At 39.7% G+C, this 104026-nt stretch overlaps 3 protein-coding genes and 1 pseudogene across 10 annotated transcripts; 2 read left to right on the forward strand and 2 right to left on the reverse strand.

Annotated features, from left to right (window-relative positions):
* The first annotated feature begins 973 nt into the window (after positions 1 to 973).
* LOC136559279 (dynein axonemal heavy chain 11-like) lies at positions 974 to 59344 on the forward strand. 6 transcript variants are annotated; one of them, XM_066554357.1, is made up of 20 exons: positions 974 to 1156; positions 1233 to 1303; positions 1928 to 2029; positions 5443 to 5533; positions 11480 to 11576; positions 13477 to 13638; positions 18001 to 18120; positions 19500 to 19758; positions 24962 to 25160; positions 31471 to 31600; positions 34261 to 34384; positions 34999 to 35070; positions 35265 to 35324; positions 36722 to 36910; positions 40114 to 40227; positions 42086 to 42263; positions 43367 to 43596; positions 47862 to 47993; positions 52223 to 52719; positions 59211 to 59344. In XM_066554357.1, exons 10-14 carry the CDS (start codon positions 31578 to 31580, stop codon positions 36857 to 36859), a joined length of 417 nt encoding a protein of 138 aa, XP_066410454.1. In that variant the 5' UTR covers positions 974 to 1156; positions 1233 to 1303; positions 1928 to 2029; positions 5443 to 5533; positions 11480 to 11576; positions 13477 to 13638; positions 18001 to 18120; positions 19500 to 19758; positions 24962 to 25160; positions 31471 to 31577; the 3' UTR covers positions 36860 to 36910; positions 40114 to 40227; positions 42086 to 42263; positions 43367 to 43596; positions 47862 to 47993; positions 52223 to 52719; positions 59211 to 59344. The 6 variants fall into 6 exon arrangements, with proteins under 6 accessions (XP_066410454.1, XP_066410490.1, XP_066410498.1 ...); XM_066554393.1 differs by having other exon boundaries at positions 34999 to 35324; positions 42116 to 42263; XM_066554401.1 differs by lacking the exon at positions 35265 to 35324.
* Positions 26495 to 28664, forward strand: LOC136554063 (dynein axonemal heavy chain 11-like; annotated as a pseudogene).
* On the reverse strand, positions 50146 to 58468 carry CDCA7L (cell division cycle associated 7 like). 3 transcript variants are annotated; one of them, XM_066554334.1, is made up of 7 exons: positions 57867 to 58468; positions 56089 to 56163; positions 54751 to 54933; positions 53184 to 53315; positions 52242 to 52391; positions 51449 to 51585; positions 50146 to 51098 (listed from the first exon to the last, which is right to left on the reverse strand). In XM_066554334.1, the coding sequence occupies exons 1-7, from the start codon at positions 58248 to 58250 to the stop codon at positions 51068 to 51070; spliced, it is 1092 nt and encodes a 363-aa protein (XP_066410431.1). In that variant the 5' UTR covers positions 58251 to 58468; the 3' UTR covers positions 50146 to 51067. The 3 variants fall into 3 exon arrangements, with proteins under 3 accessions (XP_066410431.1, XP_066410423.1, XP_066410440.1); XM_066554326.1 differs by having other exon boundaries at positions 53184 to 53318; XM_066554343.1 differs by lacking the exon at positions 50146 to 51098 and having other exon boundaries at positions 51227 to 51585; positions 53184 to 53318.
* LOC136554793 (cell division cycle-associated 7-like protein) lies at positions 58655 to 68925 on the reverse strand. The gene is made up of 3 exons (XM_066547494.1): positions 68868 to 68925; positions 62025 to 62171; positions 58655 to 58825 (listed from the first exon to the last, which is right to left on the reverse strand). The coding sequence occupies exons 1-3, from the start codon at positions 68922 to 68924 to the stop codon at positions 58655 to 58657; spliced, it is 375 nt and encodes a 124-aa protein (XP_066403591.1). The 5' UTR covers position 68925.
* Between the last annotated feature and the right edge of the window lie 35101 nt (positions 68926 to 104026).

Raw genomic sequence — 104026 nt, forward strand, 5'->3', positions numbered from 1 at the left:
ACTGCAATGGCATGGGCCACTGAGTTCCCCCCTGTGTTCAGTAACTCCTCAGGAGTAACACACCGCCCTAACATCCCCCAGCTTTTTTGTACAGATACCTGCTCTCCTGCCCTGCATCACTAGGTAACACCCCATCCCTCAGGCATGGCAGTCACACCACTCTGGTATCATCTGCAAATTTGCTGAGGGTGAGCTTGATCCCACTGTCTGTGTCACTGATTAAGATTTGAAACTCTTCTGTGTCTCCTCCCAGCCTCCCATGCACATCCAGCCTCACCAGCGTGGCAGTACAAAAAGCAGAAGAGGCCTTGGCTCTGTGTAAGCCCTGCTTAGCAATAACAAAAACATGTCTGCATTATCAACCCTGTGTTCAGCACAAATCCAAAACACATCTCCAAACCAGCCACTCTGAAGAAAATTAACTCTACCCCAGCCAAAACAAACGTCCTGTCACATTAAGGGAAAGGGCCTAAGCAGAGAAGGTGGAAAGCCACAAAACTCTTTATGGGAAAGGTAAATATCAAATGGACATCAGATAATATCTGAGATGAAAGAAGAAACTAACAGTTAAAAAAGAGAGTTAGAGAAAAAGAAAATAAATCACATCTTCATTTTCTTGCAGCTTGAATTTAGGGGGAGAAGATTTGACCCTGCATCACTCTTTTCTGTGTACCTTTGGTGACAAACTCAGCCAGCCTGAGCACCACTGGGATTTACTGAATGCCAAACCAGGAGAAAATGAAAGGGAGAACATTTCGTTATATTTATCCAATTTTCCCCTAGTTTCCCAAGCAAGACATAAATCACAGATTGTATTTGTGACAGTGAATACTTGTGTATTTTGGGGAAAATATTTTTGCCTTGTATCTAAATCAATTAGCTAGTGCAGGGTTCCAGTTTTACCTTTGAGGTGAAAGTAGGATTTAGCTTCTGCTTCTCAAAAAAATTGCACATTATATACACTGGAACTTCTCATAGGTTGATGATTCTTTGCAAGATTTAATCAACTATGATAAGGAGCATGTTTCTCAGCGTTGTCTGAAGGTCGCCAAGGAACATTACTTGAAGGATCCAGACTTCAACCCAAATTATGTTCATACAGAATCCTTTGCAGCAGCTGGTCTCTGTTCCTGGGCCATCAATACAGTAAAAATCAGTATGTATATATCAGCTCTTGAACTAGCCCTGATGGGGGAATTTTGGTTAATGATTTTTTTTTATTATTTTATTAGGTTCAGCTTAGTGTTCTGGGGAGCATGTAAGAACCACCAGAGACCAAGTGGGAAGTGTTCTATACTTGGCAGTATGTATGCATGTATTTCCTTTTATTAGGAAGTGGTAAAAAAGGTGTAGCTGTCCAGGACTTTTCAGCTGTCATTACAATGCAACAGTTGGGAAATATTCTCCAGATGTGCATGTTTCATTTCAAACATCCATCCCGGCTCTGGCTGTCTGGAGTATGAGACAGGGCTTATCACTTGTGATTCCCTGGAGCACCTGGCAGCAGGATTTCTCCATTCATCCTAGCATTAGAGCATGCTCATTTAATTACTGAACAGTAAAAAACTTATCAATTGTAGATGAAATCTACTCAAGTGTAATGCCTGTCTCATTTCCACCTGTATTCTAAAATCATGAAAGTGATGCTTATAAATTAATTCTAGTTGGAGAGTAGACCCACTAAGCTTGCATTTAGTTTGCTAAAAATGTCCTTCTATAAGATTATCATAAAATCTGCTGTAGTCAGTAAGAAAGAAATCTTTGCCTGACTCACTGTTGTGTAGAAAAATGGGTCTAAAGCAAAGATATGTAATAAAAGACTACTGAGATTATCTTAAAGTCTTTCATCAGCAGTAGTTCGTAATTTTTGTGATAAAGTGAGACCAATTTCTTCTCTAATGTACTAATGTGATTTGTCTTTTTCTAGGTGTATTGTGAGAAAGAACCAAAATATTGTGCACTGGCTCAGGCTAACACTGAATTAGCAGCAGCTACAGAAAAACTAGAAGTCATCAGGGAAAAGCTTCTTGTAAGTATGGCTTGATTAATAAATTTCATTCTCAAACACCTCGAGCCCCCTTAATTTCCTTAACTTTTATTTATTTATTTATTTTAATGTGTTTTATTTTTATTGATTTTATTACTACCTAGTTCAAATATTAAAGGCATGCTCTCATTAGGGATTATCACTATTTTCCCCACAAGTGTACTGAAGAACATTCTGCAGTTTGGGTGGCAGCCCATGAAGCATTTACCCAAAATGACAGAATTTCCTCAAAGCCATCTAGGCACGTTATAACAATAGGCTAATATTTGGAATGGTGGTTGATAGAAGTAACTGGCTGTGAGTTTTCCAAGGAATATATGCCAAGTTTTTATACCAGTAATGACCTACTGCAGTATAGCAATAACATCCAGAAAGGGCTTTAGATGCTGACACTCATTTGTGTTAACATTCGTCATTAAACATCCGATAAAAGCACCATCAAATCTCCTCTGATTTTCTGAAAGACCCACAAACACGGGTACACGTGTGTGCTCACATGCACATAGAAGAGGAAACTTTGTTTAATCTTTTACTGACAAGTGTCTTGTGGGTTAATGATGTAATTGAGGACCACACTTGTCATCAAGTATCTATTGAACTTTTGAGAGGGATTATTTGTTGTGTAAGTACGCATTTAATGGAGTAACTGCACAAAGCACTCTTGATACAAAGACATCTCATGGTATCTTGGGAGATGGTGGGTGGAAGGAGTTTCTGCTGCAAGCTAATCAACCTTACTAAGCAAAGAAATCTTCAAATGCTTTGAAAGCTCTGACATTAATTAGGTTTAAAAGACCTTGACTTTGCCTCAGATCTTTTTGTTGGTAATATTTAGATCTGTAACCTCACAATTTAAGATATCAAGCAATAAAGGCTGAACAAATCTGTAATGTGGCATTTATTCTCATTGCTTTCTCTTGAACTGGCATTTTAAAAGAATGGCAAACATTCACTTTTATGGAGACTCTTGCAAGCCTGTGAATTATGGTATTTTAGAATTTAATTCTTTATTTCAGGAATTTCCTGGTTTTCTTCCTGCTATTTTAATATCCTTTTTTTTTTTCTTGTTGTGAAAGAGATACAGTTTTAATGGCTAAACAAAGATAGATTATACTGTCTGACTTTATCTTCTGATCCCTCTGACCCCCACCCCAAAAATCCCATCAGCTGTTACAGCAGGTATTTTTCTTCCATGTGAAAAAGCCTTAGCCTTATGACCTTGGAGTTGCCCATTTAGATCAAAATCTACCCTAATGAAGCCTCTATCTGCACTAAAAGACAGCTTTATGGAAGCATCATGTTTTTTATTTCACACACCTATACTGATGTATGTCCATAAAGCACAAACACTTTTGGACAAAAATAGCCTTCTAGTGTTGTTTTGGGGAGATGTTATATTTTTTGGTTTTTTTTAAATACACAGCAGTCCCCCCTGAAACTCATAGAATCTTTTATTGTTTTAATGTGTTCCTCTGAAAAAACCACTAATGCATCTCTTTTCCTTGCCTGACAATATCTCAAATAACCTTTTCCTGGTTTAGGTGACCTTGCATTCAATCAGCCTCCAAATCAAAATCATCCCTTTTTTTGCATTTTTTTACTTCCCAATTTTTTTTACATTTGTTTACTTTACCTTTTTTTAGTTTATTTACTTCCCCTTTCCTCACCTCATGCATTTTTCTGGGGGTTGTTAGCAGCAGTATTTCTCTCAGCTGTGCTTAGTTCCTAATAGGGAGAATTCTGCACTACAGAGGAAGTTGCAATTCCTTTGCATTTGTCTGTTTCCTGTGTTAGGTCAACACTTGTCATACTGTAATTTACTATGAATATTTTTACTAACCACTTCTTAAAATCCATACTGCATATTCAACCAGGATTCCCTTTACATGGTGGGAGTATCCCATTAAAGCTCTTATTTTTATAACTGATTCATACCCTTGCTGATCCACCTGGTGAACTTTTCTAAGGAATTGTAGCTTTAATTTTTAATTTTCTAGCAGGTATTAATCATAATGATAATAAGCTCCAGAGCTCATGGGGTTGTTGAATGGATAACTCTACAGTGGGACAAATTCATTGTTAACAAATGCAAAATAACATATTTGAACTTTTTATGAGTACTTCTTGATTGCTGTTCATTGATTCATAATTTAGGAAAGAAGACATGGGGGCTGATAATGAAGAATTCAAAGACAACTTTGAAGTTATTCCCGTATTGAGTTCAGAGTAGGAGTAGGTTACCCCCAAAGATCCTTCTAAACTTTATCATTTTATGATTCCAAAATAAAATTGAAATTTAGTTCATCCAGTAATATTTTATAAGATTAAATTCAGCAGAAGAATGAATATGAAATACCTGTCTAGCCAATGTGTCTCCTATATATGCTAAGATCTATTTCTAACATTTAAGTAAATATTATGTAGTAAAAATTCCTGCACACATCACTCAGGAAAACTTGGTTTTGACTTGTTTCTCATAACTGACTTGTGATTACTCCAGAAATTTGAAGATGCCAAGAAGAAATTCAGTTTTATGAAAAACCTTAAAAAATGTACCCTTACATAATTCATGTCTTAATCTACCACTTCTGTACTGCGGATTATTAGCAATTTTTTTCTTTTTTTTAAGACAAATTATTCTTCTTGGGCATTTCTGTATTTGCTTCTTGTGGTCCACATGTTGCATTTATCTCAGGAAGAATGTCCAGTCACTGTTTTCAGGTGCTCTGCTATACATCCTCCAATCCCTTCACTTCAAAAGCTCCATTACAGTGCAATCCTTTGCACAGGCCAGTGCAAAATATTGTGCATTCAAATGTCTTGCAAATTCCAGATAGGAGTAGGAGTCTCATCTAATGTATCATCCTTTTTTCAATTTGTGAGGTGATTGAAGATACTGAATTCTACAAACTGCTTAACTGTATATATGCTATATCCAAACAGCTTCCATACAATTGCACTAGCAATGATTTCTCTATCTATTGTACTCAAACCACATAATTTCTCATTAATGGAGAGAAAATGTTAAAATGTTATTTAAAGAAAACATTTGAAAGTGATTGAAGTAACCTAGTTTTAATTACATGTCTAATTTTATCTAATAGTTGTGTGGCAGACTGGAAGTTATCACAATGTCTGTAAGCAGTGTATAACATTAAGACACATATAAATGATATTGATAGCTTCCTGAGGAAACTAGAAGGAAAACTAGAAGGAAAAAAAAATGTAAGTTAACATGCACCAGAACTTCAAACAATCAATGAAGCTTAGAAGGAAATTTTTTCCAGAATTATGACAAGTGGGGATTGTGACACCCACTTTTTAGAATGTTAATTCAAAAAGTTTCACCTATAGAAAATTATATGGTTGAGAGATGTATTTCTTCTGATGGTTAGTGCCTGGTTTCCTGCCTGTGAAGTGTTAGAGGATGATGAGAGACTGAGTTCATTAGAAAAGTTCAGCAGATGGAATGAAGTCTGCAGACTGGTGAGTACAGGATCCCTTCTTGTCTTTGCACCTTGCTCTCTGGGCTCATTCTTTTTCTCCACGTAAACATGTACAATGTGGTCAACAGTGAATAAATTTCTGTAGAGTTTCATCTTTATTCAATGATCCTGAACTGCACTGTTCAATGTTACATTTAAAATCAGCTTGGCTTCCTCAGCTGGAAACTTGCATTAATCCATATGCTAAAGGACATGGTGTGCAAGGTGCTGTTCATGGGGATGACTGTAACGTACAGCAGTAGCATTAACCAGAATTACCTGATGAAAAGATGCAAATTCAGCATGAAACATTGACATTTTACTGTCATCCATCTTTTGAGTTAGAATAAAATGCTGTAGATATATCAGGCAGTTTTCTTTGTCTTTTCTAGAGAGTTTTACATATAGCAAAGTTTCAACAGTTCCATTTTTTCAGCCATGGTACTTGATTTGCTTGATTTCATTCTTCATTCAGTATTATGCAATGTGGACCCCTGGCCTATGCAACCTGTTCCAGCTGGTTCATGTCAGGCTTTTTAAAGGTAAGATTCACTGTGGAAGGAAGTCTGTGAAATTAGTATAAAGGGAAGGCAAATTTGTATTTTTTTTCTGGGAGAAGAAAAAATGAACCATGCAGGCACTTCTTAGCAACAGGTACTTAGATTTTATTTACCTTAGCAGCTGATAAACCTGTGTAGCCCATCAGCCTGTAAAAAGCTCTTAGTGCTTGACTGAGTTGAGTAAACAACTCAGAGTTGTGCCCATAAAAACAAGAATTTTTCTGATCTTAAAGGAAGATCACTCTCTATATATGGACATTTTTCTGTGCCTATCTCTCTGAGCTATCAGTCAACTGTATCCAGTCAGCAGGATTGCCCCCTATTCTTCAGTTCATTTCTTGCCCTTTTCCCTTTCAGTCATTTATTTGCCTGTCTCTTTTCCATCTTTCTCTATCAATTTTCCGAAGAATAAACTTGAAGGCAGAGCATCAGATGCTAGTGATCTCTGCTTCTGCACTCATGGATATTCTGTGCTCCCTGACTCATAATTCAGCTTCTTTCTGTTGGCAGAGAGAGAGGCACAGGGAGAGTTGTATGTATTTTTCATATGGAAGTTTTTGTGGCCAGCAATTCTCAGCAATGATAACCAGTGCAGCTGTTAGTAATCAATAACACACCTTCAGTCTAGGCAGCACAGTTACTGACCTCCTTTCACTTTCCATGGGCTCCAGCATACATCTTTAAATGAGAAATGGTGAAGGGATGGGCTGCCCCCACAGTCAGTTCGCAGACAACACCAAGTTGGGCAGGAGTGTTGATCTGCTGGAGGGTAGGGAGGCTTTGCAGAGTCAACTTGACAGGCTCTCCTCCCAGGCACCAAGGACAAGAGAAAATAGCCCCAGGTTGTGTCAGAGAATTATTATATTGCATATTAGGAAAAATTTCTTCACCAGAATGGTTGGCTGGTAGAGTCACCATCCTTGAAGGTACTTCAAAGATTTGTAGGTGTGGCATTTGGGGACATGGTTTAGTGGTGGGCTCGGAAGGCAGAGCTGGGTTCACAGTTGGAGTCAATGATCTTAAAGGTAATTGCTGATCAAAATTATTTTATGATCTATGGGCAACATTGTTAGAAATATTGTTACAGTAATCTTTTTTGATGGTGAATATACACAGGCTGGTACTAATAATAGAAATACACTGTGTAATTCAAGCATTTTAAATGTTCTGAAGATGATTAAAAAATATTCTGTGGAGGATGATGCCTATGAATCCTTTCTTGTATGTTAAATTTTTAATATCCCATCAAGTCCAACAATTTCTATATAGTAAATTGATAACAGTAAATTGAATGAAAAGGTAGTTAGGAAATATCAAAAAGGATCATTTCTTCACAAGCAAAATTATTTTATAAGTATTTTGAGTGGAAATAAATCAGATTTCAATCATTCATGAGACTAGTTATCTGCTAAAAATATTTGTGAAAATTAGAATTTTTACATTCATATATATTTCACAATAAGTATGCCTATACTATGCAAGAAAAGAAAAAAAAGAGAAGTAAAGTTTAGTAATGCTAAGGCTAAAAAGTTGGGCCAAGCTGATCCTTTTTGCAGAAGTGGTACAATTTGTATTATTTATCGTTACAATCACTGTTAATAATATATGAGAGCACTTAAAATATACTCTGTGCCTGACAAGGATTATCCAAGGGCACAGTCCAGCAGGCTTGCTGTGGAGAGTAATTGTTCTCTGTTGTGATTTGTGGAGCAGAGTTTCCTGTCACAAGCTTCCTTGAAAACAAGTGTATTTAAAATACATGGTTTATCCCATAGGGTGTTGAATTTAGGGTGCGGGGGTATAAAATGCAATATGTATTTCTGCTGATGCTAGGCTTTATTTATGTTGCATGCTATGAAAAGATGACAAAAGGGAATGGTGTGTTTTGTAGTGACAACTTTCCTATTCAGAAATCATAGGATAAGAACTGCTGTGATAAAGGAGACTATTATGTATCAAAAAAAATCAAATCCCACAGATATTGAGGCATTGCTTACTGTTTGTCTCACTCTCTCATCTTTACTACCTGAGCCTTTGATGGATGAATGTACTTGAGCTATAGCCAGCTCTGTGTTATCATGCAGGCAAACTTGAGATGTCTAGAAATAAGTCTCACCTAAAAAAGAGTAGAGAATTGTTACTGTGCTCCTTCTTCTTGTGCCTTGAATGCTAGATTGATGAAGTTTTACTTATTTCTGTTAGATGCCCTTACTGAGGGCGAGTCCTCATACTTACTGAGTGTAGTAGTCTCAGTAGTCTCTCAATTTAAGATTCATCACCATAAAAAGTGTATTGGCTGCCTCATTATCCCTAAAGAAATAAAGTCAATGTTCTTTATTAATCTATAAGATGCATCTTTCCCCCTTTGCCAATAAACTTCTTATTTTAAATTTATAAATAATTTCTAAATTTCCTGGTTGCACACCACCAATTCAAGCATCAAACCTGACAGAAGAGAGCCAAATCTCTGATCCTGCAATAATGGTAAAAACAGCTTTTGTGGAGGTATGCACAATGTGTTCCTGCTGCTGTTTTTTCATTAAACCCCACAGAGGAAAATTTTGCCCTCAAGCGGAACTCACAGTTGTTAGCTCTGCATGTTACTCTAGAGAAACAAATTGGTTTGAGGTAGCTTGTTTTGAGGCACGTGCAGTATGAAACCCCTGAAAGCAAAGTCGAGGATGTTGCTGCCTTCTGAGCAGAGTGCAGAGAAGTGTGGTTAAAGGTGCAGATCAGCATGCAAAGCTGCCCATGAGCAAATTACTGAATGTTTTTGTGTCTCCAGCCTCATATGCAAAATTAAAATTGTGTCTCGCATTTTTTGATTTAAACTGTTGTTCGTTAATGTACTTTTGGTGGTCCAGGAGCTGCAGGGAAAAAAACCCACAGAATTTAGCAAAACATTTCCTCTGAAGTTTTGTGTCCCTCAAAGTTAAAGATACTGCCTAAAATTATTGCCATTAAAATATATTATTTGAAATAAAAGTAATAATACTTTTAAAAAAACAAAGCCCCCAAACAGCAAATCTCAGCTACAGTATTTACCCATGCCTTTTCTGTACAAGCTCACGTCTTCACTTGAGAAAGCAGCTGAAGAAACAGTCCTATGTCAAGATGATTAACAGAATAAACAATATTACTGGGCTAGCCAACTGGTTGGTTAAGTGACCTGAGGGAAGAAGATTTTGCCTGAATATTCATCTTAGTGTGAGTTTTTAAATAGTTGAAATTTTTTGTTGATCAGGAGGCTAAGCCTACATTTTTGAAGATTGTGTGGGGAAAATAGGTGGAGGAAGTGCAGGGGAAGACTAAGGTGACAAGATAACAGTTATTAAAAATCCTTTAAACTAAAAAAAGGACCCAACCAAACAACCTCAAACCACAAATAAACTCAATAAAATTGCATGAAGTAAAATGTGCTCCACCACAATTTTATTTCCTAAAAATCAAATATTGCTGAGAAACTGATATTGGCATGATTGCTAGAGAGAAATCTCAATAACGAAGTCACCACATTTATACACAACTGTGAACACATTGTGACAGCCTGGGCAGCCTCTGGTTAATGAGCAGAAAGACTGAATAATCCTCTAGGTCAGGATGGAGCCGCCCTGCATCTGCCCTTGTTGCACTTTAGATTGCAAATAAATAGAAGGCACCCATCAGATATTTGCTATTTGCTTTTGGGTTTTTACAGAAACTAATAATTTTTAAATAAGAATGAAATGTATTTATGTTAAAATTATATGTATTTCAGTGTGATTATTAGCTTTATTTGCAGACAAACATCATTAAAGCTACTGCATGCCTATTTAACAGAACCACTGGAGTCAGCCACAGCATTGCTGAGCAATCTCTCCTTGGTCTTTACTGAAATTGTTCTGTCTCCATTCATCATCTAGAATTTTAACAATTCCTTTTTTTGACAAATACATGTATATGACAGGAAATAGAAGGTACAAGGAATATTTATACTATGACAGGAGTTCCCAAGGCAATCTGAATAAATATTTTCAGTTGGATTTCTTAAAATCCCTGTGACCTCACTTTCTAAGATCACAGTGTGGATACTTTTGTTTCTGCAAATATAACAGAGGCTAGCAATCACTATTAAATCAGTTTGGAAAAAAATTATTGTAAGAGCATAAAACTAATCAAAATACCCCAGCACAATTAAAATAGAATATATGAGGTTTTTTCTGATTCTGTAGTTACTGTGCTAGAAATGTAAAATATGCAAATAATCTTTTCTTTGGTAGAAACACTGTGAAGTTGATGTTACTATCTGCATATGAAAATTTTGTTTGTCCCAAGACACCTGAGATAGTCCCTATTGGCCTGGCCTTGCAGCCCTCCAAAGCCTTTGGAAGCTCTGTGCAAGTCAATAGCCTTAGCCCATGGTTAGGCTCCAGGTCTTGAAGATTTACACATAATTAAAAGAAGTTTATCTCCAAAATTTGAGGGATCTTATTGTGTAAGTTAACGTGGAAAATATTGGAAAGGATTAATTGAGAATGTCAAGCCTTTTCCTCTGAGAATAAATTCTTTTTGACTAGAACAGGAGACAGTTAACTTCTGAAAAGCATCAAGACTGATGATTTTGTCTATATAGCATTGACCTGGAAGCTCAGCCATTCAGACTAATAAATCAGGCAATTTATATTTAATCATTAACTAACTCCCGAGCTGAACAGCTGTTCAAAATTAGAAATGGGTCACCCCGGCCAGGATGACATTACAGGCAATCTATAATGCATTAGAATAAAATTATAGTGATTTTTAACTGTCTGGAAATTTATTACACTGCATGTGTAACAACTCTTAAACCCTTGTTAGCCAATGTCACTAGTGATTTATGGTGCTTGGCTGGTATGGTAAAATTACTGAAGATTTAAATAGACAATCATTCTATGTTTAGCAAATCTTCAAATTTCAAAGCTATTTTGGAGAATGAGGTGGGTATTCTTTATTGTTTATGACTTACCCATCAGTGACAACAAGAATAAAGAATGGATAAATCAAAAAGCCCTCTTGTAAATTAATGGATTTATTGTCTTGTTGCCCTCAGTTAATGATTTAAAGAAAAATCCAATGACTTCTGTAGGCAAAAATGGATGTCTAAAATACCTCAAAGCAAAACTGCTACATTGCAAAGATTGCTGTTAGAACCTTTATCAGGAATGGTCTTTACTTGCCACCCATTGGGCATCTCTTATAGATGGAACTGGGGTTTAGGAGGCCTTGACACACCAAGTTCCTGTGTTTACACTGTGAAGCACATACATGTTAGCTCTTTAAAGCAGCATACTTTGATTAAAGATACTTCTATTTTCTTAGTACTAAAGATTAGATTAAAGACACTTCTATTTTCTTCTATCTTCTTATAGGACCTTCTATATTCCTCTTTTATAACAAAAGACTTTGAGTCCTCTGTTATCATTGAATTCTGTCTGTCTTCCCAACACCGAATGTTTAACCATTTCAGTAAGTATTTCTGATTTTTCTGAAAAACATAAGTGGAAAATACTTCATGAATATAAAATTTAACAATTATTTTATTGCTTTCATTTTGTACACGTAGAAAATTGTGTTTTAGATGAGAATGAGTTGTTATTTGAGATTGATTTTATAATCTGTACAGCTTTCAGAAATGAGCATGTGTAAAAGTTTTCTTTTAAGCTCTGAAGCAGATGACACCAGCAAAAAACGAGCATTTAGTATCAAATTACATGAAGTATAGAGGATATTTTCCATTCCAAGATTTTCATTGATTTAGATTACATCATGTAAAGGACTGGAAAAATATTACTTGATTACTATTATTGCTCTGGAAAAGCAAATGTCTGTATGGGCAGAGCATAAATGGCTGTCCTAAAAGTAGTTCCTGGGTGCTTTCTTTCTTTCATCCTGGCCCTTTCTCTGCTTCAGTCGCTGGAGAATGATTTCCTGAGGCTTCCCTAAAGCAAGTGAACAAACTATGAGACAATTTTATCTGCAGCATTTCAAACAGTACAAACAAAGAAGAAAGGTTATGACAGTTTATTCCTATTTTACACCAAGAATTTTATCCATTTGAAGATTACTCTAATGGGCAGTCAACTTTTACCTTCCTCTCCATGTCAAAGTTATTTGAGCATGCATTCATGCATACGTTCATTCCTTTGCTGGGAATTGTACACACAGAACAATCAAAGCATAATGTGCCAAAACTGCTAGTTTGGGATTTATGCCTTGTCACAAATCCTGATTGAAAAAGAGAGGATCCATATCTTAAATGTCAATTTGCTTTAAAGAAGACGTTTCCATTTTCCGAAATTCTTTAGTAACCATCTTAAATTTCAAATAGATGGTGGGCTGTTTTTATCACACAACTGGAATAAAATAACAGATTTCCACATAGCTGCTTATAATAAACATCAAGATCTGAGACCATTCCTGACTGCTCATTCTAAATATCCCAGGGTTAACATGGTTTAAATGAACTCTGCAAAAGAACAAGGGAAACCAGGGCTCTCTGTAGGAAAAAAAAAAAAAAAAAAAAAAGTTAAGAAAATTATTCTAGAGTTAAACTTTGACAGAATCATTGCAGCTGGAAGGAACCTTCTGAGATATTCCAATCCATCCTCATTGATCAAACAGGATTGATTAGACCAGATTGTCCAGGACCATGGAAATTCCACAACCTCTCTGGGCAGCCTGTGTGTTTGGCCACCCTCACATTTTCTCCTGTCAAAATTCCAAATTATTGCAGCCTTAGCTGAGTAAGATGTTTGTAGTTAGTGGGTAAAAGAAGAAAGATAAATAAATCCCTGCAGGTCTTCACAGAATCATAGAACATTTGGGGTTTGAAAGGACCTTAAAGACCATCTAAGTTCTAAATCCCCCAGTGCCATGGGCAGGGATACCTACTCTGCTGCCTTTCTCCTCCCCTTGGAAAAAAAGTGAAAAAAAAAAAAAGTAGAAGTGACATCTTTATTCAGGTTGAAACAGCTTTTTCTTCCTCCTTTTTGTCTTCTAATATTCTGGTTTCCTAACCTTTTCTGCATGTTGCTGGAACTGCCTGCACTGGCAGCAGGTGCTGCCAATATTGAAATGTGTCTACCATGTTTTATCTGATCTAGACAAAAGCACCAATTACTGAAAAAATCAGTAGAGAGAACGTTTGACAAAGAGTTCTATACCGTTGTTTTCATCCTCAAAGGTTTCAAGTCACCACCAGAAATTCTGGATTGTTTCCAGCCTTTGCAGTCTTTGGAAGTGTATCTTGCTGATAGAGTACTTCTCCTGTTGTACTTTTGTGTGCTTCTGGTTAATAATATGGAGATTAAACATTCTGTCCCTTCCATGGTGCTCAGAGTTAACACCTTCTAATTTTGCTTTGCAGTCCAAAAAATGCATTGGAGCCAGTCCATTGAAAACCTCAAAGTACAGAAGAAAACTTTCATGGGGTGACATCTTATTGACAGCAGGATCTGTGTCTCACTTTGGAACCTTCATAAAACATCACCAGGACCCAAAGGGACATTTCTGGATTCTTCCTCTAAAGGTACAAAAAGTAAAATTTGAAGTACAGATCTGTATATGCAAGGGCCTAATTGAAGGTATTTGTTTTCAAGGATATGTCCATATGTACACTTACACGTATATCTATATACATATATACATATATATATACATATATATAAATATATTTTATATATTTATATATATATGTATATATATGTATATGTAGTGTGTGTGCACAGAGGCATACTTTCCTCAGATTACAGGTATCTTTTAAGGAAAATGAAAGAGAGAGATTCTCTGGCAGAAGAATATCCCTTCCCTTTTCAATTCTCAAAGGCAAAGTCTGCTCTTTGTGACACCTTTGTAACAGCAAATGCTGTAAAAATGATACAGAAAGACCTATTCTGTTCAGCTTCTCAGCTCCAGGAAGAGCATGTAGTTATGATAATCCCCATTTTTCTGCACATGGAGGAAATCATGATAGTACTCAGTAAATACATAGAAGTTCCAATCCTTGCAGTTGTCTCTGCAAAGCTTTCTCTCTCCTTACTTTTGAAGCTTTGGACCATTATTTTCTTCCTTAGTGCAAATTCTCCTCCCCCTTTTCATACTTGTTTCCTATTTCTTATGTTCATTATATCATGATGAATGTCGTTTATTCTCAGAAATGTGTGAAATGGGCAGCACTTACCTCATTTTCAATCACAGATCTATGACACAGCAGGTGAGCTGAGTTATGAGGACCCTCTGAAAATAGAGTTAAAGCCAAATTCAAGTTTCCAAGGTCAGCACTCGGAACAGACATCTCTTTGTAGACATTTGCTTTGTGCTAGAGTTTAACAGTTGCTAATTTGTCTAGAGCTTTGCTTTACCTGGAACCTCTCCCTGTTCTTCTCCAGCAAAAATTTGCTTGCAGATAAAAACCTTTCTCAGAAACCTCTTTCTGTCTTGCAGCCTAGGTAGAAAAAACTGCCCTGTATATTTTCAATAGTAGGACTCTGGAAATAAATGTCATTCTTAACTCTTTTAAGACTCTTCTGAAAAGGATTGAACATTTTTATGAATAAAAATAAACCATACTGTGACGTTTTACTTCTAAAGATGCTTTCACTGAACAGCAGTGAGATAAAATACCACATTTCAGTTTTGATTGCCTGCAAGTGAGGAAGAGTGGAAAATAAGAGACAAATACCCTTGAAAAAATAAGAGACAAATACCCTTGAAAAAACAAATACCCTAGTTATGTTAAAATAGATGTTTATTAATAGTTCTCTACAGAAGGAACAGCAAGTAGTTTTATGTCATTAAGTATCAGCTTTGTGCAGAGATGGTGACAATAGATGTACCTATATATTCAGATATTTTTCGTTCATTGTGTGAAAATTAATATTAGGAACTCTGATAATACCCCAGTGCTATTGTTTTTCACAAGGAAGTATTTCAGCTTGTGGAAGTTATTGTATTGGTTGTCTTACAGTCCAGAGATAAAACAAATCATGTATTCAGTCTTTTGATGTATTTAGATGAACGTGTTACACATGGGAGATAAATATATTGCATGCTTGCAGAAGGGAGTGTATGCCTGCTGGGACCTCTCTGCTTGTATTTTCAGCACATTCATCAAAAGTTAGGTTTATTTTGGGGTCAGAGATTAGAACCAAGAGTTAGACAATTTAAGGTGGTAGGTGTTCTGTAATACTATGGTAACTATGACACTGTGCCACAGAAGCTGCACTAGAGGTACGGTGCTACTCTTATTACTAATAATTGTGCAAATTTAGCTCACCTTAAATATATGTAATCTTTTTCATTATGAATAACTGTCAGATATACATGGGGGTTGTTTTTTTGTTTCAGTGTGTAGTTTTAAAAGAAGATTCAGTCTAAAAGCCAGCAATGAGGACTAGACATGTCCAGAGAGAAAGGAAATTTTGATGGAAGACTTTTTAAGATACTTCTGAATGGGGGCAGGAGGTAGTTTGGGTTTAATACTGATGATGCAGTGCTTTCCTTTATTTATGACTTTTGAATTCAATCCAAAAATCACTAATAAGGAAGCCTGCAATAACACCATGAAGGACTTGGTGGGGGTTTGCCCTTTACTTCAGTAAGGAAAAAAAATAATTCCAAGCATCTGGTATAGCTCCTCTATCACACTTCCACCAGCTCCTCTTGTTTGTTCCAAACAACTTGTTTATTCACTCTCATTCTGTTGTGCTGCATTAAGCATTTCTCTTCCCACCCAAACCTGTTTGGTAAGCAGTGATTTCAGGCTTTCCATTTCCATTTTATTCCATCTCCTTGCAAGTGCCTGTGAGGGGCTGGTACCCAGGAGGTGTGGCTGTGAGATGGCTGCTCTGTGACAGACCCCGCTCAGCAAAGGGGCACTCACATGAGAGCTTTGCTGCAGCTGCTGCCCCACAGGGAGCTCTGTGGCTGCCTCTGCCCCTGGAGATGGCCCCATTCTCTGCCTTTTGAGGGTAGCTGAACTATATTAATAAGATGCCATGGGAATCCTGCTTTAATAATTTTATTTTTTTTTTTGTGGATGAATACTGATTTATGTTCCAGAAATAGGTGCTCAGAGCATACAGAAGCATTGAATTTGCAATATCAGAATACAATGACTTTTATAATATATGATGCGTTTTTAACTTTATTGAACTATAAATATTTTTATGAAGTAAATGTCTTGAGAGAAAACACTTTTGTATAGTCTGTTATAAATATGATAAACTGCTTCTTGTCACTTTTCTTTCATCTGAAACTCCACAGGGATCCTCCTTACTTTTCTGCCTTACTTTAATTTATATCCCCCCCAGTTGTCTTGTGCCTTGCACTGAGTCATGTCTTGCTGCTTGGTAATCTTGCTGGATGATAATATTCCACTCTGATTCTAAGGCTCCTTTTCCTGTGACAGAAGGCCTGGACCCAACTGCCACGTAGAGGGTTGATGCTACAGCTGTGGCATGGAGTAAGGGGGGTGATAGGATGTCAACAGAAAACACCACTGTTCTAACAAACTGTGAGTGCTGACCTCTGATGATAGATCCCCAGCAGCAGGGAATTAAATGGGTAAAGAATAAATATGGAGCTGACCTTAAAGTCGTATGTCTAGGACAGAAAGGATGTGCATGCTGAAGAATTGGCTTTTGCATTTACTGCCTTCAAGTTCCCCTAATTTTCATCAGAGATTTTTGTTGAAATGCACTTACTTAAAGAATTGAAATATTACAACAATTCTGCTCATTTATTCATAGCATCATTTCCCTTTTAAAATTGTGCTTGAAAAGGTGCCCTTCTTATGCTGTTTTCAAGTCATGAGAAAGAAATTAAGTGAAGGTTGATGTGCACTTCTTGTGTGGGTCAAACTACTTTTTCAACAGGTAAGGTGCAAAGCCTGATGGTAAAACCTTACTTATACTCTACAGTTTGGTCAGCAGATCACAGCATGTGCACCTCACATGCATGTGCAGCATTCAAGGCAAAAGCCAATACTGGGTCATTTCCTGGTAAACAAACATATTTTTAATTCTTATACTTATGACTGAATTATATGTTAACTGATAGCACTGGCAAGTAACTGATCTCCTCATGTGTTTTCTTATCTTCACTTAGATTTAGGGTGATAATGCTCCATTTCAAAGGGTGTTCAGAGTATTTTCTACTAAATTCCAGATATAACACACAATTGCACAACACACAAAATGGTCATAGTAATGCCTGAGTTTTAAAATAAGTCTTAATCATCTAGCCTGTCTGCTCATTTGATTCAGCTCTTTTCCATTATCTGTCCTGTTTTTTTTTTCATTCTTTTTTCCAACTCTTACAAATAATCATGATTTTTCATTCACATTCAGGGGTACCCTGCTCTGTCAAGTTATATTGTCTGATTACTTATCTTTCCACTATTATTTACTCCTTTTTCCATGCCCGTTGAAATAGATTTCTCCCAAGTCATTCAGATTCTAATTGTTCTTGAAGTCCTTCAAGGAATTGTTTATAATTTAAATCAGTTTATACCAAAAACTGTAACACAATAATATGTATAAATATATAGATATAGATTGATACAGATATAAATATAGATGTAGATATATGCTCCCCCAACATTTCTATGTCAATTCCATATTTCCATATTTGCTTATAAGAAAAACCACGCTATATATATATATATATATATATATATACATATATATAATTTTTAATATGAGGAATAGCAAGAGCATAGGTAGAAAGATGTTGAACTCAAAACTGTCAAACTCTTAAACACTGGGCAATTCTTTGTAAACAGTTTAACCACATGCTTTTAGAAAAACTTCACCATTTATATTATATAAAGGAAATCTTTCTACAACCAGTATTTATCTAATATTGGAGGGGGGGAAATTATATTTTTCAGGTAAAGTTTTCTGAAGACCATTGAAAGAGCTTTGGCTTTTGATAAGACTGTAAAAATTGAAAACTCTATTGATCCCATACTTGATCCTCTGCTTGGAAGACATACAATTAAAAAGGGAAGGTATGTATGCTTGAGTAATCAGAATTTTTCCATGACAACTGGATCTATATTGCCTTAATTGCCACATTTTACTTAGTGCTTCAACTCCTCATGTAACAAATTGTTTATTTTTAAATAGCAATGGCTAAAATCTGAAGATGAGTGGATATTAAAATGTTAGTATCTGCATCTGATTAGATAGCAAAATTATGTTCTCAGTTTCTAAATTGGACTCAAAATACTATATAGATGTGTGTCTCTCAAACTTGAGTGGAATTCTTTGCTTTATTACTTAAAAAAAAATTAGTAAAACAAGGTGTAGCATATATTATAATTCAGCTTAAAAGAAAGGAAAGTATTTCCTTTCCATGTTAGGCATCTACAGCGAGGGAGAAGGCATTGGAAATTAAGGGGTAGATTTGGATTTAACAGTAAAGGGTTTTCCAGATGTAATATCAGCCTGAGAAAACTGTGCCATAATTGGTTTTTTGACCATCTCATGAAGCAGTTAAAAAAAAAAAAAAGAAAGAAAAACAAAAAACAAAAAAACCCAACAAAACAAACAAACAAACAAACAAAACCAACCAAAAAACAAACAAAAACCCAAACAAACAAACAAACAAGAACCCTGGAAAGTAAGACAAATGAGGAAAAACTGATATGGTAGGACACAGGGCAGAAATAAGTAAGCCAGAGGTGGGGACTGTTTCCGTTGTTATTGCTGCCAACCTCCCACGCATCAAACCAGTGCAGCTGATCCTGGTTACAAATTCATGTGTCACAGAGGTGTTAATGCCTGCTCAGTTTTCCTCCTAAACTTAAAAAATACCATTAAAGTACTTCTTAAGATCTTATTTAGGTACCTTTTAGATACTCATTTTCAGGGTGATAATAAGGAAAATAAAGGAGATTGTACTAGGTACAAGAGAATTTCAGTCTGTAATGTCTTCCATAATGTCTCACAAAAACTTTGGATTAAATTGTTGAGTCCTTAATGCAGATGACAGCCTAAAGAATAATGTTGATTTGTGGTTGCTGGAGAGTAAACTTATTAAACCTCATTGAATATTTCATCTGATGAACTGAAATGCCATGTTTCTGCTCAAGTATGAATTTAAGTCTGAAAGTGTTCCTCTCTTATATTTTTGTTTGCAAGAAACACATCAAGAAGGTAGATTTTTCATGTTGTAGAATGTGATGTTTATTCTGATACAAAGCCAGACATACTCCTGGGGCATTTCTGGATGGATCTCACATGTTAGTCAAAGAGTGGTTAGAGTGCTTACACAGCTTCACATTGTTGAAAGTGAAAATATAAAAAAAATTATAAATAAAGAAGTTATCTTATTTTGCACAGATTACTCTAGATTTTTCTCCTTCCTTTTCACCCTATATTTCAGGCATTGGTACCTGCACAGTAAATCCAAGCAGTAAAAACCAGCTCAAATCTCCTTGTATACATGGAGCTCCTGGAAGATGCACTCTTGCCCTACGCTGTGAGACCTTGAAATGATCCCCCTTTGTTGCATTTCTCTGCAGCTGTATTTGAAGTGCTTCGGAGTTAGAGCATACAGTTTGCTTTCCAAAATCCATAGTGAAGGATCTTTACTGAAAATTAGTGTTATACTGGTCGAAAAGAGAGATTAGAATCTGCACAAGGTAACAGACTTTTAAGGAATGGGAGGATGTGAAGGGATGTGAAACAACAGAAAGAAGTTGGATTGAAAAGGACAAGGGTCACAGCAACATAGCTTTGCATTTATTTAGCAAAGCCTTCCACATAGCACAATGAAGCTGTGTGTGTGGACACAAAAGCAAACATATGAAACTATTAAAAAATAGATTATTCTGCTGAATATTTACGTGGTATTCTGTGCCTGATTGAAGATGCACGAGTCACCTGTGAGGGGTACATGTGCCTGTGTGTGTATAAATATAGATACATATATGTATATATATATGTATATATATAGATATATATATATATATACCAGAATATATATGTACCCCCACAATATATACCCCATTTATTTCCAAATAAGCAGATTTTGCCTCATTCTTGATTAATTTCTGTTATTTTTTTCATTTTAGTATTCTGTCAGGTACTTTGAATTTTTTCTTCCCAATAAAGAAAGACTAGAAAGGTATTTGTGATAGATATGGTGCAGTCCAGCAGTTGAAGTTCATTAATAATTGGAATGTTGCAGAGTATGAAGTAATGAATACTAATTACTCCTTTCATGTCTGACAGCACCCCATGGACCAATACATCAGCCCAGACTTTAATTTGGTTCTAGTAATGGTTTCATCAATAGTACATTAATTCTGTGTTTGAAAAGATGTACAGTTGAACCTGACCCACAGAGTAGATACCACTGTCATAAAATGGCCACATACTGACAACAACTGGATAATTACAAATAATTAAATCCACTGAGCTTCAGACAATCCTAATTTTAAGTAAAATATATCTTATCATATCAATCGACAGAAAGCATAGCTAGGGAGATTTATCAACTTGTATTCCTTGCAAAGCAAATTTACTAGCCTGTTTATTAGAGAACTTGCTGATCTGTGAACCACATCAGAAGAGTACCTCTCCTCTTCCTTCTTTGCAAGATGGTTCTTATGTTGCATTCCTGGATATTCTGCAACACCAGCTCTTGGTTTCTGAATGAAGCCTGCAAAAGAAATTCTCAGCCTTGGAGAACTTCAAATGAATAAATTTATATTTTTCTCAAAACCAGATCACAATAGGGTGAACTAAAGGTACTTGCTATCTCTGAAAAGCAGACTTCATGCTTAAGTGCCTTAGCACATATTTAGAAGCCTAACAAATTTTGGGTGTTCATATTTGGATACATTTTTATTTTCAATTTTGGAACTGCAAAACTGCTCAGTTGTTTCTAATGCGCTTTAGACTGTGCCTGTATGTTCAAAATTGCTTCAAAAAGCTCGGATTTTTGTTAAAATATTTCAAGATATTTGCTTTGAGAAGGAGGAGAAAAGGAAAAAAATAATAAAACAATTTAAGAAAATACCAGTTGTAGTACATAGCTTTATGTAAGCATGACAGCCACAAGACAAAAAATAAGTAAAATTTGGGTGCAACAAATTAGCAATGTGTGCAAAAATTATTCAAGATGCAAATACTTAGATTTTTTTGGAGCAGATAAACCAAGGCATAAAAGTAAACAGGTACCAACTCTATGTGGTGTTGGGTTTTGGCCTTCACCTGCTATAAAAGAAACTGTGCATTGAATAGGTTTGGTATGGATGGCCATTAATATTTGCATTTTTACCTGTATGTGTCCTATCCTGCTTCCCCAGCATGTCTCTTTTGGAAATCACTGTCTAGGAGCATTACCTATAGCAGATCAATGTTATTTTGGCTCATAGGAGAGAAGACAGAGGAATAAATTCATTGTTCATAAGGCTCCTCTTTGCATTTGCACGAGGTGTTACCCTTGCTGAACTCCTTTGCACAGTCACAAAGAGGTAGTCATGTCTCTTCAGCTGCAAGATTAGGTTATTAAGAGTATTTTTAAGCTTTCTTGAAGTTTGATTTATGTGCAAATATAGCTTGTATGAACAAGTTTCCATTCTTATGAGGCATGACTATTATTCATGAAACAGCAAGAAAATTCGCTCCGTTTCTCCACAGGGAGAAGCTTTCCTTGCCTTCAACAATCTTGTCAGCTGTGCAGCTTCAAGGCAGTGCTTTTCCCACTGAACTAGTTTGGCCAACTTGCACAGTTTGCCTACTGAGATTGCCTGGTAACAGCTCTGTTCTGCACTTGTTTTCACCTGATTTATTCAGCTTCGTTCTCTGCATTACTTGTTGGGGTTTGCAAGTCAGTTCCAGAAGCCTTTAATTTTAAGCAGCAGGAGCTGAATGAAAGCTTCTCTGGAAAATGTGTTTATCCCTTTTTCTTCCCACTGAAAAATATTGTTTCCCTGTACTTTCCTGTCCAAAAATTTATCACTTATTTCATTTTTGCTGAGCTGATCCAAAACATCTCGCTACAGGAAGCTATCCCACCATTCTGCCATGTAGAGTTATGGTCTGTTTTGGAGAACATCTGCCCTGAAAGGGCAAAAAAATGCTTTAATTTTGTGTTGCATTAAAGTGTCCCGTAAGAAAAGATGTTGCATAAACTCTCAAGCCATTTCATTATATGAAGTCATGTTCCTGTATTCAAAATTTCTCACCTTCATGAGTTCCTCTCTTTGAAAGACCTAGGCATTGTTACCTAAGGCAGAACATACACAAGGGAATAGCAGATCTTTGTGTCAATCATTCAAATTTGACAGATCAGACAAGATGTTACACACATCCCAGTCTTCTCATAGCTGAGTGCTTACATTACCTCCTGGAATTTATTTGGTTTTGTATTTGCTTTGGCTAAATATAGTTTACAGTCAAGGCATATACAGGTTTTTAAAGCTTTTTAAATCCTTTTTGAATCCCTTAATCTCCTTTATTTCAGAATCTATGAGGATTTCAACAGGAAAAAAACCCAAAAAAACTAGTGGGGAACAATCTCATTTTAATTTACTTTGTTCTTAAATATCAGGGAACTGGGACTTGCATGAAAGATGCTGTGTCTGTTTCTGGGTAGAGTGGTGCTTTAGTTCCATCTGTTCTATCTGCTGCAGGTGAGGGAATAGGACATTATGAAGAAAACATTGCCAAAAATAGAACTTGTCTTTCGAAATTTCTTTGGTGACTATTTTTTTTATATTCCTTCTATCATGGACTTCCATTATTCATGCCTATTTTGCTGCATTCTTCATAATCCAGAATTAAACTCTAAACATTTTACTGAAAAAAAATTAAGTCATTCTACTGGGTTCCCCACCTCTCTGTTTATCATTGTTGCTTATACTCTTGAACAGTGCGAGAGCAATAACAAAACATTTCTTTTTCCCAAATCTGTAATTAACAGAAAACCTACAACAGCTGCAGTAATAAAACCCACCAAGTCATTATGTAGGTTTTGCCTTTCATAGGTGATAATCACTGAAATTGGTTATTTATTGCTTCTGTGAATTGAGAACTCCTAAAGGAAATGTTTTAATCCAGAACTCTAAAACTTGTTATATTTCCTCATAGATGCTCTGAAACATAGCCTGACTCCCTTAGCAAAGGTTTTTATTCTGATAAAGCAAACTGAAGAATGTGTCTTTTGTCAGATCTCTTGTTTCTCCAGTGTGTGTGTGTGTCTTGAAAGCAAAGCAAAATTGTGTTCTCCATGTCAATCTCTACAGTTTTGTTCCCTCCAGCTGCAGTCAGTTTTGAAGGCTGTGGAGAGACTGTGTTGCAGAACTGGACAGTGAATACACGTCCACCTGAGAGAGGCTGTATAATCTGAAGGTCATATGGCTTAATTATTGTAGTATTATATGAGCATAAGCCTGGAAAACCCATCTCTAGCAGTTTGCATGGCAGTATTGTACAATATATGTGTCTGATGTTGAGTTTTGTAGAATCATGGGTTTCCCAGCACTAGACGTAGTAGTTTCCTTAAGGAATTTGCTTAAAATATATCATAAGCAGCTCTCTTTTCTTCCTTCTCCCTGGTGAAATGCAGAAGGGTCTCAGCACACCATTATGTTTAGCCTATGTTTTGTAGCTAAGGGCATGTCAGAAGCAGGCAAGGAAGGGTCTTAAGAGCTGAAATCTGTGTTCCTGGCTCTGGAAATGCCCTGTGATAGCCTAGAAACAAAGCAATGTTAAAATTTCTACAGAAAGTACTTGCTTTATTCATGTCCTGATGTTACTTTCATAAATCGCATTTTAAGTGTTTAGTGTCTATGTTAATGCAATCACGTTGAAAATTGAGTTAGCAAATGCCAATTTGAATTTTATGAAGAGTTCATGTTATAAATGTTCCATGTTATAAATGTTCCATTGGTCCTTTTTTAAACAGAGTTTTATTACTAATATTTGAATCTCCTTTCTTGGCAGAGAACATTCAAAACCATTGCTGTACAGAAAATACTGGTTTTAGGCTTGTGTGGCAAGCGAATCTTGAAAACTGACACACTGTTCACTGGGCAAGTCAATGACAAAGAGTTGTGTCACTGGGTCACACCAGACTAGACACATGGCACACACTGTAGTCTACAAGTTATTTTCAATTTTTTTTTGTGCTATGCCACAGAAATAGGAAGGTGAACTTCATGTTGCCTCCCTGCTGGGCCTCAAAGTGGCACAGAGTATAGGACAGTGATCCCTTATCACTGAAGATAAGGGATCAGGAAATGGCAGCTCTTCAGTAATGAATTTCAGCAAATAAAAGGTGAACCTAGGATAACTCATTCTTTCATCCAACAAATAATTAATTTGGAATGAAACATTTAATAAATTACCTTAAAAATCTTTATTTTTGTTGTTTCAGTTGCCAGCCATTTCCTCTACTCTAGTCTATCCATTTGTAATAAATACACGTCCCTGCTTAGTGTTTTAGGCTATATATTTAAGGAAATTATAGTAAAACTAACAACTATTTCATTGGCATTTGTTTGAAAATTTTCCTAAGTTTCTGGTAAGCTATGATGATAGACATTTATGCCTAAGCCACAGACTCTTCAGTACAGCAGTGAATAATCTCCCAGTGTCTGCTGTATATACAAATGAAACTACAAAAATTAAGAAATACTCTGTGTATTTGTCTTATACTTTTGGTGTGTTCAATCATCCTCATTTTGTTTCTTAAGTTGCAGGTACATAAAGTTTGGCTTGTGTGCGTTTGCTATGCTGCTACGATCATACAGTACACATTGTTTGCAATCTGAGATACCTATGAAGTTTTAATTTAGTGAGATCCCCGTTCTTGTGCCTTTTATTCTTTCCCAGACGCACCAAGATTGAAGACAAAAAATGTGAATTCAAAAAGAATTTTCATCTCATCCTTCACACTAAACTGGCTAACCCTCACTTACAAGCCACAACTGCGGGCTCAGACCAAGTTCATTAATTTCACTGCCAGCAGGGACAGGCTGGAAGACCAGCTGTTGGCCGAGGTTGTTAATGCAAGACTCACAAAAAACATAAGGTAAGGACTATATTTTGATTTGTCTCTTGCCTGCTCTGAAATTTTAAGTCGAGAATTAATATGTCTGTTTTAATCCACTGTACTGTAAATGTTAGAAGCCCATATTAGAAAGATTTTAGGAGTCTGGAAAGTGTAGAAGGTTCTTTCACTGATTCGTTCAAATCTGCACTCCCAAAGGGCTTGTCTTGACCTAAAGCTCTGCTAGAAATTAAATTCATTGTGATATTATTCCCACACTTCTCTCTACTGCTTGGTTTGCTCTGTGCATTGCATTTAATTTACAGAGGAGTTTTAAAGCCCTCTGCAGTGCTTTGTGCTTCAGTGATCTTGAGCCAATAAGTGTAAATAAAATTCCATGCCAGTCTGTACAAGGATATAATGGCACTGTTAGGAGCTAGGGCATTTGGTTAATAAATCACAATTTATTCCTGCAGGGATGCAGTTCAGTGGCTGCTGCAGTCATACGAATATATAGCATGAGGAGAAATGCTTTTATGTGGCTAGAGGAAGGACTTTGGACAGGATGTAATCTATGAGATAAAACATGAAAAGAAAATACTTAGGGGTGTGAAATTAATAGCAAGAATACCTCCTACTTCTCTAGTGTGTCTTTCCAGTTATCTCATGTAGTTAACTAACTTTGTCCACAAAGATTTGCTCCACCTGTTTGAGGTACCCCCCTTCCTGCTTCATACAAGGGCAAACTGGGTCAGGGAGTTTAATCACCCTTTGAAGAATGAAAGCCATATACTTGGGAATGAGATCTGAAAACAGCTGTCCATTTACCTCTGCATCTGCACATTGTTCCACCTGGGACTGCATGCTTACAAGGCCTGTGTCACCCAGGGTTTTGGTGTGAGTCAGAGTCTGGCTGAGAGCTCCCCACAAGACTAGTCAGGCTCTTGCACAGTCAGAAGGTCAGTCCAGCAGAGCAGACTATGACAATATTTTCCCACTCTGCTGCCAAAGTGAGGTTCTTCAGCCTTGTGCTATTCTCTGGTTTTCTTAGCTGCCACATAGATTACAAGTTGCCCTCCCTGACAAGATCACAGTCCTTTTGTGTAGCGTCAGGAGGAAGGGCACTAGGAGAGGGATAAAGTTCTGGTGCATGACGACCTAAACATTCTCACTTTGGGTGTGCAGAACTTCAGATCTAGTACACTGGGACAGAAAGCAAACTGGCCTTTCAGAAATTAAATCAAATCAACTGATGTAATTAAACAGAAAATATAACTCACAGCTCTATAGAACATTATTTCTTGCTGTGGTTGTTTAAATACAATGTTTTTGTTTGCTCTGCTCGTCAGTGCTCACCAAGAAGCCAGAAGGGTTTCATGACTGAGCTTAGGGAGCTGGAGGATGACATGCTGCTCAGCCTGTCAGCTGCCCAGGGCAGTCTCCTAGACCACAGTGAACTTATAAAGAAAATCAAATCAGCAAAGTCAACTGCAGCAGAAATACAACACAAGGCAGTAACAATTGAACTGTTTCTAAAAACTTAAAGTCACCTGTAAAATGTCTATTCTTATTATTCTATTAATATTATTTTAAGTGTAGCATTTCTATGAGCTAGAATAGGAATAGTCAAATTGCTGCTTTTCCAGAAAGGGCTGTCCTCCCCATATTCATATTTTCATATCTATAATATGTAGTTGTCACATGTTTGACTTTTATTTTTTAGGTGTTTGAATTAGTACTCACAAAATTAATAAATACCAACATGAAATTTCAACAAATGTATTAATATATGACTGCCATGTTTTCCCAGGCAAACAGGCATATTTCTGCAGAGGACAGTTATTCCCTAATGCTTCTCTAAGATAAGAACTTTACTTACTTCAAATATTTGCTACTGCCTGAAATAAAGTCAGTTTTCTAGAGTATATCCATATTCTTTTCCATATGGATAGGAATATTTTGGTAATTGTGCAGGATAATTATGAGACATTAAAAATAAACAGGACAGCTGTCACCATTCAGGTAGCTGAAGCCAAAGAAAATAAAGCTCAGGGTGACAGGAAAAGAGAGCATTACAGACTGACAGCTGGAAGAGCATCCGCTCCTTACTCCGGGAGTGTCAGCCTGGGCAGCATCAACCCCATCTACCAGCTTCCACTGAAGGTAAAAATGTCTCTCAGCTTTTTTTTTTCCAAGTGCAAGAAACTGAATTCTGCCTCCAGCAGTGATGCCTGATACATTAGTTATTGCTCGTACCAGATGTTTACATTGGCAGGGTTGCGTGTCGGAGTGAAGAGAACACGATGTGATCTCCTGCTGGTCGGTACCACAGTGAGTCCCCATGGGTCTCTTTGTCGGCTGCCTCCATTCTGACAGTGCTTTCTGACTGTGCTTGCAAAAGTTTACCTTCCTTCTGTTAAGCCATCCCACAGGGCCAGGAAGGAAGACTTTGGAGGAATTCTGTGTAAACAACTCCCCGTTGTAAACCTACCAAGTGATCAAATGCAGTGAGTAAGGGAGATCACCCACTCTAAAATTACCAGCTTGTTCAAGTGAGAGAGTCTCCATGCTGAGATAAATAAGGAAGCAGGAGAGTATTGCTGTTTGCAGCCCTCACCCCTGGTTTGCTGAAAATTTCCTTTAAAAGCCTCTTTTCAGCCTCTTGCATTTTACACTGCTTGGGTCAGCTCTTTATAGGAGCCTACAGTAGGAAACCAATTATCTTATGGGTAGTAAAGCAAAAAAAGCAAAATTCAAATAGATAAAAATAATCATACTAACTCTCAGGCCTTCAATGCGTCTTCCACAAAGCAATAAAACAAGCTGAAAAATCAGGAGATATTCAGTGTTGTATCTCTAACCTAAAAAAAGCTGTCACATATTGGACCTTTCTTTTCACAAGCCAAGGATTTTTGAAAATTATAAGCTCATTTTCCTGGCCCAAATGGCTTTTCAGGTGAGGAGAAATTTTCATATTGGTGATGATGACATTAACTGGATTTACTGTTTCTCCTCTGGAAGCTCATGACTGTGCCCAAACCCTGTGGTTGTGTAGTTTCTTATACAGAGTGACTGCTACTTCAGTATCAACAAAAATTGCAGAAGTTCCAGAGATGCTATAATGTAATTATTTTCATTTAAATGCTGCAATATCTTCATAAAGCTAGGTTCAGGATAAACAGCATGATTTAGCTGCTTGCATTTTGATAATTAGGATTGAAATTGATCTGCTATATAAGTAAGAAGTAAATAATACATATCCAAATAACATTCGAGCCATTGCTTTTCCTTTTTATTTTAGTAACTGTATGCCCTAGAAAAAGTCAGGGCTCAGGTGTACTGGGAGTCAGAGGTGTCTCTGAAGCAACTCTGATGACCTTTTTCAATTTTGTGTGCTGTCATGGTTCTTCTAAGTAGTAAAGAGATAGGACTCCTTGAACTGGATTTCCTTTTTCAGTTCAGAGTTGAACACAAAAGAATCCTGTTGACATTTTAACTACACAGCCATGGTGTATCATTAGAGTAGTTTGGGAAAATTGCTTTTGAGTTCTATATCTTTTCTGTTATTATTTCTGGACACGTGCCTCACCTAAACACTTTCAGATAAAGTCATACATTCTCTCATAATTTTTTTAGTAGCAATAGTGGTGTTTTCAAAGTGGAGTTTTCTTCACTGTTTGAGTGCCTTTTCCCTTAAACATCATATACTGTATCTTGTGAGGAAATTCTGTTCTACCATGATTTGTCCACTCCCCTAAAACTAGAATTTTAACTCCCTGCCACTCCTTACTTTAGTAAATGTCCCATAGAGGGCTTCCAGTTTGTCGTATCTAGATGTTTAACAGTAAGCAGACAATGGCAATACCAACCAAAGTAAACTCTTACCAATACTATTTTTATGTATGCGTGGTTGTGCATATATATTTAGTGTTTTATTTATGTAATTGTGTATTATTTATGTAATTTAGTATTTTAAGGCAAGTCCTGAGTTCCTTGGTTGCACTAGGGGTTTTTACATACTCAAAAATTATCAGTGTGATCCTGTCTCAGTCATCATGCAAAAGGTACAACATCTGTATTTGGCATGCTTCCAGGCTATGGCAGTGATGGATGTGTTCAGAGGGGTAGATAAAGATATTTAAAGATCCACCAAGAAATGGAAGAAGTGAGTGGACTCGACATATCCAGAAAAGGAGAAAAAAAGCTCTTTTCAGAAACTAGTTATACTGTCCAGGGCAGAATGTTGTATTGCTCTGAGGTAGGAAATCTGAGGGTTCATTTTTCAGGGCAAGTGCGTGTGAGAGTAATGCCTTGCATGACAAATTCAGATCTTGAGAAGCAAGTAAATAGCTTCTAGAACTGGGTGGTCAACCAGAATTTGAGATCCATTACTGTGTTCCTTCACAGCCTGTTCTCCTGATGAAAAGTTTATGAAAAGGTAGTGTGGTAAAACACGAGTCACAGCATATTTGGAGAGCTGTGATTCTGATTTCTTTTAGATTGAATATAGATGCCTGAGGAGAACAGTCATTGATAAACAGACATACAGTAAGCTATCCTCTTAACAACTATAATTGTATTTTTCAGTGTTAGTTCTCATTATGGTATTACAGCTGGTAGATAACCCCACAGGATGACAATTTTTCAGGGTCTCCCTTTTGAAAGTTCTATGATACCAAGAAGGACTCTGTATGTCTTCAGCTGTGAATACTGACACATTTGTTTTCCAGTTGTGCTGGTTTTGTCTTTCAGTCCCAAGTGATGGTCCTATGGGCCTGTTGCTCCACATCCCACAGTCACCATTTTTACATGACTTCTGAGAAGGCAAGCTTAGTCTTAGGTACTTATTTTGCCCAACTGCCCCAGTTTATGTGACAGTATTGCTTGCATGTAATGAGGTCCTTTTTATTCAGAAGTTTCTCTCTTTTGTCATATGGTCACTATCCTGCAGGGAAATAGGAAAAATCATCTTCTCTCTTGCTTCCCCACCTGCTTCCCTTCTTGCCTTCAGTTCTCTCTCCTGATGATTTCTCTGATGAAATGACCATCAGTCTCAGATACACTCAAGTCTGAGAATGGTGCAGACCTGAAGTACTTATCAAGGCACACCTTTTGTGTTAGCAGATGTTTTGTCATGTATAGGAATTGTGTGGAGAAAAATCTTGTTTCAAGGTACACGAAAAGCACAATGACAGAATTAGCAAAATGCTAAGAAGAGAGCAGTCCAGCCACTCCTGTGTTTTTCATCCTGTCATCAGGACTAAGCCCACTTGAAGATCATGAGACCCTACATAAGCCTCTTATTTGCTTCTGGTTCAAGGACCACTTAATTGTCTCCCATTAAAGAAAGAACAATTGAGCTCGAAAGTGAAATGGGGGCATGCAGGGCTATAAATGTGTATAAACTGGTGTATGGTTATATGCTTGTGTGTATGTGCTTATAGAATGTATGTGTAGTTATATTTTCTTTACTGAACAGAACAAAGCCTTGTGGATTCATCTGTCACTGGGATGGGATATGCATTACTGTAGGGAAATTGGGCACAGTTTGTTTTCAGCAGAAGATTCAAGTTCCGAAGTTTTTTCCACCCCCACCATATTCATGGGAATGGGGAGGATGAAAAGTGTAAGGCCATAAGCACTACAGTATGAAGAAATTTTTAAAGCATTCCTCTGCTTGGCATAATGCAGGTTTCCTTTGTACTGTTTTCTAGCTTTTGACTAGATGAGGGCCAGAGGGCAATTTTCTCCATGCTCATGTAATCTTGTGCCCCCTGTGACTAAATAATGGTCATTATACAAACTATATTCAATTGTATAGGGCTCTGTGGCTTTATACGTAGGATTACTATTCCCCACAGACAATAGTGAGAATACCAGGTTAATACAGCTGTGACCTCACTGTGCTCAATTTAAGCTCAGGCCCCACAAGGTGAGAGGCTTGTGCATTTACCCACTGAACCAATCAGTTAAAAAACTGATGTGATATCTACCACATGTTGCTCCCTTTTTCATGAGGGAATTGCTCTGTACCCCCCATAAGAGTTTCTAAAGCTCAGTAACAATGCTGAGCATCTATCAAAATGTCAAAAGGTTCATTATCTTAAAACCAAGGGAACAGATTTCTGCAGGCTTTTTCTAATACCAGCAATAAGGCCACTGTTGAGAGCTCGCAATTTTGTTTGTTGAAATTGTAAGGGTTTAGTGAAGTGCTTCAGAGGAAGTAATATGCATTGCACAAGTGATAGTGAAATTAATGGGGGCATTATCATTCTTTTTCCTTTCTGCTCTGCTAATTTTCCCATCTCCTCCCCCTCTATCACTCACCCTTCCCCAATTATTTCTATTGCAGGCAAGAAGCTTGGGTTCACTATAGAAGATTTGGAAGATTTCATAACATGTCTCTAGGACAAAAGCAGGAGATGATTGCAAAGGAGGCATTCAAGAAAGCTGCCCCACATGGCCATTGGGCTCTTTTCCAAGTGAGTGTCAAACTGCCTTTCTCCTGGGGAATACCTCCTCAACTGGGGAGATGTTCCCAGAACACAAAATACACAGTGGATTACATCAAAAGTTCTAAACATTAATAGTTCTAAGCAAATAATCTTGTTCTGTTTGCTTTTGCTTTTGGTTGTAACAGGATAAACATCGTATTAATAGGGTTTATGTCACTCTTTGCTGAACAGTGCACTCTCCCAGGAGGAGCAGGAGAGATAACACAGAAGGCCCGGGTGGGTGGGTAGGGCTGCCCTCAGGCACACCCTTCCCCCACCTAATTAAGAGCTCCTATTCCATTTAGCCAGCCATAATGGAGACTTTAATGAAATGGGTCTGGCTGTCCCTGGGGAAGCTGTATAATTAGTCCTGGAGTGCTGCTTTTCTGAGATAGCAGCCACAGCTTTGGCCAGCTTTGTATGGACCAAGAACCCGCTCTGCAGTGGACAAAGAGATCCGTGGGATGCCCTGGCAAGCCGTGGTTTCCCAGCACAGTAACAGAGTGAACAGGAGCACAGCAACCATAAATGCCACTGAAAAAAGATGCTCCCTCCCCAGTGTTTTGTGCTCAATAGCCAATGTTTGTATGTGACAAACTGTCAGCCCTGAAGCCAAATGAAAGTGCATGTTCCAGGCCTTGACATTAAGGTGGTTATGGGAATGGGATGGCTCTCTCCTCTCCTGGTTTAACCTCAGCAGCCTGCTTTGTCTGCCAACCAGGCTGCCTGCAACAAATGAAGAGATGGGTTAAAGTCAGTGTTTTCTGCCAGATGAAACAAAACCACCATGGGATTAATGAGGGGCCCTGGTGTGCTAGGCACTGTGGGAGCATGCACAAACTGCCCCCTTCGTCAGCAATGAAACTGGAAGTGTGCTTAACCATATTTCATGTAAGTGAGCTAATCGTGCCAGCCTGAAAACAACCCTGCATAGAAATGTTGTGAAGGGAAGAGTCAAGTTGGTTTTCAGGGAATGTCAGAGTTCACAGCTGCTCTGGGGGCAGTGTTGTGCCTGAAGCTTCAGGGATGGATGGGGAACTTCTGAGGAACTTCTGGTGTTACAGACCTGCTCCATTTTCCAGCCTGTTATGCCTGGCTCTTGAGGGAGGAGAGAGGCAACAATTTTGTTGTAAAGGTTTTTGATAGTGAAGGATTTTGGGAAGTCTGAAAGGAAACTTCATGAAGATGTTGGGCCAAATCCCAGATGGCTCTAAGCTAGCTAGAACTATTGGGACTTGGACGCACTCAGTGTTTCTCAAGATTTAGTCTTCTGCATTTGGGCCCAAAAACCCTGTAAGCTTATATTTCAAAAAAGTTTTGGAGCAAAAAGATGAAGTATTTTACTATGGATTTTATTGGAGGCTAGAGAGTACATAATTAAATATTAAAAAGAAAGAAACAAACCAACGTACACCTGTGATTCTGACTGACCTGGGAAATACTTTAAAAATTACTTTGGCTTCAGATCTTACAAAGGCAGTTGGCACAGTGGTTGGCAAACTGGCAGAAGAAAGACTGACTTCAGGTTTTTGTGTCAGATTGCACTCTTCTGTCGCTCATAGTTAATATCTCAAATTCAGATATCTGATACATTGAATGTTTATTTTGTTATTATATTAAGGCTTTAATCACTTCCACTTTACATTCAATGGATGCAGCCTATATGACAATTCAGGCGCTGCCAGAATGCAATCATGTCATGTGATATGAAAGTCTCCCTCTCTTTCCATTCCTCTATTCCTTTTTCCATGAGGTGAGGGACAGTTTGGGAATATTCCCCCAGCAGACCTCATAATAAAGTGATGCAGCAGTTAGGGTGTGAGTGACATGTTGTATTCTTTGGGTGTAATTCCTCCTGCACTGCATGGAGATTGCCAGCACAATCAGGAGGTTCTGGCACATCACTGAAGGGCCAAAGAAAAGCTTGTGGATGAGCTGCAATTTGAGTTGAAATATTAGTACTGTAACAAAGAAATGTGCAGGGTGGGCTGACAGTGTGTTTAAAACATCTTTAGCCCAGCCACATTTTAAACTTTTCTCGATATTCCTGTTTTTCACCAGGAGGTGCTTTGGAGGCAGATACTTTTCCATTATAACGCTCTTCTCTGACCTATCAGTGTCTTTCCACTGTCTTCATATATTTAGAACTTTAAAGACAGCTACACTCTGAAGTAGTCTAAGACATATTTCCTAAGCAGCAGGATAGCTGGAACCATTTTTCTGTCTAGCACTACTGTCTTGCTCCTGGTATGTCTTGAAAATGTTTTGTCCTAGGCCCCAGTTCTACAGAGAATTAATGAGAGTCCAGATGTCTTCTGAGCTATGCTTTTCTTTGTATGTGATAACACCCACAACCACAGATCACTTAACCCTGAGTTTATAATATTTTCATTAGCTTCAGAATCAAATTTTAGAAGCTAATGGTGAAACCTCGATACATACCAAGAAATAACAATGACTTAACTGTTACCCCATTAAGAAGTCACAATGACAATGCCTTAAGGAAAACAAAATTATTTGGTTTTGTAAAATAACCATATTGGCTGTTTTTCAATGGAATATTCATCTAAGTAGCTGAGTGGTTCAAAACCTTGGACAAACTCCTTGAGCAATACATTATGTCATCCTGATTTCTGTGTCTTTATCAGTGCTAAGCCAGCTTCGACCACAGAAGAGCACATAATTCCCCAAGGAATACTAGAAATTCAATTAAAATTACCCCCTACAGGGATGCTGGCTAATTTCCATGCTGCTCTCTATGGTTTTGACCAGGTAAAAGTAAACTAAATTTTTCCCTTTTGTTTGCTTTAGTTACTCCTTCCCCTGTGGGGTCAAGTGGTAGCATTGATGACCATTCTGTGGGAGGCCAGGACTTGAGACTGCTGTGATTCCAAACTAACCCAACAGCTGCAGGGTGCCATCCCTCAGTGCCCTGCACCACCTCTGTGTTTCCCATAAGTGTTGGGCAGGAGGAAAGGTGTGGCACTAACACAAACATTTGTACTGTTCAATATAGACATGCACAGGTATGCATGCAAAGACAGAAAAAGCATTTATTGCACCAGCTTTAGCCAGTGGTGCACTTATGGAAAAAAAAAAAAAAAAAAACAAAAAAACAACCAAAAAAAAAAAACCCAAAAAAACCATGCATGCTCTAAAGCCAGAGCTATTTCATTCAATGGTACTCACATATTTTGCTCTGCTCTAAATTTGCCTAAATGCATGGTCATGACCATTCTCCCACAGAGTGGATTTACAAACCTGGGTGTTCGGGAAATGGCTCAGTGCCCTCTGTATGGGTTCCTGCAGTCAGGCATAAAGAAAGGAATTAAAGAGTAAGGGTTATGTGCTGTTTGTTTTGTCTTCTGCTCTTTCCCTGTGTAAAGTTCTGCTTGGTGGGTGGAAAGAAGAAGGAGGAGAAAGAGGACATGAGAATGAGGAGAACAGGCACGTCACAGGTAGTGTGCAGTCTCCTTCCCTCCAGATCCCTGGTTATCCCTGCGTGCTACCCCAGGAACTTGCAGAAAGATCTTCAAGCCCAGTGTGAGTCAGCTTCCCTGCAGCAGTGGCAGTGCTGGAGCAGTCAGCTTGTACTCATCAGCAAAGCAGACCATGATGAAGGCAGCCCTAACTGCACACTTTTGCCTTCCAGCAGGGTATTCTCATGGAGCTGCTGGAGCACAGCACACATGAGAGCTGGGATGTGAAAAGGGTAAGAGCTCCTTTAGAAAGGAATACTAACCAATGCCAGGGAAAAATAAAAGAAAAAAAAGGGGAAAAAAAAAAAGTTGGGTCAGAGCTACAAATGGATTGATTTTGATGGTGTGGGATGATATTTGTGAGAAAGGAAGGATAACTGCTATTTTGTGGCTGAGCAGCTGACTATTAATAGAGCATTTTGTTCTTTTTTCGATTTTTTTATAACTTACTGTTATAATACTTTTAATGGAATGCTGAAAAATTTAGACTAAGTTTTAAATAAAAGTAGTTCATATACATTGTTATCCTGTTTCAGTCTGTTTAGTGAAAGAATATATATGTATATATTTGAATTAATCAATTTCTAAGCTTTATACTTAAGAGAACTCTCTTTTCTCACCCACTGTTCTGAGCAATAGGTGTTTGTGGCTTACCACAAATTCCTGTGCAGACACTGTCTTTACTATATTTCTGGTTAAGGTGTTTTTTGTTTTTAATTATAATAAAAAAATCAAAGTATGCCTAATCCAGATGGAATATATTTCATGGGTTTGTGGTTTTATTCGGGGTAGAAACTTGTGTTGTATTTTTTCATGGTTGAACTCAACATTCTGATTTAAGGAGATTTTTTTGTCAGACATAAAATCCTTCACCTTTGCCCAGATTCTGCTACATGTTGCTCAGCTCAGCATGATCTATTTCCTTTTGAAAGACAAGAGTTGATCCCTCTGATGTACCCTCCACACATCATTATTTTCAAGGGTAACAAAATTAATTTTATGTTTATTACTTCTTAAACTAAAGGATAAAATATAGAAAAATGTCAGAGACATAAGGATTAATTTCTGCCAGTTTTAACAGCAAATGCCAAATAACTTAAAAACCAGATGAATCCCTGTGCTGAATATCATCTTGCTGAAATTCTCTATTAACACTATAAATATGGAGGCAAAATGAAAAATATTAAACTTCAACTTCAAACATGACTCTTTGATAAATGGTGTAAAATTTCAAGGAGTTGTAAGGCTTTTTGATAAATGTTAAACTAGTAAATTTTCTGCTTTGGATAAAGTCTGTGGATGACTTAGCTAAGAAGCTATAGTGGTTATCTGAGTAACATTTATAGACTTCTAGGTAAAGACTCTGTTTTTGTTGGTTTCAGTAGCAAACCAAACAGTTCTCCTTTCCTAAGGGTCATTTGGGAACTAAAATGTCACTATTAACAATTTTGCATCTGGGAATTACTGAAAAAAATACTGCCTAATAGCCTCTGATTCTTTAGAAACCTGTTTCTCACTCTGCTTCCAGCTCCAGCCTTGTGAGTGCTCCCTTTGGGCAGCCGAGGCTGGCACAGCTCTCAGCAACACTCCTTGCTGCTAGTGCAGAAGCTACTCCCTTTGTCTCTGACAGGGGACCCTTGAACTGCATGCCAGAGAAGGGGAGTTTAAAAGCATCTGTTTTCCTCTGTGCGATTTTCACACTTCTGTTCCTGGGAGACTGAGGTTTGGCCCTCAGGGCTGGAATGGAAGGCTCCAGATCAGCACCTGAGAGCTCCGTCTGCATTGCGTCCTCAGCAACTGCTCAGAGACCCACAAGAAGGTAGGAAGTGGTCAGGTAACCACATACCAAGGTAATTTCCACTCAATCACATATTTATACTGAATAGGGGGCACGCAGTTCTTTCCCTGAAGCTGTTATTTAAGTAGCTGGCATTATGTGATGCTGTTGGTGAGTATGAAATAAACCATATCAAAGGGGGGTTGTGGGTTTTTTTCTGGCAGTGGATGCTTGAACTTTGCAATATAGGTAAAACCAGTTCCACATCAGTAGCTAAGGGGAAAAAAATGCCCTTCATTATGTTAACAAAAACAGGGGTTTACATGTGCATATATGCCAAATTCATTAGGCAGGTAATGAAGCATTTGCACAAATGTAATTACAAACAGCAATTCTGACAGTTCATAACACTGCATTAATAATCACTACAATTAGTTCTGATGATGGAAGCAATTTACAGCACGTCACATGTATAAATAATGGTGCATTTCCTGAATGTGTCATTATTATGTATTAAGGATGCCACCTTGTTCTGACTTTCTCTGTAATGTTCCCCTTGAGTCAAAGTTAAGGATACGAGAGTGATTTTTTTTTCTGAGCTACAGCATATTTCAGACTTGTATAGTTTAAATACCAAGTTGAGGTCATTTGTGTAAGTTCTGCATGTGAAAATGTGAAATGTCTAAATAAAAGGCAGTAATTATTTGTTACTGAATGATATAGAATATTATTGAATAGATCCTCCCATTTGAGTAATTTAAATACATTTCAGAGATATTTATAAAGAAATAAAAGAGACAGAAAGGTCTCCCCTTGATGATATGGTTTTCTCCATATCTCCCAGCTTGTATTTACTCTGAGAAATTAATTTTGTTTTTGTCTTCATACCCCTACTAGCCTTTATTTAGTTAGTAGGACATCAAGCTGTTTTTCCTCTTTGTGGTACTTGGTGTCATAGTGAAATAATTTCTTAATTTTATTATGATGATTTAATAATGCTTCCCATTTAGAAAACAAGTCCATGAAATCAGCTTATTCCAACCCTTAGTTTTCTTTGCTAATAAATCTTGCTGCTTTAAGCTGTTCTTTTCAAACCACAATTCATAAGCTGGATAATTCATTTTGCTAATTAATGAGAGGGAGTATTCTGATGGCAGGGAATACCAGAAAGGTCTGTAAGAGCAAGAATTATTTCTCTCCTCTTGGTAATATTGCTTATTGGCCTTTCTCATTGTACTGCTTAGTGATTCATTACCCTGTGGTTTCATAAGGATTTTTTTTTTATACAGATATTGGAGAGAGAAATAAGACAACAGTTTTTTTTAAATGTCAGTTGCTATGTATATATGCATGTCTATGACCTTGTGCATATATATATATATATATATATATAAATCATATATATATATAATTTATTGTCCTTTGGGAAGAACTTCCTGAAGGCAATTAAGCACTGACCAGAAAGCATAAACTGGGCAACTTGAGCTACCTCATCAGCCAGTGGAAATTGCCATGACTCTGTTATAACTTCCACCAGTTTATAGTTTTATAGTGTTTTCCTGAGAATATTTAATCTTGTTTCTCAGTTTTTCCTTTTTCTAAGACAAACTCCAGCACAACAATCTGCAATAGATAAGGTCTCTTCATGTGAAGTACAGAATGCCTGGTCCTGCCTCATTGTCCCACTCATGCCCTCCACCTTCTGATCCCCACACGTGTTCAAGGACTTGTCACTGGATGTTGTTGTGGGGGGAAGTGGATTCTGTCCTCCCCATTATTCACCCATCCAGCAATGGCTCTGGGGTTTTTTTGGGTACAACAGACCAGTTTTGTATAGAGTACAATGGCAATTATGTGAACCTGACAGCCCAAAATATTTCTAATGCAAACTCCGCAGCTTTCTCACACTCACAAAAATGTCCCTTTTATATCACCAGCTTTGATTATCCCAGTATAATCAATGTCCCAGAAGTGTGCAGCTGAATGAGCTTGTACTGCATTAGAATATTGATATACTCTTGCAAAAGACAAAGGAAAAAGCAATTTCTTGAGATAAATATATATGAAATTAGAAAAACGTTAAATGAGTTTTTGTTGCCGACAAAGAGAAAAGCAGGTTTATTCTGGCTGCAAGAACGTTCCGTTCTAAACCCAAGTTGCTGGCATTTTTCACAGGGATTCTCTGTTCAGCCTTCTCATCACAAGCATGCAGCACCGCATATTATATTCTAGCGGCTTTTTTTAAATTTTTTTTTTCATTTGTTCTTTGAACCAGTTTAAAATAAAGATGGATTAGCATTTCACATACTCAAATTGCTGCATACAAGTTTATGTAGCAAGCAGGCTGGAATAGCTGCAGCTATCTTACTTGTTCTGTTCTGTCACATCATGTAATATTTAAAGCCTATAATTAAGTTTTTACTCGAACTGTTGGGAGGCAAATACTGCCCCCAAGGGCATAAAGGTTCCTGTCTGCAAAGGTTTCATCACAAACTGGCATATTTTGCAAACCAAAGGGGAGCAAAAAGAAGCTTCAAATGCTGTGAAGCCAAATAAAAGAGAAAGACAGTGGTTCCTTGAATTAAATGTTTTACTACCCTTAACCACATGCTTTCTCTGTGGCATTATGACTAGAATTCTACAATAAACTTAATGCTTATATGATGGTGCAGTAATGGGATTATTATTAATTCAATTTTTACCAAAGTTCTTGAATACTTCCCAATTTCAAATAATGTAGAATTTCAATAACTAAACGTTCCCTAGCGAGGAGATATAAAAGACTGCAATCAGATACAAGTTTTTTATTTCTCCTCCAAGAAAGGCACAGTAGGTTACCTTCCTGTCACTCATGAGGATTATGTTTTTAAAGATCTGTATGGGAAAATACATGCATTTGTTCGTGAAGTTATGTTCTCTCATATAATGTGGTGTTTTGAAAATGTGGTTTTCTCTAAAGTTTTTTTATAAGGGCTAAGGTGGGAAACAAAGCTTGGATAATGCATTTTACACCATTACTGAGTTTTAGTCACAAATTTTCTATTTTGCTCAGATACCTCTCATTGGATTGAAATAAAAGAAATCTAGTTTTAATATTATTTGCTGAAAAACTTAAACCCAGCAATGCAAATGTATAACCATGAAGCTTTCTGAAGTTGGGGTTCTTTTATGTCTCCTAAGAACAGCTTTGGTTTGTCCTTTAAGCAGCTGACTTGTTTTATTCAGTGATGCATTCTGCTCCTCAGGTGGGTTCCACAGGAAAACTCCTTGATGAGATCATGTAAGGTGGCCACATCACAGGTGCCTGGGACTGCAGGCTCTGCTGAATGTGTCTGCAAGAATTCCTCAGCCCAGTCCTGGTGAGAACCTTCATATGTAACCTAAAGCTCTGAAAACACAGTATGTGGTTTAACCTAAGGGAAAGAGAAGACCACGCACTTTCTCATCCATCCTGCAGCAAGGTCTTGTCTGGCTGTGAGGGAATCAAATTTGTTGATGATTTATCCTGAGCAGATTTTGGCTGAAAGGGTCTGTGAGATGTCCTACTGCTTGTCTACTTTTCTAAGTACAATTAATTAGGAACTTGAATTCAGTACTTTTTAACACTGCTTGTACAGTGAGCTTAATGACATTGGATACACTTAGGTCTCCATTTTCCTAGGAAAACTATTTTAAGGTGCTTCCATTTAGAAAGTTTTGGGTAGGCATGGGAAAGTATCTCTTATGGAACTGCACTTTAACCAATGTAACTGATAAACTCACCAGTTTCAGCAGTCCAGAATGGCACTATCCTCAGAACTTACTCTTTGCACATTTTCTTCCTCAAGAAAACAATGGAAATATTGTACATTTCCTTGCATCTCACTCTTTCTAAAATAGGAAAAAAGAGCTTGTAAGACTGTTTCTAATTTTCCACTACCCTCTCACACATCTGTGTCTGTAGCTTTGTCAGGTTATCACCAGCTGAATTATTCAAATTTCATTATTGAGTTTTCATCCTGGACAGCAGTGTATGTGGAACATCCATGACTCCAAATGGCCACATTGCCAAAGTTGCTTCTAATCAGCAGCAAATGTTAAAATTTTTGAGGCTACAAAAAGAAAATGTTACTTTAAGTTTAGTTCTAAGAAGTTTTGCATGGAAACTGCCTTAATCTGTTTTCATATACACAAATAACAAATGTGGATGTTTATACAGGGGTGTGTGTATATATGTACACACATATATATAATATAGGTATATACTATATGTATTATATAGTATGTACTTTTTAATATGTATATAAATATTTAAAACCCTGCTTCTCCTCAGCTGCTGAGGAAGCCACTTTGGAGAACTGATTGTACAGAATTTGCTGAAAACAACCAAGAGATTTTTCAAGCACCCTTTCCAGACTTGTTATTTTTCATTGTCCAAAGGTAAAAAAGCTCATTTATGAGGGAAAAAAAATAAAAATTATCATGTTAGGTGTGAACAGGCCATTTGTGGAGCCAGGCTGAGCTGGGAAAAGTGCCCCTTTCACCCCTGGCAGTGGGTTGAAGCCTGCCTTTTGGCTGTGAGCAAGAGGAGCAGGCTGGTGTCTCCTTGGTCCCGAAGAAGCAGAATTTCATATGTCAAAGAGCTACACTCAGATGAAGGCAATTGGAAGTAACTGCTCAGAAGAAGATGCCCAAGAGTAAGTTGCCATGGAGATGGAAAGGCTAAACACTACTGTACTCCTGACCTCCAAAGAGGCTGATTTCTCCACATGACAGCTGAGGTCGTGGGGGCATGGTGGGAAGCTCATCCTGCCAGCTCCAGCTCTCCCTCTAGCCTATGGATAAGTAAAGAATTACTGCTTTACTACTTTAGGTAGTCCATTAACCTTCAAAAGCCTGAACTTTCATTCAAATAATTGCAAAATAAGTATAGGTGGTGAAACCTGAACAGAATCACTGCTATTTGTATGCCCTTTGGAAAGTTTAGGGGCCCAACCCTTAGTGTGGATCCACTGGTATTTTAAACAGTGAGGATTCTTTCTTAGTTTCTTGCTGTAATTGGAAAAAGTTAAAGCCCAGAATTACCAGCAAAACCAGAAAATCATTCAGTGACTAGCAGCCAAATGAATGGATGGTCCTTCACCAGCAGTGGGGCTTTGTATTCACTGAGGAGATTACCGTCTCTTTTTAACTTCTTGCTTTATGATGAGTTCTTTTAGCTACAAATTCATTCCACAGGGTCCATTAGAATAACCCACTGTGTGTCAGCTTTGATAGACCTCACCTGGGAGCAGTCATAAAGACAGAAGGGCAGCAAGCTCCTGCTTCATACCCCAGTAACCCACAGCCTCCCTCTGTGCACATGACTCCCACAGATGAAGTAAAACCTGATTTAAGTGCCAGCAGAGAGAGACTGGTAAGTGCAGATTGTCTGACAGAATTGATCTTCCACTCGAGGTAAATAACAGGGCTTTTTTCAAAACCTCAGCACTACTTCAAAGTGGCATCTTAAGATACAGCTTATTGTGGGTGAGGTTAGTGGTGCAAGTTCAGGCACAGGTAAATGGCTGGTTGCAGAACCAAAATGACTTCAGAAATAAGCGCTTACTGGTGTTATTTTGAGCAGTAGCTTGTTGTAGACTGTTCTAAATGCCAGAAGCTGTTAAATGTTATTGTGATTTTGTGAAGTGGACCCTGCATTAGGAAGAAATAGCTTTTGTGAAAAGTACCACTTAGAGCTAGAAATATCTTTCAGCAAAAACAACTTCAAGCCTCTTTTAAATTGCAGGCAGCTCTATGACAATAAGTTCAGAGAAATTCTTTGAATTCAGTGAAGTTTTTACAGCACAGGAGATGGGGAAGTCTAGAAAAACAAATTTGACAGCTACAGCTTGTATTCTTAATTTATTTATTACTTTTTATTTCATTTAGCCCACTGAAAGTATATTTCACCCAAGTCCTGTCTACATAAATCTTGATCTGCTCCAAAGTCCCAAGTCTTATCTTAAATATCCTGATAGAGTTAGGGTCTTCCTGCTCTATAGGAACAATGCAGTTATTAGTACTTGGCTCAATACTGAGCTAATTAAGACCTTAATTTTTAATCCTGTTAAAATTATCACCACTGTCTATCTCACTGAGGCCAAAGCAGCAGTACAAAACCCCATGCAACACTCCTGCACTTGGAGAGATAGAGTGGAATAGCAAAATGGCATAAGAATCCTTGCTTGGCTGCTGAGTACTTGCAGTACTTAAAATACACTTGCCTGAGTAGTGACATTAAAATAAATGCAAAGCATCCTCATGAAGTAAGAAGCAACCCCACAGAAAATGGAAGTGTCCAGAAATTATGCAAATAGTAACTATGCTGGGAATTCTTTGGTAACCCTGTTCCCTTGTATCAGAACATGCAGCTATCATGTTTGCAAGCTTCAAATAAATTTCTGAAATTTTGTAGCTACAGGAGAATATTTCCTGGTGTCAGCATTACCAATAACATTATTGATTCTTTTCCTACAGCTTGAAAGGGAACTTGGCACCATGTTTCTTGGCCTCTCCAAATCTGGATTATGATGGATACCACAAATACGTAGATGAAATGCTTCCATCTGAAAGCCCTGTACTATATGGACTGCACCCCTATGCTGAGATGGGATTCTTGTCAACATCAGATAATCTCTTCAAAACTCCTTTGGAAAAGCAAGCCCTATCTCCATGGGAGAGGGATCAGGCCAGTCTGCAGTGAAGAGGTGAAGTTCTAAATCCAGTGTATTGTCAGTGCTTTCAAAGACAGGTGGAATACACATTTTACTGTGTTATTTCAGCAATAGACTTGATTTTGGGGTCTGGGGGCGGAGGGAAGACATCAAATTAGAAAAGATCATATGAGCGTTAATGGTTGTGATAATGCACAAGAGATAATGCACTAGGAAGACATTTGGACCATTTTCTTTTCCACATTGAATTTATTTAGGGTGGGAAACAAGGTATGGATCTATCTCACCTTTTTCGTTTTGTTTTGTTTTGTATACTTTTTATAAACAAGTACAGTAAGAATAACAATAGAAAAAATGCATGGTTGGTTGAATTGGTGGGTCTAGTCTTGACCTCTGTCTTTTGTTCCCATCTCCTGCATGATAAAACTCCTTAGGGTAGCTCTCCTATGCCTTCCCACTTGTGCCAAGCATAGGAAGTCCCTCCTAGCCTGCAGTCCTGACTTTTTCTGCTGCATTCACAGCACTGCCTAGCAGTGGTGTGCAGGCTTTCCATGCCAGGAAGAGCAGCCCAAGCACAGGTTCTCCCCCTGCTTCCTTTCCTGCAAACTTGTTCTGAGCAGGAGCCTTGTGTCTGCTCCAAGACTTCCCTTGCAAGCAGTAAAGGAAGAGGAGGTTTTCAGGGAGTTTTAGTTTTTGGTGGTAGTCTGAAGAGGTGAATCCTGGCCAAAGAGGGTGTCTGACCATCTCTTAGCCTCAGCACCTCACCACAGAACCTGAAGTCTAGCAGACAATAACATTAATACTGATAAACTATCAGATGCTGGTTGGTGTTAAATGCACCAACCCTAATACCAGGATAAGCTTTGTCACTTAATATGGAGTTGGCTGGGACATGGAAGTTCTGTTCATAGTCAAGATATATCAGACACACAGATACATTAGTATAGCCAAACTCCTTCCAGAAAAAATTTAAAAGGATGGGTTTTAAGCATGGAACATCACTGGTGCTTAAGAGATTAAATTAATAAAGGAGCAGGGAAGTAAAACGTAATCACAAATCTCAGCTAGTTCTGTTTTCAGAAGATTTTGCCATCTTCTGCATCCTCCTGAGTGTAGGTCTGAGAAACTATGTCCAGATGCCCCAAAGCCTGGCACATGATGTGACACTGAGCCTTCAGTTCCTTCTCCTTACCAGAGTTAATTAAAGTCCCCTATGACTGCCACTCTGGTTTCTCCATCCCTTTCTTTATTTCCTCCCTTTCCTCTGAGCACTCTTTTTTTAAAATCTTTCTATTTTTTTTCCCTTTTATCACTATCAGATCATGGAGGCTTTGCAGGAGGAAATGTGACAGCTCTGCATGCAAGTAGCCAAACATTGCTTCATCTCCTGGGGGGAGCTTGTGCTTTTCATGCTCAGTCCCCATCCACTTTAGGGAGTCTGGACCATAACATATGGCATTCATCATTAAGTCTGCCAAAGCTAGGGCTGAAACAGAGGCTGAGCTGCATTAATGCTGTGATTTCAATTCCTGCTCATTAGCACTGTTATGAATTGTTCTTCATTTATGTTTTGTCTCAGTTCCAGAGCAAGGCTGCAGGGAGAGAGGCTCTTTTTGGGGGTGAGGCATGTCTGTGCCTATGCTGTGTTTTGCCTAATGCCTGAGACAGCAAGGACTGTGGGTGGTGGAGGGGGTGATGGAAGCTATTAGGTACTAAAGAAATACAAACTACTGACTGAAAAATCCAGTCACACTTGACTGAAAATCAAGACAATTCCAGGGTGTACCCTAGTAACATCAGTCATCCCAAGTTCAGGACAACGCATTAGTAGGCTTCAAGGGTCAGTGTTACCTGAAAATGTAAAGCTAAATAGAAACTGCTAAGTGTTAATTGGTTTGCAGTAATTCCTCTCAATACTGTTGCCAAGAAGACAGCAAAGGTGATGGAGGGAGCATCTCTGTTTTTTATCTAAGAAAATGAGATATTTGTGCTCTTCTGAAGAAATCAGACACTTGAAAGTAGAAGAGTCAGAAAGAGTTGATTTGCTGGGATTTCTATTGCATCAGTTGTATTGTCCTGAAGAGGTTAAGAATGTCCTGGAGATGCATTCTGGAAATGCATCCTCAGAAGCTTAACATAGCAGAAATCATGCAGGAAGACTATTGCCTGGAGACCCTATGCTCTTGTTTGCCTCAAAGAGTAAGGTGATGAACCTTTTCCTTTCAGAGAATCACGGGTCTTTTAAACAGCTGGACCTTGGTCTGAAGAAAAATTACTTATTTCAGGGCTTTTTGTGCCTCTTTTGGAAATGAAAGTATCGTTATTCTTTATGTTTGTCTTTTATTTTTCTCCAAAGAGGGAGCTGATGTTTTCTGCTCACATGGAAGTGCCACAATATACACATTATACACTCTTCTGTGATGTTGTGCCAGACAGATGGACTAAACCAGCATATCCATCCACATACAGCTTTGTCCACTGCTAAGTACCCCACAGTTTAGCTACTATGCTATGCAGAGCTATTCCAGTGATTTAAGCCCAGCAGCCTTGTTCCATTCTTATTTCTTCCAAATTTTGTCCTAATGAAAGTCATTTTCCCTTGAGTGGGTTTTGTAGGAACACCAAACACTTTGCTAAAGCAAAGACTCTGTCACCTCCCTTTGTCCCAAGTACCAAGCCTGCTCAGCATCCTGTGGGATTCCTTTCTGTTAGCCTGCCACCAGCAGTGGTTAGACATGGATGAAACAGGCATTGTTTCTGGAAATTCTTCTGATACCTCATGGCAATGTATGCTGCATTATGCCATTATTCAGAACCTCTGTCAGAATCCCTTATGTTCCTGATTTTTGCACTTTGCTCTGGCTTATTGAAGTTTAAATATGAAGTTTAAATACCATTGAAAATGGTATCAGACAGTTTGAATTTAAGAAGGCATCAGCTGTTAGCAAATTCTGGCAGCTTCTTATGGTGATGTTCAGGTTTCTCCCCAAGACAGCAGATTTAACAGGACTGAGCATACTCACATTCTCTGCTGCCAGCAACCCATCCCATGCTGATAATCTTCTACAACTGATTCCAGACATACTTACATGGGGGAAACAACAAATTCCACTGAAACAATCACCTCAGACTTACATAAGCTTATACTTTCTGGTGACTTCAGCAATGTACTTTCTCTATAGACAAAAGGACTCTACACTTGAAATCTGTAATTTATTTTGTCTAAAAAAGCAGCTCAGACACAGTTAAGGCAGGAGCTATGGATGCTTCTCTTTTAGCATTGCTGATTTTCTCATGAGGTGCCAAGAACCTGACATCTGGAGACAGGACCTTGTGCTGCCAGCAGTGGTGAGGCTTTCTGGCTTGTTCCATCCTCTGCGCTTTCTGACAGGTCAGCAGTGATGGGTGTAGGGTACCAAGCATATGGTTTCAATGTCAGACATTCCTCTTTAACTACTGGTGTTAGCTGTGTTTGTCATGCTGTTTGGAGAGTTAATCACAGCTTAAATAAAAAGATTAAAATCACCTTAGCATTGGAATAATCCTTTCCTGAAAGCAAGGGGAACAATCCAAACTTGTCTTCAGGCTACTCAGAAGTATGAGGACAAAGCAGCTAAGGAAATAAGAGCTTGATTGTATACTTAAAAGAGGTTTAAGAATGCAAGTTTTTCTACCATTCTTATTTAACTAATTCAGTGCACATATCATGGTACTATTCTATTTTCTTCTATAAAAGAGTTATGAGGCCAAGGAGAAAAATAAATCAAGTGTCCCAATCCTCTTTGTGTAGTTGTTGCCAGAGTAGGGGATGGAAAACTTTCACCAGTGTAGTGAATAAAGCAGTAATCTCATTTCTTGTCACAATCACAAAACATGAGCTGAGTTGTTTAGAGCATGGTGCTAGTAGCACCAAGGTTTGTGGGTTCAATCTCCATATGGATTATTCATTTAGGAATTGGACTCCATGATTCTTATTGGTCCCTTCCCTCAGAATATTCTGTGAATCTGTGAATGTATGTTTGCATTTATTCTGAACACCACAGGAGTGTTTGGTAACAGTGTAATTCAAATTCTGCATGGTCACCAATGGCACTGAGCTAAATGCTTCACTTGGCTAGCAGAAAGGTAGCCAGGAGCTCCTCACAGGACACTGGCTGGGCTGCTACAATTCTCTGGAGAAGGGCAGACCTCACACAGTCTCAGGCTTGAGTATGATGGCCCAAGAGGTTGAAAGTTCTGAATTAAAATTACTGTCTGGATATAGAATTACTGAAAGCATTTTTTTTTTTTTATTTAAGCTGTAATCCAGAGCAAGAACAACTGGCCTTTGGATAAGGTATGCTCAATTGCAGATGTAACCAAAAAGACCAAGGAGGAGTATGACCACCCAGCAAGGGAAGGAGCCTGTATCTGTATGCCTTCAATGCAAGGTAAGAAATGAACTTAAATTGCTTGATCTCCTACTTCAGGGACTCTATTAGGCAGTGAAGTTGCTTCAAGAGTTGCACTAAAGCATTGTGACCCTATGAACAGCACCAAGAAGCTTAGGCATGGCGCTAGATTGCTGGCATTTGTCACTGTGGCTTTAAATTTCATATCAGCTTGGTGTTCTAATCATTAAATCCACTTCCTGCACTTAAATAACTGTTAAGTTATGTCTGAACAAGGTCTGCATTGTAGTAAAGCAGCAGCTCTAATCCAACTGAGGTTCAGAGCTTCAAGACTATTCCAGAAACTATAAATTTCACAAAAATGAACTTCTAGACATTTTTTGCAGCTCTCAGAGGTGCAGAATAGGGTTAGTAGTTAGCACATGCTAGCAACCTGGATCAAGTAATCTACACAACTGCAATTAAAAAAAACACAACCTAACCCCCACAAAAAAAAAAATCAACCAACCTATCAACAAAATCCCCAAACCCACAAACCAACAAACATAAAAGCCCACAAAAAATGTCTCTATCCTGTTTTTTTTCTCCTACCTTGACTGAAAGTTGCCAACTCTAAATAAACAGATATAAAGAATTATGAATGTTTTATTTGCTGGGTCATAATGCTTATAAAGCTTTTAGGGAGACATACCAAGAACAAAGGAAGTACTTGAAGGAAGCCTGTACTGTCGGTCCCTTCCAACTCAGAATACTCAGTGATTCTGTGATTAGCATGGGGTATAATTAGGTGGGCAAAGTGTAAGAATTAAGATTTTTTTTCACCTGGACTTTTAAGCAATCAGTTATTACAGTAGCTGTATTGTAGGGTTGTAGGCTGTCCCTGAATGGAAACCATGTTCACTTTTTGAGCTGCAGCTCCTCTTTTAACAACCTTCACATGATAAACACCATATTTTGTTCTTTTGAATCTGTATCTTCCTGAGACTGAAGCATTAAGTTCAGACCTGCTGTCAACATGAGATTGTAGTTTTAACTGAGAAAAGCTGTCAACAAAGCTACAGCTCATTAGAGAAAGGTGAGTGACTCCCAGTGGCAATTAGAGAAACACCATTGTTACTCATACTCTTCACCAGACCTGAAAGAAAGCCACTCTTTTGGAGAGTTGCTACTACAGCAGGTAAACTCCAAGAGGAAAGTTAGGGTAGGGGAATGAAGCAATAGCAAGGATACCATTTGAATGTTGCTTTTTGGAATGGGGGGCATCAACTTTTCAGAGGTGTTTTTTTTTTAGACATCCGTCAGTCCAAGGGCAGTACAGTTCATTCCTCCTCTGGAGATGAGAAAAGCATCAAGGAACCTTGTGTGTGCAGTTTGGGCTTGTGTTGGTGTTTACTTATATAAAATTTCCTATCACTACAGTCTCTGCTTTCAGTAAAAGGGCATGTTAATGGATCCACAAGTACAGTCCAGACAGATGCTATGGACTTATCTCTGAATTCGAACAAAGAGAGGATGCATAGCAGGCCAACAAAATCTCAATCTAAATCAACCACATACATCTGTATGTTCAAATGTAGCCTTAACTATTTAGTAACTGTTTAAGCACAAATGATTCTGGTCTTGCACTACAGAACAGCATGTAAAGGCATGAGGTAGCCAGGCACCACACAGGACAGTGGGGCCAGGAGCAGAAACATGGTTCAGGAGCTGACTTCAGCAATGCCAGACATTTTTTTAAAGGCTATTCCAGTGGATCAAAGGGAAAACAAGAATGTTTATGAATGTCCAGATTATAAAAGCAAAAGCAGGAGGACAACTTGTGTTTTGACTTTCAAGCTGAAAATCAAGAAGTCAAGTAAATGGATTCTGGCAGGAATAGCTTCACTCCTGTCCGTTTCATACTAAGCTTTCAATAAAACATGCTGCTTCCTCAGTCTGCCTGATAGTAAAAAGAGAGATTTTTCACAGTCAGCTAAAGCAAAAGTGTCACATTAAGGATTGTGTTTTTGTCTCACAAAAGCACAATCCTTAATGTAACACTTATGTGGTCTATGTTGTTATTTCCTCACTCATCAATGTTGTGCTCATGTGTTTCTCCATATAACGATTATTGATCTCCAAGTACCATTACACTTGCTATGGGAAAGTAAATGGGAAACATCAGCATCAGGGTGTAGCTTGAATCAGAAAATACTCTTCTTTAGATCAGTCTTTATTCTCTCTACATAAAAAGAAATGTGTATATTACAAGATTTTAACATACTTAACATGCAATACAAATATCTTGCATTTAAATGAAGTTGTTTGAAAGCCTGGTTGTACAAATGAAAAAATATCTAAGTATGAACTGTAAGTAAAAAAATTTAATCCTGAACTCTGATATAGACCAGTTACAACAGGTGGGTAGATGCTTCAGGCAGCAGGTGCATTACACAAAAACTGCTGGTGAGAAGTTTTGTTGGATTTTTTTACTGGGATATTTTAAATTCTTTTAAAACACTCTTCTACTTTCATGTTTTGGTGAATAATTGCACTTTGGAATAAAACTTTGAAAAACCATCCTCGCGTTGGTCGATTGCATCACCTTTGGCTGGAATATAATGACATTCAGATGAAAGTATCTTTTCCTTCTTTGCAAGGACAAGTTCTATAAACTATAGGTGGTGAAACAGGTTCAGAAAGCAGAGCTGGAAAAATCGATCTTTATGATCAAGCTGGTAGACAAGGGTGTTTTGTTTCTTTGAAGACGGGATGCTTTGAAAGTAGTTGTTAAACACCCTTTCTGCAAACTTGCACAATTATATAAATAAAAATATTGCTCATTTTGACCAAGCTCTCCATCCTGTGGTTGTGTAGCTCTACTAAAAATTAACCACTTAAGGTTCAAGAGCGCCATTTCACTTAACATATAGGTCTGTGCATGTAGATTTCTCTACCAAAATATTTTCCTGAGAGATCTTTTGCATAAGACCATATCAATCAACAAGTTTCCAATAAAGAAATGAATATGCTATGTACTACAATTCTATTTTATGTAAAACATAGTAATAAACTTCTGAAGTCAAACTGTTAACGTATTAACCAGTTTCAGGCACGGCTTGAGTTCAGTGCTCTCAATTGTCATCTGCCAGTTGTTTTTGTAAACTAGAAGATATGAGAAAACAGTGTTAGTGCTTTTTAGGAAACTCATAAATTTCCATTGCTGAAGATGATAACTTCCAAAACAGTTGGAAGTTAAAAACTTCTATACACTTCAGCCAACCAACAGAGATTTCAAAATAGGCAGAAGTCTTTCAATTTTTTAATCAAATTAGTTGTTTACACAGACAATATACACCATTTTAAATAAGCTGATTTCAGCCAAGTTAAAAATCTGAAATCCAAGAAACTTCTTTTGCATAGGTGCAGGATTTGCCCCAGGGCACAAGAAGTCAAATGTTATTTAAAGGGCTGTAACAGTTTAAAAAAGAATGACCAGAGGGCAGAGCTCTCACCTTTCCAGGTACTCCTTGACATTGTTGTAGCCATAGAACTTGGCCAGGTGGATGAGCATGCCGGTGGCACAGCGCCCGTCCCGCCGGCGGCAGTAGCTGCAGTTGCACACCCCGCGGCAAGGAGGACAGATCCAGGACTGCAGGGGCATGAGCATGGGAGGGGGGGAAAGGCAAGCTATGAAAAATGTTATACTGGACTTCCTCAGTATACTTGCTCAGAGAAATGTGAGTATGGCTTCCCCACCATGTCATTGCTCAGGACAACGTTTTACAAACCTCTATCAGCCAGCCAACCTTATTAACATTTCCCAAATTCTGCAGGATTAAAGAAATTATTAAGTGCTTGAATACTTCTTACTCTGAAGCCTCAGGTTCTCTGATGTGCTCAGTATTAATTTTTAAACAGAAGGAAGTCATCTGTAATGCCTAACACTCATTCCTTGCTAGGATGACTGTAGTCAACTCCCTACAAAGAGATGGGCACCCACTGAGACAAGTTCCTTTGCCTCTCTCTGCCTGCTGGTACAGGACAATTCCTGGGACTGAATTAACCAGCTGGTACATAAAGTCAGGCACCCCCAGCTGCCCAGCAGCTGCACATAAAAGCACAGGTGCTAATAGAGCAGCCACTGTCACACTGGGCTAGCACATCATGGCCATTAGTTAGCACTACAGATCTGCTCTTGGCAAAAAGGTTTGAACCCCGTTACCATAAGCATATTCTTAACATCACAGATTAGTAACAAAACTGTATTCATTACACTTTCATTCCAGGTTCAAGAATGACACTTACTGGATCAAGCAGAGCTGACTTCACATCTTCCCCATATCGATTTCGAAGACAGGGTCCACAGAACTGCCCCCTGACCCCTCCACAGCCCTGCTTGCGACAGATTGTCTTTGTATCGGTTGTCTTCTGTCGACACTGGTGGCAAGTACTACCCTAAAGGTGGAATGGAAGAGAAAAACATTTGTATGAAGGACATCTTAAATGCCCATTGATGAGCTTTCCTAATAATAAGAAGCACAAACTTCAAACCAAAGTCAAATTAAACAATGAAGAGGAAGTTCTGTTACTATGATAAATCATAGAACGACGCTAGGAATTTTACAGAGTCAGTGCCAAGTTTCAGTTGCGTTAGAAGTCTCAAATTACATGAACCTCATAATCATAGTTCTGGCCCTTTCTTCTCTCTAGGGAAAACCTAAAACTATTGAGAAAATGATCTTGTGACTCATCCCTGCCAATACCATGAAGCCTGACATACATGGTAAGATGATCTTTATGATAATCAATAGCCAAATCCAGTGAAAGCAAGGAAGGAGGACTTCCATTAAGAACACTGGACACTACATAATCTGTACAGAAATGTCATTTCCAGAGGTACAAAGAACAGCAGGGATCACTATTATTTAACACAACATTTTTATTAGTGAGAGGGACAAAAAGGATGCCAACTCTTACCAGTGGCAAGCAATAGCTATGGCAAACTTGACTTAATAGCTCTGTGGCACAAAAACACTTTTCAGGGGCAAAAAGCCAGTGGGGAGTATCAACCACCACAGCCAAGCCCAGAGAAGTCTGGCAAAGCTTTCAAAGATGTACTTGTGTGACATAATAATGATGAGCTGAACTCCCCAGAGTCTCAGGAAAGGACACCTTTTAGCAAACACCAGTGAAATAGTGAGAGACTTTCAAGTGACAGACACACAGAAGAATACGGCAACCACTTACAAGAACTTTGTCGTAGATTTTGTCCCTAACAGTGATTGCAATGTTGTCCAAGTCCTCCTCAGTTATGTCTTCTACCGGGCGATGAGATGAGTACTTGGTTGATCTCCTTCTTTTGCGAACTCCACAATCCCCCTGCTAAACAAACTCATCTCAATACCTTTTGTCTGATGTCATGAAGCATCTGTCACCACACTTGGTGACAAATTCCTTCATTTACAGTGAGTATGCAGTCCACAGATGGCAAACTACAGGCTCATGCACCACTGGAAGAACAGAGAATAGTTTCCAAATCATCCCTGCCTCTTTCTCTCCCTCTCCCTCCATAATCTTTTCTCTACTACACTTTTTATTCATTTTATTTAATTCCTTTCCTTTATTACTACTTCTATTTGCACAAATCCTTGACATGTTTTACTGCTAACTTTTCTTTGCATTCCCTCTCCTCCTCCACTGTAACTCTTCATACTCCATTTCTTCCCTCTCAAAATCAAGAACTGTGATCATCTGCCTTCCCAGGCTTTCATCCTTCAATCTCCTTCTCTAGTTGCTTTCTCCAATGACAATCTCTAATGTCCTGCAAAAAAAAAAACTCTACTAAAGTTTTAGGTTAGTCCTGACAATCCCAGCCCTTTTTTATTAACCTGTTATTTGGAAGAGAGTACTCCACTCACCATTAAGTGATGTTTTTTTCCCTCTAAATAATCATTCTTTTTGACCCCTATTCATGAACAATCTCATCAGACTCTTAGCCTTCCCATACCTGTCTCCGAAAACCTCATTTGTCCTTCACTCTAGATCAGTTCTGTTCTGTCCAAAACAGTCATTTACCAGGCCAGGTTCTCATTTGGTGCTACTCCTCTTCTTCTAATAGCCAAGTTCCCTCTATAATGCTTTAACTATGCCCAGGACTTGCTCCTACAAGCAGAACTGGGATCCAGCCTGTAAGGATTCAGACTTAAAGGGTCCTCCTCATAAGGGCTATAAAGAAAATATAAGCAAGACAAAGGACCACCATAGGCTAGAGGAGGAAAAAAACTGTATTTTTAAGAATAGGAAAGAGTAAAATCTGCAACTTTTCAATTACTAGCCTGTACATTAACAGTTTGCTGGTGCAGATTCCCTTAATTCGTTCTCAGTTCAGCCATTTAACTCCCATCTTCCTTCTGCTATTTCTTCCTTCTCTGCTATTTCCAGAGAAGGATTTTTAACCATTTTTTCCTGAGTCTGGTAACAGAGAAGATCTGCTTTGCCACCTCCACCACCCCACTGCCTTGCCACTCCAAGGTTCTGTACATTATGGGCTCTAGTAATTTTCAGATGAAGAATTAATAACAGACCAGAAGTTAACTGCCTTGTTATGCCTGAAAAACACTGGTCACAATTAGAGCCCACTTAACAGGTGAAAGATGAGACATAAAAGGCCTGGAAATAACTTCTTCTGTTGCTAATCCCAACCAAAGATTTTCAATAACTTTGCATAGGATGTGATGTCTGGTCTAAGTGCTGGCCAACAATTTAAATGTTTCCAAGTTCCTCACTACTGGAGATATCAAAATCTGGCAAATACCACACTGAGTCTCTTCAGGAGGTTTTGCTGTCTGTAGCTACAGATGTGTTCTGCAAATTTGACAGCTGACACAGTAAATTTTTCCAAGGCAAATTTTTCTGGTGGACGAGCAGTTCTGGTTGGGTTCATTCGGCGTGTTATCTGGCCTTCAGAGAATGTCCTCCTTGGGGTTTTCTTCTGTTTCTACAAAGAGAAGAAAATTCCAGTAACTGTCTTTTCAGTTATATTTGTAGTGTTAAACACTAGAAACAACCTGAAAATGTCTGTACTTAGTGTACACTTGTACTATCATGAATTGATCTACTGTTCTCCTACTCCTTATTTGTTAAGCCAAACCCCACCACCAAATATACTCCCTACACACTATTTTTTTTGCTACTTTCAAAAATCACACCTTAACGTCAAATTCCGTTCCAATTAACAACACAGAATTATGAACTATACCAAAATCACAGAACTATACCAAAATTTAACACATGGGTGGAAGCCAGTTCTCACTGCTCTTTGGTAGCTAAATATTCTGATTTTTCCACAATCTGAGTACGCAATCAAGGAACATTGAGGAATACACAGTTTGAGGAACAAGCTGAATTCTCGTTAATTTTCTTTTAAACTTTTTTAACTGAAAGTGTATTAAGAAGCTGCTTCCTTTAGTTCAAGATTTCTAGTTTTGGAGATTGTTGGGAGGCACAAGATACCCTCTTCACACTGTCACACCTCCCAATTATTGTGTGACTGAATTCATGCAACAGAAGTCCTGCATGGACATCTACCAAAGACATGGCCCTTCAAGGTTTCTTCAAATCTTTTCAGTTTATAATATACATGGAAAAATGCTACTCAACAGAGAAAGCTGCTAAACTAAGCTTTCTCAGCTGCCTAAAGCTGAGAAAAGTAAATTGAAATAACTACTGTATAATTTTTGTGTTGAATGGCTCAACTTCATGAGCATAGTTCTGCTGGGAAGGGTGGATTTTAGAAGAAAGGTCTACAAGAGGGAAATTAACAGAATCTAAATCCAAAGCAAAGCAACTACTTTTCCTTATTCCCACATACTCAGACATTTGTCTAAGATCTCCAATAGTATTTCTGGAGCAAAAATGATGAAGTAGCATCTCATCTTGGTCTTTGTCTTTCTTCAAAAATTATCTTTAAAAAATCCATTTCCTCATGTAATCTCTGTCACTTTGCAAACCATAGCAAATTTATACCAATGAAGTGACCAAACCCTAAGAAAACCAGAACAAACTTGCTGAAAGTTTCTAATGAAACACATTAAGTCCAACACCTAAGTCTAACAAAAATTACTGTCACCACCAACCAGTACTGGGAACTTACTGCAGGGGTCGAGGAGGGTGTTTTCACTGGGAACAGGTCTGGTATGGAATTCAGTTCTGCCAGCAGCTGGGCAAGCTGGAATCAAGTAACGGCACATTGAAAACTCACTGCAACTTACAAAACAAGCAACACCACCTACCATCCATTCCTCACATGCACTTCAAATTACAGCTAAACATGTGCAAGGAACCTTTATGGAAGCATTTAAATAAACTGGAATTCATAAAAGGGGTTTATTTACTCTGCCATGAGCAAACAATACTAACTTTATAGCTCCCACTAATTCTTACTGGGAATTAGAACTAGCCAGATTTACATAGTATCTTGTCAAAACAGCACCAAAGGAGCACATTACAACATGGCAATGATTGATAACAAGAAATTAAGTTCATATGATAGGAGGGAGAAAAAAAAGACAGGGTGCCAGAAGACAGTAAGATGTTCCCACTGAGCTTTTACTGACTGCAGACACATCTGTGCTCTTTGCCAGAGAGCTCTGCATCTCCTTAAGCAGTGCAGACACTGGGTACACACTCATTACAAAGTTAGAGAGCAACTAAGCCCCACTGGCAGTTCCCCCAATGCATGCATGTTCTGATCATGTACAGCATCAGAAGCACTTCAGCAGGATGATGATTTCTTGCACCGTGCACAAGATGTCTTGGAAGTACATTTCCACATAAGCAGTGGCGGATAGGTACAAAAAAAGCACTGACCTGTTCTGGAATTCCAGAATGAGGCTAACTTCTGAAAAGCCACTGGTAGTGGGGATGAGCCAAGCTGCTAGCTCTCTGAGATTGCCACAGCCATCAAGACATTAAAAGCTGAATACAGTATTTCTCAGTAAATACTTCAGCGTGGCATTTATTAAGAGCTATTTAATGCCATTACAGTACTGCTCCTAGGATGCCAGTGAATTTCACAGTGGTTGAACTGCAAGGAAGAGTGGAAGGTGAGAAGGACTAAGGAGCAGCAAGACCAACACAACAGCAGTGGGAACACAAGAGAGATTAGAGGTGCAGGTACAAAGCTGAAGCAAGTTTTTATACAGGAGCTGCAGGCCCACACCAAGAGGTATTGCTTGAGCCCCAAGATTGCTTGGAAGCTGCAACTTTCCCTGAAACACAGTAAAACTGAAGGAGCTACTAAAGACTGAACATCAGTTTGGATTACATAGCAGCAGGATAATTAAAGAGAGCTGGTGGCATGTTGGATAATAAAGGAAAAAGCATTAGTAAATGATCAGTTGCTCTTTTCCACACCTACACAAACATACACACACATTCAGCAGTTATATAGTAAAGCCATACTGTAAAAAATCACATCCCACACAGCTGAGAAATTACATTTATCACCCTCAGCAGCTCTTAGCTGGCTTTCCAATCAGTAACTGCAGCAGATCTGTCACACACAAACAAAAAGTAGAAACACTATTGTGCAAACGACACCATAAACCACCTGAAAGGACAGCTGTTTTTCTGACATGTTTTGAAGGCTGCAAAACTTGGTCATTTATAACTTTGTTCATATCCACATTAAAAATTCTTAGTTCTACTCTGGTTTTAAACTTGACCAGGCTAGTCCCTACTTGAGATTATTTTAGGGGTAAATGTCTGAGTGCTGAGGGTCCTCCAGGGTTTTCCCAGGTAGAAAAATTCACCATAAGATTTTCCCAAAGTTCCAGCACAGCACCAGCAGGGACCCTAAAATTCAAGTATGCTCAAGCTAAGTAATTGGATGTAAATGTCAGAGAAAAAAACACTGCTCTTAAGTCTTACCATGGCTTTATTTTCTTTAATATTTATGGCTCTCTTAAGCAGTGCACTGGAACTTTCCTCCTGTGTTTCTTTAATGTCTTCTTCAGACTCTGAAGCAGAGCCCTCTACTTTGTCCGACCGCTTGAGGCTTATTTCTTTTGAAAGAGGTGTGAGGGATTCACTGTCCTTTAGAGGTAAATCAGACAAAGCCTGTTCAGGCACTTTTTTCTCAGATGATTTCCTGGTGGGAAACTGTAAAGCAACACGAAGGCCAAAGCTTCTTCTCTTGGGGGAAACCTTCTTCTTCATCTCTTCCTCCTCTTCTTTCTCATTACCCAACAAATTATCGCGTTCTTCATCACTCAAGTCTGACTCCACCATCTGGAAGTAAGAAAAATCCCACATTACATTATTGCCTCTGACATAAGAGAGCTAATTTTTAAATCACTAGTTCTAGACAGCAGTCTTTCCACCCAAAGGCACCACCATAAATTCACCTAAATTAACATCTTTTTACAAGTTCACAGTACACAACATCTGCCTGTGCAGAGATCAACAAAACATCTACATATTAGCACTGTCTGGGATACAGACATGGCTGTCTCCTGAAGAACAATCTTGCTCAGTACAATCTACAAGCAGCGGAAGTAGTTCCCATTTCTAATATGTGATGTTACATTAAATAAAGCATTCTTTCCCTCTTTTAGGACAACACTTTTTAATTCAGCATGAAAAAAGAGCATCATAGTGCATCAGAAAATTCCTACAGGAAAATAACTTTACACAGAAGAGACAGAAAAAAAAAGAAGTCAACATAGACATTCACATGTAGGTGTGACTGCCTTTACCAGAACTTCTTTCTTGTTCACATTCACCTCGTTTGAAGCGAAGCCCTCAAACGCTTCTGTCTCAGAGTCAGTGTCCTCAGTGAAAATCCTCCGCAGCTCTTCGGTGAGGTATCTGGACTGAAACTGGAGCCCCTGCAAAAACACCACTCAGGAGCTGTGAGAGGCAGTCAGATACAGAGTATTCACACAGCCACAATAAACAGGCTTTGAGGGTCAAAGCAGTGCCAACTAAATAGCATACTGTGAAAGCACTTTGCAGGCAAAGCCTGTCAAAAGAAACAAACAACAAGAAGACAACATTCAGTTTCAATATTGAGTTGTTTTAACTTTGCAAGATTTTTTTTCTTCATTTTGAGGACAGGGCTTTAACTGAGCTACTTCTTGTGGGGGAAACTTTCTCCTTCACTTCTTCCCTTCTTCATTACTACCCAATAAAAATAAACTATGAGTTTTCTTGTATGTAAATTATCATGTTGTTTTATGTATATTCTTCTGTTTTATGTATTTTCTTCAACAGGCCTTGAAAAGAAGAAAATACAAATGAGAGATAGGGTCTGCTCCTTGCGCTGTTACACCATCACTGAACTGACTGATACCAACACAAACAATCAGAGCTTTGAACAGCCTGACCAATATCCTTCCACCTTTCAACTTCTCAACTCGCTGGTTTTTTGGTGCAGTTTATCATTCCCATGTGTTCTAAGGTAGACAGCTCCTCAATTTCAGCCTATAGACCAGGAAGTAAAAAGACCTCATTAAAACGCTCTTCATGGTATGTACGTTACATCCCAATTAAACACAAGGCTTTTACTAAATACAAGTGTATTTCCATACTTACAACAAGAACTAGTAGAAAACCATTTAATCAACCTGTTCCTGCTAATCTCTTGAGAGACTTTTTCCTGGTAGGAATATAATCCATGTTCACATCACACCTGCCTCTTGAAAGTCAGCAACATATAAGTTTATTTCCCCAATTTTCCTCTGTTACTTCTTCCTCCCACACAAGAAACAAAAATTACCTTTAATACAATGCATTTGCTAAATATCTTTATTCTTCCTTTCAATTCCCTCCCCTCCCTGACTTTAATTACACATTTCTTTATTTTAAGATAATATCTGGTGAAAAAAAGATACAATAGATGAGTGGAAAAAACTTAGAAGGGAATGGGAGGGGGGAGCCACTGCATATGCTGTTTCTTTACACTTAAACATCTACAAATTATTATGGGTGATTGTAATGAGTTTTCTCTGAGGAAAATTACTTTATTCTTTTGTTGATAGCTGCAGTGCAGCTGCTTGAGAAAGGAACAAACACAATAGGGAAGTTACTTTACAGTTAAATTGTATTTCTTGGAGGAAACTGAAGATTTTATGTATTCTGTGTTTTTATGAAATTCCACAATGAAGGTTGAAGGGGGAAATATACTATTTGTTAGCCAAAGTAACTAAAAATAACACACCTACAGGTATGCTGCTCATCTATGAAGAACAGTCTACATCAGGTAAAATACACACCAGGGGTACCTATTGTGGGAGAAATTGTGGGAACTCTGCAGAAGCGCAGAGATGATCAGAGCAGGACTGCAGAAAGCCCTGAGGAAAAGCAGGCACAGAGAGGTCACTACTTGCTAACTCATTTGCACCTCAGCATCCAAGGGAACACCCGATGCACTAATAGCCCATTTACCACCCCAGCAGGGCAGCTACCTTGCCTCCTTTCTCAAGAACTGCTGAATTTTTCTGAACTTCCCATCTTTTTGCCCTTTGCACCAAAACCCTTTTGTTTCCTGCACAAGTACCAATGGCCTTTTGCAGCAATTGCGGTGTTTGGCATCATGAACACAGGATGATGCTCATCCTGATGCAGGGCCCTGATGTGCAAAGACTGCACATTATGCTGCAGTTGGATGGAACTCAGAATATTTTTATTGTACCATTTAGTGGTAAAGAAAATTAAATTCAATACTGATCAAGATTTAAAATAATTCTCATCCCAAGGGAAACACAGAAATGATATGGAAGGTTGCAAATGCAAGCTGTAAATCTGGAACAAGCCTCACTGGGATTCTCAGCAATGCATGTGAAACTATCTATCTATCTCTTCCACAGCATTTTTCATCAGAGGATTTTAAAATGCTTTGCAGAAGAGATCATTATCATAAACTCTATTTCACAAGTTGGGAAATCAAGGGAGGGAAAAGTACAGTCAGGTGTCTGCAGCCCCCAAGTAGGCAGAAGCTCCCACACAAGGTTTCCCCTCCACCACCAATACCTCTCCCCACTGACCCTTCTTGATGCTCCCCACAAAAACACAAACGCAAGAGCAAGCTACCTCCTGGTTTGCTGAAGTTGCCAGTACTGCTGTCTAGCAACAAGATTAGAAACCAATTTAGAGCCCAAAAATTTAATTACATCTTAGACACTATCTTTCTCCATAGCACAGACTGTGGCTCTACCCCCAAAAGGTTTCTGCACTCTCCTGGAGTAACTTGCCTATAAAGGGTGAGAAACAATACATATTTGTAACAAGCCTTATTCTGTCTCTTTCTTTGGCCAACACTAATCATCTTCCTTGTCATCAGCACCTCTTAACCACGCACTGACCTGATGAACTAGGAAAATAAAAGAAAAATAATTCAATTATCTCATTAATGAAACAGAGGGACCTCTGCAAGAGCACAAATGACAAAGGTATCTTATAACACATTAGCCCATGGCTATCAAGCATGTAATTATATGTTTCCAAAAGACTAAAAACTAAATTTTTTGCCACCCAAGACAGCACACCAGTTCTATTCTTTTCTTGTGAATTCAGCTGGTATCTCCAGCTACCAGAGAAGAAAAAATATTAAATCATTGTGCTAATCCAAGCCACTTCATCAAGAGAGCAAAGAACCAGCAGACTGCACTACTGCAGCAGGAGCTGATGCTTTCTCTGGATTACCACTATTAAAACACAATTTTAATGCAGAGACAGCGCAGAGATATTTCTGGAAGAAATATTTTGAAGTCTACATACTCACAAATGCCCATCTAATAACCAGCAACATCTTTCCAGGATGGTAATTCCTTTTTTTTCTGTTTGCTACACTTACCTATTTCACTTTAGCTCATCTTCCAATGAAACACATTTTCTTTTTTATATTATAAAGGAGTTTTCAAAAGCAACCACTAAACCCTAAATACTAAGTTTGTTTACATTAAAGTTTAATATGGGCACTGTAAATTACAGGTTAAGGTGAGAGTTATAATTCACACAGTTTTGACACAGGCTCACAGTATTACTGCATCCCAAGAGCATAACTGGACTATGGCAACCTGTTCCTACCTCTTTTCCAGACTCCTGGGAATCAAAACTAGCACAGTTGTTCTCTGACAAGAAGCTCTGTTGAGAAGTATCATCTTGGAATCCTGGAAAATCTTCACTGTCACTGGGGGTATTAAAAATGTTGGCCACATCCTTGGGTACCTGTTTCTGATTCAAGACAAGACAGAAAACACGAGTCACACACACCAACTTAATAGGAAAACTCAAATTTGCAACCATACAACTTATGTTTATATTCCTATGCAAACACGAGTCTGTAGCACAAAATATGCCATGTGTAAATTGTACCTTATTTAGCTAAACTCCAGGAAAATTCTGTATAGACTGTTTTAATCCCTGAATACAGACTCAGGATCTGGGATTGGGATTATGATGCAATACACAGGGTGTTCAGCTCCACAGGAAAGTACTTCAGAGACATAAAACTACATGTGTGCCTCATCTTTGCAAGTAGGAGCTCAGGGCACTCTTACCCATGGGGAAACCCACCACCCCTCCAGCTCTTCCAGAGCAATGATGGCTCAGAGGTGAGGGACACAACCTCAAACAGAACACAATGCTAAAGTACAAAGGAACCTGACCTTTAGATCCCACAGTACCATTATGGATTTTAGCAGACACTCGGCTAACTCCAAAAACAAAACCAATGCAACTCCTTCTCCTTGGTCAGTACTGTCACAGAGCTTCTCCTGTGATACTGGTTAAGAGAGTGAAAATGTGCTAACCAAGAACATTTCTCCTTTGCTAGAAGCCCAGCAGGAGAGGGGGAAGCACAGCCAAGGGCAGGCAGCAGCCTTCCTGAGGTGACCAAGGTCACAGCTTTGGCATTCAAAAAGTCCAGTCCCAGCCTAGGAGACTCATAACACCACCTCCAACCATTCCACTGGGCCATATACTTCACAGCAAACACTTTGGAAAAGGCTCTGCATGTGCCAGGATAGTAAGAAAGCCTTCAGACAGGTCCCATGTGGGCTGCTTTAGGATCTGGTGTGTGTAAGGATGGGATGAACAGACCAAGCCTTAAAAACCAAGGAAGAAGGCATTTTGTCAAGTTTCAGAACACATTTTCACACATTCAGGTATCACTTGCAAAACCATTCTGTCAGTCACACAAATGCTCTGGGAGAAAAGCATCTGCATTCCTCACCAGCATCCAGACACTCATCCCCTACATCCCCTGGACCACATACACACCTCACACAAACCACTCCAACCTGAAACAAGCCTCTCTGCTCTTTGCTAAAGCCGCACTCTCATTAACTCTCAGGAACATGAGATCAATGACTGCCAGGTCAGAGGCCAATTCCTCATCTCAAAGTGCTGTTTTCCAGCCCTGAATACCCACCAGTACATCTCAGAAATGAGGTTCAGAACTGAGAGCAGACTACCCTTTTCCACTATCACAGAAACCCAAGGCATATAATGATGATTTTTTTTTTCAAAGTTTACTTGTGGCAAGGCAAGTGACCCAAAGGAGGCTCATTATCCAAAAGTTATATAGCTGCAAAAGTTCCACTTCCATTAAAATAGCAAGCAGTACCTCCACCAAAGCACCACTCTCTGAAATAAGCTACAGTAAAGGGTGAAAAATTTTATTCCAGTTCTGATCTTATAAAGCTGATGTAGGCTGATGCAAAACCAACTTACTGTTGCTGGAGCAAGAGTAGATTTCACCTCTGAAAAACTGACCCTCTCAGGCCTATAATGGCATGACCCAAAGCACAGTTGCTGAAGTCATGCTGTCCATATCCAAACCCCTTTGGATATTCCCTCACTCCTACCTCCTTCAGTGAACATCCAGAATACACTTCGGCTGCTATGAAAGTAAGAATTTACTTGATACAGAGCAGTGCTAAACTGAAGGATTGTGCATTTAAATGGAAAAACATATGAGGAGCTGAGAGTCTCCCTGCTATGAATAAATTGCTTCCAGGAGCCACTGCATTAGTTCTTGTGCTAATCCACAGCTGAGTTAGCCACTGCTGTGATTACTGTATGCCTGATTTCTTCTTCTTCATGTATTGCTTCTTCATCTGCACCAGAGGAGTCATTTATGAGGCTATAATTATTGATTTTGAACAACAACAAAAAAATTCTTTCCCAGTAGGAACTTAATTTTTTGCATTCCCAAATTCTGTGGTACTGGTACTGATCTAAGTAACTTACTGTAGAGCTCCAAGGATTTTTAGTTTGTGTCTTGCTCTCCATAGCCTGGGTAGGAAGAATCTCAATTTGGTCACTGATGAGTCCCTGTTTTACCAGAAGGGCTTACATTAGTAACAGACAACTGACAAGGTGGACATACTCCAGAAGTTTAGAAAGGAAAGCCTCATGGTGAATCTTGATTAGCAGAATTATTAGAATCTATTTCTGCACCTGAAATTGCAAGCCACATTTATTTCCAAGAAAAGTCCACTGACATAAAAGACAAGCTTGCAGCAAACATCTCTGTCGTGATGGGCTCCTCCACTGTCATTTATTGTGTAGTCCTGGAAGCCACAGACATTTCCATCTTCAACTTTCAATTAAAATACATTCTGAAACTGATTTAAATCAGCATCAGAGCCTAGGTTTTCCACTCTTGTCAACAAATTATTACACACCAAGAAAGAAAATACATATTTGTCTAAACAGAAATGTCAAAATAATCTATTTAAAACATCTGTAAAACACAGGCACTCCAGGAGAGGATCTTTACACCACTAAACCCCTAAAAAAGTCATGAAGGCAGAGATGTGATGAACATTGCAGGCTTGCTCAGGGAAAATATTTCAACATGAATAGATCACAATGGACTGCTGAAATGCTGCAGGTGTGAGAAATACTGTCTTTTAAATACACCTGTTACAAAGGCTAAATACCAAAAGTCTAGTGAAAGCTGGAAATAATTCACAGCTGCTGAAAAAGTCAGTCTTATTTCTGGCAGGAAGTTTTATATCTATTGAACTCATTTATTTTTGCACATAAAACACACTTAGTTGTTTAAAACCCCTACAAGGTACTATTCAAAGTATCAGACAACCTTCCCTACTACAGATGGCACACAATCCAACAACTGCCAGAATAACAAATCCTATGTTTCTGTTAGAAGTAGTCCAAAGCTCAAGACATCCACATCTCTCAGGTTTTCCTTCTCTAAATTAGACAAAATACCACCAGTACACCTAGGAGCATACTGGGATGTGTTGGGCTGCATGGAGATCCCATTCCCACAGAACCAGGGGCGAGGAGCTGGTATGTGCCTGTGGAGGCTGGCAGGTCTGTCACCAAGGGCAGAGGGTGACAGAGGCTGGTAGGGTTGTCAAAACTGTTTCAGTCACATAAGCTATTGAAAAGTAAAGAACCCAAGGTCCCCAGCAGTCACAAGAACATTTTTCCAAGCACTATCCCCATGAATTCCACCTTGTTAGGCAATGAGAAAAAGAAAAGCCCGAGGCAAGCTGTTTTGCCATCCACATCAAATGGAAGAATTTTCATGTTTCAATTGAAAAAGCAACTTTCCTGACACCAAAGCCAGAAAAGATGCAACTTGCCCTGTAGGCTGTGAGGAGAGAACACTTGCCTGCAAGCAAACCAATATATTTGGTGGGAAGCATATTATTTCTACAGCACTGACTACCATCTTTAATTTTTTTAAGACTTATTTGCACACATCACTTTCCCTGCCAACTGTCACACTAGAACATTCTTTTCGAATGGTGATGTATCAGGAGAACTTACAGCCTGAGAAAGCAGGGCTAGATGTAGTTCTCTACTTTTGCTCCTACCATGGGGAAAAAAAATCAGTTGGGCTGTGTTCCCTTAATTCAATTTAGCACAATGTATGGGCATTCCTACTCAAAGCAGAGGACACACAAGTTCAGTCACATTCAAACTCAGTCAGACTGAAATAACCAAAGTTTAATTCCAAGCAGATACTCACCAAACCAAACCTGTGCAAAGTCACACCTTCAGCACATGCTGGAAAGCCTCTTGACTTGTCCCAGGTTCAGTCCAGAAGCCAACCTAAGGCACACCTCCCAAGGCCACTGCACTTGGCTCATACCTCAAAGGAACAACCTCAAAGGAGCAACCGAACAGGAAAGCACTCCAAGGCTGACAATTGTGGGCAGCGCTACAAGAATAGAGGGGCCCACCCGGAATGTCAGTAGGTGCCAGACCAATAAACCAGAACTATGCAGAAGATCCTGATTTTTCCACTGGAGTCACAAAGGCGAACAGCACTCTGAAAGCTTAATTTTAAGCATCATACAAATGTGTGAAAGACATGGAAAGCATAGACATACCAAGTCCCATACTGCAGTGCAAAAGAATTACACAGATTGGATGCATAGTCAAAAAGACTGTCAACCACACAATCAGCCCAAGACTCGTTGGGCATCAACAAAATCTAGGAAGGCGAGGAAGATCACAGATGACCTCCAGAATTTCTCAACATCATTAAAGCACAAGAAGCTGAAATCCCCTGGACAGTGAAGTGTATTCCTGGCATACACAGCAGGAGATGGAAAGGCAAGTGAGTGTTCTGAAAGAAGGAGGAACAACTGATAAAACGAGCAGTCATCACCCACTTTTATGATCTTCGCAGGAATAATTTGATTCTAAAGTAAAGATGTATTATGCCTGAAGCTTTAATCTGTCACAGCAACAACTCCTGGGACTTTGAGGGTGCCCCCTCAAAAGGTTCTGGCAATTTTCACACCAGTAAACCTACTGCTCCATGAAATTTTGGTAAATTCTGCTGTTTTCAGAACAGCCAGCCAAATACAGTCTCTATATTGCCTTATCTAGACTGATAATAAGCAAATGTCCATAAAGCTACTTTATCCTAAAATAAGGAATGCCCAAATATCGCAATCACATGGCAAATCATTTAAAATGTCACCTTCCATAGGCAGTACCTTCCTGGAAACTATTTCCTACTCTTCAAAAATGCTGATAATACTGTGAGTATCAGCATGCCAGCATATGAACACAATCCAAACACTATCACTGCTACTATTTCTTACTTTATACCATCTAATCTCTCACCAACCCTAACAGTTGTAACAACTATTTCTGAATTTATTCTGCATAATTCAAGAGCATCCCATGGTGATGCCTAATTACTGTCCAAACCCTGGTATTTCAAGGAAAATACTTTTCTACAGTACCATGATGCACGCTCACTCTGTGCCTGGACTGCTCAAGTCTAGGACTTGAGTTCAGGCCTTGTGGGTGCAAACAGTCACAGCCAGGGCTCCTTTAACAAGCTCTGTCTACTGAAACTGCTGTGCCAGGACCTGGTAAATCAGACCCCGGGACAGGAAATGGAACTGCAGGTCTTGCAATTCAAAACAGTTTTGTACTGCTGACTGTCTTCAGCAATTGTTTTCAAATTGGGGCATGTACTCACAAGCCTATCTGCCCGTCAGCAGTGACGATCTGTGACTTCAGAGGCAAAGAAACCTTCACCACCACATCATTCTGGCCCAGCCAGGACTGAACTCACTGCTCACCAATGTATCACAAAGACAAGGCAGAGCCAGCAGAAGGTTGTGCTCAGACAAAAATAAACTCCTGTGAGAAACAGGAAAGCACCAAGAACAGACAGCTGAGCCTTGAAAGAAACATGATGTGCAGCGTTTAGCTGTGTACCAGAAAGGGAACTAGAAGACTGCAAGAGTCTTGTGTTACAACACCAGAGGTGAGAATTGAGTGCCATTTGTGTCTATAGTCAAACAGGGTTATCCCAAACTGTTTTATAGCGCCCTTATCTTCACACTGCCAAATGGAGAGCCTGAGGTCATACGGAGGTGGAAGGTCTTTGCAAGGACAGAGGTTCTAATAAATATTCCAGTGGCTCTATTACACTCCAGTTCCACTGAGACCCCTATAAAGCTCTAACTTTCCATCAGCAAGAGTTGAATGAGATGCTGAACTTCTCCTTGCTCCTTCCCACCACCTGGGAAGCTCAGCATGAGCTTGAAGAGAGTCAATTTACACTACATGTAAGGAAAATGGTAAAACACTGGAACAGCTTGTCTAAAGAGCTGGTAGATGCTCCACCCCTGAAAACATTCAAGGTCAGGTTGGATGGGGCTCTGAGCAATCTGATCTAGTTTAAGATGGCAACACTCCTTCAAGGAGGTTGACTAGATGAGGTCCCTTCCAATCCAAAGAATTCTATGATTCTATCACTATACCACCTCCGAAGATTCGAACCACCCAATCAGCCTGACGCACCCAAGCATGCGCCCCCAGGCTTGGACCAGACCACAGCCGACGGAAGCATGCCTCTCAGGCCACTCAAATATGTGCCAGCCTTGGCATCGCGGCCTTCCAAAAGAAAAAAAAAAAGAAAAGGGGGGAGAAAAAAAAAGGCCAGAATTAAAAATAAATAAATAAATGTATTAGCTATTTCTAAAGCGGTATCCCCAGGCTCACAACTAATTAATTGTCAATGATCCACTCCAGCCTTTAATAGAGCCGCCACAAGTCCCAGCACAGCTGCAGTTGCCCCACGCCGCTGCTGAGTGTCCCAGGGCCGCCCTCAGGGCGGCTTCCACCCCATTCCCGGCCTTTTACAGCCGCGGAGCCGCCGCGCCACGTGGATGGCTCCCGGCGGGACCGCGGGCCGCCCGGTGTCCCGGACAGCGCGCTGCGCCGGGGGCGGTGCGGGCGGCCGGGGGAGCCGCCCCGCCGCTGGCGGTCACTCGCCGGCGCTGGCGGGCAGCTCCTCCGACCCCTCACGCCGCGGACGGCGGACAAAGGCCGCCGCTGCCCCGGGCAGGCGGAGAGCTGCGGGCCGGCTCCCTGCCCCCGCCGCCCGGTCCCGCTCCGCCAGCCCGCGGGCCGCCTCACCTTGCCGCGGGTCCCCGCCGCCGCTGCCCCCCGCCGCCGCCGGCCGCGCCGCGCCATGGCCGCCCGCGCTGCCGCGGAATGAGGAGGAGGAGGAAGGGGCAGGGAGGAGGGGCGCGGGGCGGTGGCGGGGTGGAGCCGCCCGGCTGCGGCGGGAAAGCGGGTACAGGGACGGGGCAACCCGCGTGGCCTGCCCCCGGATGGACCAGCGCTCTTCGGATGCTGCTGCGGATCCTCTGGGCACCCAGCATCGTCCGATCTTTCCTGCACGCTTTTCGCTGGGCGGCAGCTGTTCGTCTGAAAGGGGCAGGCTTTGGAAGAAAATAGGCTTTTATCCTCCAAGTAACTTAAATGTTTATTTACGCAATACAGGCGGGAAGTGTAAGCCTCTTGAAACCTCTGGAAAAAAAAATGCGGGGGGTGGAGGTGGAATGATGCCACTTTCGAATCAAAATCGTAAAGTCCAATCATTAGTTCAGCACTGCACGTTCACCACTAAGCCAAGTTCCCAAGTGCCACATCCATATGATTTCTAAGCACTTTGAGGGATGGTGATTCCACCACTTCTCTGGGTAGCCTGTTCCAATGCCTGACCACCCTTTAAGTGAAGAAACCTTCCCAGGCAGAATCTCAGGCCATTTCCTCTTTCCTATCGCTTGTTCCTTGGGAGAGGGAGAAGAGACTGACCCCTATCTTCTTTCAGGCAGTTGTAGAGAATAATAAGGTGTCCCCCTGAGCCATCTTTTCTCCAGGATAAACACCAGCTCCCTCAGCCACTCCTCATCAGACTTGTGCTCCAGGACCTTCACTAGACCCTTCACCAACTCAACTGCCCTTCTCTGGACATTCTCCAGCACCTCAATGTCTTTCTTGTAGTGAGGAGCCCAAAACTGAAAACAGAACTAGAGGTGTGACCTCACCAGTGCCAAGTACAGGTGGACTTTAAATGCATTCCCCAGCTTCCCAAGTCAAGAGCCTTTAACTTCACTGTTAAGGGACGGGAAGCAGAACTGGTTCCTTGAAACAGCAAGTCAACAGTTCAAATTTCAAAATATCACGAATGCAGGAAAATAGATCTAATCAGAAAAATGTAATTGGAAAAAAAGGGACTATATCAAATTTTAAAGCACTTTTCCTCCACACAAGTTCCCATTTAATCATATTTTCCACTGTGCAGCTAGTAGAAAGATGAACACAAAACCAGGCAAAATATTTATTGTAGTTTCCTCTGAATAACCTGTATTCCTCAATTAAGAAGTTTAATTTTTATTAAGAACTTAACAATGTTTTATGTGTCCCTTTTTGATCAAGGGGATTATTACTAGATTAGGTGCTTTGTGTTGTGATTACCCAATAATTTAGTGGGAAAAGCTACCCTTTGAACAGAGAGGTGCTCTCAAAGTTATCTGGGTGGGGTGGAAGTCTGTACTCAACCTCCCCCTGTCCCACTGGCACTGTGAATATTGCCTTGCCCAATGTAATGTGAAGCTGGTCCAGCAGAAAACTGTTGAGATGGTGTTTTCCTGACGCAGTTTTGATAATAGAAGGGTACACTTTCCAATCTGGTTGAAATTATGTTAACTCCCCTGATCAGGGCACATTTTATAAAGTTCTCTTCCTTTTCCCATCCTTGCATCTGAGTATTCCTCCTTTGAAGGGCTCCCTTAGAAGCATTCTCTATGTTGGCAGTATGGCACCCTCAAGTTCTCTGATGGGGCTATTGCCAGCTGTTCATCGTCCATCTCAAAAGGATGGACTCTGCAGGTGGCTCAGAGGGAAAGAGCTTTCTTGGGATCAGCAGTGAAGTACCTCAGTGTTTGCAGCACTGTAAAATAAAAGTGTGCCTTTGCCATCCCACTTATGGGATTTGAGAAAACAGGAGAGTAATTGATGACTATGTCTGAACTGGGGGATCTCAGAATAAGGTCTCAGGGTATGTTTCACACCCAGGTTTCTGTCTGGTGTCTTCCACAAGCCCTCTAGTCTGGATAGCTGAAATAGAACACAAGAAATTGACTTGCACATGTAATCTGGCTGAAATAAACCCATAATAACTACCTTTATAGTTTTTGAATTTATAAAAGCAAATCAGAGGAACCAAGTGTGTTACTCTGTAGCTTACCTTCAAACACAATTGTGAATTGCCATGCTAAAAATAAATTCAGATTGTTTTGACTATTTCAGTATCTTCTGGATGACAGAGATGTAAAAGCATTATGTATTTTTTCATTTAGGGGTGCACTTCAAAATGCCCAGTGCAGTCTGCCTACTCTGATGAGTTCCCAGGTCTGACTAGATATTTTAAACACTCTACTGTAAATATTGACTTAAAATAAAAGTTAGAGGAAAGTTACATTTTTTTGGAAAGTGAAGGACAGATGAGATAAGTTCTTCCCCTCTCTCTGAGGGCAAGAGCCTCTCCATGTACAGTTGCATCTGATCCTCAGTGTAACACATGGCAGACTACCCATTTAAGTACTTCCAAGCCTTTATATTCCAACCATATGGAAGGTATTTGTTAAGAGAGAATGTGAGGGAAGTCGTTACATGCAAACAAAGAAGCATTTAGCCAAAGCAGGCCATTTAAACACTGGTTTGCATTGCAATATCCACTATTGAGGCACCTGCAGTTGTCACTCAGGGTGCAGAAATAAGAAGCTTTGGGCATGAGGTGGGGAGGAGGGAATTCAGTAGAAGACAAAATGTGGGAATTATGTATAATATCAGCAAAATTGCAATGCAGACTTCTTAAAATACAAAAGAATAAAGATCTCTTGTGCAATACATTCCTGAAAAGCTTGTATATTATGTGATCCTGGGCTGGGTTCTTTCCCTTGTCCCCAACAGTCTGTGTTATGAGGCACTTCAGTTTGTTAAAAGCTGTCAAGATGCTATCTTGGAATGCGAACAACAGATTTGAAATGGCTGTGTTGACTGTCCTGTGCTAAATTAGACTGAATAAAGATGAATTCTCTTACAATAGAGATGTGCGACTATTATGCTGTTACAAATACATTCTGAACTGTCTGATATCTTCAGCTATTTTATGCAATTTGTTGCTTTGGCTTTGTTTCTCTTTTTTTCCCCCCTAACTTTCCACTTCCTTTTGTATTTTCATAATCATTCTCCTTCTCAGCACTTCAAGCCTTTCTTGTCAGTTATTGTTCTTTATGTTGCCTCATTAAAAGTGTGGGGTTTTAAAATTTTTTTTTAGTTTAATTTTTCTGTGGCTGTAGCTCAAATAGTTCTCAGTGTGGATTTTCCATCACTAAATTCCTGTCCATTTTCTTTACCTCTTGTCATATTATTTCAAAGTTCTTTTTTCTAACCCACAACAGTTTTTGTTTTATTGCCTTGTCAGTAGGCATCTGCTCAGATGAGGTTTAGCTGAATTCCTGGTACTCTTCAACTTCACCCTTACATACTAAGCCTGGATTATTTTGCAATGACTGGATCCAGAATACTTTCTGACCTTGCTTATCATCTCATGAGAGCATTGCTGATAATGTCTCAGTACAACTCTTTGGACTCAAAACTATACAATGAAACTCATAACAATGAGCTCTCTCTTGGGCTCAGTATGACTATTATAATCAGACTAAAATTTCCAAACAGAACAAATGTGTCCTGAAGGAATTATGAGCTACTCAAAATATGTATCAGGTATAGCAGATCCATAAGTTTATGGGATGCTCAGTAACAACATGATTCACTGTAAAATTACAGGACAGCACCACCACCTCTCTAAAGTGGCCATGTAAACAGAAAATTTGTTTCCCATGAAACAAATTCCAAGTTTCAAATTAAAAATACCACTCTAGTTTATAATTTTGGACTTTACCGCTGTGAATTAACCAAGCTGGATGAACACCAAAATGAATTCTTACTCCTGAACTCTGCTTTGACTGCTCCCTCTAACAGTCTCTAATTTGGGGGCCATTGTAATCACAACTGGGGGCTTTACTCCCATCTTCCTGCCACTACGCTTCTCTGAGACCTGTCAAGCATTTTAAGTAGCATGCACTTTCCCACACTTCTCAATGAATGCTGACATACCTAACTTAAAAGGATTACTTTCTGCTGAGAGGAATTGTAATCTTCTTTTCCTGCTCTGCAAATCCTCTAGTAAGTGAAAAAGAAAGGGCAAGATCTGTTCTGCTGTGCAGGGCAAATCACCATCGCAGAAGGTATAGAATAAAACAACAAATCTAAGATTTACTTGTGGTCACGCTTGTCCAGGGGCTGTGTCCCTGACTATTAACTCATTGGCATCTTCCATCACTATTTCTGGTGCTTTGATACTTTCTGGGTTAGTTTCTAACAGCTGTATGAACGTACACACAATTGCTACCATGAATGGTGTTCAGGACAAAACACTCCTCTCAAAGATGTCTAGAAAAAGGTAGAGCCAGAGAATTGCCTTAACTTGAACCCAATAATATTATGTATTCTGCTAACAAAACCCAGAAACATACTTTAACTTATCTACAAAAACTACTGTTTTTTCAAACTGACTAAGATCAATTTGCAGAATATTTTCAAAAGCTGGCACAGAGGACTGTGTTGGTGGTGAAGGTTTGTGCTCCAACAGTGGGTTGTGGGTGGTATCTGACAGAACAACAAAAGCACAAATGTTCCTGCTACCTTGATTTCCACCCAGTCATCTTTCCTAAGACATGGTGATTGTTGCAACAAACTGGCTTGTGGGTGAGGCTGAGGTCTTGGGTGATCTTACACTACCAACTGAAAATGAAGGTTATTCTTTTGCAGTAGTCACCTGAATGCTGTCTAAGAGAGCCCTCCCCATGCTCTCCCAGCATTCCCTTAAAATTCCTGCAAAAGGGCGGGGAGAAGTTTGCCGATAAAGCTTGCATTGCTGAAAATTTAATTTTGTGGTTTCATACTGCAAAACAATATTTTGTTTCCAGCCATTCACAAAGTAGATGAAGCAGGATTAGAGTCCACTCCCCCTTTCCATTCACTTATTTGGCAGCCAGCTATACTCACAAGGTAGATGAACATCAGCTTCAGGCTTCCTCCCACGTGTTTTCTTTCCACTGTAGCAAAAAATTCAGATTCCAAATTGATGAGATCTTTGACATACTTTTCTTGATCTGAAAATCATAGGTCCAGGTGAACAGACATGCCCTTGGCTAATTCATCCTAAAATTCTTCATTGATTATTGGAGATGTCTGTCATGTGTTTTTATTAATTCTTAGTTGTATTTCAGCCCTCTCTGATGGATGGCTGCTTCCAAACTGCCAGTGAAGGGGCTGTGTCAGTTGTAGCTAATTCCTCCTTGGGTAAATTCTGCAGCATCAGCAGGGGTGGAACATTTCAGTTGGACATGGGAAATGCCCTGCTCTCCCCTGCATTCCCAGCCATTCACATGGGACAAATGAGTCTTATTGTTTGAGAGAAATGAGCTTTGGATTTTTCCTTCAGAGGAAATGGGGTTTTTTATATCCTGTGAGCTAGGATTATCTGACCTTTCTCCTCTTGCTTTCTGTGATTTAAAAAAAGGCTAGGAACATATGACAAAGCCCCATTTAATCCACATTCTCTAGTTAGTCACTTCCCAATTTTTTCTCCTTTGTCATCCTTTTAATTTCTTTCTGATGCTTATTTGTCAGTTCCATAAATCCTGCTGAAGATCACCATTCTGTGATCTGTAATCATCATCATTAAGAAATTCCAGGCTCACCAAAGTTTGCCTAGCATAAAATTCCTCAAAAAATTGTCCAATTGCCAATTCACTCTGGCATCAGAGGCTGGGAGAGCAATCTGCTCTGATTTCTCATACCCAACAAAGTCTTTGCATCAAAGCTATTCTTTTACATGAAAGGTCATTCTTTATTGCTTTATTGCTACTATTTTCATTGCCTTTGCAAAGTTCAGTTTCAATTTCAAATATATTAGTCAGTATTTCAGTACTGACTCAATATATTGAGTCAGTATTAATCAGTATTGAGTTTTGCAAATATTGTTATCACCTTATGCAAGAATTTCTTCAACTCAATTACAACCTGACTCAATGGGTTTTTCTCCTGGACTTCTGGATCTCCTTTAGAAATCACCTGCATGGTTCAAAATGTGAGTTGAAAGCACAGGAAAATACAGCTTGTATCATTTAGAAGCAGAAAATGAAAATAGTGGGCTATGTATTTCTTCGGTTCAGTGCAGTTTACTTAGTATGCACTTAAACACCCTTTTCTGCAATAAAACAGGAAAAAGAAAAACCAGACTCTTTGATTCTGCATGGTGCTTCTTCATACATCCCATCTATTTCTTTATCCAGAGTTCACTTTCTTTTAACTTGTATTCAGGCCATGTGTCCTCACTGCCTCCTGCCTATGAAACCACTATGAAACCTGTGTTCAAATTCCTGAGAAACCCTTCTCTTTTTCCCTCTAAGATAATTTTTGCACTGGTGTTTCATATGGCAAACACTTTGGCAGGTGGCCTCTATTGTGTTAAGTCATTTAATCCATAAAAGGCTTAATGACTTCTTTTGCATAGCATGCCCAGAATCTGGCTAGTGCACCCAGCAGCTTCAACCTGGATTATACACATTTCTTAGCAGCAAACAGTGTATTTCAGCACCACATATGGTGTCACTTGCCATATGGGTTTGACTGTGAATACCCCATCTCTACTCTAGTACTGAAAATATTGTTTCTATATAAATATAGTACTGAAAGGAGAAAGGAAGAATTTATTTGCTGTCTACATAGTTTCAATTTCCGGTGAAGGGAGCTGTGTCTCTATTCTGTAATCTACCCCTTTCTTTCACCTGAGAGCTCACACAGGAAAAATATGTAAAGTCTGCAAGCAGTAATGTACTATTATTAATGGCACTGCACATTGATTAAATAACATCACAAACAGGTGTATCATTCATGTGTGGAGCCACAATGGTAGAGGATGTGAAGACAAAGCACAGTGCACTATGAGGTAAAAGTGTCAGGATTTGCCTTGCTGTGAGCCAGTGTTGTGCTATCTGGGTTCTTCCAGCCAAATTATGTGTCTTACTTCTTTCCACAGCTATTAAACTGAAAGTGGAATTAACTTATTACCAGGACTTGCTAATAGTACTAAATCTTTGCAACAGGAGAAGGAGCCAAGACAACATGCTAGAGTGGACTGGATAAAAAGCAAACAGAAGCCAGCAACTGAGCCAAAGCAGCATGGATCTGAAGATGGGGAGAACTGGGAGAAAAAAAACACAGAAGCAGAGAATAAGCTCCTTCTGCTTTTGCCTCTTTTCCTCTCTGGTAGAAAAAAATAAAACATCTCTTGGGATAGCTAAATAGGATTCAAGCCTAGTCCTGAACATTCTGCCTTGCTGTGACCACCAGCCAGAAACTCACAGTAGAGGCTGCACTGCCCTGTCCCAGAAAGGGTCACTGAGATAAAAGGTGTCCAGGACCCCCAGCTCCCCTGCCAGCAGGAGAAAAGGGGACAGCCTACTGACAGCCATGGCACTCTACTGTCTCAGGTCTCAGATGATTTAGGTTTTGCATTTGCTCTTCCCATTTGCCTGTGCTTTATTTTCTGGTAGCTGGGCTATGCCTTGACAAATGCCTCTGTGTGTGAGAGATAGTCTCTTAAAAAATTGTTTTATTTTTGGCTCACATTCAATTCTAGCATCTGAGAATAAGATGGCTATCCTTAATATTAAGGACTTCTGTCCCTCATCCCACTTTTCAAAAAGCTCATGAATTAATTTACACAGAACACAAAGTGATAGTTGCGCTGAAGCACCGTCTCCTCGTAGCCCAGTCTTGTGGTAACAGCCTTGTTTCTCCAGTTCTTCTGGACATAGTCTAATATCTCGAGGTGCACTCACAGCCTGCTGGCATTGGTCTAGAAGAAACCAGTATCACTAACACTTTCCCCTTTTTGTCTTATAGATTGGACAGAATTATCCATTATTGTGAAATTATAATCTGCCATCACCACCACCTGCTGAAGGCATCATAAAACCTTCAGCCAGATGTGGCTTCACTTCCAAACTGAATAGCCAAGGACCTGTAGCAATCTGTCCAGGCATCTTTTACTTCTTTCCCTTTCCAGCTGTGTGTGCCAAAACAACCTCCTCCTCCGGAAGTCGCACATACTTATGCAAAATATCTAAGGTCATTGCCAGGCGTCCTGTGTCTGGCTGAGGGTGCAGTGTGTGACTGTGGTGTGATGGGGTTCCCCATCAACAAGGAGTGTTGCCAAGGTCTCCAGCTCAGCAAGTACACCCTTCCTCAGGAAGAGATATCTGGAGGCACACCCCTGAAAAAGTATTTGCCACCATCTTTGTGCCTTATGTCTGGAGAGAATGAGACTTGTGCCAATGCTCAGTGGCTAGTGGACAGGACTGCCTGTGTTGGATCTGTCTATGTTTTGTCACTGGCTGAAGCACAAATTGCAAATATGGAGCTGGACATTGCCCCAGTGGAGTTAGCTTATTTGAATTAACTTTTCCTCCTGGGCTTTATCTGTCCTTTATCTTCTAAAGGAGCAGATAACCCTTCTCACAATGGATGGGAGAAGTTATCAAGAAATAATTGTATTTCATCAGAAATGCAGTGTTTGGGAAGTAGGTGTTCTGTTCCCTGTTTTACAGTCAACTGTGTCATACTCCTTGTAATATGCTGAATGAACTCTAGTATAAAAGGATTTTCAATATTGTCTTCCTAGAATAGTTTCAAAACCTCACAGCTTTCATGAGAAGGACTGCCTGCCTCCCAGAAGCATGCTAGAGAATTTTGTCCTTTGCATTTAAAAGTTGTACAAGTCAAGAGAATTTATATTCTACTACAGAAAACTTGGAAAATATTGTCTACTATGCAAATTAATTTAAATGCAGCTTAAATCCAGTTCACAGGGCTGTTGATGCTTCCAGTGATTGCTTCAAATCTATTTAAAGTGAAATCAAAAAGTTATTTTATAAACACATCAAAGTTCTTTGGGATCCGGACAGTGTTTTAGGATTAGGTTTTAAAAGGTACTAACAGCAATGAGTGCAATAAGCTCAAACCCTTGCAAAAGCCTACATGGTAACTTATCAGTACCTGGTGCTGGATTCCAGGGGAATATGTAGATGCAATACTCACTAAGTGGGAAATCTAGGAAGCATCACAGTTTCAAGAGATGTCCTGATTACATCTGTGCTCCCAAACCACCATGATTTCCTTTTTGGGGCAAGGAGAGGCTATGTGGCCCTAAGGGAATCATGTGATGAGTCTATCATGCTGCATCTGACTTTCTTTCAGTCTTTAGCCTTAGGTGCTTAACCTGAGACACAGCTGCTCTTCATGCTGCTGACTTTACTGTCAGGCAGAATCTTATTGAAAAATTTGTGTGTGCATTCTTTGACCAAAACAATGGAGCACAGTAGAATTCTCCACCTGGTCTTACAAAGCCCAAAACTGAACTCCCTGTAATAAGTTATGTTGTAAAAAAAAAAAACATTTTCCTAGTCAGTTGTGTTGCACTGTGGCTCAAGGAAGTCAAGAATGTAAAAATAGTCTAGTGTAGGAATACCCCCTCTTCTTTCTTTTTATTTTTTTGGAATTGATAACTAGATCTATCCTCTCCATTGTATCAGTACAAAGACTCTCCAGATCAGACCCTACCTTTAATAAAAGTAATCTATTACTCCAAAGACTTATGGGCATATCTATTAGAGAGAGTTAGGTTTATGCTACCATACAATTAGGAAAGTAGTCTATATTTAAGGTCTTTCTGTCATTTGTTAAGATAGATCTCCTTTTTTTCTGTTGCTGTTGTTGTTGCAGGAGTGAACTCATTATAAATAAAGCTTGCTCCATGCTTCCAAGGAGAGCAGGGTAGTAATTAAGTGAATTGCACACACTTCTGCTTGCCCTTACCAAAAGTAGAGCTCAAAAGAATTGGTAAGGGAGAGACCATATTTCCCACAAACATACAGAATCTTCTGCATACTCCTGAGGGACAAAATCTCAGTCCTAGGACTCCCTTTCCATGTTCTAGCCTCCTTCCTGTCTTGTGGCTCCTGCTAAGTAGCTGTCACCCAGTTTTCAAAAAGAACACATCCCCTTCTCCAGAAGACATGCTGCAATCTGCAAGATTTGCAGGTTCAGGACATGTCATGACCTCTGTTATGCTCCTAAAGTTGCCCCATGTAGGAACAAAGGCTGGTTGGCCAGAACAGGAGAAGCCTTTTGATCCTGCCTATCCTTTTGCAACATTAATAATGCTCAGCTGTTCCTAGTAATCACTACCCTGTATGCACACACTTTAAACTGATTGTATTTCTGAGCAATTCATAAGGCAGCAGGTACTGGTGGAATCTAGTACAGAGAGGAATGGACTGGAAGTCCAAACAGTTTGAGAGAGGTTAAAACACAAGCAAAAACCAGAAGAGAACAGTTATGTACCCTTGGTGGATGGTATGTTCATTACATATTTCAGATTACAGAGCTTTGCCTGATGGTGACAAACCCCCTGCATGTTTAAACAGAACTTCACAAAGTAAGGCCTCAGGGCAACTGGCAACACTGTTAAAACCCATCTATCCAGTTTAAATGACAGAACATGGAGAGATGGATCGCTGTGCTTGGATTTCTTTCTTGGATTTCTTTCAGGAAGCTCCTGTTACAAAGTGGCAAATCAGTCTCCAAATCCACTAAAACCCTCAGGACAGCAGACGAGTCCTTTGTTTGCATGCCACAGCAAACAGCAATGAGAGCCTGAAATTTTTCCATGGGGAAGCATGCCACAAAAAGGGTGGTAATGCCTGGCTTTGCTGATCTCCAGGACAGGCTCTGTACCTACTCTGCTCCAAGAAAGCAAGGACCCAAGCTGAGGAATAAACACTTAACTGCCTTTGTGGAACTCAAACTCTTGGCTGCCATTAAATATTTATTCTAAAATGCTACCTGGCTTGGAAACAGGCAGGAACACAAAGAAAGACCACTTCCCTGTAGCCACATAGAGAATGCAAGCGTAGGGATAGGTTTGCATGAGCAGCGACTCTCTGCCTTACCCTTCTTTCCTTATGCAGTTTTGGTCTGATTCCAGATTGGCTTGCTTTCTTTGCACACCTGGCAGGACACTAACTCTCTCCCTTGGCAGAATGTGAAGGAAGTGGTGGCTGGCTGTTTTTACCTTCCTCTCTCCACTGATCACCTTCTTTTCTGCAGTAACACATCAGCCCAGTGCTTCTTTCCCTTCTCTCATGGGTTCTTGGCAGCAATTCTCCTTCCACCATCTGAAATGTAACAGCTGGACTGGGAAGGTAGGACTTGGTGAGAAGTGTTCTCACATCCCAGCAAAGACAAGGTGGTGACAGCCGTAGCAGAAGCCCTGTATCTCCTCAAAATGCCTTGGCATCCGCAAAACTGTGATATGAGGTTGTCAGTGCTCATGGGACAGCCTGTCAGAAAGGAAGATTTCTTCAAGGTAACTCAGGTGCTGTACTGCATACATTTTCCCTCTGGCCTTTGCAGAGCTAAGGTTCTACTACTACTAAACCTGCTACTTTTTTACAGCAAAACATGTTGAGCAGTGAGGGTACAAGGTAGTCTCACATGGCAAAGAATGTCATGGCTGCCTAAGATGTTTGGCCCAGTCTGAAGAAATAACATGGGTTCCAGCTCTGCCAGAGCAGAGGAACTGGGCTCTGTGTGTGCACCTGATAAATGAAGCAAAAGATTATTTGTAGCAGGATGTTGAACAGACTAGGAGGAATTAAGATCTGAATTGCCCTAAGCAACCATGTGTTGCCAAAAGTGAAGTTTCACAAGTATTTTGACAGAGATCCTTCAAGTGTCCATCTGACTCACTGTCTCTTGAGTTCCTATATTCTAGCCACTATCTTCTCCTCCTGCACATTCCTCACTGAGTTTCACTACTTTGTTGAAGAGTACAACTCATTTCCAGGAATAGTGATGCTTATATGGTTTTGAGACCCAGAAGAAGGGATGGTGCATTGCAGTCACAGCCAGCAGTTGTTTAGCATCTCAAGAGTTAAACATTTTGTAAGCTGCTTCCCTGACTGGAGGCCAGGTAGGAAGAATACCTTCAGGGCACTTATTAGCATGCCGTATCTCCAGCACTTAACCACACAAATGTTTTACTGTGAAAAAAACAGACCAGTCACCCTGAAACCAGTCCTGTACCTGCACCTTAATGCCTGTACTTTGTACTGAAACATGACTTATAGAGAAATATGAATAGAATGTATTTGCTTGTTCAGTCTAGCAGGCACCCTTCAGCCAAGCCAATAAACTACATTTTTAAAAAAAGCCTTTTGCTTCCTGTAGAATCCTGCTTTGTTTGCTATCATTGTTTGGCAAATAGGAAAGGGCTTATCTCTTCTTCCCAGAAATTAGTGTGGCTATAGAAGAGCTCCAGAAACTTGTCAGTCTTTACTAAGAAAAAAAAAATACTGGTTTAACAGCCCTTGTCAGGAAATTATCTGAACCTGTGGAAAGAGAGAAGGTGTAAAAATTAGTTCACTGGGCTATGCCATTCTTTTTTTATTATTAGTTCAGTTCCAGTTCAAGGCTTTTATCAGGTATATTTTCAAAGGCAAACTACAGTAACCTTTAACATTAGAGCCTTCCAATATTAGATATCTCATGATTAGCTGCAAAATTAGCATTTAGCCCTCCAGTGAAAAATGTACCATTTTTTTGTTTTATTAATTTGTAATTAAAATTTAAGCAACTATGCCTAGTTTCTAGCAGATGGAGGCAAAGGCATAGCTTTGACCCTAGTTACAGTTTTGTTTAACCCCCTCCAGAGACACATAGTTACTGTGCATTAATATACAGCCTTTCACCGCCAGACCTGTTAGTGTACATTATGGACTAATAATAATAATTATGTTGTCAAACAATTCAAACTGTGTAACAATGCAAGCTCCTCTGAAATGTGAAGCACTATAGGTAATGAAACCTACTTTGCTTTATATAGTCAGCTCAAACCTCTTTTTGAGCAATCTGGTGTTAAATAAATAATGGGCCTCATTGCCCCCTCCTCCAGGAGGAACCACAGGAGGGAGCAGAGTGGGAGGAAATCTCCAGGAGATTTTGCCTTGTGCATAAGCTTTGGTCGAGGGTGGAGTTGCTCATGCCCTCTCCTCCCGTGCATTTGAATGGAGGTGTAAAAGTCACCTGGAGGAAATTTTGGTGAGCATCTCAGGCTGGCCTGGACCTGGGTTCTTTTTGGCATGCCAAGTTTGTGGTTCGCTGGGTGTGCAAAAAGGACAGTCCTGAAACACAGCATCACTACCACAGCAATATCTGTTCCTCTTTAGGGGGGCTATGGAGGTTGATGGCTGTGCAGTACATTCTTTTGAGCCATGGCCAAAGCTCCGTGGTAGGACAGGGACCGGTTTTGACTTCATTGTTAGTGGCTGCCCATTCCTAGCGCATAGTTTTCCAGTTCTGCATGCCAGGGATTGACTAAGTGCATCTAGGTGACTTTTCCTGACTAGCACCTTTTGTTTTGTTAATTTAGTCACTCACTGTAAACTAGAGCTGTGAGAGCATTTAAAACTCAAAGTCTCCTGCAATTTCATTCAGTGTGGTAGAAACTGAAGGAATCTGGCAGATATTTTCCTAAATCCGACCACATGCTTGTGCAGCGTTAGCGCTATGAGCAGAAGCCACAGGGTGCAGTGCAGCACTGGCACGCAGGTGAGCGCTTTGAGAGGCTTTGTTGGTGGCTCTTCATTTCCCACCTTTGACCCAGAAGTTGTTTCCCCACAGATGAGGCTGCAGTAGCTACGGCTCCTTACAGCTCCTGAGAGTCACCAGAGCCGAGGGGATGGCTGTGCCCTGGCCCTGGGCAGAATCACACACAGGCTGGGTGGCAGTGGCTGAGGGATGACAGCTCCAGCAGCGGGGCAGCCACAAGCAGGCAGGGACAGCTGAGCTGCTGCTGCCTCCCTCGGACACCACCACGGGATGGATGGAGGACGCTATGCAAAGCTGACACCGGCAGCAGATAGAGCTGGGGGTTATCTAGAAGATATCATAGAGCTGGAGATAATCCTCCTCACACCTTTTCCAGTGACCTGTGTCAGATGCAAACCTGCTCTTCCAGGTCAAGGCCACGTGGCACAATTCTCAACTACTTTTGCCTATAAACCCTTCCTCTCCGGTACACCTAAATAAAGGTGCCCTCATCCGTTTCTTGGCTGCTGCCGCTGGTTTATGCTTCACCGCTTACGTCCTCAGACTCACCTGGACAGAACGTCCCGGGAGCAGGGACGAGACGAGGCAGACTGACGGCGGCTCCCCCGCCCGCCCTCAGCGGAGGCCGCCCGGGCCGGGCCGGGGCCGCGGCAATGGCGCCACCTGACGGAGGCGGCTGGAGAGCGACGCGGGAGCCGCCATGTCCCCGCCGCCACAGCGCCCGGCCGGCGGGACCGGCCTGGGGGGCCCGGCCACGGCCCGCCCGCGGCACAGGGCAAATGTCAGCCTAGGGGTGAGAGCCCGGCCCGAATCTTCACTGGAATTTCCACGGGGCAGCCTGGGATCCGAGGTGCCCAGGTGAAAGGCACACGGATCGGGACGCCTCTGCGGCGTGCTGGTGCAGCTGCCCGCGCTTTGCTGGAACGGGCCCTGCGAAGCTGAGAGGAGAGCGAACCGCTGGAGCGTAATTCATCACGCTGGAATCCTGGCTGAACCATCCCAGTGGGACCGATAGAAGAGACCCGTGTACCTAGGCTCTGGCCTCTGAACCGCTTCTCCCCCCTCTCCGTTACCTGTTGCCATAGCAATGCCACCCAGAAAGGATGGGAAACCTTCCCGGGATGCTGAAACTAGGCAAACTTTCACTCTGCTCTTCCCTGCACTAACCAGATGGAACAATGATTAATACTAAGGCAAGAAAATAACCGGGATCTAAAACATTCCTAAAGAAACAAAACAAAAACAAAAAACGCAAAAAACCAAAAACAACCAAAACCCCCTGAAGAGACCAATTAGTTCATTCTGTTTGCCCCCCAGCAGTCAGAAAAACAACAGTGAACAACAATTTGTCCTGTAAGCACACTGTACTGTACTGTGTGCATCCAGATTCTCCTCCTACTTAGATTGATATAAAACAAGAAGCCAGTGGAGTTACACAGGTATAAAAGTGGCATTATCAGTTCCTGGGTCTCTTTAAATATTACCGAACCCTACTGCTGATTCTTCTTTGTTTCCCTGTTAGAAATGATTGTTTAAAAGGCACATGCATTTATCCATAGCACACTGCATCAGGCAAAGGGGTTCTTTTATTGGTTCTGATCTTTCTTTTTACTCTTATTTCTATGAAGAAAAGGTGGGATTATTACCTCAATCTAGGCAGCTGGCCTGCTGAGGCTCCCTTTGCTACATCAGGGGTTTCTCTTTTTACTAATCCTCTCTTTATGGATAATCTTTCTCTACCTTCTAATGACTTTCAGCTAAGGAATGTATTTTGTTATTACTACCTGTTGTTTAGAAATTCCTTTTATTTGGTGTGGGTGTTGCTAATTGTTTGCTAATGAAAACCTTACTGCAATCAATATGGCCAGGATTGTGCTGGTCTTCATGTCAATTAACCCTTTCTTCCTATCTGTTCTGATTTAGATTTTCTTCATGCACTTTTTAGATTTTAAATATCAAGAATTATTTTCTTTTTTGAGGTCCAAGACATAGGGCTTTGTGCACTGATAGGTAGCATAGGGAACTTTTATTTTCCATGAGAGATTTTAAAAGCCAGAAGTTGTCATTTTGTAATCTGCAAAAAGTTTGTATGTGCAAATGCAGGGATGTCTAAGGTGAATGCTGGAACAAAATGTGTTGGAAAATCTACAGTTTAAGACAAGGAATGGAGATTGTCCTGTTTTACGTAAATGTGGATAATGTCAAGGCAGGGAAGACTGTAGACTCTTAAAGACTCTTCATGTTCCTCTATCATACGTGCTATTTAGATATTATATGAATCCCCTTTACACACAGAGAATGAAAATAAGTCCTGCTTATTAAAGAATTTACAGTTTAAAAAGATCAACAGCATTAGGAAGACAAAGAGAACAGCTGTGCAACATAACAAAACCACAAAGCTTGTTGGTTACCATTCCCTGCTTTCCCTTCATTTCATTCCTTCAACCTGACCTTTTATCTCACCACATGCCTTACAGCCACCTTGTCAAGAGGAATGATGGATTGAGGAAGGTGATGCCCCAGCCCACACACTGCCAAAACCACAGAATCTCTGAATCTAAGGTGTATAACAAGAATTCTTCTTTTAGGAAGAAAGTGCAATGCAGGATGCATCTCCTTGGGCAGAGGTGCCAGAGAAGCTCACACCCACAGACACAACCACACACACTTTGGGGAAAAGATGAAGTTTCAGTGGCATAAAGTGGAACCCACCAGTGTCACCACCCCTCTCTTCCCTAGGAAGGGAGAGATGAGGTAACCAACAGCTAACACGGGTTCAGATGCAAGCAGTGCCCTGTCTGGGGAAAGCAGCAGCTGAAGTCCCAACCCTTCAGCCTGGAAAACCCAGGGGACTCTTTCTAATGAGGGATTCATAAATCTGACTCTTGACTCTGCTGAGGGTAGTTGCAGCTCATCTGAGACTATACTTCATTCCACTACAACAAGCCTTGGAGTGGCTTTTTGGATTGATTTTACCTCAAATGAGAATGTTTTAAAAAACCTGATCCAGAATGCTCTGAATACTTTCAGTTAGATTACCATGGCTCAGAACAGTCCTTAGCTTTGTGCTTTGTGTGTCATATATTGCATTAGATATTGGAATGTGATGAAGAATTCAGCACTGTAAGTGACCAAAGAAAAACCAGGAATATTACACTCTTGCTGCAGGTAGCATCTGAGACAAGCAAGGAAGAAATATTGAAAAAGGAGAGGGAGAGAAAAAAACATATCATAAAGGTCTAGACAGCTTCTGTTTCCTTGCTTCAGTATCATTGCAGTTGCTGAATGCAAATGTGCTTTAACTCTTTTTCCTTAGAGTCTAGACCTTTCTGAGTTTCTCTGGCAGTCAAGGCATTGTGTTTTGTCACCAGGATGTTATTCAGCTGATCTTTCCTTAATAAAAATATAAATGTCTTTATTATTTTTTCCAGTCACCATTGCCAGTTCTGCAGGGTGCCAGAGAATCATGCTGCTGTGTGTGACTAATGGCATCCAGCCAGTCTTAAGTAATTACATTATACATTTGTTCATTGATGCTCAAAGCAAAAACCAGGTTGGCACTAACTTTTCAAACCTGGCTTCAGCAAAGACTCGGTTATTTGAGCAACCAATGAGCAGAAGGAGGAAAAAGAATGGTAGGAGGACTGGGGCTAATCAGGATCAGTCTAAGCATCCCAGAAAGCAGCATGTCAGCTTGCTTGGGTATAGATACTGCTACCTCTCTGGGAAAGGGTGGCAGCTTGGGTGATGCCCTCATCCTTTGCTACACAGCTCATGCTTTTTGGCTCAGGTAGAGGCACAGCAGGAGCACCAGTCCAGGACCTGCTGAGGTGCATACCCCCTGCACTGACCCCAGGCTAAAGGCCATTCTCAGAAGCAGGACTGAAGAGTGGTGACAGATTGGTGACAGACATATGGCTTCAGCCCAGCTGGTGCTGAGGCTACATTGAGCTGCTCTGCCAGGATCAGGCACTGCCAAAGCTTCTTACCTTGGGCTTGATGCCACACAGCTGCAGGTGACTACTGGCTTCAGCAGTAGCACCGTGGCATTTGCATAGCAGTTTCAGACACAAGCTGATGGGTCTGGTTGGACCTAGGCTGGATTACCCTAAAGTTATCATAAGCATTTCTGCACCCATGAGTAAGCTATTGTCAACTAAAAGGAATAAAAAGTGTAGGTCAGGCATGCATTAGTTAGCATGAATAAAAATCATTTGGAATCAGAAGGGCTTTTAAAATCAGGGTAGAACTTTTCTTTCATCCTTCTCTCCTCACCATGGAAAGCATATCTCTCACTTTTCTGCCATTTAGCTCTCCATTACTGGGGACAGAGTCTTCTCCTGCCTTTGGCTCAGCCTCTCAGCACAGTTTTAGAGTAAGCTTTGAAAACCAGACAGCAATCAGTACTGCTGGCATGCTCTGAGACCAGACATCCTGTTTCAGTTGAACAGCTTCTGAGAGCAGAGGGCTTCAAAGAACTCCTGGGCTTTTTTTCTTAAGCTCAGGCCTCTTTACCCTGCTCAGCTGCAGCCAGAGCAGGTCTGACAGACACCTGGAGCTATGAAAACTCAGTGAAGGGTGATCAGCTTATCTTTTTGATGCACAGCAGGGTTGTGATACAAGGGAAAGGCAGTTCAGGGTAATGGCAGGGAGAAAACAGTAGTGTAGAGAGCCAGAGGCAAAAGGCCAGCTGAAGGTTTGGGGTTTGGTTTTGTCCAACAAAATCATTAGTTCAGGACTGGCTTGAAAATACTCTTGTATCACCAAAACTGTATACTTGGATGGGAATTCTGGCTTATGAAACTTCTCTCCTTGCACCAGAAAAGCTGTGGACATTCACAGTTACCTCACCTCATCTCACCTCACCAGCTATAGTTATGTGTATACATCAGCATTCTTGCATTAGAAATAAGTTGCTGATTTTTACCAGGATCTTTCTGGCAAAAGATTTTATTTTATAGGTATGGTATATTCTCCTCAAATCACATCATATTACCACAAATTGCATAACTCCTCAAACATAGACTCCTCAAATCATATCACATTACCACAGATTTTCTTTTAGCTTAAGACAGTTCCGTGTCCCTTATTATAACCAAAGCTGCTGCTTTAGCAGAAGGTGATTTCATATCCTTCTAGCTCAGAGAATATGACCAAAATATTTTCTTTGGATGCTCTCACAGTACAGTTGCCTAGATTTAACTTACATTCTTTTTTATGACTGATGGTATACAGGAGCTTGTACCGTACTCAATATTTTACCAGGTCAAAATTCTATCTGAAGTTTCTGCAAGTCCACAAATGTCCCAGAAAGTATAATCCATTTCTTTAAGCATGACTTATCTGAGACATATGATCAGTGAATTTCATGATGCTTCAGCCCATGCAAGTGCCCAAAGTCTGTGGTTTGCATGTTCTTACAAAGATCCCCTTTGTAAGAACCCCTTACTCAAGGACATTTCTTTGAAGTTTGAAACCTCAGTGTGACAAATGACTGTTATACTCCTTTACTTGTTCTTTTTAAACCTCACTCAACAACTTTACAGTTCAACATTTTGTGTTGGTCCTTAGGAGGTCCTTACATGGTTTTGCACCTGAGACTGAGAAAGATTTGTCCCACTCTCTGTTCTGCAAACTTCAGCCTTATAGAAGAACTGTTATTTGGCTCTCAAGAGTTGCCAGAGAGAGTCCTGACCTTTGGAGTGACATTCGGGATAAGAAGTGCCTTGAAGATGAAACTCTATGACCTTGAATTCAACTTGGGCAGAGCTCTTCAGAACAGCAGGATGCAGAGGCACTTAGGATGTTGGCAAAGGGGTGCTGGCAGTCCTTTTTGTTAGGGGAACATTTCATATGGATCGATTCACTGCTCCAGCCAAGCTGGCAGCATCACTGAGTTGTCTGCCTTGAGGATCACCTATTTTTAAAGTGCCTTTTCTTAATTTTTTTCTCATGTAGGAAAAATGTGGCAGAGGGATCTCTATATTTTGGGATCTGTTGCTGTAGCCAGTATAGTGCTGTGTACTCTAGAGGAACTACCCTAATTGATGAAGGACTGTGTTTTTCCATGAGGTCATCTGGTTTCAATTTTGCTGAATTATCACTGTTTACTTGTTGTCAAAAAGGTCAGCCCTGTTTTGAAAACAAGCATCAGTGAAGCTTTGTTTTACAATGCAAGACTTTTAATATACTAATATTTTGTTTCAGTGTGAGTACCTGAATATCCAGTGGGCCCCAAAATGTATAAGCAAAAGAAAACAAATAAATAAAAAATAAAATTAAATTTAAAAAAAATATATACAGAAAAAGTCAAATTCATCCTGATGTCATCTGCGATTCCTTTCTTTCTCATTACATGAGGGTAAAATGCATGATGAAGTAATTCTCAGATTCCAAAAGGCAAAATATAGAAGAAATCCTTATCAATGTGTATTTGCCTAGGCTGGGTTGTTTCATGTCTCTTTTGGTTTGCCTTGGAAGCATCAAATCCCCACTAGGGTTGGTGGAGTTGATCTTTTATGACACTATGTGTTTTTCTTCCTGTCAACAATGGACTGATAATTTTAGAGATCTCATTAGTATGGTAGCACAAAATCGGGGATCCAGCCTTAGAAGTAGGAGGTGTGGTTTAAGCTCTAGTTTTGCCTGATAGAAATCAGCCCTAACATTGAAAACAGGGACCATGTTACTACCCCCCTGCATTGTCTATTAAACCTGAAAACACTTTGGGGCAAGTCCTACTCTACTGGGCATCTCTGTGTCCCCCAGGCTAGCTGGGACAGCAAGCACAGTTGTGGGAGTAACAGTCAGCCAAAGCAGCCATTTCCTTAAACCTGTGAGAAGATTGATACACACAGCATTATGCTTGTATGTGCATCCACAACATAAAGGTGACATTAAGTTCAGATCTCAATGTATTTTTCAAGCAGTAACAGAATGAAGGTGGAAATGCATCCATAAAATGGGATTTCCAGCAACTTTGGCTATATATATGGAGACAAAAAAGCTGACATTGGAGGTGCAGGAAATAAAATGTAGCTAATTTAAAATATCTTTTTAATAGCATTGCTGGCTCTCATACATTAACACAAGGGCATCTGAATGAGGAGATTGTGTTTCCCATAATAGTATTTTTTCTGTCATAAAATGCTTTTTTTATCCTTCTCCACTCCTGGAATAAATGAGTGATGTGGAGACACATGACTGGCTTGTTGAAATCAGCCACTTAGCAGCACTAGGACCAGATGCCCATGCAATAGAGTGCCAAAGCAGAGCGCTGGCATCCTTCACAGCTTGGACAAATGTCCAGGTCTAATGACTCCATGGCAGCCCTGTCTGCAGAGAGTTCAGAGGCACAGCCATGGTAAACAGAGAGTAGACAGAGAGCTGCACCCAGCAGTAAAGCTTCGGGTGGCAAATTTGGGTGGCTGCTCTATATCATGCAACCGTTTTTCTGGTAAAAGTGTGGGAAACTTTGTAAGTGTTCTGGAAAAAAGCAGAGTTTTGGTGTGCTTGACCCTCTCAGTGATGGTGAAAATGAGCCCACAAAAGAACAAAAATCAAAAGTAGCAGTATGCCTACAGTTGTAGTGGTGACAGCAAAGTTATAATTCGTGACTTGTGTGTGTTTCATTAATTTGCATGTTGTCTTTGTGAGGATTTCAGAATTTATTCCGCAACAGAAAACTGCTTCATGTGGTATCACAATAGCTTAATGTTACTGCACTGCAAAACATTTATTTAAACAAAAAAGTAAACCTTTGCCTTCCTTTCTGCATAGAAAAGATTGAAGCTGTGAGTAAATTAAACACACATTTTTTCAAGCAGAAAGAAAATACAAGAGCTCAAAAGATACTTTGTTTCTAAATTTATGGCTTTTAAGCCAAGTACATTAGTTTTGGTGGCTGAGAATTATTTTTTGAACATTTGATGACAAAACTTGTATTCAGAGTCAGGAAGAGATGAAGTTTAAAATCTCTGTTGATAAGAGGAAAAGTGCCAGCAAACCCTCAACTCTGGACATGAGGAGAGCTGATTTCAGGCTGCTCAGGGAATTAGTAAGTTCCCCTGGGGGTGCTGGGGACCATCAGTGCTGGTCACTTTTTAAACATTACCTCCTAAGGGCACAGGAGCAGACAATTCCCAAATGTCAGAAGTCAAGCAGGTGAGACAAAAGGCTGGCTTGGCTGAACAGGAATCTTCTATTGGAAAAAGGTAAGAAATGAAGGTGTATGCCCAGTAGAAGCAAGGTCAGGTGACATGAAAGGAATACAGAAATGCTGCTTGCCATTGTAGGGAGAAAATTAATATGGCCAAAGCTCAACTAGGGTTGAAGCTGGACAGAACTGTGAGGGACAATAAAAGATTTTTTTCAAATATATTAATGGCAATAGGCAGTATAAATATAGCAGTACAGGATGAGGATGATCACCTCACATGAACAAGGCAGAGATACTTAACACATTCTTTGCCTCTGTCTTCAACATTCTTGGTTTCTTAACTTTATGAGAAGATGTACCTGGGTGGCTAAACTGTGGAGGACCAGAGGGGCTAAGGACAGCAAGGACTGGGTTGCAGCAGGCAGAAAAGGACAAGAGGTGAAAGCAGCAACTCTATCTTTCTAATGTACTGAAAAGACCTGCATGCTGAAGGTCAGGCCTCACAGGGTAGGAAAGGCTATGAAGATGAACGTTGTTGGAAGGCCTCTTTGGCACAAACACTTGTCTGTCACCTATAAACTTCGAGAAGAAAGCTAAATTGTAGCTGAGATCTGTTACAATGACTGATTATAATACAGAGCAAACTATTTCTAGCAACAAAAGCCCTAGGCATATTAATTCATTCAGCTCATTACATTGTGTGTAATTCTTGCTTACACTTGCTGTCATGAAATAGAGTTAAAATTTACAATCTTATTGATGTGAGAAGATATTTTTATATATGCTATTTTGTTAGCCATTTTACTTCCTAATAATTAATCAACTCCCCAAAGAAGTATGATGTTGGGGAGTGTGGATTTATTTGTGCTATGCTATTAAGCTATTCTAGCCGAGTATTTCTGTGTGGTAGCAGCTCTGTTATAATATGGCCCACTTGTTTTATGACAAGTTACAATTTTCTTGTAATGTTAGCTGCAATTCATCTCAATAATTATGCCAAATTAAGTACTCATGCACATATAGAAATAAACATTAAATACATTCAAATAAAGTGAGGAACATAATTTAATCTCTCTCAAGCTAGAGTGAGGATTGCTTAGCAATCCTTAACTCAGCCATCTAAACTTGGCTGAAGAGTCCCGGGGCTTTCAGCATTCTGGGATGGGGTAGGAGTACATGCTATGGGTGACTGACTTGTGGTCATTGATTTCTGCCACCTTCTGGCAAACCTGCAGCCCTTCTGGCTTTCAGTGGGTTCAAGCTCTGCCCTTATCCAGGCCTGCTGGGCCTGGGGCTGTCCTGGAGCATCACTACTCACACGGCTGAAGATCTCCTTGATCTTCAAATCCAGAAGCAGGAGGTGTTATGATCATGCTTCTGCTGCCTCTCCATTGCTGATGAGGCAGGTCTGGGGAGAGCCCTGCGCTGAAGCCCAGCATTTGCTGCAATTCCTGTACTGCTCAGCTGAGCACTTGAACTAGAACTTGTGAAAAATAATCAGAAAAGCAGTGGCATTACTAGGGACTGACCTCTGCTTCTTGGTAGACATCACTTTCTCAGCCACAAGTCCATCCTCATCTATTGTTTCCACTAGGGAGTAAAAGCTCCTGAGGAAGGCTGCTGGTACCATGTGGACAGGAGGAGATATTACAGGGGCTGTATATTTATTTGCCCCACATACAGGCTACATCACTGCTACAAAAAATTGATTGCAGAGGGAAGAAAATGCTCTGCTTACTTTTAGCCAGCAGAGTTTTGGACAGAGTCCTGTTGCCTTCCCTTGGTGACACAGTGATACACAGTGAAAGCTATTTGACTGGGGAAAAGGGTGGTGAGTAATCTGAGAAGGAAGCAGGAGGGGAAAAATATTGTCCTATTGCTTTGAAAAGTTGCTTACCCTTCCAAATAGGAACCAGTAAAAAAGTCTGGAGTTAGTTATTGAATCCACTGTCAAATCCTTTGTAAATGGGGTGCATGTGCTATCTGTTTTTCTCTCTATTTCATAATTGTTGAAAAGGCCTGTATTGAGGATTATGTTCATGATGGCATCTCTTTAAACATCCATCATGAAGCATGACTCTGTGGGGGGTTAGACTCTCAAACTATGCACAGCCTTTGGAAAGGCTTCCTCTTACCCCCAGGTGGAGGAAATTGGTAAGGGAAATGCACCTCACCTTCTGCAGGTATGCTGTGAACGTTTCTAATGAGCTCCATGTTTTTCTTCACTCCTTTGAACAGATGTTTCCCTAGAAACCATTTTTCTAATCATTAAAGTCACTAATCATAGGTAGATTTACCTAGTACTGCTGAAAATGCTTTAATGGCCTCAATACATAAAGACGGGTTGTGTGCCACTGTTAATGGAAAAAACACAGTGACAGAAAGGAAATAAGATAAAGACCACTGGAAAAGCAAAGTACATGGAGATAGAGATTTTCAAAGATATCTTGCTTCATGTAGGCTTCCACTGTAAGAATTATCTAGCTGGCCAGTGCTGCCTCTGTCCCCAGCATTAATTGGAGTCATAAAACCAAGTATACACATGGCCACCAGTCACAGCAAGCTGCACTGTCCCATAGCTATGACTGGGACTACACTATTGTCCCAAGAGCTGCAGAGCAGAGTGCAGGGCACAATGCTCTTTCCATGATACAACACTTTCTTCTACTTGTAACTACAGACCAAATAAAGTAGGGACTTCAGGATAAAAAAGATTTTGTATTCACTTTTAGAAAAAAAAAATCTAGCCAAGTGTCTTTCCACGTTGTCTTTTTGTCATTGCCCACCAAGTTAAACAAGTGTTGGCTTCCTCTATTTCCTTGCATGGAAACCAAAGCACTGCTCAGATGCAAATTAGCCTATGCTGCACCACCAATGATATAAAAATATTTGCCTGATCATGTACTAGGTATTTTTTTCCCTAATGTGGAAGAGGTGGGGCTATAAAATATGTATCCTATTTTACTTTCTAAGCAATCATATAATTTGAATATATTTTATCATTTAAGAACAGAAACACCATCCAAGATAAAGCCTTGGTTGACTTCAGTGCCATGAATGAACGGGACATTTGAGATTGCTCTATCTTGTCAGTCCAGATCTGGGCTGCCTTACTTGATTTATTCATTGTCACCTACCAGGAAGAGATCAGCAGCTATGTTTAATGTCTGTGAATTCTTCTTCACTGCCTGATTTTTTTCTGTAAATCCATTTTCTGTATGATCTGAAAGATTAGTAGTAACATCCTTAAGATGTAAGAAATAGCCAATTGCTTGGAGTGAGACTTGGTCATAAGACATGGAGAAGTCCATGCACTCACACCTTTACCTACCCATGCTCTCTTATCACGAGCTTTACATAACTAGGCTGAGAGTCAGACTGATTCAACACTATAGCCAGAGCAAACTCCTACTAAATTCAATTTTCAATCACTGCCATTCAAAACTTTTAGATGCACAACGGAGTTTGATACTAGTTGAGGCAATGGCTTAATGTACTCTGTTACTTATTTATTCCACCCACCCTTCTCAACTTTTTTGGCTGTTTACCCAGATAAAGGCATAATCTTAATTAAGACTGAATTAGGGGCAGAATGAATTCCTGCAGGCTATTACACAGTGTGTGATATAAAGCAGCAAATAAACAAGCATGCTGCACACCATGTCTGTAATTACTGTGCTCAGCTGTATAGTGTAGGTGAATTGGCATTGACTTCCCTATGTCTGCTCTCTGCAGCATCCTGGCTTCTACTGAACACCTATATCTTGTAGGTGTTCAGTAGAAAGGAGCTCAGAAATGTTTTTAATCAATTGTGTTTATATTTGCAGTAAGATAGATTATTTGCTTTCAAAAATAATTAAATATATTGCAAAAGTTCAGTTAAAGAATCTACTATAGTTTGATTTTTTTTCTTTAATGATAACACTGTCCTGAAATACTCCGTGCTTCTTAAATGCAGTTTGGTATAGGAAAGTACCCAGAAATTCATATTTCCTCAAGAAACTTAGAATGTGTTTCAAATGCAAACCAAAATAAACAAAACCATTATGTCACAAGCCTTTTTCATGAGTCAGTTGTGCGTTATTCTGGTCTTTGGAGGCCATGTGCAAACTCTCCTCCGAAATATAGATGACAAATCTAGCTGCCCACCAGTAGCTAAACAACTATGTATTGTTATGCTTCACCAATCAGAATAAATTTATTATTTCCAACATATTTGGAAATTGTGATTGCTCAGTGCACATGAGATATTGAAGTTTACTGGTTTTGTTGCAATTTTCTCATTTCTTCAAGCTTTGCTCAATTATTTTCATCCTTGGTGTTTGTTGATGCCCATCATATTGAAATACTAAAAAATGGGTGTCCAAATACTTTTTCAAATACTGTAATTAACCCTACATTCACATCAAATACAGTTGGCAAGCCATCTGTTAAAAGAAATATAGTGTTTGATGTAACAATATCAATTTCAAATTGTCACTTGCACTCTTACTTCACAGGCATTTTCTCCCTTTGCTGTCCTCAGAAGTTTTAGCATCTTTACTAATTCTTCTTTCAGTTCAGTGCAATTTTCAGGTGTTTCCATCTAGTCAAATGGAAGACAGCTCACTTTCTGGTGATTTAATTCATCAGTCATGTCTCATTCTTTATAGTTCTGCTGTATTTGTTTTTGTAACCAAAGTCTCCGGGTAAGGAGAGAGTTGTTGCATATTGTTTCTTTCATGTAATTACTGTCAGATTTGTTTTTCCATAGTAAGCCAGGCAGGCTGCCTGTTGACAGCAAGCTGAAATAGCACTGATTTTTGCAGAGCTCCACCAGTGAGGTGGTGCACTGGTAGGTATATAAGTACATGACAGATAGATAGACAGACTCACCAATAGATAAACAATATGGTTATAAGGGATAGATATGTAACTATAACTATATGTAACAAGGAGGTAAAGTAAATTAATTTCATGTAAGAGATTAGTTAATTTGCTTTTCTTCTTTCACTTTGGCATCTGACATGAAAGTTAAAAACAGAGAGAAAGTCAAAATTTACAATGAATTTCTCACTAATAAAATGTACATAATCCACAAAATTTCAAATATTTTAGCAACACCTGCATAATGTGCTTTCTGAGTCAATATCAGTATTGACACTGCACAAGCCAGCTATATGACAGCAGAATAAAGGCTTTTTTCTCTGATATTTGGTTACTTTAAAATGATCTTAGTGAGGAGGAGGAGGAGGGAGGAACATTTTCTTTCAATAAACTCTTAAAGGTGAGAATTTAGACAGCTACAGAAGAAAGTCTTGTTAAATCAGAATAGTTCTGAACTATGAACGAGAGTCAAGGAGTTTAATGATTGCTTGCCTCCTTGCAAAGCTTGCTTTCCTGCTAGGCTGACTCACAACAGCAATCCACCAGGAAGACTGCTGCCTTGGGGACAATTACAATGAAACTTTGGGACTCCCACAAACAATTTACTCTGTTGGAAAATCCCCTCCTGGAACTACTATTCTTTCCTGGAGACTTACTTGATTTTCATCGCCACAGGAGCAATTTTTTTCCTCTCAATTCCTTCCCTGAAACTCTGCCTGTGAAAATGGAGAGACTGGCTGCAGAGGAAGCTGTGGATGCTCTCACTCTGTAGCACAGAGAGGATTGCCATCCTTACTTTTCTGCCACTATGCCAATTTAGTTTTCCCTATGGTGGATGTGTAGGGGAAATCCTGGAGACATTGTAGAGAGAAGAAAGGGAAACTAATTCAGCTGAAAAAATGCAGGATTTGGACTGTGAAAATAGATTACCTTTGCTTGGATCAAACTTTTTATTTTCTTCTCACTTAAATAAACCAAAAGTTCACCTGACTGTAAACATTCCTTTCAGCTCTTCACAAAATTCCTTGTGTGCTCCTAAAAGAAAAGAAAGACTGGATTCACAAAAGAAATGAGTGAGTGGCTGTGACCTCTACACTGATGTGGTCAAAGGAAGAACACCAATAATGGGTGTTTTATCAGACCCCGAGAACTTCCTTCAGGTATCTGAAAGAGTATTCCAGCGTCCCAGAAAAATCTGTCATTTCTTCCTGTTTTGGTTCCAGCCATATGGATGGACAGCCACATCCTGCTAGACAACCCTTCTTCATCTCCCAGCTTTTTCTTATTCTTTTTTTAGCTTCCTGATAAGAGACACAATTAATGGCCACTATGGCCTTGTTGACTACCTGGGTCTTCTGGGCAGTACTGGATGAACATCTGGGCTCACAGGGTCACTCAGTTGCCTCCCAACACCTTAATCACAAACAGTTTGTGCCATGCAAGTTCTCTAGTGAACTGCTTACTGACCAGACTGCACCAATCTTAAGGACTTTCCTATGTTATCACAGATTTGTAGAACTGTTTGGGTTGGGAGAGACCTTAAGGATCATTTGTTCCAAGCCCCTGACATGGTCTAGGACATCTTCCACCAGACCAGGTTACTCAGAGCCCCATCCAGCTTGCCCTGAACTCTGACAGGAATGGAGCCTCCACAATTTCTCTCGGCAATCTTACGGAGTTGTGGAGGGAATAGCTTCAGTGATGCTGACATTCATCCAGTGTCTGGTGGACTCCCTGAGTTATCCACAGTAGGATATATCCATGTAGTTATAAAATTTTGCTGGATATAGAAATAATGTCTGTAATGATTTCATATTGTATAGTACTTTCAATGGTCAAGAGGTTTATTAAAATACCTGTTTTATTAAAAAATATTTGATTATAAGAGTACAGAATATGGAATAGCTGCAAAATACTCTAATGCTTTTAGCTGAAGGCAAAAGTGGCTTACAAAAATCAAAATGTGGCAGGAAGCACTGACAGCCTTGCAATTTGAGCATTATACAGGAATGTATAGCAGCAGCAGCATAATTGCTTTTTTCTAGTTTTTGTTTGGTCCCCATGCTGGCTCATAGTGTTAATCTCCATAAGACTTTTTTGTTTCTGAAATCAAATAAATAAAAGAAAAACAAGGTCCTGAAGGTACACACTGGTTTTACTTGTGTAAATGCAAGAGGGGGATGGAATATGGAGTGAAATGTAATATACTTAAAGCTGGTCTGAAGCTATTTTGCTTCTACTTGGTGTTAGGGGAAAATACTGTCATTCATAGTTCCTTGGTTAAAAAGTAAAAAGAAGTTAAACAGAAATATTTTGAAATTTGTTGAGCATTAAATATCATTAGACTTGGAAGATGGGGATGGTGTGCTGACTTACTTTGAATTAAATTCAGATTTATGTGCAAATAAATTTTGAAACAAAAATATAAAAATATTTTTCTTTGAACTTTCTTTTTCTCCATGGCTTCTTCCCCTCCCACACCTTTTTTTTTCCCTAGGGGGAGATTTGCAGGTAGGTTTGGTTGATTTTTACATGAATTTTTGTGACCAGAAAAAGTGATGGAGCAAGCCAGACAGTTCTCTCATGAGGATTTCAATGATGCTCTGTAAATTCTCCAATGTTTCTTTTGCTTTACTTTTAAAAATAAAATGTTTTTTTTAAAACAGCTTATTTTAAAAAGTAAAGCAAAAGATATTGTCATTTCAACGAGTAAATAAATCAGCTATGAACACATTTCTTAAATAGGAGTCATTATCTGTAGGCAGCTGTCAATGTGAGGCTGTTGCCATCAATTAGGATGCAGAGATTGTGCTTCACCATCTGAATGCATGGAACTCACAAACTCAATATGAGCCAACATCTATTAAATATTTTATAACTTCCACAATTTTAACATTTGGGTTAAACAACTGTTCAGTTACCCAGACTTTATAGAGTTCACCTTGCAGTACTTATGAATGCTTGTCTCAAAGACAGACTTTCAACACTATTGTGAATTCTTAATTAAATTTGAATGGCTGAACTTTTCTTGTCTCAATGCTATTCTGGTGAGATGCTGTTGCACTGCCATTTGGAGACCAAACCAATCATAAGCACGTGTGCAGAGAGACCTCCACAAATGAGAGGCCTGGGCAATCACCAACATGAAGTTCAACAAGGGAAGTGCTGGATTCTGCACCTGGGATGGGGCAACCCTGGATGCGTGTATAGACTGGGGAATGAGAAGCTGGAGAGCAGTGCCTTGGAAAGGGACCTGAGGGTCTTGGTCAATGGCAAGCTGAATCTGAGCCAGCAGTGCCCTGGCAGCCAGGAGGGCCAAGACTGTCCTGAGGAGAGTCAGGCACAACATCACCAGCCAGGCAAGGGAGGGAATTATCCTGCTCTGCTCTGAGCTGTGGTTGCCTCACCTAAAGTTCTGTCTGCAGTTTTGGGTACCACAATATAAAAAAGACATGACACTGTTAGACAGAATCCAAAAGAGGGCCACAAGGATGGTGAAGGGTCTGGAAAGAGGAAGCCTTGTGAGGAGTAGCTGAGGTCACTTGGTCTGTTCAACCTGGAGGAGACTGAGGGGAGACCTCACTGCAGTTACAACTTCCTCGTGAGGGGGAGCAGAGGGGTAAGTACTGGCATCTTCACTTCATGACCAGTGACAGGACTGAAGGAAATTACATGAAGCTGAGTCAGGAGAGGTTTAGGTTGGATATCAGGAAAAGGTTCTTCACCCAGAAGGATGTTGGGCAATAGAATACACTCCCCAGGGAAGTGATCACGGCACCAACCTGACAGAGTTCAAGAAGTGTTTGGACAACACTCTCAAGCACACAGTGTGACTCTTGGGGATGGTGCTGTGCAGGACCAGGAGCTGGTCTTAATGATCCTTGTGGGTCCTTGCCAACTCAGCTAACTCTATGATTCTGTGTTTCTATGAACTAGTGACTGTAGCCATCTTTCACATGAGGTCACTTGGCTTAAGGCTGCAGCACCTTCCCATTGGAGAACAGATTGGTGGATTGCCAGGAAACAGACCAATTCAGAGCATATAGGCCTAGTGAATTCCAACTGAACAGAACAGAGAAATACTTTAAGTCTTCAAACAAGGGTTACACAAGACCCAGTGAAAATTTTTCACTCAAAGTTGATAATGCCGTTATCAATTGCTGATGAAATTAACTTCCTCAGATATAAAGGTTTTCACTTTAGGGTGAATAGAGTCCTACTAGAAGAACAGTTCAGCCTCATCTCCTCCCATGTAGGTACAGCAGAGCAAACCCTGCAGCTCTGGTACTCTGGAGTTGGTGAACTCAGACCACTTCTATGCCAGCATCATAAAGAATCCTTCATTTCACCAAAACCAGAGGATATGCTTAATGAAGTAGAGGACGCAAACTGACAAGAATGTTGGAAATGGGTGGAGAGGAACCAGCGGATCGCAAGCAGAGTTGGCAGGCAAGGTAGCTGGCCATTAGCCAGAGGGAAATAGAGTGGAGCTGAGTGTTGGCTGTGGCCAGCTGGTGAAAACAAAAATGGAGCACAAGGAAGTACTAAAATCACAAGCTCAGGCAAGACAGAATTTGATGTAGAAACTCAAGTTACTCTTGAAGCAATAAACCTTAAAAAAATAATCAACCCTGCCAGCACCATACGTTATGGTAAGTGGGCGAGACATAAAAATCCCTTGGCCTCCAAGGCCTGTAAGAAACTCCAGAGAAGTGAAAGCTTTTCCAGGAACAAAGACCAGACATAAAACAGGAGAGAAAAAACAAGATGCTTTTACAGAAGGACTCATTGCCTGAATTTTCCCTGGTTTGTCTTTCATCCTCAATTAGAAAAAGTAAATTTTAAGTTATTCTGAACAAATCGCAATGTGCATTGGCATAAACAGCCATGCATTTAAGAAATGATTGCATTTTCCTTTTGAATTCCAAGTTCCAGTCCCTCCCACCCTACAATGTTTTCTCTCAGTAGCCTGCTACCAAAATCACTAAAAATGGCATACATTAAAATTTCAGATTTTCCAGTATTTTTGTGCAATGTGAAGTTCTGCTAATCCTGGCAGAAGCCTTGCCTAGCTAAGAATGAGATATTTCAGATCCATTAATACTTCCCTAGCTCTTCTTTGGCGATCATATTCTCCTGACTAGTAGAAATCCATTATTTAACTTTAGAAAAACTCACCTCTTGTTGATTCCTGATATTTCACTGAAGGAATCCACATGCTCCAATCATGCTTTTTTACTGGTTTGCAGAGAGGGGATGGCAGGGTGTGTGTGTGTGTGTCTGTGTCTGTGCATGTGTGTATGCATGAAACAAAATGGATTATGAATTTTAAAATTGCCAATTACGTTGCATCACACAGCTCAGAGCACTGGCACAATGATGAACCCCAATCCAGATTTTTCAGCTTAAATGGCTTTACATTCAAGCAAGCAAATTAACCATAAAATAAAGGGGGGGTTTTACAAAACATCCCAAGAAAGAATAAACTGCAGATAATAAGCACCAATCTGGTGTTGAATGCTGCCCAAGATACCAATTGTTTTAAGTCACGACAAAGACAGCTGAATGCTCATCTTGTGGGTATAGAGCATGGATGATTGCTTGCCATGAGTATCTTCTCTCACAAATAACAGTTTTTTCGCTCTTAATTTTCTGCTAAATTGGAAGCTAACTGCTTCCCACATTGTCGTCGCAGCACCTGCAGCTGTGCTGGATTTCTGCGCACCATTTCTTTTAGGTAAAACAGCACTCCACTTCCTTGAGCTCATCATTATGTTTATGTCTTCCTTTCATTGCGCTGCTGCACTAATGATTCAGGCAGGCTGGTCAGTCATTAAGTGACAAGCAAATGATACCATATGCAACGTGTGACTAATCGGTCTGAACAAATGAAATCACAGACTTGCTTTTCCCATCATTCATTTCACAAACAGTAGCAATGTGGTGCACAGCAGGTAGTTCAGTTAAAACCAGCCTTGTAAAACAAATTTCCCGCAGCCGTTTAAGTGCACTGTGATGGATTCAATGCTTTAGCAACCAGATGATGCCCAGGGGAACGAGGGTTGGTTTGGGCGAAGGGAAGTAGGGAGGAGGAGAAATGCTCTGTACATACATTACAGTAATTGAAGGTTTAGTTACCTTATTGGTTTGGGTACTTTGTTTGTATGGATCACAGAAATGACTACTGGATTACCAAACCCAAAACATACATAATATACCCAGTGCTTATCAAGACAGAATACACAGATCTTTAACTAAAAGTTCCCCAAAGATGCATATGTCATGCAGATCTAAGCAAAATTGTCTCTGATAGCTATAGTGGGAAGACATACACATGCAAGAGTAGAACTTAAATATTTTTTTTCCCTATGCCCAAAATGCCTTTCACTGATTTTAATGAGATATTTTAATTTAATATGGTGGTGTTGCTGAAAAAAGTATTTAATATTGAATGCACTTCCATTAAAAAAGTATGAAAACTAACCCCAGTAAAGTCAAATGTACACAAATAATACCATCTGCTATCATTAAAATTTTGCTAATATTAAATTAAGGACCTAAGCAGCTAAAGCCATTTCCTAAGTGGCTAGATGAACTGTGTTTTTTTGGTGTGGTTATATGCTAGTTCAGAGTTACATACTGTCCATATCTCACTAAGAATTTAACAAAAAATAATTTTGAGCTTAATATATTAACTTCTTCAGCATGAACATGAAGAGCTGTCTATCGTAAGTATGTTCCTCCCATCCTTTACTCAAAACTACTTTTCAGAGCTGAAGAAACCCCAAGAATAAAAATAACTCATACCAATCTATTTTTTTAAGGCAAATAAACCATGAAAACCCAAGAGCATGGTAAAAGGTAGAATATAGATACATTTACTTAACCCAAATCAAGGCTTTAAGGGGTTACAATCATAATTAATGAGAAGACACAAGATGAGTTTCTTATGTTGCTCACATACCATTGACAGGAGCCTAGATAAGAAAGAACAGGACTCATTCATCTTCCAGCATATATGTCACTCCACAGGTGTTTCTTAAACCTTGTGGAAATATTTGCATAATTAGAATGCAAAGCCAATTCTTAACAAGGATCGAACAGTCAGAGGGTACCCCCTTTTGACCTTCTTTGTCAAAGTAGCTTTGTGGGTTTCTGAGTCACTGACAGTTCAGAGGCTGAGGAGGAAGAATGCTCACAGATCCATCCTCCAACAGTGAAAACACACAGGGCGAGCAGGTGGCAGTTTTTGCACTTCACAGTGGATGACCACCTTCCACAGCATCCTTCTGAGACAAAGAGAGTGCAAAGTTGAGCTCATGGAGACAGAGCACTTGGGTGGTTTGTGGAACAGGACAAGCAAGGAATATTCACATTTGTATTTATAAATCTGGAAATTAAACCTGCAGCATGTCTTTATGAATAGGGATATGGCCCAGCAAAACACTAACTTACAGTAAAACCTTGGAGTCCTGGTGGACAGTGGAAATGTAGATGTCTTTGCAGCATACTACCATTGGCAAAAGCCTGTGAACTGTCCATATTCCAAGAAAGAGCTGCCACAGAGCTGTAGACAAGTTAGATTTTCTTTTCCTACTGGCACACTACCTACAACTCTTTTACAATTTAAGACCCATGTTGATTAAATGATCAATTAAGTGCCCTGCAGTCAAACCTGCCATAGAGCGCAATCTACATATTCACAGAGCAGATATAAAACTAATGTGTTACTTAATAAGCTGTGTAAATCTCTAAAGGAGAACTATAAGAACAGCCAGAACAGATCAAAACAAACATCAGTTCAGATGATGTCTGAAATATCACCTCTCCAAAAGTACCAGATATGGACATCTGGAAAAGACATTATGAGGACAGAGCAAATTTATACTTTTCTCTATAATCTCCTGCTACAAAGCCATTTTCAGTTCAGGGATTTTTTAGTGCCTCATGTTTTCATGCATTTAAAAATCAGACATGGATTTCTCTCTCATGTATATGTTCAATATCCTGTAACAACAAAATAGCAAAGAAATAATAAGATCTAAAAGCTGGAAATGCAAGCTCAGCATATTTAGGGTATGGATTTTGCAGTTGGAAAAACTAAAAATTGCAATGTTGTAATGAGATTTGTGGACCACTAATGAATCTTAAATCAATTTGACAAATATCTGCAAAAACTTACTCTGCTTTAAAGGGCTGTTTAGGGAACCACCCTCTATGACCTCAGAAGTCCCCTTGTGAGCTAAAGACAGGGGGGTTCTGCCTTAGTTCTATGTATTGATGTCACTCTAGTTGTACAGTTTCCACACGGTATCTAGCTAGTGCTACAGTTTGTAAAGATGCCTTTCAGGAAACAAACATTTCTGCAACAGTTGTTTATGGTTTTGTTTGTTTGTTTACCCAGAGTTGCTGTTCATTGTTTAAGTCATTGCAAGAGGGGGGAATAATATCCATTGCC

Source organism: Molothrus aeneus, chromosome 1, assembly GCF_037042795.1.
Source record: "Molothrus aeneus isolate 106 chromosome 1, BPBGC_Maene_1.0, whole genome shotgun sequence".
Taxonomy (NCBI): domain Eukaryota; kingdom Metazoa; phylum Chordata; class Aves; order Passeriformes; family Icteridae; genus Molothrus; species Molothrus aeneus.

Excerpts from the sequence above, each read along its gene's own strand:
- CDCA7L (XM_066554326.1), bottom strand. The coding sequence starts at position 58,250 with ATGTGGGATTTTTCTTACTTCCAGATGGTGGAGTCAGACTTGAGTGAT. Across the intron at positions 56,164-57,866 it reads TTAAAGAAAATAAAGCCATG|CTTGCCCAGCTGCTGGCAGA; the intron begins GTAAGACTTAAG and ends ACTTGATTCCAG. Across the intron at positions 53,319-54,750 it reads TCCTGAAGAGACTCAGTGTG|CAGGGGGATTGTGGAGTTCG; the intron begins GTATTTGCCAGA and ends GAGTTTGTTTAG.
- LOC136554793 (XM_066547494.1), bottom strand. The coding sequence starts at position 68,924 with ATGGCGCGGCGCGGCCGGCGGCGGCGGGGGGCAGCGGCGGCGGGGACC. Across the intron at positions 62,172-68,867 it reads CGGCGGGGACCCGCGGCAAG|AAACAGGTACCCAAGGATGT; the intron begins GTGAGGCGGCCC and ends GTCTTGAATCAG. Across the intron at positions 58,826-62,024 it reads CCCAGGAGTCTGGAAAAGAG|GGGCTCCAGTTTCAGTCCAG; the intron begins GTAGGAACAGGT and ends GTGTTTTTGCAG.
- LOC136559279 (XM_066554357.1), top strand. The coding sequence starts at position 31,578 with ATGGCCATTGGGCTCTTTTCCAA. Across the intron at positions 31,601-34,260 it reads GCCATTGGGCTCTTTTCCAA|TGCTAAGCCAGCTTCGACCA; the intron begins GTGAGTGTCAAA and ends TGTCTTTATCAG. Across the intron at positions 34,385-34,998 it reads CTCTCTATGGTTTTGACCAG|TTCTGCTTGGTGGGTGGAAA; the intron begins GTAAAAGTAAAC and ends CCCTGTGTAAAG.